Source organism: Rana temporaria, chromosome 2, assembly GCF_905171775.1.
Source record: "Rana temporaria chromosome 2, aRanTem1.1, whole genome shotgun sequence".
Taxonomy (NCBI): Eukaryota; Metazoa; Chordata; class Amphibia; order Anura; family Ranidae; genus Rana; species Rana temporaria.
Window position 1 is genome coordinate 340,782,001 of NC_053490.1, and position 144,179 is coordinate 340,926,179.

Here is a 144,179-nt window from a genome sequence, read left to right on the forward strand (position 1 = left end):
CTGTTCTAATTACCGCCCAATAGCATTATTGAACGCTGACATAAAGGTATATGCAAAAATACTGGCAACGAGGATAAAGGCATTAATGCCGGACTTAATAAATGCAGATCAGGCAGGATTTGTAAAAGGTAGAGAAGGGAGGGATAATAGTTTAAGAACCATATTGTTATTACAGGAGGACGATGAGAAGAAACCCCCAGCTGTACTCATGTCAATAGATGCTGAAAAAGCTTTTGATAGAGTCGACTGGGGGTTTATGAATGAAACTTTGCGAACCATAGGAATGGGGCCTAGATTTATGAAATGGGTTGAAAACGTATACAATCACCCGATGGCAAGGGTGAAGGTCAATGGGAGTGTGTCGTCTGTGTTTGAAATGATGAATGGAACCAGACAGGGCTGCCCGCTCTCGCCCCTCCTGTATGTAATATCGCTGGAACCATTATTGGCTAAGATCCCGAATAATCCAGATATAGGGGGGGTGAGAGTGGGAGAGGAGGAGCATAAGGTTGCGGCGTACGCAGACGACATACTCCTATACCTGACCAAACCTAGACTCTCTCTACCCAATATAATGAAAGAAATAAAAAAATATGGGGAACTCTCTAATTTTAAAATAAATCCTATAAAAACGGTAATTTTGAACCTGGGAATAGATACAAAAGAAGAAAAAAACTTACAGAAAGAATTTCCATTTACCTGGGAAAAAAATACATTAACATACTGTGAGGGGTTAGCTCAGTGTGTGACCCCTTGGATGGGTTCACCACACACTGAATTTATACAGACTGGCAGTCAAAGACGGTTGAAAACAAAGTTTCTGGTTTATTTTTCCATCTTGCTGGAAAACAATTGCAAGTATCCAAACAGCATAAACAAAATCAAAACATAAAATAAACTCTAGCCATTCTGGGCGTCTACCTTCCACACAGGAACCTATCTATGAAGTCTAACACAGCCTACCGCTGGATAGACAGCGCTGGTCATACAGCACTAAACAATAGTCTTTTCCTTTCTATAACACAGGAAAAAGTCAATGGTCTCCTCACCTCATCAGGAGACTCTCTGGCACTGCTCTCCTGTTCACACAGCCTTAGGAGTGACGCAGCCAATTAGTGGTTATCCTCTGGGCTACTTTATAGAGGCCTTTAATTGCCTCACTCTGAACAGCTGGAGTCTTCCAACGGCCCTTAGCCTTCCTGGCTATTTCTGGCAGCCGACGCCTAATAATGATTGGTGTATTGTCTAACAAGGCAGAAATGTATGTCCCGACTGTGACAACACCCACAGATTTACCTGACTTCCTGTCACATACCCCCCCTCTTGTTTCAACCCTAGGGTTGGGACACAGGTTGCCAGGCAGGCATGCACTCGGGACAACCCATCTGCATTCCCCATTTTAGCACCGGGGCGATGCGTTACCAGTTTAAGCTTTTTAATTTGCTTCTGAAGCTCATCTATCATGCTCTGTTTACTGTCCAGAACGGACTTGCTCTGTACACTGCTCATCAAACGTTTCACCCTTTTTTTCAGTTCCTCATTTTCCTTCTGTTGTTTATTAAGGGTTCTCTGCTTTGTTCGCAACTCTTGGTTTAGGTTTTCAAGGTCTTCTGTGAGGTTATTCTCTCTAGCCTTGCTAGTTTTTAGGGCCTCTTTAAGCTTTAGTTGTAGCTCATTTAAATCTTCAATCCGTGCCTTTAAATCTTTGGTCTGTGCCCTCCACTTCAATGAGGCATGATCCGTCACCAGTTCAAACTGTCTACCCATGAGGTAGTACCGGAGAGAATCCAAAGCCCATTTCACCCAGGGGATTTGTATTTGTGTCATTATCTCTTGTTTTATTAAATTGATCACAAACAGCAAATTATCATATTCCGTATTCAGGCCCCACAGCTTCACTTTATTGGCTTCATACTGGGCTTTCTTTTTTTGACGGCAAGCTCTGGAAGCCAGCTTGTTTTTCTCCTTACGAGATCGCGGCCTGGCAGTGACATGAAGCTCCGATACGGGTGTTATGTCACTGATTACTTTATTCAGTTTACGCAGTTCACCACCAATCTGCAGAAGTTTTCTTGGATTTGGAGTCATGTCTTCCACATCTGTCCTGCGAGATTTCTTCACAGTGTACTTGTCGTAATGCAGACCATTCTTCTGGTACATATTACTGGGAAGCGTGTCTCTGTCCCATTCAGACGGTCTCAGCATCCCTTCATGTTGAGAAGGCATTAATTGCTCGCTATATTCCCAGAAATACCTTCGCTTTCGTCTTTTCCTCGATGACACGGCAGTTATTCCTTTCAAATCTTCAACAGAATCATTTTCATAACCTGGCTCTGAAAAGGTATCACTGATATCATGTTTGTCATCTTCATTGTCTTCTTCCACCTCTCTAGTAAATTCCACTTTCTTATCTTTGTGGTGCCACACAGGATTCATGCTCTCCATGAAATATTTCACATCGCTGTAAATCTTAATTCCGTCAGCTGTGCCTTTACCTTTCAGTGGGGAGGCAGACATTGCACTTATTCTACAAATTTCCTGCATTATATCAATACCTTCTTTGGTAAGATCCATTTCTGTCGTGTCGTCTCCCCGGCTATCTTTTACCACAGCTTTGTAAAGTCCTTTATCTTCATTTGTAAACTTTTTCATTACAAGTGTCCCTGACCCAGTTTGATTATCAAATTGTCTGTTAGATAGTGGTTTCTTGTCCACAGACCACTTGAGCGTGGTCTCTGTTTTGGTATTTTAAACTTTGCATATCATAATAACGTGGCAGTCTTCTGTGACCTTCTTTTGGGACTCATCATAAACTTTATCAAAATCTTCCCCAGTAAGGGTAACAATGAGCTGGTTTGATGCTTTTCCATCTACTACTTATGCAGTATACGTTCCTTTATCTTCTTCACCAAAGTCTTCCTTAATTATTTCAATAAGTCCATTTTCCTTGGCAAATGTTATTTTTCATTTCCCCATTCTCCAGTACTTCCACATTCCAGCCTGAGATTTTCTGTATCAGTGGATGTCGTACATCCTGGCTTTTGCGCATCAGTTCCTCTAGTTCTTCCGTTGTTAGCATGTGACTAGCAGATACTCCATCTGTATTTGGCATTTCAACAGCATAGGTGCCTACATCTTCTTCAGAAGGGTTTGTTAGAATAAGTTTAGACTTATTTCCATTGGTAGAAATGTCTGTTCTCTCTGAGTCTGGAGCTACCTTGTAGTCCTTGGACCAGAGGAACTGTGGATTGTCAACTGGCTCCGGGTTTTCAAATGAAAGGTAAACAAATCCTTCCTCGTTTACCCCAACCTCAATTTCATTCGTGCCTTTTTTTCTGGTTGGCTCATCATCCGAATCACTGGCAATGTGATTTTGAGCATCTTCGTTTTCAGAGTCACTAGCATTACGATTATTGCTACCATTTTCTACATCGCTGGATGTTCTCTCCCTAGGTTCATCATCTTCTGAATCATCAGAGTCACGCTCATCTTGAACTGGGGTTGCACCACCGTCATCTGAGTGTTCGGGGCTGTAATAGTCCGCTTCCATGGCTGGGCTTCTCACACCTCCAATTGTGGCCACATTTTTGAATGCCTTGCTAAGAGCAGCTGCTTGATATACAGCCCCCATAGCTGCTGCTTCATCTACATTTATGTTCTTTCCCAACTCCTCCTTGCTCACTGCTTTAAGAAGCCATTCTTGAACTTTAGGTACACGAGTGGCTCCACCCACTATGATCACCTGATCAATTTCATCCATGTTCATTTCAGCACCACTCAAAGCCTTTTGCACAGGTATGGGGACTCTTTCAAATAGGTCTTCACAAAGCTCCTCACTGTTTAGCTGAGCAAGAGTGGGGGTTTTACTGATAACTTCTTCATCCTGATAGGGACTTGAAAAGTCATCAAGACGAAGATAATCCAGACAGTCAGATTGTCTATCGCAAGCAGCCTTAGTTGGAACACAATTAAGATTTTTACACGGATACTCGTTACTTTTGCACATCTGCAGTTTGCAGTGAACTTCATCACTGCCATCATGGCAGTCCGTGCGACCATCACATCGCCAGAAGGTCGGAATACATTGATCTTCACTAGCACAAGCCCACTGCTCATTTTCACAAGTGATCTTCTCCAATTTACAGTCCTTTTCATCACTTCCATCTTTACAGTCTTTTGCACCATCACATTTCCATTCCATTAGCAAGCATTCACCAGATGGACATTTAAATTCCCCACTTTGACAGCGGACGTGTTTAGTGACTGTACAGTTTTGTTCATCTGAATTGTCACCACAATCACTGTCTCCATCGCAGTGCATAGTATAGGGAATACACTGTCCATTAGTACACTGGAACTTGTTACTGCCACATTCCTTACGTTCACAGCCTTGTTCATCAGGCTCATCAATGCAGTCTGGTTTACCATCACAGATCCAATTCTGAGGAACGCAGTAAGTCTTTGAAAGACACCAAACAGAGGGATCTGTTGGTCTCCAGCAGTTTTTTTCATCAGATCCATCAGGACACTGTGGCACCCCATCACAGCGGTATTTCTTCTCAAAACATTTTGTACTACTTTCACACTGAACAAAGTCTTCATTTGATTCAGTAGATTGTGCAGTCCTCCAACAACAGAAAATTCTCTGCTGGGCTGTGTTGATATCCCAGTTCTCTGTCCCAAAAAGTCGGTATGTTACTGGCCTGACTCCCAGCCTCGGTCTGCTGTCTCTGAAGCTGTCACGATGGCCTCCATTTGCTGCTGGTGTCTCTGTTCCCAGCCTGCCATGCTCTCTCGGTGAGCTGCAAGGCTCTCTTGGCGAGCCTGTTGCTGAACTGCAAGGCTCTCTTGGTGAGCCTGTTGTTGAGCTGCAAGGCTCTCTTGGTGAGCCTGTTGTTGAGCTGCAAGGCTCCACTGTTGAGCTGCAATGCTCCGCTGTTGAGCTGCAATGCTCCGCTCCAAATCTGCATTCATCTGCTGTTGATTTGCATTTGATAAAACCAGCTGTTTCAGTATCTCCTCCATTTTGGGTTTACTTTAACTGCCCCGGGACTCCACCATATGTGAGGGGTTAGCTCGGTAGCGGGGTGTGTGACCCCTTGGATGGGTTCACCACACACTGAATTTATACAGACTGGAAGTCAAAGACGGTTGAAAACAAAGTTTCTGGTTTATTTTTCCATCTTGCTGGAAAACAATTGCAAGTATCCAAACAGCATAAACAAAATCAAAACATAAAATAAACTCTAGCCACTCTGGGCGTCTACCTTCCACACAGGAACCTATCTATGAAGTCTAACAAAGCCTACCGCTGGATAGACAGCCCTGGTCATACAGCACTAAACAATAGTCTTTTCCTTTCTATAACACAGGAAAAAGTCAATGGTCTTCTCACCTCATCAGGAGACTCTCTGGCACTGCTCTCCTGTTCACACAGCCTTAGGAGTGACACAGCCAATTAGTGGTTATCCTCTGGGCTACTTTATAGAGGCCTTTAATTGCCTCACTCTGAACAGCTGGAGTCCTCCAACGGCCCTTAGCCTTCCTGGCTATTTCTGGCAGCCGACGCCTAATAATGATTGGTGTATTGTCTAACAAGGCAGAAATGTATGTCCCAACTGTGACAACACCCACAGATTTACCTGACTTCCTGTCATAATACTTAGGAATAAAGATTACACCCAGAGTAGAAAAACTATACCTGGCTAATTATATCCCATTAGTAAATGAAATAAAATAAGATATGAAAAACTTAGCAAAGAAACCGATGATCTGGGTAGGTAGGATCAATGCATTTAAAATGATGATACTACCGAAAATAATTTACAAGTTCCAAATGCTCCCTATAAGAATTCCACAAAGCTTTTTTAAGATAATAAAAACTATAATTTCGAAATATATTTGGCAGGGCAAAAAGGCCAGAGTAAACTATACTTTACTAAGTCGTAAAAAAAAAGGGGGGGGGGTGCTGGCGCTCCCAGATATAAAGAGATATTATTACGCTGTAATTTTGGCAAGGCTAGCAGAATGGACAAACATATACACTAAAAAGATATGGGTACAGATGGAAGACACAATAAGTTGGACACAATTAAACAAGAATGTTTGGATACCACCTAAACTCAGGAAAATGGGCACGGACACACATAGTATAACGAAGAATGTATTTAGAATATGGGACACATTATATAGGCGGGAAAAATGGGAATATAACTCCCCATTGATCCCATTAGCAGGCACAAATTTTCTTCCACCAGGAAACAAGACACGGATGGGAAGGCAACTGGGTGTTAAAAAATTAGGGGACATAGTTACACAGGGTAAAATAAGGCCAATAAATGATTTATAAACACCAGAAGGGGTTCCACAATATAGTGAATGGGAGTACTTCCAATTAAAACACTTTGTGAGCACATTACCACAGCCGATTAGAGACGATAAATCACTAAACCCAATAGAAAAGCTATGCACCATTGGAGAACCACTAAAACACGGAATATCGCTACTATACGGCATATTAACGGACTTAGAGACGCAGGAAACACTGATATGTGTAGAAAAGTGGGGGCATGACATCGGTAAAAAGCTAGAGGACTCACAAATGATAGGCGCAGTGTTCAATTTTGCCTCGGACATCATGACAATTGAGGCAAATTATAAATGTATGATACGCTGGCATTTGACCCCTGAGAGAATGAGTAAAATGCATCCAAATATTTCTGCGTCATGTTGGAGAGAGTGCAAACAAGTAGGAATGACTATGCATGTCTGGTGGGACTGCCCGAGAATACAAGAGTACTGGGAAGAAGTTTTAGAATATATAGAAGAAATAACAGGGGAAAAGATCCTATGGAATCCTTTTACCTGTTTGTTTCATGGAACAGACAGGCCAAAAAAACAATATGGACTGACCTTGGTGCCGGTGATCTGACATGCTGGTTCCAGCTATCGTGGAAGTTCCAGCGCATGCGCGAACTGATGCGCTGAGATGGTTCCAGCCATCGGGAAAGTTCCTTCAAGCACTGCGCAGGTGCAAACTTGCTGACGGAAATCCCCGAACGGCGGCCGGCATCCAGGGCGACGTGGATAGTGAGGTAAGTGGCCAGTCGGCCTCACGTCCTCGCTGCGCTCGGACGGCTCGCTTCGCTCGCTCGGCCTCCTGGCTCTTTTTTTAACATCCTCCAATCCACGGGGATGTTAAAGAATGAGCCTGGATGCCGGGCGAGGTTCGGGGATTTCCGTCGGGAAGTTTGCGCCTGCGCAGTCAGTGGAGGAACTTCCCCCATAGGGGAACATTCAGGACAAGTCACCGGTTTTGCTAAATGCAGCAAAGGGCCTAATCCCAAAAAATTGGTTAGAGCCACAGAGGCCATCCATAAAAGAGTGGATACGCCGAGTAGACTTTATAGCAGAAATTTAATATCTGGGGCGAGGAGAACTGGGAGAAGAGGCTAGATGTAGAACAGTCTGGGAGAAATGTAGAGCTTTTAAAACGTCAGAAAATTTTGCACAGGCAATGATAGAAATAGACAGGTGAGACACAAATAAATAAGTTAAACGCATGGTAACCGACAGAACCGAAGGGTGGGAGGATTAGGATCAGGGGGGGGGGGGGGACAAATGGAAGAAACAAGGGTAGCACTTGAGGCAAGGATTTCCTCGATGGGAGGAAGGTTATAGCCAATTTTGGTTACACATTCAGGATGGACTTTTTCTTGAGAAAAAAAAAAAAAAAGAGAAATAAAAGATGGAACAAACCACAAGTGATGCGAAACCACAGAGGAGACGCAATGGGCGGGCTAACCGTGAGCAAGTCTCGCTGTCCTATCCTTGTATTATTTTTTTGGTTGAGTCTGATGTGGGAAGAAAATAAATAAATAAATAAATAAACAAAAAAAAGCATACATTTTGAAAAAAAAATCAATAGTTTTTACTTGTTGCTATAATAAAAAGACCAATTTTTTTTAAAAAACATTTTGTTTTCTCAGTCTAGGCCGATACGTATTCTTCTACATATTTTTGGTAAAAAAAAAAAAATTAATCGCAATAAGCGAATGGTTTGCACAAAAGTTATAGCGCCTACAAAATAGGGGACAGAATTATTATTTTTTATTATTTTTTTTTTACTAGTAATGGCGGCGATCTGCAAATTTTTATCGGCACTGCGACATTATGGCGGACACATCGGACACTTTTGACACATTAAATAAATATGCACTGATTACTGTATAAATGTGACTGGCATTGAAGGGGTGAGGAAGGGGTTAAATGTGTACCCTGCATAGTGTTTCTAACTGTGGGGGAATGGGACTGACTGGGGGAGGTGACCGATCTGTGTCCCTATGTACAAGGGACACAGATCGGCCTCCTCTCTCCCTGACAGGACATGGATCTATGTGTTTACACACACAGATCCACGTCCTTGTCTCTGTAACCGCCGATCGCGGGTGGCTGGCGGACATAGCGGCCGCCAGGCATGCGCATCGGCATCTCAGTGATGCGGCGGGCACGCGCGCGCCGCCCTCGGGTCTCATTACAGGATCGTAATAAAGGGCCCCACAACAGAAGTAAAGGGCCTGTCAGGGACTCAGTAGCCGATAAGCGCTACCGCGCATGCTCGTGCCCGTGCGCCTCTGCGTTCCAGCGTGGTTCTGTTCTACGGCGCATGTGCGCGCACCCGCACGCGCGTCCACCAATCAGGGCGCAACCCGGCCTATTTAAACCAGCCTCAGACTTATGGTGGTTGCTGGTTTGTTGTCAGCTTTTCCTGTTTGAAAAACCTTTGAAGTACCTGAAACCTTGACCTGTTTGACCCGGATTGGACCTGACTATTCTCCGCCTTCTCCTGCACTTGACCCTTGGCTTGTTTCATTGCACCTGCTGCCGTCTCTACCCCTTTTGACCACTGGCTTGCTTATTGGACTTCCTACCTGCCGCAACCCCTGACCAATGGCTCGTTTCCTGGATCTGCTTTTGTTCTGACCTGAACGGGCTCCCAGCCCCGTGGACTCTGTTTGCACCTGCATCACTGTCTGCACCTGCCACAGCCTCGCTTGTGTCTCCGAACCACGTCTTCAGTGATCTTCCATGAAACCATCTCCTGCTGCTGGTAGCCGGTGCCTCTTTGTGCCCCTCCTCGCTGTCTCCACCTCCAGGGAGTGAGGTGCACAGAGTCGCAAAGGTAGCCGCCCTCGGCATCTCGGCCTCGGTGAGTACTTACCTTAACGGTTTCTGACAGTAAAAACCATCCAAAAAGATGTCCGAGGCCGACAGGACGCGCTCGCCATTCGAGACCCTATGCCAACAGGTCTCGGCACTTACGGAAGCAGTACAGAAGTTGCAGGACGGTTACTTACAAGTCGATGGTCGCCTTCAACAGCTTGCCGGACTACCTGGTCCCTCCGCTTCAGCCACAGCTCCCATTACTGGGGCCGCAGCTCCACAGGCCGCTGCAAACCCAGCTGTAGTAGTGACGCACCCTGAACCTAGAGTCCCGACTCCAGAGCGATTTTCAGGCGATCGCAGAAAGTACCGCTCCTTTAAAAATGCCTGCTCTCTATATCTCGCGCTGCAGCCTAGAACTTTCTTTTCTGAAGCAGTAAAAGTGGGCTTCGTCATTTCTCTTCTTTCCGAGGAACCACAGACATGGGCACATGGCCTCATGGAACAGAGAAGTCCAGTGCTGGATACACTTGATACTTTTTTTGAACAAATGGCCAGACTTTATGATGACCCGCAACGCACCGCTACAGCTGAAACCATCCTTCACAACCTTTGTCAAGGTAGGAGACCAGTAGAAGATTACACAGCTGAGTTTCGGAAGTGGTCAGCTGATACCGGCTGGAATGAAGCAGCACTAAAATATCAGTTCCGGCAGGGACTTTCGGAAGCTGTCAAAGACGAGCTGGCCAGAACTGAAACCCCCGCTACACTGGAGGACTTGATTCAAGCTGCTAACCAATTGGATCGACGTCTTCGGGAACGGCGCTCTGAGCAGTTCCAAACGTCCCGTCCAACCTGGACTCCTCCGAGACCGGTTCCTATGCATCCTCCTCTTCCAGCTCCCTCCTCTAATCTGGTCCCTGACCCAGAACCCATGCAACTTGGACTGGTCCGTCCTCCTCTCACCTCTGAAGAAAGACAACGCAGGCGTCAAGCCAACCTGTGCCTGTATTGTGGAGCCTCCGGCCACTTCCTTCGCACTTGTCCAGTGAGACCCAGTAAATGTGCATCCAAGCTTGCTCCTAACTGCTGTGTTGTCAGTGCTCCACAGTCTTACCTTACTCTTTTTGTCTCTCTACAGCTACCGGGAGGGGTAACCCGATTGCCAGCGATCATTGATTCCGGCGCTTGTAGTAGCTTCATGGACTCTGACCTTGCTCTGAAGCTACATTTTCCCCTTCATCCAAAGGATCATCACTTACAAGTACGCCTGGCAGATGGCTCACTCCCCCGTTCTGGACTAGTTACCCAACAGACTGATCCTGTTTTGACCATCACCGATTCCGGGCACCAAGAACTCCTACAGTTGGACTTTATTCCGTCTCCCATATTCCCTATTATTTTGGGCCTTCCCTGGCTACAGACTCACCAACCTCATATCGATTGGGGTAGCAAGGAGGTCAACTTCGTGTCATCCTACTGTTCTCAAAACTGCCTCGCATCGGTTACCACCGCCTGTTCCACCGTCACCGCCTCATCAGAGAACCTCCAACACGTCCCTCCGGCATACCTGGAATTTGCAGACGTATTTGACAAAAAACAAGCTGACCGCCTACCTCCTCATAGGCCTTATTTTTATTAGTTTTTCAACATTTCCATTTAACAATATATTACATTATATCACACCCTTGTACAATAAACACCCTTATCTGTATCCCATACCCCCCCCCCCCCCCCGGGGGAAATAAAGAGAGAAAAAAAAAAGAGAAAAAAAAATAAAAAAAAATAAAAAGGGGAGAAAAATTATTCCCCCCCACCCTCACTTATTCCCTGTGGCTCCCCCCCCTCCAAACACCAAACAGAAAATAAATAAATAAATAAAAATAGTGATCCCTTAGATATGAGGCTTCTAAAAAGCCATTCTATAGCTTATCACTCATTATTCCTTGTTACCCCCTCCCCTAATAACACTTTTACCAAGTGTTTGAAATCTGAGGCCTCTGTCAGGCCATAAAGCCACTAATGACTTAACCCCCCCCCCCCCCGCTTTTTTATCTCACCCTTTCTCCCTTCCCTATTCCACACACCAACCCCGAAAGAAAATAAGTAAATGTATATAATAACCAAAAAAAAAAAAAGGACCGCTTATTATGTAGTATATCCCAATCCCACCCTCTGTGCCCACCCTCTCTTAAACATGTACAGGTGGGGGTTAGGAGCAGTGCCGCACGGGATTTCATATTGAGAGCAAAAAATAAATAAATAAATACGAAAAAAAAAAAAAGACAAACAAGTTATTCTCCCCCCCCCCCCCCCCCACATGCTATCCACTTACGTTTTCCTACAGCTCCTTAAATTATTCAATATCTAGCAAGCATTTTTCCCATTCTGACCATATTACTCTAAACTTTTCCTTTCTATCTTTAACCCTGGAAATCCATCTTTCTGCCTCCATAATTAAATTCACTTCTCTCTTCCATTCAAGAATAGTTGGCCTTTTATCCTGTTTCCATAATCTAGGTATTAATAATTTTGCCGCATTTAATAAATGAGGCGTAATACTCTCCTTATATGATCCCATGGACCTCGCTGACCCGTGGAATAGGAAGTTTAAAGGTGTCAGTTCTATTTCCTCGGGAAATAGCCTTCAAACCCAAGGGGCAATCTCTTGCCAAAATCCTCTGATCTTTGGGCATGACCACCACAGGTGGAATAGGATACCCTCTTGTCCACATCCCCTCCAACACCTATTGTCCGCAAGCCTATACATCTGTGCCAATCTTACTGGGGTTCTATACCACCTAGATAGAAATTTATAGGACATCTCCTGAATCTGTGAGCTTACAGATGTATAGTGTGTGGAATCAATAAGTTTTTTAATTTGTTGCGTGGTAAACCTGTGATTTAGCTCTCCTTCCCAGTCTCTAATATAGTAAGGTGTTGTTTTTCTCCGTGTCCCTAGGATTAATCTATACATTTGAGACAGATTTGATTTGGCCCTCCCAATCTTTACACATCTGGTTTCAAATATAGTAAGCTAATTACGAGGCCTTATCCTGGTTTTCCATTTTTGAAAGAAGCACCCTAATTGATGATATCTCCACTCCACCATTGCGGCTGTTCCCAAGTTCCATCTCAATTCAGGTAAGGGGGTCAGGGTTCCACATGGGGCAATTTTGCTGCATGTGGTATCCCTCCCCCAGGCCTTCATTGATCCTACTTCCTCGCCTGGGGGGAACCACGGGAATCCCTCTAGGGGAGCCAAGGGGCATATCCCAGGGGCATAATCTTCTGATTGATTTATTTTATCCCATATCCTTAGTGTATTATTAGTTAATGGTGACATCCATTTTGAGAGTCCTCTTTCTGTCTTCGGTATCCAAGGAGCTTCTGCTAGGTTCCTTCCTGCCATTGTTTGCTCTAATTTTACCCATGTTTTAGTTGAGTGATCGTGATTCCAATTTAGTATACGTACTAGTGCCATTGCCCTATAATATGATATTACATCTGGCAGCCCCACTCCGCCCTCTGACTTTTCTCTACACAAAATTTCATAGGCTAATCTGGGGAGTTTATCGTTCCATACAAAGGATACAAAAGCCTTCCGTATGCCCTTAAAAAAACTCTGTGGGAGGTGAATTGGCACTGTATGTAAGACATAAATTATTTTAGGTAGTATGTTCATTTTTATTGCGTTCACCCTTCCAAACCAAGTTAAAAACTACCCCTTCCATTTCTGAAGATCCTCTCTTACCCCTTCCATTAAGGTACCATAATTCAGGTCGTATAAAAGTTTAGGGTCAGGCGTTATATGCGTCCCTAAGTACACTAGTGATTTTTTATTCCATATGAAGCGATATGCTTCTTGTAGAGTGTTCGCCATACTTAAAGTTACATGGCTAGGAAATAATATAGACTTCTCAAAATTAATTTTAAAATTGGATAGGGCCCCAAACCTGGATACTTCTTCCATCAAGGCAGGTAATGAAGTCTGTGGTGTGGATAGATAGAACAACAGGTCATCGGCATATGCATAGGCATAGGCCTTATGATTGCCCTATTGATCTGTTACCTGGTGCAGCAATTCCTTTTGGCCGTATTTTTCCTCTGTCAGAGACTGAATTAAAGGCCCTCAAGGCCTACATTGATGAGAACCTTGAGAAACAGTTTATTCACCCCTCTTCCTTCCCTGCGGGGGCAAGAATCTTCTTTGTGGAGAAAAAAGACGGCTCCCTCCGACCCTGCATAGACTACAGGGAGTTGAATAAAATTACTGTTAAAAACAGATACCCACTACCCCTCATTCCTGAGCTCTTTTAACGGTTCCAGTCTGCTAAAGTTTTCTCCAAATTGGATCTGCGGGGTGCTTACAATCTCATCCGAATTAGAACCGGGGATGAGTGGAAGACTGCTTTTAGATCCAGATTTGGCCATTTTGAGTACCTCGTTATGACGTTCGGTCTCTGCAATGCCCCAGCTACTTTCCAACACCTTGTCATCGACATTTTTCGGAAACACTTGGATGACTTTTTGGTGGTCTATCTGGACGATATTCTTATTTTTTCAGCTTCCATTGAGCTCCATCGGGAACATGTCAAGACAGTCCTCACGATCCTTAGACGTCATAAGTTATACCTGAAGGCCGAGAAATGTGAGTGAGAAAAAAGTACAGTACAGTTTCTCCGTTTTTATCGTCTCCACCTGTGGGGTTGCCATGGACCCACAAAAGGTTCAAGCCGTTCAAGACTGGCCAGTTCCCAAAGACAAAAAAGGGGTACAAAGCTTTATTGGATTTGCTAATTTTTATAGACGTTTCATCACTGGATTCTTCACCATAGTGGCACCTATTACCAAGCTCACCCGTCAAGGCAACCGTTTTGTTTGGTCACAGGAGGCCCAGGAGGCTTTTTTCAAGCTCAAGTCGACATTTACTTCAGCACCTGTCCTACGTCACCCCGATCCGGCACTACCCTTTATACAGGAGGTTGACGCCTCCGAAACAGCTGTTGGGGCCATTCTATCCCAAAGACAAGGACCTAAAGCCCTTCTACATCCCGTAGCCTTTGCCTCTCGGAAATTGAATCCACCTGAGAGAAACTATGACGTTGGTGACAGAGAATTGTTAGCGATTAAGTACGCCTTTGAAGAGTGGAGATATTTCCTGGAAGGGGCAGTTCACCCTATTATGATTTTCACAGATCACAAAAATCTAGAATATCTGCGATCAGCTAAACGTTTGAGGCCCAGGCAAGCCCGTTGGGCTCTTTTCTTCACCCTATTTAATTTTCTTATATCCTACAGACCCGGTTCCAAGAATGTGAAAGCAGATGCCCTCTCCAGAATGTTTTTGGAAACCCCCGTGACACCCTTTTGTCATCACACAATTTTTTATTACTCCCACAATCAGATCTCTTAACCTCTCTGAAAACTGCATCCAGGTACTGCCCCAACCAGGGGACTCTTCCCCTTGAAAGACGGGACGAACTGCTCTGGTCTCAAAATAAGATTTTTGTTCCTTTGGAAACTCGACACCTAGTTCTTAGTACTTTCCATGATCACAAATTAGCGGGTCACTTCGGAACTCGAAAGACCGCAGAACTAGTCTCTCGCACTTTCTGGTGGCCAGGTTGGAGACAGGATTGCAAAGCCTATGTATCTGCCTGTATTCATGGCCAGCGCAGCAAAGGGCCAATTACGAAGAGTTGGGGGTTACTCAAGCCTTTGCCCATTCCTGAACGGCCATGGTCTGAAGTCTCTATGGATTTTATTGTGGATCTCCCTCCTTCCTAAGGTTTTACCTTAAGTTTTGTAGTCATTGACCGTCTTTCCAAAATGGCACACTTTGTACCCATGGTGGGCACTCCCTCAGCTGCAGAAACAGACAAAGTTTTTTTTAAGGAAGTTGTCCGGCTTCACGGGACTCCCAAGAGTATCGTCTCTGATAGAGGCGTACAATTCACGTCCAAATTTTGGAGAGAACTCTGTAAAACTCTTGATATCAAAGTTTGTCTCTCATCGGCCTATCACCCACAGAGCAATGGTCAGACAGAAAGAACGAACCAGACCCTGGAGCAATATCTCCGCTGTTTCTGTTCAGCCTCTCAGGATGACTGGTCCTCACTACTTCCATCCGCAGAGTTTGCGTACAATAATTCTATACACTCCACAACCAACCAAACTCCCTTCTGGTCCAACTTCGGATTTCATCCATTTTTACCAAGTTCTGTCCCAGAAACATCGGTTTCAGCTGTTCAAGAGCACATAGCCTCTGTTCAACAGAATTTCAGGAAACTTCAGGAGATGATGCACCAGGCTCAGGAGGACTACAACATTTTTTTTGATAAGGGGAAGAAGGAGAGTCCAACTTTTGAAATTGGAGAGAAAGTCTGGTTGTCAGCCACAAACCTCAGGTTACACATACCTTCTCGAAAGTTAGGTCCAAGGTTTATCGGTCCTTTTAAGATCAAACGGAAAATTAATGATGTCACTTTTGAATTAGTCTTACCTAATTCTTACAAAATTCATCCTGTCTTCCATGTTTCCCTGTTAAAACCTGTCGTTCCTGAGTCCTTCCCCGACAGAGAAGAATCTCCGCCCACACCTGTTGAGATCGAAGGTGAGATGGAGTTTGAAGTTGAAGCCATTCTGGGTTGCAGAAAGAGAGGAAGACAGCTTCAGTACCTAGTGAAGTGGAAGGGGTACCCTCTGGAAGATAATTCTTGGGAGCCATCAAAAGACTTACACGCTCCGCGGCTAATCCGAGCCTTTCATCAAGACCATCCAGAATTGATGTCCAGTTTGGGCGTCCGGAGTCCGCCCCTTGGAGGGGGCACTGTCAGGGACTCAGTAGCCGATTAGCGCTACCACGCATGCGCGCCTCTGCGTTCCAGCGTGGTTCTGTTCTACGGCACGTGCGCGCGCACCCGCACGCGCGTCCACCAATCAGGGCGCAACCCGGCCTATTTAAACCAGCCTCAGACTTATGGTGGTTGCTGCTATGTTGTCAGCTTTTCCTGTTTGAAAAACCTTTGAAGTACCTGAAACCTTGACCTGGATTGGACCTGACTATTCTCCGCCTTCTCCTGCACTTGACCCTTAGCTTGTTTCATTGGACCTGCTGCAGTCTCTACCCCTTTGGACCACTGGCTTGCTTATTGGACTTTCTACCTGCCTTAACCCCTGACCACTGTCTCGTTTCCTGGATCTGCTTTTGTTCTGACCTGAACGGGCTCCCAGCCCCGTGGACTCTGTTTGCACCTGCATCACTGTCTGCACCTGCCACAGCCTCGCTTGTGTCTCCGAACCACGTCTTCAGTGATCTTCCATCAAACCATTTCCTGCTGCTGGTAGCCGGTGCCTCTTTGTGCCCCTCCTCGCTGTCTCCACCTCCAGGGAGTGAGGTGCACAGAGTCGCAAAGGTAGCCGCCCTCGGCATCTCGGCCTCGGTGAGTACTTACCTTAACAGTTTCTGACAGGGCCCCAGGATATATATATAATTGTATTTTATAGTTGGCTCCCCTACTTTTTTCACTGTCCCCCCATGTGCCCCCCTAAATTTGAAAGCTGGAGACACCACTGTATGTAAAGGGGGAAATACTGCGTGGGGTGATATGTGAAGGGGCAATACTGTGTGGGGTGATATGTTTGAATGTAGAAACTACAAGTTTTCTCCGCCACTGCAGCAGACAGACTTGTAGTTTAACCACTTAAGGACCCCTTCACGCCGATATACGTTGGCAGAATGGCAGGGCTGGGCACATCCACATACCTGTACGTGGCCATTTAAGCCCAGCCGTGGGGTCGCGCGGTCCGAAGCTCCGTGACCGCGCCTGCGCACGTCGTATTACGTCACCGTGTTTGGACACGTTCAGATTTTTGACCGATGGTGTGTAGGCAAGACTGATGAAAGTCAGCTTCATTGGATATCCGACGAAAAAATCCATTGGATTAGATTCCATCAGATATCCAATCGTGTGTACAGGGCTTTAGTGTTTTACAATACCTACTTGTATGCCTCTAAAAGTACAAATTCCCCTAGTTTATAACTAAAAATTTACACATATCCTCAAACTTATTTCTTTATTATTTCTCATGATCTCATGAATATTCTTTTTGGTTCTTAAAGCCAGATCTCCATAATATTGTTTAGAATTGTTTTTTTTATAGTCTTTTTTTTTTGGGGGGGGGGGGGGCAAGCCAGGATGGCCAGCTTCCAGGGCCATCAGGGTACTTTCTGGAAGTCTGGCCTCAGGCCCAACTGTGGCCACATAATTTAGAGAATTTTTCAGAAGAAAATTGTGCAGAATACAGCATGCAAGCACGATGTGGTTGAGTTCATACTCCACCCTATTTATAGCTGTAAGGAACAGGCGGAACCGCCGGAACCGGCTGGCCATTATGCCAAATGCATTCTCCACCTCTCTTCTGGCTCTGGCCAGCCGGTAGTTAAAAACCCTCTTCTGAGGGGTTAGGGTCCTCTGGGGGGAATGGCCCCATCAGATGTTCTTCCAGACCAAAGGCTTCATCTGCGACAAACACAAATGGGAGTCCTTCCACGTTGTCTTCATCAGGTGGCAATGCCAGGCCACCCTTCTGGAGACGTCGGGAAAACTCCATCTGGGCGAAGATTCCACCATCCGACACCCGGCCATTTTTCCCCACGTCCACATAGAGAAACTCATATTGTGCTAACACCACCGCCATCAATACTATACTATTGAACCCCTTATAGTTGTAATAGTATGACCCGGAGTGGGGTGGTGGCACAATGTGGACGTGCTTCCCATCTATTGCACCTCCACAGTTAGGAAAGTCCCACCACTTGGCAAAATGGGAGGCCACAGTCTGCCATTCCTGTGGCATTGAAGGAAACTGTGGAGTCAAACCAGAAGAAAAAATATTAGTACTTTTGCACATAACATTGCAAGCAGATTAGCCAAAAACATTCTTGGCCAACATCAGTATAACATTTATTTGAAGGAGTATTTAAAGACAAAAATATAAGGCCCACTTATCAGATTCCTCACCCCCTCTGATGGCCCATTGTAAAAAACTTAGGGGGAGGGTTCTAGATGAGTTTGGGCCCACAAAAAAGCCTCTGCCACTCTGCCTGAAATTAATGAGAACAAAAACATTTGTACTTATTTTAGGGGGGGGGGGGGTTCTAGAGGAGTTTGGGCCCACAAAAAAAGCCTCTGCCACTCTGCCTGAAATTAATGAGAACAAAAACATTTGTACATATTTTAGGGGGGGGGGGTGTTCTAGATGAAGTTGTGCCCACAAAAAAGGCCTCTGCCACTCTGCCTGAAATTAATGAGAACAAAAACATTTGTTGACATTTTAGGGAGTGTTTAGGGTAAAGCACTACAATGGAGCTGACAAAATACATTGTTAAGTGACTAGGCTAGGTGTATATGGGCCAAGGATGGCATGCTTGAGAGGTCAGTGAAGGGAAATATGCATGTAGGCCAAAAAATGAGCATTAAAAGCCTACAGCATGCATGAGGACAAAGGTGACATTCACAGCATATTACATACATACAATGTATGTATACAATACATTAGCATACATTAAATACATAGAATGTGATGTTAAAGGAAAAAACTTACCATAATATAGTCCTACAGGATTGAATGATGGCAAAACAGGTCTCTGGGAAAAAGATCCCCAGAGCCTAGGGGAGATGCCTGTCGTGAATTTGAGGTCCTACAGACTTCTCCCAGTCACCAAGTATCGCAACATGGCGAATAGCCTCTGTTCGGGAGTGATGGCTTGCCGCATGCACGTGTCCTGCTTCGTGATATAAGGGAACAGCAAAGCCAATAGACGGTGAAAAACGGGGTCCGTCATCCAAAGATAATTCCTGAAGTCATCAGGATTATTCTCCTGGATCTCCTGCAGCAAAGGCATATGAAAGAAATTGGTCACGCTGGAGCAACCAATTCTTTGTCCATGAACTCCTCCTCACCCTGTTCAAAGCAAGAACACCAACAGCAAGCCCCCGCACAGCACGAACTCTACGACAAGTTAGTAGCCGAAACATTCTAGAGAACTGTCGGTTGGTTTGAACGAACTAACAGAAGGCACTGAAGAACAGCAAGGCCTATGAAGAACGACCTGAAAATCAGAAATGAGCAGACAAGAACGCACTGTAAAACAGATACGAACTCACTACACACACTGAAAAACAGATACGAACCCACAAGCACCAACTGAACAGCAGAAAACGATCTGAAAAGCACGAAGACTGAAAATTACGAATCGTCTCTCACCAAACTTTTACTAACACGAGATTAGCAAAAGCAGCCCAAAGGGTGGCGCCTTTGGAATGGAACTTCCCCTTTATAGTGCCGTCTTATGTGTTGTACGTCACCACGTTCTTGATGGGCGGAATTTTTCAACTTTTGATCAGGTCGGAGGACAGACACAAAGAATTGTTTGTTAGCACAGCAGGGCCAGAGACCCTGCGGATACGATCACTGAAAGAGAAACCAGTGCTGTCTTGCTCTGAGCAGAGCCAAATAACAAAAGGATAAGGCCACAAAAAAAGGGATTAAAAGTAAAAGGGGGGGGGGGGTGAGTACAAAAAGATGCAAAAAACAAAAACCCATGAGGAAAACAAGGTGCAATTCAAACATCCAGCAACTAGCACTGTTCAGGGTTCTCGCCAGGAAGGCCAGGTACAAAGGAGTGTGCCACCAGTTTTAAAATGGGCAGGGCGGTCTTCACCGCGTGCTGGACCGGAAACAAAAGATGAATCCCTTCGGATCATAATGGCGGGGACAACTCTGAACGTCTGCCTGAGCTCCTGCTGTCACCTACCTCACGGTAAAAAGTATCTATCATGCTCCCGATTCCGGTCAGCAGGAGGGCCTTGGGACCTTTGTCGAGGCCTCTGCTGGCATGCTTGTGAGCGGCTCCGGTGACCTGAAGGGCTTGAGGGGCCAGGACGACCCCCCGTGCACGGCATGAACAGGAGCCATTTCGGCATTTGGGTTTCACATCAAGGAAGGCAAAAAGTCTGGGGAGGTCAGCAGGAATGCGGAGGGTGTACTAGGATGATGCCCTGCTGAACGTCACAGTCAGCAGTTATCCCCACCTGCATGTACATCCCTGATCTCTGGCCAGGAGCAGGACTGGGCGCAGGCGGGCCCTGCGCTGCAAAGTTGCCCGGGAAAGGTCTGGTAGTATCCTGATAGGGCACCATCAAAGTCCGTGTCGCCCGCCTCCCATGCTACTCTGAGTATCTGCCCCTTCTGGGTCATTTGATCTGGGACCCAGGGCCCTATGCACCCTGTCTATCTCTATCGTCAGTTGGGGGTATTTCGATAGCCCTTGGAAAATGGCACTCACTGAGGCTTGAAGATTCTCAGTGCCTGTTGACTCAGGAAGGCCTCGGAGCCTCAAGTTATTTTGGCGGGTTCTGTCCTCGAGGCCCTCCAGGTGGATTTGGAGGTCCACCGCCGCACCACTTTGGGCACGTTCAAGGACTGCAACTCAGAGTTCCAGGGAGGACACAGAGGCTTCTCCTGTGTCCACCTGCTCTGCAAGCGTGCTGACCTCTTCTCTCACCTCCTGGATATCGTGGCAGTGTATCTCCTCCACCCAGAGGATCAGGGCCTCAATATCCTGGTGCGTGGGCAGCGCTTGGATATCCCTGTCCAGGCTGCCTGCATCCCCTTCGTGGGACGGCCCTCCGTAGCTTCTGGTTCCGCATGGAAGAGTACTGGGGTCTCCGACAGGGACTCCGATCTGCTGGAAGAGGTAGAAGACGCCAATAAGTCCGGCATTGTGCGTGCGGCCACGAGGCACTGCCAAAATGCCGCCTGGAGAGGATCGGGGAGGATGCTGGAAGTACTGTTGAATACCCTCTTGGGAGTTGCGGGAACAGGCTCTACAGGTTGAGGATCCGGTCCTGTATCTTCTTCCCAAACTCATGCCATAGTAGCAGGCAGTAGATGGTGGCTACAGGTCGGGGCAGGCAAGGAAGGCTCGGAGCTTCTGGAAAACATGTCTCTACTCCTCAGCACCTTTGGGGAGGTCTTATTTATATTGAGGGAAGAGATTTGCTGCCTTCCTCCTGAGCGATCGGTGCCCCAGTTACAGGGACCACATCCACCTGATGGAGACCCTAGGGACTCAGCTGTGGGCACTGAAGGAGTTAACCAAGTTAAATTGTGCATGCAGAAGGTTCGCTTGGTGTCATGTCGGAACATGTATTCTATCACTGAGAACAAGGTAATATGAGATCTGGTCTGGTGGAATAGGATATTGCTCTGTGGTGTCTCCTTCAAAATGTTACATTCCAAGCGGTGAACAGGTGAACGTATCATGGGACAGCATGGCGTGTACAGCAAAGCCTCAAGTTATGCTACAACTACACTGGGAGTGTGGCTCACTTCTAATGCGGGGTACTGCCTTAATGTTGAATTCAGATGAATGTGGTCACACCTGGTCTCAGGCATTAGTGAGCGTGCACCAGTAAGGGAGAGAGGCCCCGTGTGCATGGGCTAATTGGCCCTGCCCACAGTTTATAAAGAAAAATGTGTAAGCTAGTAACAGATTATAGCCAGGGCCCTGCTTTCCAAATCACTCACATAGTATTGAAAATGCATCAGTGTGTATCCATGTCAATGTATTGCCTAATGCCGCCTACACACGGTCGGAATTTCCGTCAACAGATGTTCGATGTGAGCTTGTTGTCAGAAAATTCGACCGTGTGTATGCTCCGTCGGACATTTGCTGTCGGAATTTCCAACAACAAATGTTTGAGAGCTGGTTCTCAATTTTTCCGACAATGAACTTAATTTTTTTCTTCTCGTCATAGTGTTGTACATTACCGCGTTCTTGATGTTCGCAATTGCCGACAACATTTGTGTGACTGTGTGTATGCAAGACAAGTTTGAGCGAACATCTGTTTGAAATAAATCCATGGTTTTGATGTCGGAATGTCCGATCATGTGAACGTGGCATTAGTGTGAATGGGCTGTTAGATTGCTGGGTGATAGAACGATAGTGCCTAGTACTCGCAACTATTTTGCGCAACAGCTCCGCTGACAATACCTGGCTGTCAGTGATAGCCAGGAGATTCTGTTTAAGTATAGCAGCTATGCTTCTGTCTAGAGCTGGGACAAGGCCTGGGCAGCAGGGATGGCTGCCCTGAAGGTGGTGGAGATTTTGGGGGCTTGTGCTGGAACGGGTCATTTGGAGGTGAGGAATTCATACTAGGAGAGTGGATTTCTGCTAGGAAGTGGAATCTGGGGAGGGGGAGGATTGGTGCTAGTAGGGATGATTGGGGGGATTTGTGCTAGGAAGGGAAATTTGGGGGGAGCATTACTGCTTGAAGAGGGGATTTGGAGGGATTTTTGCTGGGAGAGGGGCATTTGGAGGGGGAGAGAATTAATGCTCAGAGGGGAAATTTGAGGTGGGAGGGATTTGGGGAGGGAGATAATTTGATCTGGGAGGGAGAGATTTGTACTGGAAGAGGGGATTTTTTGTTTGGGGAGAATATAGGATTGCAAAATGGAATTTATGCTTAGGGGGTAGGCTTTCATCTGCTGATGATGTTAGTTAAAGCTACCTGACATACAAAAAAATAAAAATAAAGTTGGTTCCTATTTAACCCAGTTTATCAGCCACAATTAAAGCGGAGTTCCACCAAAAGAGGAAGCTCCAGTTCTTTGCTAATCCCCCCCCCCCCCACTGCCACATTTGGCACTTTCAGGGGGGAGGGGGAGCAGGTTTCTGACAGGTACCACTTCCGGGTGACCTAGTTGGGGTGAGGTCCCCCTGCAGTTCGGCTCTCTATGGAGCCGGTTCAGAATAACCTGTTCACATGGGCGGCTCTCTGTGGGGCAGATTCACATACAAATGGACAGGCTCAGCGTATCAGAGATACGCTACGCCACCGTATCTTACCTGGCTTAAAGTCGAATCCAGGAAGAAGATCCGATGGGGACATGCAAGGAAAAAAAAATCAGCATTTTAGCTTGCACGTGATAGGATGATAAAATCAGCAGAGCTTCCCCTCATTTCAGATCTACCCCTCATATTTACAGCGACTGCACTTCCAAGTGCACTTTCAGTGCAATTTCAAGTGCACTTTGCACTTGTAGTGCAAAGTGGATTTGCCTTTTGTAAAATAACCCCCAATGCCTCTTTACCCCCTGTCAAATGCTCTCTGAAGAACGACCCGAAAGCTGGATCAAAACACATGCGAATGAGCCCTTAATGAGATGCAGATGTATCAAAAACGATAGGTACGTTAATGAGCTTACATGGTATCTACATTTTCAAAGCACATCTAAGGCCTGATTCACATCTGTGCATTTTTAGTGCTTTTAACATTTTGCAGATTTGAACTACAGAACGTGTTCCATAGGAAACCATGTTAAATGGACTATAGTGCAAATCTGCATGTAGCGCTACCCCCGCAGGAGTCGCTGGTTGTTTGTGGGATCGGCGTATTGAGTTACCTTGCAGGGTGTCTAGGGGTGATACTAGTGAGTTGAGGCAATGAGCGAAGGTCCAGTCATCAATTGGATTTTCTTCAATGCTTTATTCCAAGGCCCAACATGGCCAACATCAACATAAGACAAGATAGGAAAGGTTGATGAAGCATAAGAACAACTTTAGTATCAGGCCTTGGATATGAAAAGATCAGTCCTGCTCTTTGTAACAATGAGATCAGTTTGTCGCCACTCTAGCCAGAGTGGGTAAAGTGCCCCCCGACAGACCTCTGTCACAAACCTGGCAGCCGAAGTGTCACTTGTAAATCACTGGGAGGAACAGACCTCTGTCACAGGCCTGACTCTGGACCTCTGCCACAGGCCTAGGGATTCAGGGTGCAATAATTGGATTGAGCGAATCCTCCCAGTAAATTTCAGTTAAGGTCACCGGTTGACAGCTGCAATATACCTGTCAGTATCGTGGTGACCAGATCCCCAATGGTTCGTTCAGGCCTCCTGGATAACCTCTCTCTGGGTTCTCCCTGAGCCGTTTCCCCACCGCACAGCTCTCAGCTTAGGATCCTCTTAGCAAAGGTTGGGACCCAGCAGCTCGCTGGGGCCCCTTTCATCATCAGGATGAAGCTCCGCATGGTGCGCAACTCCGGCCAGGTAGGCCATGGTGGCGGGGTCCATGGATGCACGCACCCTGAAGGTGGATGCCGCACCTGGAACTCAGGCCCCGCAAAGAGAACGCAAATCAATGGCGTCTGCCACAGATATACCCCTCCCCAGCATGCCCAGCGAGGGAAAAACTCCTCTAATTGGCTGCCGGGGAAAAGTGACTCTGCCAGAACCCCTCTAGCGCCAACTGCCGCCCAGAGGTGGAAACGCACCCCTGAAACGCAGACTGACCTACAAGACAGTTCTGAAAAGACAGCAGCCCTGCAATTTAACAAATTGTGAATGGGAGCAAAATAACTCTCCCATTCCTCACTAACTTTAGCGTAGTGCCCATACTGAAAGTAAGGGGGCGCTACATGCAAAATGCAAAAAGCACAAATAGCTAATAAAGGGTTTGGAGGATATTAGTTATGAGGAAAGGTTTGCGAGCACTGAACTTAAAGCGGAGCTCCACCCGAATGTAAAGACAATCTTAATAATACTACTGCTACAATACAATGCCCAAACTGATATTTTAGTTTAATAAAAATGTACAGTACCAGATTTATTCGTTCCCCTTCCGGTCTGCAGCCTTCGGGTTTTCCTCTGGTTTCTCTTTATTTCCTGTACCGCGCAGTGTCTTCTGGGAGCTTGTGTCATAGCTCCCTTGTGATCATATTCTGGCCTGTTAGAGGAAACATTGCGCGATTTCGCCTGCCATTGTTATGGCAACACAGACACTGACGCCGCTGCTCCGCACTGCGTGTGCGCATGCACGAGATCGAGCGTTGGACGCTGGGACCACAGCATCACCGCAACCAGGAAGTCCCTGCCCGATTGTAATGCCCACAGTAAAAATGGCAACGGAGGAATATAAGTGTTTATTCAACACACAAAGAGAGAGGAGCGGACGTTAGAGAGGAGATAAGTAAGTTGATTTAAGCCCTGCAATTAGCTATGTAACTACAATAATAAAAGAAAAAAAACTTAATTGCATGGGAGATCCGCTTTAAACTCTCTGGAGAAGAGACGCTTAAGAGTGAAGGCCTCTTGAGCCCCTTAGGGAGAGAGAGCCTTGACTGATGGGGGCATGGCCAGATACAGGTCAAGGTGTTGGTTATTCAAGGATTGGTAAATTTGGGGGATGGGATGGGCCTGAGCACAGGTAAAAGGATCGCCCCAGGGAATTCGGTAAACGTGCTTGGAAGAGCTGCCCACCCTCCCGCCCCTTTTTTCTATGGTATGTCACAGCTTGCTGCGGTTTTCTTGATATTGCCAGCATAAAATGGCTGTAATGCCCTTGATAGAAATCGGAAGTAGGTGGCCTGTCCAGCACTTATGGTAAGGACAGCCCCCCCCCCCCTCCTCCTTTGGAATTGTGTGCTCACAGTACAACGGTGACTGGCACTGGTTGAAAAATGTTCACATGTTATGTTTGGTTTTAATAAAGCTGTGGCCTTGCCCTTTCCAACCTAATGGTTGTAAGCGTGTTTATTTAATAGGGTGAGGGGGCAAGGGGGAAGGTTTATATTTCATCTATGTTACAGTTAATGGTACCTGGGTTCATTGCGCCTCAGCAGTCATGGACATGATTTCAATTTTCAAATACCGTACTGGTGACCCCACAATAGGGATAAAACGTTTTCGTGGAAATGAGAAGAAAAAAGGTTTACCCTAAACTGCGTAGAGGGTTCTTTACTGTAAGAGCGGCAAGGATGTGGAATTCACTTTCACAGGCAGTGGTCTCAGCGGGGGGATTTGATAGTTTCAAAAAACTATTAGATAAGCACCTGAATGACCACAACATACAGGGATATACATTGTAATACTGAGATATAATCACACACATAGGTTGGACTTGATGTAACACCTATGCATTTTTTGTGTGCGTTTTCAGTTTTGCAGAAACACACTACAGTCTATTTAGCATGGTTTCCTATGGATGCAGTTCACATCTGTGCATTTTATAAAAAAAGGGCCAAGGACTTTTTTTTGTTTTTTAATGGATCAAAAACGTGCATTGGCCGTAGGCTATGGATACGGGCCTGGGTTCTGGGGTTCTTTTACCCCCTTGTTTTTCCCCTTTACCATGGCACTCATACGAGCACCTGCCTGGTTCATACCCAGGTTCAGGTAGTTCGGCGGCTACCCTGGTTTTTCTCCCCACTTTAATGCTCCATTCTGCTAAAACTTATCCATATGCCCCCTTAGACTATTGCCCTCCTGTATGCCCAGTTGCCCCGCAGGTCGCCGTGGCTGCTGGTGTTCGTCTGGATGCTGGCCGTTACGGGGACCCATGAGAATGTAACTGTACTACTAATTACACTTATTATTGTTTCTCTATGCCTATAGAGTGCGATCAGTTTATGGTTTATTTTTGGCTGCCGGGCGGCCCTGCGAGGCCACAAGCTTAGCACGCTATGCCCTGTTGGACATGTCTGTCCTATGCTTTATATGTCCTTTTTTTCTTCTACTTATTCCTTTAATAAATACTGATTACACAAAAAAAAAAACGTGCATTGAAAAACACAAAATGCGCTTGCAATACGCAAACTGCAACCTGCATAGGTGTGAATCGGGCCTCAGTCAACGTTACATTGGGATAAAAGTCGGCGAGCTGGCAGCTTTCTGCAGAAGTTTATGAGAAAAGGTGTTTGCTTTGTAACAATTCTCTTTAACACAATCCTGTGCACTGTAGTATATAAGGATGTGGGCGTTGTTCATGCTACGCTATCAGTGACAACATCTTAAGAAGCATGAATTAGTGCAAAGCTAACATCTCTGCTTTATTTATTACACCTAACAAGACCTGCGTGTCTATCTAACATATTAGTGAATTATTTATCATGACGATCGAACACTTGATTGCATATCTTTCATGCAAAACATTATTTCCATAAAGACTAGATACTTTGGACAGTGTGTCATACAGGAATTGGCTGTTTGCTTACAATCACGTCATCAACAGAGAGTACAGGGTTAACTTCCTGCAGCATTCCTTGTGTACCTGCACTTTAAGCTTTGTGGTTGGTTAATAAAACCTGTCTATCCGCCCCTTCCATGACCAAGCAAAGGTAGAGAGCAGGTTAGGGAGGGAGAGGCAGGTGACTTTTATCCAGACTTACTGACTTCTGAAGATTTCAGTAAGGAGAGTCAATTTGTAGTTAATCATTTTGCCCGTGGGTCCTGTCGAAACGATCGAGTGTCTTCTTTTTCGCTTTCTTCTTTGTTTTAAGCTTTTAATATCCTGCTGTCAAGGTAAGTTAATTAGTAACTATTTATTTTTTCCATTATTTGCGTAGGGTACTGCATTGCGTCCATGATTTCTGGAAATGGCTTTCTTATGTTTTCGAATATTCTTCACCTTTTTTGTACGAGTACGCAAGTAAAAGCGCAAACTCGCATTTATTTGGAAAACGGATTTGAGATAAACTAGGGTTATCGTAAATTGTGAGCTTGATTACTTTGCTGAACTGACCCTGCTCTCACTAACAGAGTAACGAATTTAGATAAGGACATCTGAGATAAATATTAGGACTGTATTTTTAAATCAACTTTCCAATCTAAAGTTCAAACGTAGGCCTTCTAAGGTCATTGCGCCCTCTTTATATAGTGTAAATGTTACATGTTTTGTTACACTGCTGCCAGTATGTTGTCACTGTGTTTTGCAGAGTTGTATGACTGCCAATGAAGGCAGACTTAAAGTGGTAGTGAAGCCTTTAACCACTTCATCCCTGAAAAGTTTTACCCCCCCCTTAATGACCAGGCCACTTTTTGCGATACGGCACTGCTTTGATTTAACTGACAATTGCGTGGTCGTGCGATGCTGTACCCAAATAAAATAGATGTCCTTTATCCCCCCCCCCCCCCCCCCCAATAAAGCTTTCCTTTGGTGCGTTTTTTATTTTTTGTGCTACAAACAATTATCAATTTGGAGGAAAAACAATGGGCCAGATCCACATAGCGAGTACGCCGGCTTACTTTCAAATTACCCGCGTCGTATCTTTAGTTTGAATCCTCAAACCAAGATACGACGGCTTCTGGCTTCGATCCGACAGGCGTACGGCTTTGTACGCCTTCGGATCGTAGGTGCAATACTTCAGCGCCCGCTGGGTGGAGTTCGCGTAGTTTTCCGTGTTGGGTATGCAAATTAGCTTTTTCCGATGATCCACGAACGTACGCGCGGCCGTCGCATTCTCTTACGTCGTCTCTGGTCAGCTTTTTCCGGCGTATAGTTAAAGCTGCTATTTTGCGGCGTATAGATAGACTTGCCATGTTAAAGTATGGCCGTCGTTCCCGCGTCTGAATTAGAATTATTTTTTTTTGGTGTAAGTCGTCCGTGAAAAGGGATGGACGTAAGTCACGTCTAAGTTAAAAAAATGACGTTGCGACATTTCGCGCAAAGCACGGCGGGAAATTTCGAAACGGAGCATGCGCAGTTCAATCGGCGCGGGGACGCGCTTCATTTAAATGAATCACGCCCCCTACCCGCCGATTTGAATTCCGGCGTCAGAAATACACTACGCCGCCGTAACTTATGGCGCGAAATCTTCCTGGATTTGACTTAAAGCCAGGTAAGATGCGGCGTAGCATATCTCTGATACGCTGCGCCTATTCAATTATATGTGGATCTGGCCCAATATCTTTTACTTTCTGCTATAAAACGCATCAAAAAGAAAATCTAAAAAATCTAATTTCTTCATCAATTTAGGCCAATATGTATTCTGCTACATATTTTTGGTAAAAAGAAAAATATATATATCCCAATAAGCGTATATTGATTGGTTTGCGCAGAAGTTATAGCGTCTACAAACTATGGGATAGATTTTATGTCTTTTATTTTTTTTATTTTTACTAGGAATGCCAGTAATCAGCAATTTTAAGCGGCATTGCGGCAGACAATTCACTTAACTGACACTTTTTTTGGAAACCAGTGACATTATTACAGTGATCAGTGCTAAAAATATGCACTGTTACTGTACTAATGACACTGGCAGGGAAGGGGTTGACGTCAGGGACGATCAAAGTGTTAAGTGTGTCCCTAGGGGGTGCTTGCTAACTGTGTGGGGGGTGGTCTGACTGGATGAAGACAGATCAGTGTTTCTGCTTGGCATGAACACAAGATCTCTATCTTCTTCCCTGCCAGAACGGCGATCTGCCTTGCTTACATGGGTTTTTAAGTGGTTAAAAAAAAGTCAACCTGTAAGAAAGCCCCATACACACTATTAGATTTTCTGCAGATTTTTGTCTTCAGGTTTACCAAAATCGTGTTGTGCAAGGACCTGCCTGTTTGCATACTAATTGAAACTCCTAAGGTTTGACCTCATATTATATGGTTTTGGTAAATCTGAAGACAAAAATCTGGCGTCAGGGGTATAACTGCGCTATTTTTAGCGGCGCTATTCGGCAGCTAGCGAGGCGCATTTAACCCTCAGCTAGTGGCTGAAAAAGGGTTAAATCCGTCCGTAAACCACCACTACAGCTGCGTTTTGCCGGCAAAACAGCGGCGCTGCCCATTAATTTCAATGGGCAGGAGCAGTTCACCGCTCCTAATGTGCTTCAAAAAAGCTGCTGGTAGGACTTTTTCTGATGCCCTGCCAGCGCACCGCTCCAGTGTGAAAGCCTTCGGGCTTTCACACTAGAGTGTGAGGAGCAGCTGTTTTATGGCACTTTGCAGGCACTATTTGTAACGCTATAGCGCCTGCAAAACGCCCTTAGTGTGAAAGGGGTCTTGAGGGTATCCCTCCAGCAGAGTGCTGTCAGGGCTTCCATCTTCACCCGGTCTTTCTTCCATTTGAATGGCTGATCCGTGATGATGTCACTTCTGTGCATTCACATTGGAGTCACGATTACGGTAGAGCTCGCTGGATGACAGCACTTCAATGTGCAGTGTGCATGCCTCTGTGATATCAATAGCTGAAGAAATTGCGAATACCTCCTAAACGGTGCATGTTTAGGAAATATAACGTTTACCTGTAGGTACAATGAATAGGCTAACCTGTAGGAACAAGTGACCAAGCAGTGTTTATTACGGCTTTAACTGCTTGCCGACCGCCGCACGCACTTATACGTCGACAGCATGGCACTCCTGGGCAAAAGGACATACCTGTAGCGTAAGGAAGCGGCATTGTGGATGCACGCGCCGAACGCTGTGAGCCCCGACCGCGAGTCCTGTGGACTCGATCGCCACAGGGATACCTGCGATTGTCTCACGGTGACGAAGAACGGGGAGATGCTGATGTAAACGAGCATCTCCCCGCTCTGCCTAGTGACAATAACAGTGCTCACCACTTCCTGTAATCGGAAGCGTTGGTCACTGTCTTGTCACACATAGCCCACCCCCCCTACAGTAAAAAGTACTCCATAGGGCCCACTTAACCCCTACAGTGCCATCTAGTGGTTAACCCCTTCACGGCCAGTGTAATTTTTCACAGTAATCGGTGCGTTTTTAATAGCACTGATCGCTGTAAAAATGACAATGGTCCCAAAAATGTGTCAAATGTGTCCGCCATAATGTTGCAGTCACGATAAAAATCGCTGATCGCCGCCATTACTAGGAAAAAAAATACTAATAAAAATGCCATAAAACTATCTCCTATTTTGGAGACGCTATAACTTTTACGCAAACCGATCAATAAACGCTTATTGCGTTATTTTTATTTTTTTTACCAAAAATATATAGAAGAATACGTAATGGCCTAAACTGAGGAAAATATATTGTTTTCATATATTCTTTGGGGATATTTTATTATATTGTTTTTTTTTTTTTTCAAAATTGTCGCTCCTATTTTTGTTTATAGCGCAAAAAAAATAAAAACCGCAGAGGTGATCAAATACCACCAAAAGAAAGCTCTATTTGTGGAAAAAAAAGGATGTCAATTTTATTTGGGAGCCACGTCGCACTACCGCACAATTGTCGGTTAAAGCAACGCAGTGCCGAATCGCAAAAAGTGGCCCGGTCTTTAACCAGACAAGTAGTAGCAGAATTTTTGTTTGCAATGATTTTTTTTGTTTTTGTTTTTGTTTTTTTTAGGAAAGTTAATTTTGATATAACTTTTTTTTATTTTTTTTGGCTGGGGTCACACTACAGCACGATTCGGATCACAGCAGGATTCCGGTGCATCCCCATTTACCATTTCAGGTCTGATTTCAGTCAAAATTTTGGGCTGAATTGGGACCTGAAACCAAAAGACACACAGGACTCCTGTGCACTTCGGAGATGTGTGAACTGGCTTCATAGAGTCGCATCCAATTCGCAACAGTGTGAACCCAGCCTAAATCATTAGTGGGATCAAATTGATCTTTGTTTTCAACCACAGTGATGAGAAAACTCAAAGGGCAGGAAGGAAATTATTTAACAGTGTATGTGGTTGTTGTTTGTAAAGTCACAGCGTGAGGAGAGCCAGTAAATGGCAAGTGTGAAGGGGACATCTACACTGATGATCATTGATTTGATGATCAGTGCAGTTTGCCACCTCATTGGTGCCCACCGGTGCCACCTCATCAGCCCACATCGGTGAAGGAGAAAAATAACCTGTTTGATAAAACTTTATAACCGTATCTAAGAAAAAAAAATTTTTCTTCAAAATGTTTGATTATTTTTTTTGTTTTTTGTTTCACTTTTTTTTTTTTGCAAACATTTTTAAAACCCAGTGGTAATTAAATACCACCAAAAGAAAGCTCTTATTTGTGTGAGTACAATGCTGCATGATCACGCAATTATCATTTAAACTGTAAGCGTGCTGAAATCTGAAATGTGGCCTGGGCAGGGAAGGGGTTAAAAGTGCCCAGTAGTCAAGTGGTTAAAAACGACACTTTCTTTAAGTAGCCTGGAAAATCGCCTATCGGATGTGGCAGGGCGCTGTACATACACCCTGCGGACCAAATGGCTTGTCAAATTGGTGTTGGGGCAGATGAGAGGGTAGGCAGCTGTCTTGGGTATGCTGAGTAGATTATTTAATTTAATTTGTACTTCTATAGGGCTTTTCTCCCTGGGAACTCAAAGCGCTTATGAGGTGAGGCAGCCATCACAGGTGCACTCATTTTGAGACACTTAACCTACGAGCACAACATCAACATACTGTTATAAATATTTGCTAAAAATAGCCGTTAAATATCTATTGTAGGACGTGTCATCATCCTTCTCACTGCACCTCCAAAACTTGTCAGTCTTCCTTCTCCAACCTTCTGGTTACCTGTCATTATTATTAGTATTATTATTTTTATTCCTCTAAACCTTAGTCACTTGTTAGTCATACTCCTCTCATTGCTACTCTGAACCTCTGTCATGCATTCTTCTGTCATCCGCCTAACATCGGTTGGTTGTCAGCCATTTGTTTTTCTTGTTCAGTTGTCAACCTCCATTAGTTGACCCCTTATATACCCCCACCTCTCACATCCTTTGCAGGTTTGTTTGTCAGGCATGCCGATTTTTTTTCAGACCTGATCCTAACTCCTCTACTTTAGGTATTTTAGTCAAACTTGCTGCTAACACCTCATCCTCGGATTTTTCTGAGATTTCCTCAGTTTTTGTTTCAATCTGTTTAAGATTTTAACAAAAGGTATAAAATATACATATAATCACTAGTAATCCAAAGGCAATAATTGACAATTAAGTGAAACCTTCATGGGATCGCAGACGGGAATAGACCTTAACACTTAAATAAATAAATACATAAATAAATAAATAAATAATAGACAAAGACCACTGCTGGATTTTAAAAGGCCGCGGTTATTTAATATTGGTTTCAAAATATTGTGATAAATACTATCAACAATATATAAATAAATAATCATAAATATAAAGCATTTAAAGCTAACCTAGCCACTACGACCCAGGCTGCCTAGCACAATTACCCAGCTAAAAACATCAGTGTTCAACTTCATAACAGATAACTTTCATAAGTAAACATTAACAGCATAGCTAGTCCCCCTTTGCTTCTCCCTTTTTTTTTTTTTATCTTTATTATACACATTTTTTTTTTTTTTTTTTTTGCAAAGGTGACACTACCACATACCAATAACCGTGACAAGGTAACTTCTGAACAGGGGGGGGGTGGGAGGGGAAGAACACCACAGCTCCAAGTCTTCTGAGGCGAATGAGCCTGGTCCGGACGGAACCCGCTTTAAATAGCCCAGGATCGGGCTAAAGTCCACAGGTTCCGACCGGTTTAAACTGGCTCTTCCCGGGCTTTCTGACCAGAAGCCCGGGAAGGGTCATACAAAGTTCAAACGGCCCGCCAAATTCCCTCAGAGAGAGGTCACCTGGGGGCCAAGATGCTAAATTTGAACTAACCTTTCCCGGGCAATCTCTCAAGCCCAGAAAAGGTCACCCAAAGGCCACTAGCCATACCCTGCACATGAGAAAGGAGGGGAGGGGGGGAAACAACACTACCCCCCCCTCACCTAGAATTCACTGTCCCCCATCGCTCTCCCATGGAGAAAAGGGGGGTTAAATTGCCCCTTTTCTTATCATTAGACAATACATATGCATGACAAAAACACAAGATATAAACTCAAACATAGAACCAATAGGAGGGTTTGCAGGTACTGTTAAGTCTTATATACACACGTCCGTTTTTTATTTATTTTTTATTTTTTTTTATGACAAGAAAAATTGCATTTTTTAAATTGGTCATTAAAAACAATCAAGCATTTTTCTCGTCGTGAAAAACAGTCGTGTGTAGGCTTTAACGATGGGGGGGAAAAAAACGTGCATGCTCAGAAGCAAGTTATGAGAAAGGAAGCAATCGTTCTGGTAAAACTAGCATTCGTGCTGGAGATAGCACGTTCGTCACGCTGTAACAGACTGAAAAACACAAAGACTGAAAAGTGCGAATCGTCTCTCACTAAACTTTAACTAACAAAAAAGCAGCCCAAAGGGAGCCGCCATCCGAATGGAACTTCCCCTTTATAGTGCCGTCGTACGTGTTGTACATCACCGCGCTTTGCTCAAGCATTTTTTTTTCTTTCACGATCGTGTGTATGCAAAGCAGGCTTGACAAGAATCGCGTAGAGAAAAACTTTGTTTTTTCCATGACATTAAAAATGTTGTGTGTACGCGGCATAAGAATGAGACGAGTGCACCAAAATACCCTTAGTCTCGCTTGTGTAACAAGGGCACATTTTTGATGTAACACATTGCAGTCAGCTCCCGGACCGAAGGCTAACAGCCCTCAATATGTTATGCCAAAGCATGTCGCTCATACCTAATGTTATAGTAGTAAGGGATATGTTCACTAGTTAAAACCTGGAGAACATTCATCACATGTGCAACGGTTGTCGGGCCCCCTTTGTGGGGAGGGGGGGGGCAATATGCATACCCCTAAAACTAGATTAAAAGTGTATAAGGGCACTCTGAGTATAGACTAAGCAGATTATAGTCTATGTAGAATGGGAAGAAATCTTCATACACTTAAGGCAGAACTTTAAGAGGAGAGCAGACTCTGGTAATGAGAGAGACAGAAAAAAGTGCCTCTAAGTGCAGAAATATACGTGTGTGTGTGTGTGTGTGTGTGTGTGTGTTTTAATATCCAAAAAGGGTTAAAAACACTTACAAGAAGGTTGAAAAGAGCACATCATATGGGTAGCACTACCCCCGAAAGAGCTGCTGGTTTGTTTTGGGTGGCACGTTACCTCTGTATCTCCGCCGTCTAGGGTACTTGATGAGAGCTGCAGTATAGGGAATGTCCACACGACGCGTGTCTTTTCTGTGCTTTTATTATCGAGCCAGGTAAAATTATAGAAATAAATGGAAGGTGAAGGGATAGCAGAATGAAAGATGGCAAATTCAGGTGTAACTGGATAGGGAAATGGTCCTGCTTCCAACAACAACTTTACATCGCCACTCTAGCCAGAGTGGGTACAGCGCATCTGGACAGGCCTCTCTCACCAGCCTGGCAGCCAGAGTGTCACTCGAATTTAGGATTAAGTCTCTGCCACAGACCCTTCTAAATGTTGGAGACAATTATGGTCCGGAATCCTCTTTTAGTAGATTCAGCACCCGAATCTCCTTCAGGTAGTTTTGGTCAAATTAGCAACTGACAGGTGACCAACATCCAGCCTCTCAGAACCATGATTTGTCCTCCTAATGAATGGACAGACCTCTCCTGGAACACCAGCCTCATGCTTGGTATCCTTTAGACAGACTCCTCATTGGTCAGCTTCCTCCAATTGGACGGACAGCTCAGCACTCTTTAGATTGGGGACCCAGTTGATCACTGGGCCCGCACAGCAGATCAATTGCTCCGGGCCAACGTGGTCCCGGAACACTGCGACACACGCACACCCTGGCCAGGAGAGCCATTTGCGGGGGTGTCGTGGAATGGCTTCCCCAATAGTGGGCGCCACACGAGGAAGAACCCTGGGAGAATGGCGTCTGCCCCTAAATACCCTTCCCCAGTATGCACAGCAAGGCGGTCACCCTCCCTGATTGGCTGCTGGGGGGAATATCCAACTACACTTGACTCCACTGCTGCCACCTATCGTCCCGGGGTGGGACTCGCTCCCCTGGCAACGACAGCTTGTACAGTCAGCACAGCCAAAGCTAGAGCAGAGGCCCCAAATTTAAAAAAAATTTGACTAGTTTAAAGCCAACTATTTCTCTGAACTTTCTCCTGTGTGGAGCATGAATCCTGGAAGTGACATCCCCGGGAGGGGACCAGCAACCAGCGTGGACCACAAACTGGACTTGTATATTTGATCCACGGGTCCCACGCTCTCTCAAATACCTTTTTTAATTTGTGTAATTTTAAGATCGCTCGCTTTCCTCAATTTTCAATGTTTGGAGAAGTAAGGATCATGGTGAGGTTTATCCTGAAACGAACACAGCAGAATACTTGACTAACATCAGCCACACTCTCTTTATTTAACCTTTATGCTAACTGATATATTTAACCCCTTGCCGACCACTGCGCTATTATATACGTTGGCAGAATGGCATGGCAGGGCAGATCGACGTATATTTACACCGCCTTTTAAGGCCCAGGGTTGCGGGCGCACTGCGAGCTCCGCGGGTCCTGCAGACTCGATGTCCGCTGGGAGTCCCGCGAATTGTCTCTCGGAGAGGAAGAATGGGGAAATACTAATGTAAACAAGCATTTCCCTGTTCTGCCTAGTGACAGGACACTGATCACAGCTCCCTGTGATCAGGAGCGGTGATCAGTCTCATGTCCATCCCTAGGTCCCACTTAACCCCTTCAGCGCCCCCTACAGGCTAACCCCTTCACTGCCAGTCACATTTACACAGTAATCGGTGCATTTTTATAGCCCTGATCGCTGTATAAATGTGAATGGTCCCAAAATAGCGCCAAAAGTGTCCGATGTGTCCGCCATAATGTCGCAGTCATGATAAAAATTACCGATTGCCGCCATTACTAGGTACATATTATTTTTTTTTTTTTTTAAATTAAAATACCAATAAACTATCCCCTATTTGGTAGACGCTATAATTTTTGTGCAAACCAATCAAACGTCTGTGTGTGTGTGTGTGTGTCTGTGTGTGTGTGTGTGTGTGTGTGTGTGTGTGTGTGTGTGTGTGTGTGTAATAAAAAAAATTATTTAGATATATATATATATATATATATATATATATATATATATATATATATATATATATATATATATATATATATATATATATATATATATATATATATATATATATATATATAATCTCACATACAGTACTACCCTCGGAGGAGCTGCTGGATTGTTTTGGGTGGCATGTTACCTCTATTTCCTCGCCGTCTAGGGTATCAGATGAGAGCTGAGAAAAGTTCAATGTCCACACTTCTTTTTCTTTGTTTTATTTGCTGAACTTGGTAAAGGAATAAAATAAGTAGTTGAAGAGGTGGAAGGGTAAAAGGTTCAGATGCACAACTTCTGTCCGGAAACACTTCTGCTTCCAGCAACACAGCTTTCATCGCCACTCTAGCCAGAGCGGGTATTGTGCACCCGGATAGGCCTCTCCCACTAGCCTAGCAGCCGAGATGGCGCATGGAAATTTGGTAAAGTCTCTGCCACAGACCTTCCCAAAGATTGAGGTATATTCGGTCAAAATCCTCTCAACACAGGATTAAGCACCTGGATCTCTCCCAATCAACTTCTTGCAAACTTAGATCTGACAGGCGACCATCAATCAGCCTTTCAGTAATGGTGCATCCTTTGATGAAGTTCAATGCCTCTCCTGAGATGCCAGCCTCATGCTCGGTGCTCTCCAAGATAGGTTCTTCATCGAGTGGCTTCCTCCCTCCAGGACGGACAGCACAGGACCACTCTGCAAACGTAGACCCAGTCTGACTACCGTGCCTACTTAGTAGATCACAAACCCGGACCAACGTGGTCCCGGAGCCAAGAACACTTGAACACTCACCCTGGGCTAGGAGGGCCACACACAGGGGGTGGTGGGACGCTAGACGACCCTGGTCCAATGGCATCTGTCCCTTAAGTACTCCTCCCCAGCATGCACAGCGGTACGACCAACCCCCAATGACTGGCTGCTGAAGGGGAACACCCAAAACACCTTGACTGCTGCCATCCTTGGCCTGGGGTGGTAACGGCACACCAGGCAACAATAGTGGTCACTCGCAGTACAGCCATGGCTAGAACAGAGGCCCAAATTTGGAAAAAATCATACGGTCTGAGTCAACTAACTCTCAGACTACCCTCTAAATTTAAAGTAGAGCCGGATATATATATATTAGGGCTGTTACTGATTTAAATTTTTGTGTTCGATTAATCGTTTTTTTTTAAATCGATTAATCGACTAATTTCGATTAATTAACGCAAGAATATACACATTTGCCCCGATGCTGTAAGATTATACACATTTGCCCCATGCTGTAATATACACATCTGCCCCCATACTGCAAGAATATACACATCTGCCCCCATGTGTACATTACAGCAGCATGGGGGCAGATGTGTACATTACAGTAGCATGGGGGCAGATGTGTACATTACAGTAGCATGGGGGCAGATGTGTACATTACAGCAGCATGGGGGCAGATGTGTACATTACAGCAGCATGGGGGCAGATGTGTATATTCAAGCATGGGGGCAGATGTGTATGTAAAGAATGGGGGCAAATGTGTATATTCTTGCAGTATGGGGGCAGATGTGTATGTAAAGCATGGGGGCAAATGTGTATATTCTTGCAGTATGGGGGCAGATGTGTATATTACAGCATCTGCCCCCATGCTTTAATATACACATCTGCCCCCATACTGCAAGAATATACACATCTGCCCCCATACTGCAAGAATATACACAAGGATGGTTGTTGTCCTCTCTTACCTACAGACCCGTCCGCAGAGTAGCTGATGGACACGTGCGCAAGGGAAGATAATACAAGCAGGCGGGCGGGTGATGATGACGTCAGCGCGCCGCTACTTGGCTGCCGCCGGGTGGACCAAGATGGCCGCGGCTCCGGAGCTAGGCCGAAGCCGCGGTCTTTCCTATGGGCGAGACCGCGGAGCTCACTCCGCGGACCGTCGATCAAAATAATTTTAGTCGATCAAAGAAATTAACGATTAATCGAACAATTAATCGTTAATTTCCGCAGTCCTAATTATATATATATATATATATATATATATATATATATATATATATATATATATATATATATATATATATATATATATATATATATATATATATATATATATATATATATAATTAGGGCTGCGGAAATTAACGATTAATTGTTTGATTAATATATTAATTGTTCGATTAATTGTTAATTAATATAATATACCAAAAATATGTAGAATACGTATCGGCCTAAACTGAGGAAAACAAAGGTGATCAAATGCCATCAATTTTGTTTGGGAGCCACGTCGCGCAATCGTCAATTAAAGCGACGCAGTGGCGAATCACAAAAAGTGGCCTGGTATTTGGCCAGCCAAATGGTTCGGGGCTGAAGTGGTTAACTTCATGCTATGCAGGCAGATCATGTGAAACAAATTGGCATAAAGTACATACTTGACTTGAATTGAACTTCTTCATGAAAAGATGACTTAAGTGAAAAGCACTTTGACACTTGATTGTACTCTTTATAAGTATCACATGATGAATGTTAGGATGGGGGGAGGGGGGTAGTATATACAGTATGTTCATATTTCAGGCTGTGTTCACAGTATCTTCACATGCGGCTCACAGCAGGGGTCCGGTGCGCCCCCATTCAACATTTCGGGTCTGTTTTGAGACAGAAGTTTTGACCTAAAACTGACCAAAAGGAGCATGGGGAGATAAAGGAGATATAAAACCTCAATGTATGACAATTAGTTTGCTTTAGTGAATGATGAGCCATTGCTGTTTGCTTCTTTAGGAATGCTCGTGTATATCTATATCTATATATATAATCTCTTTGTACTGCAGATCACCTTCAGCCTTTTTTCCCATATGCATGCGTTTCATGCATTCTAAGGAAGGCTTTCCTTGGTGACAGTGGTTGAACATACCACAATGGAGGCAGCAGTCTGAATAATCAACTATTTTCAAAAGGTGGGGGTCCCACTTGACCAGGTGGAATTATTTCCTTTTGTATAAGTCTGTTTAAAGCGGAGCTCCACCCTAAAGTGGAACTCCTGCTGATCGGAACCCTCCCCCCCCCTCCGGTGTCACATTTCAGGGGGAGGGGGGTGCAGATACCGATCTAAAGACAGGTATTTGCACCCACTTCCGGCCACACAGTCTTGGGTAAACTGCGGGCATGACGTCACCCCCCCCCCCCCCTGTTGTGTTCTGGGAACACTCGGCTCCCAGAACAAAGCGGGACCCAATAGGAAGGCGTAGCGCGACTTGCGCATGCGCCGTAGGGAACCGGGCAGTAAACCTGGAGCGCTTCACTTCCTGGTTCCCTCACTGAGGATGGCGGGGGGCAGCAGAGTGATGAGCGATCTCTCATCCTCTGCTGCGGACAGCGCTGGACTCCAGGACAGGTAGGTGTCCTAATATTAAAAGTCAGCAGCTGCAGTATTTGTAGCTGTTGGCTTTTAATAAAAAAAAATTCAGCATACATCCGCTTTAAGAATGTTACTATAGTGGTAAAATTCTGAATAAATCTGAGCCCGGTCATACTTGCCACATATAAAAAAAAAATGGTCAGATTTTAGCATTTAGGCTGCACTACATTTTGCCATGCGATGAAGGGTGATGTGATTCACTGTTTTAGAGCACCACATTGTTTAAAGCGTCCCACTTTTACAAACTGCGAGCAGGCAGGCTCTTTATTGTAGAAGAGACATGCAGTTTCTCTTCTGAAATAAAACCCTGTTGTAAAACCCTGTTCTAAATAAGCAGTGGCAAAAAAAATTTGCAAGTATTGTTACTGTTGTCACTATTATTTGTCAGATCCTCAATATTGTAACAATCGGCTGTTTTGCTGCCCATGTATTAAAATGGTTGCCTGTGTGTTTTGTAACATTGGACTGTTGCCTGTCTATTGTATATACATTGCTCATATCGTTTAATTCTCTGCAGGCCTGTTAGAATTGCAACACACTATTATCCCCATGTTTTGCTGCCCCGCTATTAACCAATTTTATTTATCTTTTTAATGACATGATTATATACAGTACAGTCAGTTAACAAATAAGTGCTTTGTTTCTCTATTTGTTTAATTACATGATTATCGCTAAAAAAAAAAGTTGACTTTTAGAAGAGGGGGAAGGGTTTTGTAGTCAGTGGTAATTCAGGACCAGTTCATTTTAAACTCTGCCTGGGGACAGGGAGGTTCAGTTCTTCGAACCAAAACCTGCTCTGCTGAAGGCACCCTTACAGCACACTGGCTGTAGTGCAAGCCAGAATCTCCAATGCATACTGTGTAAGCTGCTGCCATAGATCTAGCCTACACACCCAATAGTCCATGGGTTCCTTGCTTCTGAGAGTGCTGCGTAAGCCCTGGACCCAATGTGTGGTTCAGGTGCTGTCTGTGACTGCCATTTGCAGCCGGCCTGGCTGCTGTGGTTAAAAAAAAAAAAAAAACTGACAAGCAGAACTGAGACGGCCACTGCTGCTTTTCCTTTTGAGGGATCAGAAGCACAATGGTCATCGGAAGAGATCCTACCACCATAAGAAAATGTAGCAAAGAACTAATGGTACACCCATAACTATCAGCATACACTAAACGGCGGCTTCAGTAGCTGTTTTAAGAATATTGTTTTTTAAAGTGGAGGTTCACCCGGAAATGACAATTTTTAACATTTAGATTGAGGCTCATTTTGTTTAGGGGAATCGGGTAGTTTTTTTTTTTTTTTTTTTTTTTTTTAATCAAAGCCGTACTTACCGTTTTAGAGATACATCTTCTCCGCCGCTTCCGGGTATGGGCTGCGGGACTGGGCGTTCCTTCTTGATTGACAGGCTTCCGACGGTCGCATTTATCGCGTCGCGATTTTCCGAAAGTAGCCGAACGTTGGTGCGCAGGCGCCGTATAGAGCCGCACCGACGTTCGGCTACTCGTGACGCGATGGATGCGACCGTCAGAAGCCTGTCGGAAGACTGTCAATCAAGAAGGAACACCCAGTCCCGAAGACCATACCCGGAAGCGGCGGAGAAGATCGCTCTCTAAAACGGTAAGTACTGCTTCGTTTTTAAAAAAAACTCGATTCCCCTTGACAAAATGAGCATGAATCTAATCTTAAATTTTTTTTTTTTTTAGGGTGAACTCCCGCTTTAACATGTCCTTTAGACAGAAGTCAAACGATCGACTTCTGTCAAGTGAGGAATGCCACACACTGATCAAAATTCCAATCAAGTGTATGACCAGCTTAAAGTTGTCATAACCCTAAAAAAATTTTTTTAAAAAAATGATCCTTTACAGCAGGATACACAGCATAGTGTGTGTGCTGTGTCATTTGTCGCTCTATGTTCGGAAAAACCTGGTTTATCCTGCCAGTTCCTGTGTCCCCCTGCTTGTGCTGACCATGGTAATCATGGCTGCTGATCTGATTACCGTGGTCAGGTTTCATGCCTTATCCCATCATCCCGCTGTCTTCTCCTCTCTCCCTATCCCTCTGTAGTGGTACCCCTGTGAGGGCTTCTAGTAGATCCTATATCCTATTGGTTACCTCGACTCTGCAAATCCTCTTACCTCTGACACCTTGGGTTCCATCCGGCCACAGCTGTGATATTAATGAGAAACTCATAGAAATTTAGTATCACTGAACAACTCTGATATGTTTACTGGGATGAAATTAACACAGTATGGCATGAGTAAACACAGCTTAGTTTAACAGTGAATAGGTCTCATAACTGGTATACAAAAATACCTGACATAAATCCACTACAAGACCTATGTGAACAGGTAGACAGAGAAACAAATACCCAACACTGTAATAGATGATATATTGGATATTTTCCCTCTGTGTCCTCAACGCACAGACCAGCAAACGGTAATAAACATGGGTATACATTGGACACAATGTAAATTGAACATCCTATAAATTGTCTCCTCCTGTGGTTTGTAGTTTAATGCAATAGCAAAGGAATGTAAGGAAGATGTGCACAGCAGAGAAGAAATTATAAATGTTCCTTTAGTTCTGGTTATCTTCAGCTAGCCTGTTTATACTGGCAGTAAATTTGTAATCCAAAATGGAAAATGAGAACAAAGATGAACTAAGCTGCATCTTTTCTGAAGGGATGATAACACATGTATGCTCCTCTTTATCTGTGTCAGAGAAATGTTCACAATCCTGACTTAAAAGCACAATATGGGCCCCAAGCGCCTGCTGTGTGAGGTCTGGGAAGAAGTAGATTCACATCCGTGGAGCTACAAGTATAACCAGCCAGTCTGTGTAGAAATTAATCAGCAGTACTATTGTCACAAACACAAGGGCTGTGCCCACTCACCAATATTGACATCAGATGAGTAGAGGGTTCCAGATGGAATTCTGTGTCTCTGACCTGTGAAAATGTCGCCGCCACGCTGCAGCTCCCGGTGGACTGGATTGCAGGTGTTTCCAGATGGTCTGGAACACATGGCGGTCCGCTGTCCTAGAATAGAGATGCTGTCCTCTGAGATCCTTCTAAGGCTGGCAATCCGGCTCTCCGCTGTGTAGGCTGCAGATTCTCCACTCCCTGTCACACAGACCTCCTGCTGGCAGGGTCACAATGGTATCCAGAGAGAGCAAAAACGGGCCACACCCACTTTTATTTCCTCTCCCAGCAGGCTGCTCTGTTCGCACAGCATTCTGTTACCTGAAGTCCATATTAGTCTGGTGTCCCTTCCTCATCCCAGACTACATGTTCCATGATGCATTGCTCTCGTCATTCTCACAGGAGGAAAATAACACCGAGTCAGCATACACTAGAGGGCGCCAAACTCGTATATAAAAAACAAAAAAAACCCCCAACAAACTGTCCCTTTTTAAATCGGAGCTCCACCCTAAAGTGCAACGGCACCCCCCCCCCTCCGGTGTCACATTTGACACCTTTCAGGGGGGAGGGGGGTGCAGATACCGGTCTAAAGACAGGTATTTGCACCCACTACCGGCCACACAGTCTCGGGCAGACTACGGGGAAGAACGTCACCTCCCATCCTCCCCCCCCGTTGTGCTCTGGGAACACTCGGCTCCCAGAGCACAGCGGGAGCCAATCAGCAGCACAACTCGCGCATGCACCGTAGGGAACCGGGTAGAGAAGCCGGAGCGCTTCACTTCCTGGTTTCCTCACTGAGGATGGCGGGGGGGGGCAGCAGAGTGACGAGCGATTGCTCATCCTCTGCTGCGGGCGGCGCTGGACTCCAGGACAGGTAAGTGTCCTAATATTAAAAGTCAGCAGCTGCAGTATTTGTAGCTGCTGGCTTTTAATATTTTTTTTTTTTCATGGCACATCCGCTTTAATAAGCACAGTAGCAAACCTTTTCTACACCTCCTTGCCTGTTGGCTCAGGAGTCTGTTATCCATCTCCTCCCCCCCCCACCCCTCCGGCCACTATAGCTGTTTAAATTATTAGTGACAAATGGTGTAATATCCCCTCTCTTGCATTTTAATGAAGTGTGTGTGTGTGTGTGTGTGTGTGTGTGTGTGTGTGGTGTGTTGTGTGTTTTTTTTTTTTTTTATGATTCAGCAACATACCTTATTTACAGCACCACGGGACGCTCACTTGACCTTCTGATGTCCTCCCAGCTGATGTCAGTGGGGAAACGCAGCCAGTCACAATCTCCTGTCATGCGAATTGGATGTGGAGGAAACCCGCATCAAATTCACATAGGTGTAAACCCAATCTCATAGAGCTTGACAGGCTGCTGGCAACAAAGCTGGATGGTACTTTGGTGTCAGAGCCGGTAAGTATAGCGTGTTTACTATTCTAGAATAAAAAAAAAATGCCTTCACAACTGCTTGAAGTTGTAGTGAGTGGGTGAGCTGTGTCATACAGTGGCAGTCATAATAGCAGGGTATTTTTATGTTCATATGCTGTTTAAACCGGTGCGGATGTTAGCACTATAAGATGTGCTTGTAAATAAAGCAGAACGTTTTAATTATAGAACACTACAGGGAGCTGTGTTTTGTGTTGTCTTGAGATGACGGGTGAAAAAGTGAGTACTCAATGGAGGAGATGATTTATTGAGAAAAAGTGTTTTGGACCTGAATACTAAGTAAGGTCATTCACCTCTGGTGAGTTTGTTTGAGAAACACGGTGCATGGAGGAAGAAAATTTGAACACAAAGGAGATGTTGTGTTTATAAAAAAAAAAAAAAAAACATTTGTTATTTTTCCATATACAGTATTATATTTGTAGGCTTATATATTCATTCACCACCAGGACTGCTGGTTCCAAGGATTCAGAGGATTCAATAAAAAGGAGGATGTTCAGGTGACTGCACTGTCACCATCAGACAAGACCACATGATGGCACCATCAGCTTTGAAGGTCTGCCCCATCTTGCATCTTTGCCACTTACTAGAAGGTTGACCCAGTGTGCCGTGAAGGATATGTAGTGTAGCGAGGTATCCTCTTTCTTATGTGATTAAAAGACTACCATCTGTTTATCCAGAAGGATCTCGGCTCCCTCCGGTGGCCAAGTTGAGTTATAGCCACCTTCTATTTACTTTCACACTGGTACAGCAAGGAATGTTGGGAAACTGAGTACAGGGAGAAAGACTCCATTGCCCTGGTTTGTTCATAAACTACGATACCCAGAGAGCAACTGTACAACCCCAGAATGCTTTGCTCCTCACACAGCTGTTGGGGGAGGTAATTTAAGGAAGAGGACGTGTTTGACGCACTCTCTGGACCGCCTCTTTAACCCAGGAGGACACCTGTGTGAGGTGTCTTTCCGGAAAACTTAGACCAGAGTTGGAGGCCTATTCACGCCCGGGTGGATCGCCATCCAGAGACAGAGAGAGGATCCCTGACAGAGTGATCGGACGGTGTCCCAGTTCAACGATGACCTGTGGGAGAACCGGAGACTGTCATCCTGAAGGACGGTGTGTTGGAGTTCGTAGACGGAGTGTTCCGGAAGGACAAGGCCTGATCTAATTGGGTGAGATGGGCACCTGCCCAACCATACTAACTGCATTGCAGGAGGGTGGATCGTTTACACTCACCACTGTGACTTGACTGTTCGGGTATCTTTCACCAGTTTACTTGTTCCCTTTTCGGATTACAAATTACTTTTGTTGCGCGCCAACGCGAAAGTGCACCAACTGTTGTGTTAATTTGTATTGAGGTTTGGTCTGATCCACCAAACCATATTAGTGAAGTATATTATCTAAAGACTGCCTGTTGGGTATAGTAAACCGTTGATATTCATCTACATACCCTTTAACTGGGTAATTGGTTCTATGACTGTACAGTAGTGTTATATGGGAGAGCTGGGTGAGGCTTGGCAAGGGGGTGCTTCAGTGTGAGTATCTTACTGAGGGACTCGCTTTGCTGTGTATGTGTACTTACACAGGTCCACATAGTTATAATTTAATTTGTACTTGTCTGTTACCACTAATTCTGACTCTTGCAGGGCTATGCAAGAAGTCCACTACTGTTTTACCTTTTTTGTTTCTTTTGCTTTTATCTTGCTAAGTAAAGAGTTACATTGGTTAAGCTGAATCTGTGTGCAGTTCGTCTGCCATCCTATGGGATCAATACAACTCAAGGTAACCACTGTGGTGTGCCAAGGTATTGTGTTTCCTAACAGTTATTGGGGTTCACAATTCCCACTGATACCAGTTGTGCCAAGGGAGGGTTTGAGACAGTTTTAGGGGTTGATAGCCAGAGTGTAAACCCAAAACAAACCTTTCCTTTTGGGGGTAGTGCTACAGTAGCATTCCTGCTTATGGTTACTTTCCTTGGTCATGCCTACCCTGACAGTGTTGTGAAAAGACAGACACATTATATTCCACATGTTGGTGAAAAGTAGAGATGACCTTCTGGACAAAATAATGATGTCTTGGTACCTGCACTGTGGTGTAGCTAAGGCCATATGTTTGCAGAAGGAAGCTTGTAAGAGAGGGGCTAATAATGGTACCAACAGCGCATTTCTCTGCCACGCTCTTGTCTTTGCTAGAACACTGCCACTCCTGCTGAGGCTGAACCCTCTGCCATATTTAGCCCCACTCCACGCCAAAGGCCACCACACGACATTCCTGGTCGTTGACCTTTATATCCCAAGGAAGGAATGTCCACCCAGGAATAGGGTTGCTACACTTTACTGATTGTACTGAGGGCATGACTTGACACACATCAAATCGACTTTCATTCTGGAGTCACTTGACAATACTGTCAATCGCATTTAGTGAATGGTAAGCAACAGTCGCACGTGAGAGCATATACAGCACTTTAAGCACCCATCTCTTTTCAAAAGCCTCTCCTTCTACCCGGGGTCATCAGTATTCACTGTAATGAGATCCCTATAGTCGCCTCCTCCCATAGGTACACCTCTCCTGGGAAATGGCCTCCCAGCAGATTTTCCAAGCTGGCATTAAAATTATGGGTATGGGGGTTATTTAGAGAAAAAAAATTATTTTATTTTTCCTTCTGCTCCAGCAGCTGCAAAAGAAATGCATTCCTTGGGAGGAAGCCTCTGGAGACAGTGGGGTGGGTGTAGGAGAACTGCAGAAGAGCTTTCAGTATGGGCCCATGACCCTGTTCCCCACTCTCCATGTCATATGCTAAGAATCAGAAAGTCAAACTTTCCTCCATGTCACTAAAGGCCACAGATGTTTCAAAGGCTGCAACAGAAAAAGGTTGTATATGAGCATCTTGCGGTAAGTGAATGAGTAGAAAGAGCCTTTGCTGCTGATTTGTCTTGCTGAGGTGCTGCTGCCAGGTGTGTGTGTGTGTGTGTGTGTGTGTGTGTGTGTGTGTGTGTGTGTGTTTGTGTGTGTTTGTTTTTTTTGTTTTTTTCCCCCTCACCGACTATTCCAATGACCACCAGACAACAGCCTTTTTGTTAAAGTATAGTAGTCACCTCCTAGTACTTTTAGTTCCTCCACAAACCCAAAAGGTAATCAGATGTAGAACATGCCAGGTGCTAGAGGTGTGTCCACATATTAACATTTTAATTGGCCCACTGCACATGGCAGTACACACTTTTTTTTTTTCTCCCCTCTCCTTTTCTCTCTTGCTCCCTCATGTTAAAACTACCAGTGAGAATATTTCCTGCATGTATCACTTTCTGGAACTGCAAATTCCATCCAGATTACACATGTCCTGAGCTTTACAAGGTGACCATCCTTGTGCAAAGCCTGCCAAAAGCTAGAAGTTGCAAAATACCTATGCCCTGCCTCTGAGAGACATAGTGATTTTGCTTTTAATACAATTTTATAGTTTATGTCTACATGTTCTCTCTGCTTTTGGGTCCCCAGATATGCACATCATACTTGTGCATTATGGAACACTTGCCCCCTAGTGTGCCGTCCTGCAGTTATTGGGAGGCAACTGATCATGTAACACCCTATAACATAATGTGTGGTCCTTCATTGTAGACTTTTTTTTTTTTATATGAAGTTGTACATTTTAAAAAGCTGATGAAATTACCTTGGGACATGTTTTAGTCCTTGCTGCTGCTTCCTACAGTGACTTAGTCACCTCCAGGGATTTAGACGCCTCCTGCTTTCATTAATGGGTATGTGAGAACCCGAGTACCCACTATTTTTATCTGGTGTTCTTGGTAAAAATCAAAATGGGCAAGGTGATTAGTCCTGCTGCAGCAGGTCTCTCCAGCTCATGATCCGCAAACAGTTCCAGGGCTGCCTGCAGTGTTCACCTCATGGACCTGACATTGACAACCTGGATCTTTGTCCCCTGCTTGAGTACACACACCTCTTGGAGTCAACCAAACTCGATTGCTGACTAGTAATGCAGAGATTGTCCTCCAACATTATTGTCTGACATGCCTACAGCTGTAGTAAGCTCTGAGCCTTCTGCTGCAGAGGCTGTATCTGTCATAGTCTCACCAAGCTATAATAGATTTTGTCCCTGAGGAGCTGCATGCAGCTGCCATAGTTCCCAGGCTTAAAGATACCTTATCAGTTCTGACTTGCATAGTGTGTAGCACCTTTTTAAGGATGGAAGAAAAGACTATAGCTTTTAACAGTGCTGTTACTGGTCTGGGATCTTTGATTGGCCCCAAGACAGGCAAAACTTTTCAGGTACACTCCTTGCTTGTGTAGCGCCTGGTTACTTCTAAGAACCGGTGCTAGTTTAAATTTAGAGGGGGTCAGAGAGTTGGTTAGCTCTGACCAGGCTAATATGTTCAAATTCGGGTCTCTTTCTCAGCTTGGCTGTACTGTGCGCTCATTCTGTCGCTTCTGGGGTGCTGATTCCACCCCAGGACAACAGGTGGCAGCAGTGGAGTCGAGGTTTGGGTGCTTTTCCCCAGCAGCCTATCAGCAGGGGTTTTCCTCGCAGTGCATGCTGGGGGAGGGTATTTATGGGGCAGACGCCATTGATCTGGGTCTTCTTCTTCCAGTGTGGCACCCACCATTAGGGTGACCACATCACAGCACCCCGACGACATGGCCTTCCAGGCCAGGGTGCGCGTGCCACGCGGTGTTCCTGGTTCCGGGACTACGTTGGTCCAAAAGATTTGAGCTGTGGCTGGGCCCCAGTGATCGACTGGGTCCCCAATCCTGAGAAGATCCCAAGCGTTGTTCCTTTTGAGAGGAGGCTGTTCGGTGGGGAGTCCGCCTGAGGAGAGCCAAGAGAGGCTGGCAATCCAATAGGGTCTCGACCACCCACCGGGGATCAAGGTAACCGGGTACTGAAAGGCTGGACGTTGGTCACCTATCAGTCAGTAATCAAACCACTAACTACCTGAAGGAGATCCAGGCGCAAAAGTCTATCAAGGAGGATTATCTCCGCTATCTCAATTCTAAGCAGAGTCTGTGGCAGAGACTTTTCCCTTTAAAGTTCCGAGTGATACTCTGGCTGCCGGGCCAGTGAGAGAGGCCTGTCTGGGTACGCTAAGCCCACTCTGGCTGGAGTGGTGAGGAAGAAAGTGTTGTTGGAAGCAGGACTGTTTCCCTATTGTTACGCCTGAATCTATTTCTCCTTCTGCTGAATCTCTACTCTTCACCACAAGATTTGTTTTTACCCGGCTGGGTAATAAAGAGCACAAAAAGACACCTGTGGTGGACATTCCATTACTACTACTTTCACCATACACCCCTAGATGGAGGAGGAGCCATGAGGTAACATGCCACCCAAAACAAACAAGCGGCTCCTTCAGGGGTAGTGCTACACTTGGACAACTGTTCATGTAGACCAGGGGTGCCCAACCAGTGGCCCAGGGGCCACATGTGGCCCGCGGAGCCCTCTGATGTGACCCGCGACCTCCTGCTCTGGGATGGAATGGAATAGAATACTGTTATTAATGGTAAGTTTATTACTTAAATCACAGTGTATATATGGACATATCTGTTCTGCAGTGGAAATATCTGTTCTGCAGTGGTTACTGGGCTGCTTTCAAACTCATCCGCAGGTGCAAAGCAGTGCACCTGAAGGTTACCTGCACTGAGCCATAGACTTCTATTATCTGTGAGTTTGGTGTGCTTTCTGAAAGTGCACCACACCTATAGGATATAATATAGCTCTATGGCAAAGTGCAGCTAACCTGCAGGAAAGCCACAGGTGAACTGTGCTGCACTCGCAGTGCGGGCAAACAGTGCACCAGTGTGAAAGCAGCCAAGGCCACTTTCACACGGTCAGTCCAACCCAATCGGACCCTCCATTCACCTCCTAAGGAGTGGCAGATGTAAATGGACATGTGTCCGTTTACAAACGCCTACCTCCAATCCGATCTGCTAAAGTAGAGTGGGCTCTATAGAATAGAGTGGGCTGCCATCCACCCGCTTCGCTCATTGTGGCCCACGACTGGTTACCAAGTTGCTTAAGTGGCCCTTTCTCTTCAAAAGGTTGGGCACCCATGATGTAGACAATTGTCAGTCTATCTCAACTGGCAATGCCTGGACCCAGGGGAATAGTCCCTACACTTGGAAGTCTTTCGGGAACTTTATTACAAGTAGGGGCAGGGCCGCCATCAGGACTTATGGGGCCCCTTATTACACAGCTTCAGGCATGGGGCCACCTGGAGCAGAGAACCCGGGGGAGGGGGGGTGCTGCCACCCCAAATTGAGAAGCGGGAGGGTGCCGCCACTAATTGAGAAGTGGGGGAGCGTGAATTGAGAAATGGGGGGGGGGTGCCACGAATTGACAGGGGGCTTTAGGTTGGGGTGCTTTAAAAAAAAAAAGGGGTTGCCATCCGTGCCCCTTTATCGGTATACTGCCTGTACCCCCCCCCCCCCCTGATGTGGATCTCCTAGAATCCCAGGTTCAATCACAACAAACTGGACAGATTTATCTCCAATGCAGAGGATCTCTGGTGGAACTCTGTTATCAGTAGAGCCTGGACGACTTTTTTTCCTCCTCAAACTCCTTCCTCATCCACTCCACAGGATCGAGATGGAGGGTATGGATGTGGTACTCCAACCTGATCAAACTTCTGGCAGAAATTTGAGAAATTTTCTAGATCATCTTGAATCAAGATTCTTGATCTCCTAGCCCAATGAACAGTTTACTCCTCTTCATAGTCTTGCTGACTTTAAAGGATAAGGGTGACTTTAAAGGATAATAATAATAAATACATTTTTTTTGCAGGTAAAAAAATGTACAGCAGTGGGAAGCACTGAGAGGAATCGAGGTGTAGAATTGGGTGTCCCAAGCATTTGCACTTGCGGGCAATCTGCTAGCGGTACACCTAAATCTGATTGTAGCAGGCAAATTTCCCTACCCCAGTTGCTAAACCATCGAAAGAAATTCTGTCCCAGTCATCCACATACTCAGTGGCTGAATGCTATTTTGGCTAAATTGCTAGCACTCCAACTGCTGCCTTTTCAGCTGGTAGACTCTGCCCCCTTTCGAGAATTTGTGGAATGTGCGGTACCTCAGTGGCAGGTTCCCAAACACCATTTTTTTTTTTTTTCCTCTGAAGGCCATTCTGGCTCTCTACCGGCATATGGATGGCAATGTCTTGGCCTCGTTTGACAGGGCGGTCAGCAGTAAGGTGCATATTACCTCTGACTCATGGTCCAGTAGGCATGGACAGGGACGTTGCCTTTCTTTCACGCGCACTAGGTAACTCTGCTGGCAGCTGGGAAGGATGCAAGACAGGGTGCAGTATTGTTGGAGCTTGTTCCGCCACCTCGCCTCCAAAATGTTGGTAGTAGTGATTCTGCCACACCTCTCTCCTCCACCCCTCCTCTTCTTCCTTTTATTGCCTCTTCCTGTGCAGATTTGTCCTCAGAACCAGCGGTGCTAGGCGTTCTAGGGACTACACAAGCACTCAAGCAAAAAGATGCCATGCAGTGCTTGAGTTGGTCTGCTTAGGGGACAGGAGCCACACAGGGCAGAGATTCTGTCAGCTCTGCAGGGACAGGCTCAGAGGTGGTTGATGCCACACCAGCTTCAGCCAAGAATGGTGGTTTGCGACAATGGTACCAACCTCCTTTCCGACAGGGCCACTTGACCCATGTTCCCTGTTTGGCTTACGTCCTTAATTTGGTGGTGCATCGGTTCTTGTGCAGGTACCCAGGCTTGCAGGATCTCCTGAGGCAGGCCTGGAAAGTCTGTGGGCATTTCCGCCAGTCATATGCCAGTGCTCAGCTCGCTGACCTTCAAATGGAATGCAACCTGCCCAAGAACCGCCTCATCTGTGACATGCCCACCATGTGGAACTCAACGTTGGCAATGCTGCAGCAGCTGCACATGCAGCAGAGGGCCATCAATGAGTACCTGTGCGAGTATGGCACCAGGACAGGGACAGGGGAGCTCCGTTTTTTTTCAACACGCCAGTGGCTACTGATCAAGGATGCATGCGCTGTCCTGTCACAATTTGAGAAGGCCACGAGGATGGTGAGCAGTGACAGTGCATGCATCAGTGATACTGTCCCTCTTGTCTTCCTGTTGGCGCACATGCTGCATGGAATAATGGACAGGGAATTTGAGGCAGAACAGAGGCAGGAGGAGGAGGATGAGGATTGTGTCAGCATGTAGGTGGAGCCTAGCACTCAGCATCAGCAGCAGTCTTCAAGGGATCGTTTTCAGTCCCCAGAAACCCATGGACTTGTATGTGGCTGGGAGGAGGTGGCAGCAGATCATGTCGTCCTTAGTAACCCAGAGGACTCCGGACCGAATGCCTCAGCAAACCTACACTGCATGGCCTCCCGGATCCTGCAAAGCCTGCGAAAGGACCCTCGGATTCGTGGTATTAAGGAGAGGGATCATTACTGGCTGGCAACCCTTCTTGATCCACGTTGCAAGGGTAAGGTTGCGGAACTTATCCAGCCTTCGCAGAGGGAGCAGAGGATGAAACATCTTCGGGAGGCCTTGCAGAAATGTTTTTGCAATGCGTTTTCCAGAGCTGGGGAGGTGTTGCTGAGGCATCGGTGGAGAAGGTGTCCATCTGACTGCGTTCAGACAACTTTTTAGTCCACAGCCCCAAGGTCTAATCGGTTCCAGCAACCATCGTCGGCATCTGATTTACATGGTGCAGGAATACCTAGGGGCAAGATCAGACTTGGAGACCTTTCCAACCGAAAATCCACTGGGTTACTGGGTCTTGAGGATGGATCACTGGCTAGAGCTTGTGCAGTTTGCAATTGAGCTACTGGCCTGTCCTGCATCCAGTGTTCTGTCTGAACGCACATTCAGTGCTGCTGGAGGCTTTGTAACCGATCACAGGGTGCCTGTCCACAGACTTGGTTGATCGGCTCACCCTCTTAAAATTGAATCTTGGATCACCAGCTATCAAGCACCTGATGCTGATGTAACCGAATAATTTTACTATGAATGTGAGATCCCTTGAAGACTGCCTATGCTGTGACTATCCTATTCCTCCTTAACCACTTAAGGACCAGCCCATGTACATATACGTCCACAATATGGCACGTACAGGCACATGGGCGTATGGGTACGTCCTCGCCTATTAGCGGGTGGGGGGTCCGATCGGGACCCCCCCCGCTACATGCGGCGGTCGGGTCCGCTCGGGGAGCGATCCGGGACCACGGCGCGGCTATTTGTTTATAGCCGCTCCGTCGCGATCGCTCCCCGGAGCTGAAGAACGAGGAGAGCCGTGTGTAAACACGGCTTCCCCGTCCTTCACTATGGCGGCGCATCGATCGCGTCATTCCCTTTATAGGGAAGACACGATCGATGACGTCATTCCTACAGCCACACCCCCAAACAGTTGTAAACACATACTAGGTGCACCCCAACTCCTACAGCGCCACCTGTGGTTAACTCCCAAACTGCAACTGTCATTTTCACAATAAAGAATGCAATTTAAATGCATTTTTTGCTGTGAAAATGACAATGGTCCCAAAAATGTGTCAAAATTGTCCGAAGTGTCCGCCATAATGTCGCAGTCACGAAAAAAATTGCTGATCGCCGCCATTAGTAGTAAAAAAAAAATAAAAAATAAAAATGCAATAAAACTATCCCCTATTTTGTAAACACTATAAATTTTGCGCAAACCAATCGATAAACGCTTATTGCGATTTTTTTTACTAAAAATAGGTAGAAGAATACGTATCGGCCTAAACTGAGGAAAAAAAATGTTTTTATATATGTTTTTGGGGGATATTTATTACAGCAAAAAGTAAAAAATATTGCTTTTTTTTCAAAATTGTCGCTCTATTTTTGTTTATAGCGCAAAAACTAAAAACCGCAGATGTGATCAAATACCACCAAAAGAAAGCTCTATTTGTGGGGAAAAAAGGACGCCAATTTTGTTTGGGAGCCACGTCGCACGACCGCGCAATTGTCTGTTAAAGCGACGCAGTCCCGAACTGTAAAAACACCTTGGGTCTTTAGGCTGCATATTGGTCCGGGGCTTAAGTGGTTAATGTTCATGTTAATGGCTTCTAAGAAAATTTTTGTTTCTGAGCACCACCACCAGTGACTAAGGCCCAATTTTTCTGCCCCTGTTTAACAGGGGCGTGTAATTACAATTTTTGCTGTAATATTTCGCAGCAGGGCTCATTCCTGCGCACAACAAGAGTATCTGTGAGGCTTTACAGTGTTGTGCCACCACCCAAGGCCCAATTTTTCTGCCCCTGTTTAACAGTGGCATGTGATTACAATTCTTGATATATTTCACAGCAGGGCCCGTTTCAGCGCCCACCAAGAGTAACTTTGAGGGCTTGCAGTGTTCTGGTACCACCAACACCTAAGGCCCAATTTTCTGCAGAGTATATAGGGCAGGCCGTATGGTGTGTGTGTGTGTGTGTGTGTATATATAGGTGGTTCCCTACTTTCAAACATCTGACTTACAAACTGAGGGAGACAACAGGAAGTGAGAGGAAATCTACCCTTAGGAAGGGAAACTCTCTCCTGTAAGAGTTAATATGGGAAAAAGGTGTCTCCGCTGATGCTTTATCTCCAATCCTTGTTTCCCTAATAACCCCAAATTTTCAAAACCGGATTGTTATTGGGACAGAAAGTGAGGTGAAATCTTCTGAACAGGGGCACAGATGGCAAAATGTTACAGGGGTGATGACCCTTCCATACGCTATCCAAAATGTTTAAAATGTGTTTATTTTTTTGGCTGGAGCTACACTTAAAAAATTTACCTGTTCCAAATTACAAACAGATTCAACTTGAGAACAAACCTACAGTCCCTGTCTTGTTTGGACCGCCTGTATACTGCTGTTCAGAGTATATAGGGCCTGGGGGCCCCACACCTTTTTTTTATTTGGGTGCAGGGTTCCCCTTAATATCCATACAAGACCCAAAGGGCCTGGTAATGGGAGGGGGTACCCATACCGTTTTCTCAATTTTCATCCATATTGCTGGGACCCGACATTACATTACAGCCGCAAGCTGTTTTTAAATGACTTTTATTCCTTTTAGAAATGTCATTTTGTGCAAGGACTGTTCTAAAAACTGGAAACACACGGCACTTTACAGGAATACTATAGACACCCCCAGGTACGATATTTAAAGGAATATTTAACTTTTATTTTTTCACTTTAAGCATTATTAAAATCACTGCTCCCAGAAAAACGCTAGTTTTTAAAACTTTTTTTGCATTGATACATGTCCCCTGGGGCAGGACCCGGGTCCCCAACCATTTTAGGACAATAACTTGCATGTTGGTCTTTAAAATTTGCACTTTTGATTTTTGACGGTCGAGTCCCATAGACTTTAACGGTGCTTGAAAGTTTGCGCGAACTTTCGGTCCATTCACATGTTCTGCCGCAAACCAAACTGGGGGGTGTTCGGCTCATCCCTATTGTTGATGCAAGCAAACCATTTTGACAGCGATGGAGTTTACTACGTTCTTATATTAGATTTTCATGAATTCAGATGCAGCTGGAAAAATGGCACACTTTGGTTGTTTTACCTATTCAAGATGTCGTTTTCAGTCACTTACTCAATGTTTTTGACCCAGTAAGTTAATACAAGTCAAATGCACTTGGATTTTTAACTCCATTCACGCAACCATCTCCCTTTCTCTCAGCGGGTCTTGGACTGGAAGTACCCCTTAGAATATGTAGGTTGCTGTCTGTTCAGGCTGGCAAGAGTTTCTGCTTGCACCTGTGATTTTTGGCTCTTGTGCAACCTCCTTGCATATCCGTCCAAAGGAGGCAAGCCTGTTGCATGAACAGTTGATATCCAAGTGCACTTGACCTGTATTGACATTCTAGGTGAATGGCATTTTGTATTTGAGCTATGGAGGACTAGTTGTGAATAGGCATATTGAAAGAGTACGTGGTTCTTTCTGATTTTGAGACATGTCATGTCATGTTTTTTGGACTTCATTAGCCGGATTCAGAAAGACTTACAACGGCGTATCCGTAGATACACCGCCGTAAGTCCGAATCTGCGCCGTAGTATCTTTAAGTGTATTCTCAAAATGAGATGTGCTTCTCAGTTGCTAAGATACGACCGTCTCCTATGCCGTCGTATCTTAGCTGCGGATTTACGCTGGCCGCTAGGGGCGTGTACGTTGATTTACGCCTAGAAGTGTGTGTTTGTTTGTTTTTTTTGTTTTTTTTTGCCTCTTTCTCTGCGATAAAATGTAAGGTTTAACTATTGCTATAACGTGAAATACCAAAGTGCTCCAATCTTTTTCTGTAGGTAGATGTGATCCTCAGTACACTTTGAGCATTTCCATAAATCCTCTTTTTGGTAACTCGATATAATGTAGCACCACTTAAAATCATGTTTAAATTGGATAGAAAGGGCCCACTCACACATGTGCTTTTCCCTTCCATGCATCTTGGAAAAGGTACGGGTGCTTTTTTTGATGCTACAGTACGTTTTTAGGCCCCAAAGACTTCAACGGGAATGAATGGAAAAATGCATGATAAGCCAGAAGTGCAAGTGGGGAACCCAACTATATTCCTTGCTAATTTATGACCCCCAAATTATTGGCCCGGTCTAGTCCACTTTGTAATAGCATTGACCATAATGTTTCATGGTTAGCAAATACAGGACAACACAATAGTAAAAGCTTCCAATTGTACTAGCATCCTGGAGCAACAGTAATTCAATAGACCCTTAAAGGGGTTATAAAGGTACAATTGTTTATTTATTTTTCTCCCTAAATGGCTTCCCTTTTTTTTTTTTTTTTTTTTTTTTTTATTGCAGTCCTCCTTCACTTACCTCATCCTTCCTTCCATTTTTCTTTTAAATGTCCTTATTTCTTCTGAGAAATCCTCACTTCCTGTTCTTCTGTCTGTAACTCCACACAGTAATGCAAGGCTTTCTCCCTGTTGAGTGTCGTGCTCGCCCCCTCCCTTGGACTACGGAAGAGTCAGGACGCCCTCTAACACACAGCTCCTTTCTCTATCTGCAACGTAGAGAGCGTCCTGACTCTCCTGTAGTCCAAGGGAGGGGGCGAGCACGACACTCCACAATGAGGATTTCTCAGAAGAAATAAGGACATTTAAAAGAAAAATGGAAGGATGAGGTAAGTGAAGGAAGACTGCACTAAGGTAAAGGAAGCTATTTAGGAAAAATAAATTTGTACCTTTTACAACCCCTTTAAGTTCATAAAAGGGCAGCCAGTAGTAAAGTAGAAACCTTAACACACTCGCATGTACAAAGCTCTCGTAACACTATAAATAGCACACTCCCAATTTATACTAACAATGACTTCCTGGGGAACTGGCTTTACATGCCATAAATAGGTTATTATTTCTGCTGATTATTTAATCTCACTAATAAGGTTTGTCTGTTAAAAACAACTGACTTTTTCAGCCTGTAATGATAAAGCATCCACCATGCAATTGGCAACCAGGAAATGTAAACTTTGCTTAGGCTGTTGGCGTTTAGAGCAGGATTTGTATTCATGTCATGTTTCTACTATAAGGTAATGCTATTGCTTCTTGATTTATTTAAAGTGCCTCAATGGATCACTTCAAGGGCGTGTATTTTCTAGTTCTGAAGATAAATTGGCTCTTCTCTTAAGACTACTCGTAGCTTAAATGTTCTATAAATAGTTGATTTATTAACTGTAACTTAGTACATTTAATTTTATATTATATAATAAGTATATAGTATAAAAATTATATAATTTTTTGTTTTTAAGGTATAATAGTTGTGATAATTTTCCTGCCTTTTTTTTTTTTTTTTTTTTTTTTTTTTGCATTTATTTATTTATTTTTGCTTTTATCAATATGTTTATTGATGGAATAAATGTGACTTGTAGTTTCACAACAGCTGGAGGGCCGCAAGTTTGATATGCCTGTTTTAGATGGATGGTGTAATTTCATAAGCTTGTATACATTTTAGTATATAAAATGTTGTATAAAGAAACCTTTCTGTGCAGAATTTCCCTGTTACTTACTGTGTGCAAATGTCAGCTTAAGCTATTATATAACTATATATAGCTACAGTATCTCACAAAAGTGAGTACACCCCTCAAATCTTTAAAAATATTTTTATTTTTTTTCATGTGACAACACTGAAGAAATTACACGTTGCTACAATGTAAAGTAGTGGGTGTACAGCTTGTATAACATTGTAAATTTGCTGTCCCCTCAAAATGGCTCCAACACACAGCCATTAATCTCTAAACTGCTGGCAACAAAAGTGAGTACACCCTTACATGAAAATGTCCATGTGACTCGTTGGTGTTACAAGGTCTCAGGTGTGAAAAGGGAGCAGGTGCGTGTTATTGATCTCACTCATACTGGTCACTGGAAGTTCAACATGGCAAAGAACTTTCTGAGGATCTGAAAAAAAAGAATTGTTGCTCTACATAAAGATGGCATAGGCTATAAGAAGATTGCCAAGACCCTTAAAAAGGAGCTGCAGCATGGTAGCCAAGACCATACAGTGGTTTAACGGGACAGGTTCCACTTAGAATGGGCCCACCATAGTCAACCAAAGAAGTTGAGTGCACGTTTTCAGTGTCATATCCAGAGGTTGTCTTTGGGAAATGGACGTATGAGTGTTGCCAGCGTTGCTGAAGAAGATGAAGGGGTTGGGGGTCAGCCTGTCAGTGCTCGGACCATACACGGTACACTGCATCAAATTGGTCTGCGTGGCTGTTGTCCCAGAAGGAGATGTAGCACCCTGATGTTTAGGCAGGGTTGCTATCAAATTTAGTTGCCTTGGCCAATTGTTTCCTCTCTAAATCCTCTCTAAATCTGGACTTGTTGCACCCTTTCTCTTGTCACTAGGTGGCACTATGCTGGTGACATTAGATAAGACAGGGTCTTTGCAAGCTCAACAATGAGTGTATGAGATGTCTCGGCAAATGGGCAGGGATTTTCCTTGGTCCCTTGGCCTGCTGGGAGAGCCTATTAATTTGAGTGGAGTCAGGTGATCGGGGTTCTATGCCACCTAGACGGCAGTCTGGGTGGACGTGTGTTATGCTGCCCCGGGCTGCTAGGCCGGAGGCCTGTCCTGAGGAAATATGGCTGCTAGGCTGTCTGAGCGCCTATCCAGAAGTGGCGCAGGGACTGCATGATTGGAGTCCAACCGAGAGTAACGGTTCAGCCGGACGGGAAACCAGTTGTTGTCAGAGGTAGGGTGGAAGCTGTTGCCACTAAGGGACCATCCACCTTGTTGTTGGAAACCACTGTGAGTAAGCTAAAGCCAGTACCAGAGCAGTCTTCTTACCACCCGGGGACGGTGAAGTGGGAAAACTTCAGCGAGTGCCAAGCCAAGGACCTAGCGGGTCAGCAGGGGTGATGATTGAAGAGTATCTGTGAGTGCCAAGCAAGGGACCCAGCAGGGAAGCAGGGGTGACGCTTGAGGAAGATACTGGATCCTAAAAGTGGAAGAGATCAGGGGATCCAGTGGCTTTTGGAATCCAAAGTCTAGTGAAAGACTTGGAGTTCATTGAGTGAAGATCCACAGTGAGTGACTGGAGTAAGCGGAGAACTGTTTGTGTTGCTAAGAGTTGAATACAACTACTGTTAGTAACTGCTACAAGATTGTTGCCATAGGAGACAGCAGTCCTACCTATACAGAAGTGGTGTTCGGCTGGAGGCCTTCACCTGTATAGCTGTCCTCCTATAGAAGTCTCTGTGTCTGCCAATTATTGCATCTGCTTAAGGGTGTCCTGCCCCTAACCCTCTCTCCCACACTTCTGTTGAAGAGACAAGTTCAGCTTCTCTCCCCCCGCCCCAGCTCTTATTCAGCAGAGAACACAGGGAATGTGATCACTTTTTAAAAAAAAGGGGGTGGGGGAGAGGGTATTTTTTATATCTATACAAAAAGGAGCACTTTGGAGAAAATATGTTTTGGCTAGTTAAACAATTGGTATTTAAAGGAGCACTTTCCTTTTTACAAGTGAGTGATTTTTTTTTTTTTTGGGTGTGTGAGTGTTTTATTTAAATTCAGAGTGAGCACTATGATGATTATTCCTCGTCTGAGCTACTCTGGGTATAGTTATGCTCATAAGTTTACATACCCTGGCAGACTTTATGTTTTCTTGGCTATTTTTCAGAGAATATAAATTATAATACAACTTTTTCTTTCACTCATGGTTAGCGTTTGGCTAAAGCCATTTATTATCAATCTGTGTTTACTCTTTTTAAATCGTAATCACAACAGAAACTACCCAAATGACCTCATTCAAAAGTTTACATACCACAGCTCTTAATACCGTGTATTGCCCCCTTTAACATCAATGACAGCTTGAAGTCTTTTGTGGTATTTGGATGAGGCTCTTTATCTTCTCAGATGGTAAAGCTGCCCATTCCTCCTTGGCAAAAAGCCTCCAGTTCCTGTAAATTCTTGGGCTGTCTTGCATGAACTGCACATTTGAGATCTCGACGATATTGAGGTCAGGAGACTGAGATGGCCACTTCAGAACCTTCACTTTTCTGCTGTAGCCAATGATGGGTCAACTTGGCCTTGTGTTTTGGATCATTGTCATGTTGGAATGTCCAAGTACCTCCCATGCGCAGCTTCCTGGCTGATGAATGCAAATGTGCTGCCAGTATTTTTTTGATAACGTACTGCATTCATCTTGCCATCAATTTTGACCAAATTTCTTGTGCCGCCCTTCACATCCCCAAAACATCAGCGATCCACCTCTGTGTTTCACAGTAGGAATGGCGTACCTTTCATCATAGGCCTCAACCCCTCTCCAAATTTTGTTTATGGTTGTGGCCAAAAAGCAAAATTTTGGTCAGAAGGTTTGAAGCTTGTCTTTGTGTTTTTGGCATATTGTAAGCGGGATACTTTGTGACATTTTGTGTAGTAATGGCTTTCTTCTGGTGACTCGACCATGCAGCCCATCTTTCTTCAAGTGCCTCCTTATTGTGAATCATGAAACGGCCACACCACATGTTCACAGAGAGTCCTGCATTTCACCTGTTATTTTTGGGTTTTTCTTTGCATCCCGAAAAAATAAAATAAAAATTCTATCAGTTGTGGCTGAAATTTTTAGTTGGTCTACCTGACCGTGGTTTGGTGCAAACAGAACCGCTCATTTTTTCCACTTCTTGATTCGAGTTTGAACACTGCTGATTGGCATACTCAATTCCTTGGATATCATAATATATGTGTGTGTGTGTGTGTGTGTGTGTGTGTGTGTGTGTGTATATGTGTGTGTGTGTATATATATATATATATATATATATATATATTGGCCAATCAGTGTTGGCCAATGGCCACCCCCTTTTAGAACACAACAATTTAAAGCCAGCAGCTACAAATGCTGCAGTTGCTGATACAGTTGAAAAAGATAGTTTGATAGTCTTAACAGTAAATTTAATGTTTCACTGAAGGTACCTCTGTGGTTGACGGAAAAAAAACTATTATATCCTGACTGTAGAGACTCCCTTCCCCTCTGCATGCAGTGGCGGCCCATCCATAGGAGACGTATGGGCAATCACAAAAAAAAGGCCCTTAAAGGACACAGTACACTATGGGAAGTGCCACGTCTATGCAATCGCGAGATTCCAGATGAGACTCTTCATTTGCAGGGGTTTAACCTGCCTTGTGGCGCAATCCATCGCGCCGGACAACTTCCCCCCTGTAGTATCCGATAGTAGGGACAGGTGCTTTGTTCTACAAATTACGACGTCACTTCTGGTTTTTCTGTGCCAGTGATGAACCGAAATTGATGTCAGCAGCTCTATGGAAAGCACGGCCTGAGCAGAGCTATTTCAGAATGGCACTCTGCACTGTCTGGACCCACCATCCACCGCTGGATAAGGTAAGTCAAATTGTTTTTTCCAGGCAAAAATTTGCTTTCTGACGTTCAGCTTTAAATATAAAAGGGGTTGTAACGGAACCCCAAATGGGACAAAGGTTAAAGGCGTTTAAGATATTCCATTCCCGAACACAAGGCAGCTACCGACACTCCACAATCAGGCGAACACGACCCATAGGAATAATACAAGACACAGCTCTGTATGAAGTTCAAGCAGGTCTGACAATCTTTATTGAGAAAGCAGGCTCTTATATACACAAAAAGAATACTGCAGTAACCAAATGAACAATGACCCAACTACACCCACAACATCACACAATGTTCGCCTAATGAGCCCCAATACACATCCTTCTCAATACATCTTTTAACAGACATCCTGACTCCGTCTCCTGACCTAATTTTACATGAGCGAATTAACTACAGCTGATGACTCGTACACCTGACCTTTAGGCTGTCTGTTAACTTGCAATACATATTATCACAGGACTCCTTCACACAATACAGGGTCAATTAGCACAAGCCACAATGAAAGATCCTTAGAAGCCATCCTAGATTCATTTACATCAAAACAGATACAGGTGGGCTGCAGTCCAAGACATATTCTGCATGTCCAATAATTTATCTCTTATGCTTTCTAAGAGCTTCTGGATTCCACCGGCCCTCCCGTTACAGGGGTAATGGGATAACATATAAATTTGGGGTTTTTCAGTGGTCCACTAGCTCCTCCCCATTTTCCTTTTTTAATTACTGAGTCTCCATTTAATTTAGACTGTTTTCACGACCCAGAGGATTACTCACTATTCTAGTTACACAAGTTACAGTAGTTGGCTCTTAGGGGTATTCAAATCAAATCTATATCTAAGGGGTGAAAATTATTTAAAATCTAGCAATTGTTTGCGATCTGTCAGTTTAATAGGCCGCTATCAATGCCTCTATCCTTCATTTGTAGTAAAGTATCCAGAAATGAAATTTCAGTTTTACTATACGATATGTTAAAGTTCAAACCAGGTATGACATAATTAAAATACTCATTGAATAATAGTAGGGTTCCAAATATTGCAAGTTACTATAATTCATGATTAATTGAATGATTCCAAATGTTTTTAAATGTATTTAGAACTTTGTATTTTGTGCTGTGATCTGAAGGAAGACATGAGCTTTTGAGCCCGAAATTGTAATTGTGGAATACTTTTGCCATGCATGGACCCTTTTTTATTTATTTTATTTATTTTATTTATTTTATTTATTTTATAACATATCATACTTGCCTCCATTGTGCAGTTTGTTTTGCACAGTGTGACCCCGATCTTCCTCTTCTGGGGTCCCCCGGCGGCCCTCACGTCTCCTCCCCGCATCAGATAACCACCTAGGAGAAGTGCTCTCCCCAGGGTTGTTACCTTGCAGGCACGCTCCTTAGTCCAGCATTTGGCGTTCATAGCCGCCAAATGCAGGATTCTGCCCTCTCATTGGATTTGATTGAGAGCAGCGGGAGCCAATGGCTGTGCTGCTATTAATCTATCCAATGAAGAGCCAAGGACCCCGTGCAGAGAGACAGCGTGTCTTCTGCGTGGGACATTCCAGGGCTCAGGTACGTTAAACCGGGGGCTGGGGGGCAGGTGACTGCCAGAAGTTTTTTCACTTTAATGCATAGGATGCATTAAGGTGAAAAAACAGGTGTGTTTTACAACCCCTTTAACTGGTTTTCTGCAGTCATTTTGACAGAAAATGTGATCTGATTCTCACAAGAATAGACAAACACAATGGGGCAGATTCACGTAGAATCGCCTTACTCTGTGGCGGCGTAACATATTACGTTTACGTTACACCACCGCAAGTTTTACGGGTAAGTGCTTGATTCACAATGCACTTGCCTGTAAACTTGCGGCGGCGTAGCGTAAATCCGTCCGGCGCAAGCCCGCCTTATTCAAATGGGGCGTGTATCATTTAAATTAGGCGCGTTCCCGCACCGAACGTACTGCGCCATCCCTAAATTTTCCCGACGTGCATTGCGCTAAATGACGTCGCAAGGACGTCATTGGTTTCGACGTTAATGTAAATGGCGTCCAGCGCCATTCACGGACGACTTGCGCAAACGACGTTAAATTTAAAATTTCGACGCGGGAACGATGGCCATACTTGACATTGGCTAGACCACCTAGGGGGCAGGTTTAGTTTTACGCTGCGTATCTCTACGGAAATGGCGTACATTTACGGGCAAAGCGTACGTTCGTGAATCGGCGTAACGACTCATTTGCATATTCTACGCCGACCGCAATGGAATCGCCACCTAGCGGCCGGCCTAGAATTGCAGCCTAAGATCCGATGGTGTAAGTCACTTACACCTGTCGGATCTTAGGGAGATCTATGCGTAACCTGATTCTATGAATCGGGCGCATAGATACTACCGTCTTATCTCAGAGATACGACGGCATATCAGGAAATAGCCGTCGTATCTCTTTTATGAATCTGCCCCAATGGGCTTAAGCTGATAACACGCAAACAATTCCAATTTCTGGTGTCTTTATTGAACACGCCCATTAAACATTCACAGTGATGGTGGAAAAAGTATACAAATCCACAGACTAATTACTTTAACAAAGGCTATTTGGAGTAGAGATCTGCAGAACGGAAACATTTTGTTTTAGTTCTATTCACCAAAAAAAGTGAATAAAGACCGGTACATGAGTTCTTGACAATAACCCCATACTCCTTCAAATGGGGTGGGGGGGGATCTTAGAGTAGCCCCCTTTTATTAAAGTGGGCTTCCAGATTCCGATAAGCCCCATCCCCACCCCCGCCCACAGACGCCCCACAACCGCCACCCAGGGTTGTAGGGAAAAGGATATTGTCCCTATCGAAGTGCTTTGGGGTGTGTGACGGATCTCAGATACCCCGGCTGGGCACCTTCCGCCAGACCTGTGTCTCCTATTCTCCACCTGCAGCCGTCACTTGCCATAACCAGCCCTTAACCCCCCCAATCACGAGGCAAGCCACACAGGTGTTAAGGGTTAAACATGCCTTGTCATACAGGGGGTAGGGGACAAGGAAGAACCAATGGAAACTCAACACTTGTATATTCAAACTACAGTTGAAACACACCAAGGGAATATGATATGCAGGCAGCCCCTCCTTACACATCCCCTGCTGGGATGTGTCTACACGCCTTTTGTCTACTTGCCAGGACCTAACATAATTTAACACAATAACAAGAGAGGGGTGGGGGAGAAGGGATGTAAAATTACATTACATTACATAATCTCAATGCCATTTGTCCCCAAGGCTCTCATACTTTGCTGGGCCATAGTCTTTGGGTAGGAGGCCAGCCCACAGCCCCCTCCAAAACGCACAGTGACAGTGGGTTCTGCCACAGGGTGGGAGGCACCTTTTGGATGAATTGGAGTGGAGACTGCGAGCCAGGCCTTCTCATCCACATCGGTGTCTGACCCCCCAAATGTGCTTCTGGAAGAATGATCAAACATCCCCATAGACACACTCCTAAACCCTATGGACAGCCTTCCCATAAGCGCTGAAGCTGTTATAGCTGCAAAGGGTGGGCCAAGTCAATATTGAACCCTACAAACAAAGACTTTTGATGCAATTAAAGTTCATATGTGTGTAAGGGCAGGTATCCCAATACTTTTGGTAATATATTGTATATGATCTTCCTGTTAGTGGTGTTTTTATACTTTTTTTTTCCCCCATTTACCTTTTTCAAGCAGTTTAGTTTCACATTAGGCAAAATCTGCGGATGTGTGTGAAAAGCTGCATTGAGGCTGTACATTGTAATGCCAGGGTGTCGGCAGCAACAGCTATTCTTGACTGTCTGCACAGCTAGCCAGAGATTACCTGCGGTGGTTATGGCTGGATGCATTTTGTGTCGTCTGTCATTTCCAGCCACAGGACTCTCAAGATTCCTGCCCCTGGAGAGCACAGTGTGCATATTTTACACATGTGACTGGAGCCTAAATGGTAAACGGAAATGAGATTAAGCTTTTTACAGCACTGACCGGAGACCCAGTTTGTAGTTGTATATTAACATGGTTTGCTGTTTCTTATTGCATTTACACAGTATATGGTTGGCTACTAAATATGCACTGCATTTGTATCCGTATACAAACTGGTATCTGGATTGCTTTAATCCAGATACAGCCAGTGTGTTTGGTATGTAAATGTAATTTGTTGCATAACCACATTTTATCACTTAAGCCTTGCAGAACTAAGCCAAATTTCTGCATTTACTTTACGTTTTTTTAAACTTCTTTTTCTTTAAAGTTTTTAATTTTCCTCATGGGATCGTCAGCAGACGTGTGTGTGTGTGTGTGTGTGTGTGTGTGTGTGTGTTTTTGTTTTTTGTTTTTTTTTTTCATTAAAGTAGCTATTGGCAAAGTTGTTAGCATAGCATATTTGAATTGACATACTGTAGGGGGCATTCAAACACTAATGTCAAGCACTATTTACGAGAGATTTTCCAGCAACATTTGTCCTGATATAGGAATTAGTGATTTGACTGAGTACAGTTCTAGAGGAAACATCAGTCACTTCAGATGATTACTGATTATTATTATAAACAATTAAAAAAAAAAAAATTATATATATATATATATATATTTACGTGTGTGTTTTTTTTGGAGGGCACTACCCCTAAAGGAGCTGCTGGTTTAGATTAGGGTCTGCACTCTGCCTGTCCACCCCTGAAGTTTGGCTCGATCCCCCACCTTGGCACAACTGGACAATAATATGATTGTGGAACCCAATTACTGGGCATAAGAAAAATGGAACAATGGTTACACAAATTGCATTGACCACACACAGTTCCCTGTAAAAGTCAATAGGACATAATTGGTTCAGAATTTCTTGGTCATCAAACCCAAATAACCTAACCTGGAATCAGACCTCAGTGAGTGTATGGTAAAGAAATCTCCCAATGCAATAACATCAGCACTGGGACACCTCTCCACCAAATCCCCCACAACCCACCTGAACAATAAAATGACAAGTGATGCAAGCAGTTATATTGAACATATAAGTTCACAACTGTATGGCTCCCCTAGTGAACAGCTCAACTGGTGTTTGTCCCGTCGTTCTCTGGGAACAGAGAAACTGATGATGGTTCCTCTTTTTTGTGTCATTTAATCTTCTGCTAGCTCAATTGGTGCACTTATCTATTTTGTATTCCGATAGATGGGATGAAAAGTAAGAATGATCGCTTGCGTATAATGTAGAGGTAAAATGAACGTTGGTTCTCCCAAGTCGTTGTGTCGTTCTTAGGGCAATGTGTCTTTACTTGCGGCGCTGCAGACGCCAGCAAGTATCGGTGACACCACATGAGACCTCGCCTTGCCGGTGTCCTCGGTTACATAACTCAGTCTTTCTGTAACATGAGGCCCCCTGGTCTTCCGTGGGACCTCTCGCTGGATCCCACTGGATGAGTGGCTCCGGATGTTGTGAGGTGTGGACCCGTCCCTCTCTGGTTCAGTCGTCAAGGCCTGTCCCCAGGGATCCCTCTCTGGCTAGGCAATCCACTCTCTCTCACTCTTGCCTGTTGAAAGATGGCGTCCCGAGAGAGCGGGCTGAGGCCTCGCTGGTCTTAAATAAGTTCTCCCAGCAGGCTGTGCGTGGCGCACTGAATTTTTGGTAGCACCATGGCCTTGTGGGTAATGCAGTCTCAATTCAACCCTCGGCCATAGAGTCCCTGTCTCTCGTGCCACAATATCCATAATCCTTTGTCCTTAATATAACTGAACTTGACAAACTCCAATAATATACCACACACCCGACACCAGAGGGAGCCAAATCTTTATTCCAGCACAAATTTGCAGTCCGTTAAATGCATGCATGGTAACACCTTGCTACAGTAGCATAACCTTAAATAATCGACATTGGGAATGTTAAAGTTGTAAGGGTAGAAGGTTTTTTTATAGTAATGAATTTAATGCATGAAGGTGAAAAAAAACCTTGTGCAGCAGCCGACCTCAGCCCATCTAATACTTACCTGAACACCCTCTCGATCCAGAGACGTTGCATGAGAGACTCGGCTGTCTGGGACTTTCCTTCCTCATTGGCTTCCGCTGCTGTCAGTCAGTGAATGGACACAGGGAGCCTCGGGTGTCCCCATAGCCAGCTCATTGCTGTGGGGGCACCCAACAGGAGGGATAGGCCAGGAGCACTAAAGAGGGACCCTGGACTGCTCTCTGCAAACCACTACACAGAGCAGGCAAGTATACCATATTTATATTTAACAAAAAAAAAGGAAAGCCCACCCACTTACCTACCCATAACCAAAACTCAATTTATGCAAAACATTAAAAGTATAAGTAAGAACGGGGTTTTGCAGCGCCCCAATACATGTGTCGAACAACCAACAATACAAAAAAAGTAAATAAAAAAAAATAAAAAAAGTGTATAATTTCAAATTTACTATTTCCGTGTCCTATTATGTTTTTAGTGTTGTTTTTTTTTTTTTTTTTATTTAAAATAATCTCACTCTACTATTTCATTTTTTATATCTCCACCTTCTATTTCAATCTACCCTTCTTTATGTGATTCTATTACGTGTTGCCCATCCCGTGTCTAATTTACTATTATAACTTATCCTCCTTAGACAAGTGGGTGACTAAAGCGCTAGCCAACAGTGAAAATTTAAAAGTGACCAGTGAAAAACAAAATGCTGCTCAAATCTAAAATGTGCTAACAACAAATAAAGGTCTGAATAAAGAATGATGAGCGCAAACTGAAAATCTAAAAGTGAATATAAAGACAGTCCATAGGGGACTGATAACAATCAATAAAGATATGCAGTGAATTCAAAATTAGTGAAATAACCCAAAACTGATAATAAATCCAAAAATAAAAGTCCAAATATATAAATCAAAGTTTGGATAAATCAATCTAGTGTGCCAGTGATAAACAAAACTTCTGCACTTCGGGCATCAATGTGGACAATCTTGATAACTCTTTGCTTAGCCTGGGCTCACAGTGCGCTTACCTCCAGACACTAGGTCATGCGTGTCAACGAAATCCTCCCAAAACTGGAACAGAATCCAAACAGTGGGTAACTCGTGTTACATGGAATCTTCCCAGTGCTGAGATAGAATCGAGGGGCGTTCTCTGTATCCAATACCAGTATAGGTCCAGGCGCAGCGAAGTCGACTCCACAGGATAGCCACAAGGTGTATCAGGAGCAAATGTAGAAATAAAAAGCTCTCATGGTGAAGTATGCAAGCACTTTAAAATTTAATAAAGGTAAAAATGTGCTTACATTGAAAAAACGAATAAAACGCCAAACAGCGGCACTTCCGGTGGATGGTCAGGGTGTCACGTCACTTCCGGTCTCATCTAACCTTATGCATTACGTCACGACACGTGACTTCATCGGAGGTTGAAGTCACGTGTCGTGTCGTGACGTAATGCATAAGGTTAGATGTGACCGGAAGTGACGTGACACCCTGACCGTCCACCGGAAGTGCGGCTGTTTGGCGTTTTATTCGTTTTTTCAATGTAAGCACATTTTTACCTTTATTAAATTTTAAAGTGCTTGCATACTTCACCATGAGAGCTTTTTATTTCTACATTTGCTCCTGATACACCTTGTGGCTATCCTGTGGAGTCGACTTCTCTGTATCCAATACCAGTATAGGTCCAGGCGCAGCGAACGCCCCTCGATTCTATCTAGGCACTGGGAAGATTCCGTGTAACACGAGTTACCCACTGTTTGGATTCTGTTCCAGTTTTGGGAGGATTTCGTTGACACGCATGACCTAGTGTCTGGAGGTAAGCGCACTGTGAGCCCAGGCTAAGCAAAGAGTTATCAAGATTGTCCACATTGATGCCCGAAGTGCAGAAGTTTTGTTTATCACTGGCACACTAGATTGATTTATCCAAACTTTGATTTATATATTTGGACTTTTATTTTTGGATTTATTATCAGTTTTGGGTTATTTCACTAATTTTGAATTCACTGCATATCTTTATTGATTGTTATCAGTCCCCTATGGACTGTCTTTATATTCACTTTTAGATTTTCAGTTTGCGCTCATCATTCTTTATTCAGAACTTATCCTCCTTGCTTTAACCGGTTAAAGGGGTTGTAAAGGTTTCTTTTATTTTCTAAATAGCTTCCTTTAAACTAGTGCATTGTTGGTTCACTAACACTTTACTTCAATTTCCCTTCTAAATGTTGTTTTTTTTCTTTATTTCTTTGTCTGAATTTCTCACTTCCTGTTCCTCCTCAGTAAAGTCTTCATTAAGCTGTTCTAAATGACTTTCCACCGCTCGGATGATGGTGGAAAGCTTACTGAGGAGAAACAGGAAGTGAGAAATTCAAACAAAGAAAAAAAACATTTAGAAGGGAAATCTAAGGAAAAGGTAAGTGAACCAACCATGCACTAGAAAATAAAAGACGAACCTTTACAACCCCTTTAAGGATCGGGTCACACCGATATATGTCGGCAGAATGGCGTGTGTGTGTGTGTGTGTGTGTGTGTGTGTATATGCATCACCTTTTAAGATGCGGCATTGTGGTCGTGTGTCATACCGCAAGCTCCGTGAGTGTGATCGCGGGTCTCGCGGACTAGACGCATACCCGCGATCGTCTCGCGGGGAAATGCTTATGTAAACAAGAATTTCCCCATTCTTCCTAGTGACAGGACACTGATCACGTATCCCTGTAATCAGGAGCTGTGATCAGTGTTGTGTCACACATAGCCCACCCCCCCTACAGTTAGAACACATCCTTAGGACATACTTAAAACCTTCAGCGCCCCCTCCTGGTTATCCCCTTCACTGCCAGTCACATTTACACAGTAATAAGTGCATATTTATAGCACTAATCGCTGTGTAAATGTGAATGGTGCCAAAAGTGTCCGATGTGTCAGCCATAATTTCGCAGTCATGAAAAAAATCACTGATCGCCGCCATTACTAGTAAAAAAAAAAAGAGGCAAGCCCATGCCAAGTAAGTCCGTTCTGAGGAGCAGGAGAAAACATGGGTGACAGAGATGATAAAACGGGCCACTTCTGACCAGAATATGGAGCGTTTAGGACAGTTCCACCAGATGTGAAGGTAAGATCGGTATTGACCACAGTTTGGTCAGACGGAAGTGATGCTTACTGATTTTAATCAGTTGCCATAAAGACTGTCCATCTATGATTAGCTTTATGCATGGCACGCGCTAGTTTAGCTATCTTGTGGTATGACAATTCGTGAACCATGATGTGCTTTATTACCATGACCCAATCATTTTTAGTAGGCCCGGTTCTATATTTTGACATTTTAGCGCAACACAATACCCATCATGAGTTGTGGTGTTCTGTATGAACTGCAAAGAACATCATCTACATCATGCTGGAATGAGCTATAAAAAAACACACTGTACCATACACATTACGCAGTACATTGAGTGTGAACAGACCCTGAATGCGCATTTTATCATCACAAGTACCTCCCTAGCATTTGATAAATGAAGTCCGCTTTCTAGCCAAGTATGCTAGGAGTTAATTTATTTTATGATTGACCAGTTTCAGTATGAACATCTGGTGAGTTTTTTTTTTTCTGATCCTGGTAAACAAACCAAGGAAAAGACATTAATGACATTAAGTACAGGAAATAATTTGAACCTTTAATGTTTGAAACGCACCTTTTTCCGTTTTTGCCTGCTGCTTTGTACATTGTTGTTCACAAGCGTTAAAATGCACGTTGATACATGGCAACACGAGATGTGTGTTTGACATTAAATGCAAAGTGCATGATAAAAAGCACAGCAAAATGCATCATTTGACATTCATTTTGATGTGTTGAAATTAAAGACATTAGCGAAAAATGGACATAAATACAGATGTCTGAATGGGCCCTTAAGCTGTTTGCAGCTTCTTCTTGTTTGCTCCCATTGTTGTTATGCTATAGCTCCAGGATATCCATATTATAATATTTATTTTTTTATAAAGGTATCTTGCATGATCCCAAAAGACTGAGGACTTTTTTCCCTATATGCAAATTAAATAAAAAACATTTCTTTTAGAACATAGTATGCTGGTGAGCTTTCCATCAATTTTCAGGGACAAATCTCAAACTCACCTCTGTACTTGCAAAGAAAGGACAGTTACAAAATGTGAGCATATCAAACAAACGGTGCAGAGTTTCATTGGCAGGATTAGACTGATCTGCGGTTTGGCCCAGTGTAACCAAGGTTTTTGTGCAAGTTGACCTCGCTTTACCACAGACTTCTATTAGATGCGCCATTTTCTGAAAGCGTCCTTCATGCTGAGGGAAAATTCCTATTTGCCTTTAGTAAATCAACCATGTGTGTTTCTGTCCTAAAACTGTGTGCGCGCTATTTTGATGTTTGGTGGTCTGCCCTGGTGTTCCGTCCCTGGCCATCTAGGCAGTCATGTAATTCTGGATCCAACAATGGTTAAAAAATCACACTCCCTTCTCCATGCTTGATAGTTGGGGTCACACACTAAGGAACCATTATTTTGTCCACTCAATGAGGTACAAAAACTATGCCTCCTTTTTATTATTTTTTATTTTTATTTTTTAAACTGAAGAAGCTAAAACAATACATTTTGGATTTACATTTTTTTTTTTTTTTTTTTTTTTTTTTTGATACATGCAGTATGTTGGTAAGGATGATAAAAATTGCCACTAAAGCACGTTAAAGAATGCTACCCAACATGTCATATTCCTGATATGTGCCTGCTGTACCATGTACTTGTATAAAAAAAAGTATCCCTTTCTCTTTGTATTGCTTTGTTCGTGTGAAATCCCTCGTGTTCATGCCAGTCCCTCTGCTTTCTTATAAAAAAAAAAAAAAAAATCCACACTAGGCAGGAGCGCAGTGTGGTCAGCTTTCTGGCTATGCTGGGAACTCGACCTGCTCTCCTCCAATCAACAGGCTTGTGCTGACACCCCCTCTTGCAAAGACATTCAATGGGAAGATCAGTGTACTGCTGTTTCACCTCTCCCAACAATCTGAGCCCTGTATGCACCTGAGAGCAGAGTATATGTGATCAGAAAAAAAAAAGGGGGAGAAAAACTGTGTGTGTGTGTGTGTGTGTGTGTGTGTGTACTGGTGGGGAGGTACATATACACAATGTTTTGACTTTCATTTATAATTTAAACTGCATGGGTTGTTTTAAAAGATGAGGGTTTATGCGTGGACAGAATGGCACGGCTGCGCAAATGGACATATGTATATATAATGTCCCCTTTAAATTTCCGCCGTGTGGTCCGTGATCGTGTCATGGAGCTGAAGAACGGGGGAGATTTTAGTGTAAACACATGTCCCCGTTTTGCCTAGTGACACTGTCACTGATTGTGTTCCCTGTCATCGGAAACAGCGTTCAGTGACCTGTCACGGCAAGCCACGCTCCCTAACAGTTGGAAGCACTCCCTAGGTCACATTTAACCCCTTCAGTGCCCCCTACAGGTTAACCCCCTTCACTGCCAGTGTAATTTTTTACAGTAATCGGTGCATTTTTAAAGCACTGATCGCTGTAAAAATGACAATGGTCCCAAAATGGTGTCAAAAGTGTCCGATGTGTCCGTTAAAATGACGATAAAAAATCGCTGATTGCCGCCATTACTAGTAAAAAAAAAAAAAAATGTTTTTTATCAAAATGCCATAAAACTATCCCCTATTTTGTAGACGCTATAACTTTTGCGCAAACCAATCAATATATGCTTATTGCGATTTTTACCAAAAATATGTAGAAGAATACGTATCAGCCTAAACTGAGGAAAAAAGATTTTTTTTTATATATTTTTTTTGGGGGGGATATTTTATTATAGCAAAAAGTAAAAAATATTGCATTTAAAAAATAAAAACCGCAGAGGTGATCAAATGCCACCAAAAGAAAACTCTATTTGTGGGAAAAGGACATCAATTTTGTTTGGGAGCCACGTCGCACGACCTCGCAATTGTCAGATAAAGCAACGCAGTGCCAAATTGCAAAAAGTGGCCTGGTCTTTGACCAGCCAAATGGTCCGGGGGTGAAGTGGTTAATAAGTGACTCATCACAGTTTTATGTTCTGCATTAAAAAAGCAACAATATAACACTTCATACCGTTGTGCTCTTTTCATATTTACAGGGCCGCATTCCTAACAAAGGCTACCAAGGCCAGGCCTCGGGGTGGCAGTGGGTGCAGGGGTTCCCACTAATTGCAGCGTCTGTGCCCATGAATGCAGCCTCTGTGCCCACTAATTGCAGCCTCACCATTTCCATATAGCACGCAGCACTCCCCTCCGGTGCTCGAATGTCACAAAGCTGGGTCTGTGTGTGCAAGGTCCTGCCCCCCTAGATCAGCCCGTGTAATAAGCGGAACACTGATCCAATCTACTATCACACGGGCTGGTCTAGGGGTGCGGTACCTTGCGCGCGCACACAGACCCAGCTCCGTGACATCCGAGCACCGGAAGACAGAGGGAGGGGAGCGCTGCGTGTAATCCAGGAAATGGTGAAGCTGCAATTAGTGGGCACAGAGGCTGCAGTCATGGGCACAGACGCTGCAATTAGCGGGAACAGAGGTTTTTACTGTACGGTCGCACGTCTTTTATCGAACAAGCATGCCCGAAAACTAGGGCTGTTACTGATTAAAATTTTCGTGTTCGGAACAGATGTTGCCGATACACAAAGAATTGTCTGCACAAAACTGCTTAGGACAGGAAAACGATGGTTATTTTTGCCCCCTTCCCCTGATGGAGCCTGATGCATCCTCCTGCTCCACAGATGCAAAGGTACCTCAATCCAATGGGTGCAGTTTACTCACATCCAGCAGGGTAAGTCTCACTGTCCAGGCTGTCCGGTGACGTCGAATTTTGATCGATCAAAAAAATTAAAGATTAATCGAGGAATTAATCTTTAATTTCCCCAGCCCTACCGAAAACCCTCAGAGAATGGTACGAGACAGACTGAACAGTTTACCTTTACTTGACATTGAGTCAGAACTTTCAAAAACTTTGTCCTACGAAGATATTATCGATGAGTTTGGCATAAGAAAAGTTAGAACTAAAAATGTTTAGGGAGTTTCTTACTGCTATAATATTTAAAATGCATTTTCTGCATTAGAGTATTTCCAGTCTGTACAATTAAAGCCAGTTATTTTCAGTGTTCATGTGTGTGGAAATGTGTTTTTAATTGATCTATTGTAGCAGTCATCGATAAAGGACGCGAATGGTGGTGTGTGTGTGTGTGTGTGTGTGTGTGTGTGTGTGTGTGGGGGGGGGGGGGGTGGCATTGAAGGACCCAGCCTTGGGGTGGCAAAGGGAGTAAATCCAGGCCTGCATATTTAGCTTGTAACATAGTTCAGTATGAGTATAGAGACAATGAAGTGGACAGCACAGTGGCTTAGTGGTTAGAATTTCTGCCTTGCCTCACTAGGGTCCAGTTCAAATCACAACAAAGACCTTATTACCCCCGTGCTGTCTTCTAAAATCTTCTGTGAAATGCTGCATGCAAGAGAGTATGTAGCCCATGGTGCCTGTGAAACAGTTTCACATTTAGCAGATCGTGAGGCTTGCAAGAGCAGCTCAGTGTGAAACTGTCAGATAATGTAACTGCTTATAGAGAGACCATCTGTCAAAACTCAGCGGTGATGTCGGGGGTGGGTGGGACGCAAGGCAATGGGATAGGGGCTGGGTGGGCCACTACATGTATGTGGCTCCACCCCTTTCTTTAGCAGCCCAATCATTGGCTGGTGCTTGATAGCTGTTCGGTCATGCCCGCCCACCCCCAACATCACTGCTGAGTTTTGACAGCTGGTCTCTCTCCAAGCAGTTACAATACAGTTTCACACACTTACAAGCCTCGCTATCTGTTCAATGTGAAACACCCCCTCTTCTCTCAGGGCCGCCTATCGGAGCCAGCCAATGCCACCAATCGGTGCTGCCCATCAGTACCCAATCTGTGCACTGAATGCAGGGATTAGCAGATGAATTCAGATAGCCAGGCACATTGTCAATGGAGGGCCGACTTGGTGGGGCACAACTGAAATCTGTTGGGGTGTGTGTATATGTTGGAGCTACACGATTGATAGTTAAAGCGGGAGTTCACCCTAAAAAAAATATTTAAGATTAGATTCATGCTCATTTTGTCAAGGGTAATCGGGTTGTTTTTTTAAAAACGAAGCAGTACTTACCGTTTTTGAGAGCGATCTTCTCCGCCGCTTCCGGGTAAGGTCTTCGGGACTGGGTCCTTCTTGATTGACAGTCTTCCGACGGTCGCATCTATCGCATCACGAGTAGCCGAAAGAAGCCGAACGTCGGTGCGGCTCTATATGGCGCCTGCGCACCGACGTTCGGCTACTTTCGGAAAATCGTGACACGATAGATGCGACCGTCGGAAGCCTGTCGGAAGACTGTCAATCAAGAAGGAACGCCCAGTCCCGCAGCCCATACCCGGAAGCGGCGGAGAAGATGTATCTCTAAAACGGTAAGTACGGCTTCGATTTAAAAAAAACTACCCGATTCCCCTTGACAAAATGAGCATGAATCTAATCTTAAAAATTGTAATTTCCGGGTGAACCTCCACTTTAAGAATCGAGAACGCAATCTTGACAAAGCATTTTCACATTTTTTATTTTTTCTTCTTCTATGCAGAGAAATCTCTGCTGAAGCCAACAGCTGTCACAAAGTAAAACAGAACATCGGGCAGTCTGCCAAGTATCACAACATTCCTCAGCCACTGTGCTAACTATAAATATTGTAACCTTTTTGTCATTTTTAGATCAAGGCATGAACTTTGGTGTGTAAATGAGGGAAGTTTAACCACTTAAAGGCTAAACCTTTTTCTGACACTTGTTGGTTTCAAGTTAAAATCTGTATTTTTTGCTAGAAAATTACTTGGAAACCCCAAACATATCTTTATACATATATGCAATATTTTATGTCGCACTGTATTTACGCAGCGGTCTTTCAAATGCAATTTTTGTGGAAAAAAATCATTTTGAAATGCCTATTTTTTTTGTTATTTGTCTTTTGTCAACAACATTTCTCATATTCTGCATTTTTTGGAGAGCAACTTTCAGCATTAGAAAAATAGCTTTCTTAAAATATAGTGCTTTTTATATTCCAGCATGTTTTCATTCTTGCAGTATATTAACTGAGATCATATTAAATGTCCTCTTGTGAAGAGTAAAATTACCCCTCAGCTGCTAACCCCTCCCCACACTCTAATATATATTTGTGGAACACAAATATCAAACAGTATAGTGCAGCTATTTCCCTAAACGCACATATACATATGTAACATAAGAAATAAAACAAACAAAAAATGCTTGTGTACAGCTTATCAAAATAGTCTCTTTAAAGATCAATAAGTGTAATTTCTTGCAAACAAAAATCCTTATGTTTTTAATGCACAAAAGTCTAATTTATATGATGCAATATATTAACGAATATTGTTTGCAAGAAATTACACTTTATGAAGGTGACAATGACCAGAAAATATAGTTTCCTCATCTCTTCCCTTTGACTGCCCTAATCGACAGTTTATCATTATCACCAAACTTTAAATTTTTTTTTTCTCCAAACAACCTTGAGCCCTGGTTCACACTGGGTACGATTTGACACGATTTGAGATGCGATTTGACATGTCAAATCGCATCTCAAATCGGCGGAAATTGTCGGCAATGGCACTGTCCTAATCAGTGCGACGCCGCATCTGCGATTTCAAAAAGTAGTTCCTGTACTACTTTTTGCGATTTCGGGCCGCGATTTACATTAAATTGCGGCCGAAATCGCGGCAAAATCGCGGCCGCGAAATCGCGCATTTTACAGCGATTTTGAATTTGCAGCAGTGTGAACCTAGGCTCATCTGATTTTCAATTCCTGTTTAGCAATTTTCTACCTAATTTTGGTTCTGTCAGGCAACCGTAATCCCCTTTACACACGATCGGAATTTCCGATGGGATAAAATCCGATGGAATTTTCCGTTGGAATTCAGTTCAAGCTGTCTTGCATACACACTGTCAGACCAAATTCCGACCGTCCAAAACGCGGTGACGTAAAACACTACGACGAGCCGAGAAAAAGGAAGTTCAATGCTTCCGAGCATGCGTCGACTTGATTCTGAGCATGCGTGTGTTTTTCTCTGTCGGAGTTCCACACAGATGATCGGAATTTCCGACTAACTCTGACGGAAAAAAGTCAGATGGGGCCCACACACAGTCGGAATATCCGATGAAAAAATTTCTTCTGACTTTTTTCATCGGAAATTCCGATCATGTGTACTAGGCATTAGGCTTCACACAGAATGTACCAGCTGTGACAAGAATCCAGTGGAATCGTGCAGCTGGATTCATTGGTTGATGTAGATAGTTGTGTCTGCTGAGCATGTCCAAAGGAAGGACAGGTTGATGGTGGATGCAGCTGACAGACGGCGTTCAGAGGTATTGATACATGGAGTGATTATCAGCACTTGGTGACAGTACACAAGCAAGCTAGTTGCATCCATGGGCAATCATTTGTCCTTAACCATAAGTAATTGCTCTATGTGCGAGTACATCCCAACATTGGCCAAAAGTTGCGTCCGCGGTCAGGTGGTCATTACTTTGTACAGACTCAGCAGCTGCAACTATCCACCTGAGAATCCAGCTACAGGAATCTTGCTGTAGCTGCCACATTTTGGCTATGTGAGTGAAGCCTTGGCACTTAAACAGCCTTTGGCCCGGATCCACAAAGATCTGTCTATCTTTAAGGCCCCTTTCAGACTGGGGCGGGAGCTGCGGTGGCGGTATAACGCCGCTAAAAATAGCGGCGCTATACCGCCGGAATTGCCGCGGGTATCAGCCGCTAGCGGTGCGGTATTAACCCCCGCTAGCGGCCGATAAAGAGTTAATATCGCCCGCAATGCGCCTCTATAGAGGCGCATTGCGGGCGGTATTGCCACGGTTTCCCATTGTTTTCAATGGGAAGGAGCGGTGAAGGAGCGGTATACATGCCGCTCTTCTCACCGCTCCAAAGATGCTGCTGACAGGAGATTTTTTTGTCTCCCGCCAGCGCATCGCCTCAGTGTGAAAGCCCTCGGGCTTTCACATTAAGTCTGCAGTGAAGGAGTTTTTCAGGCGCGATAGCAGCGCTATTTTTAGCGCTGTACCGCCTGAAAAACTCCTCAATGTGAAAGGGGCCTTAGGCAGGCGTAGCGTATCTCAGATACACTACGCCGCCGTAACTTACAGCGTATTTTCCGTATCCACAAAGAATTTGCGCCGTAAGTTACGACGGCGTAGTGTAAATGTGTCGGCGTAAGGGCGCGGAATTCAAATGACTAAGATGTGGGCGTGTTTTATGTAAATTCAACTTGACCCCACGTAAATTACATTTTTTTTTTTTAACGTCGCAAATAGTCAATGCTTTTGACGTGAACGTAATTTACGCAAAGCCCTATTCGCGAACGTTTTACGTAAACGATGGAAAAATCTACGCTGGCCCGACGTCCATACTTAACATTGCATACGCCTCCTAGAGCAGGGGTAACGTTACGCCAAAAAAAGCCTTACGTAAACGACGTAAAAAAATGCGCCGGGCGGACGTACGTTTGTGGATCGACGTATCTAGCTAATTTGCATACTCTACGCGGAAATCAACGGAAGCGCCACCTAGCGGCCAGTGTATATATGCACCTAAGATCCGACGGCATACTAAGACGTACGTCAGTCGGATCTTGTTTCGTGGATACAAAACAAAGATACGACAGCGTAAGTTCTTTGTGGATCCGGCCTTTATTTTTAGGCAATCCTAAGGGTCCTATCACTGCACATCATCTGTACCTTCATTGGTTCAGGGAAGACCTGACACTCGATGTGCCTCATTGAGAAGCTTTCATTCCCTGCTGATTGCACAAAACATCCACTGTATGTTGTGACATCAGCCCTTTCTATTTTCGTAAAACACTTGGCAGCCTGCAACATACTTCAATAATTGCAGCATGCACACCTATATATAAATCTTCCTATAATATTCAGCTCAAGCACACTCCAACATAATCACATTTCGAACTCCCTTTTTTTTAAATAACTTCTCCCAAGTGGAGACTAGTGTTGCTCACGAATATTCGCATTGCGAATATTCGACTCGAATATAGCATATTCGAGAAATCGCGCTATATTTCGAATTTCGCGGTGAATATTCGCAATTCCGAATATTCGCATTTTTTCAATTTGATTTTTAAAACAGATCACATCCTATCGACGTCTAAAAGCATTGCTGGTATGATTAGAGACCCTGGGCCGAGTAGCTAAGCTGAGGCGATCCTTTTATGTTGCCAAATTGAAAAAAAAAAAATTGCGATTTTTCGCTATTGCGAATGCGAAAATGATTGCGAATTTTCGATAACTGTGGTAGGAGAACTCTGATTGTCTCTGATGCAAAAGGGGGGGGCTTTGTGTATGTGTATGTTATGAATATTTGTATGTTTGATATTATTATTTTTTGTAAGAAGGAAAAAATTGCGCATACCTTAAAAAAGGGGAGAATACAGCAGCAACTCAAATGTTATACAACATAAATTAATACAAGACAGAAAATGGAGTCGCTCTACAAGAATAAAAAATATGTCTAGTGACAAGACATGTGGGCAAATTATAAAATAAGCAAGCGCAAATAACTTGTGAAATACACAGTGAAACAAATATATAAAGAAATATAGTCCCAATAATAGAAAAATAATCTTTCATAAAAATGTCTTTGATATGTGAAGTGAAAAAAAGTCCAAAGCATGCAGCATGAACGTGTTCAATCTTCAAGGTGTTTGATTGACAAACGGCTGTGACAGATGGATAGAGTAAAGAATCACCACCAATGCAAAACACTTTTTATTTTGTATTGTAAAATATCACGAATATTCTGAGCCAATCAGAGTGCTCCTTCAGCATTTGCCGAATATTCGCAATTATTTTGTATTGTAAAATATCAAGAATATTCTGAGCCAATCAGAGTGCTCCTTCTGCATTTGCCGAATATTCGCAATTATTTTGTATTGTAAAATATCACGAATATTCTGAGCCAATCAGAGTGCTCCTACAGCATTTGTCGAAATTGCGCAATAAATATCGCATTCGCATGTTGCGATATTTCGATAAAATATCACGAATATTCTGAGCCAATCAGAGCGCTCCTCCAGCATTTCTCGAAATTGCGCAATAAATATCGCATTCGCATGTTGCGATATTTCGATAAAATATCACGAATATTCTGAGCCAATCAGAGTGCTCCTACCGCAGTTATCAAAAAATCGCAATTATTTTCGCATTCGCAATAGCGAAAAATCGCAATCATTTAATTTCGATAAAATATCACGAATATTCGAATTTAGCGAATATATCTCGAATATTCGAATATATATTCGAGATATATCGCGAAATCGAATATGGCATATTCTGCTCAACACTAGTGGAGACTCCACTACTTTTTTCATTTGCTCAGTCTCTTCAAAAGCCAGGAATATTTTCATCCCAATCATGAAGAATCAGACTTCGATTCTGCAACCCCAGTTAGATCAGTGTTCTTCATGTATCAAAGTTCAAGCTCTATCATGTTTCTTGCCAGATTTTCAGCATTTGCAAGCAGATATTTTAGATTACATTTTCTATTTTAGATTTACTGTATGTTTTTGATGTGAAATTGGAATTGTATTACAATATAGTAATGAACCGTTTGCTGCATCCTTGGTGTAGGCAAAAATGCATTCACAAGGAGACCACTAGACCTAGTCTTGTGTCTTATTAAGACCTTACAGTGCCTTGAAAAAATATTCATACCCCCTTGACATTTTTCACATTTTGTCATGTTACAACCAAAAAGGTAAATGTATTGTATGCGATAGACCAGCACAAGTGGAAATTGATAAATGGTTTTCAATTTTTTTTTTTTTACAAAAAAATATCTGAAAAGTGTGGCATTCATTTGTATTCAGCCCTGATATCCCTAACTAACATTTAGTGGAGCCAGTTGCCTTCAGAAGTCACCTAATTAATAAATGGAGACCACCCATGAGTACATGTTTGTTTTGATCTCAGTATAAAAACAGCTGTTCTGTGAAGCCCTTAGAGGTTTGTTAGAGAGCCTTAGTGGAGAAACGGCATCATGAAAGCCAAGGAACACGCCAGCTCATGGATAAAGTTGTGGAGAAGTGGGGTTAGGATATATATATATATATATATATATATATATATATATATATATATATATATATATATATATATATATATATATATATATATATATATCTATATATATATATATATATATATATATATATATCTATATCTCAAGCTTTGAACATCCCACAGACCACTGTTCATCATCCAAAAATTGAGCGTATTGAACAACTGCAAACCCATTAAGACATGGCTGTCCACCTAAACTGATAGGCCAGGCAAGGAGAGCATTAATCAGAGAAACAGCTAAGAGGCCCATGGTAACTCTGGAGGAGTTGCAGAGATCCACAGCTCAGGTGGGAGAACCTGTCCACAGGACAAATTTAGTTATGTACTCCAAAAATTGTTGAAAAAGTCATAAGAAGTCATGTTTGCAGTTTGCGAGAAGCCATGTGGGGGACACGGCAAACATGTGGAAGAAGGTGCTCTGGTCAGATGAGACCAAAATTAAACTTTTTGGCCTAAAAGCAAAATGCTATATGTGGTAGAAAACTAACACTGCACATCGCCCTAAGCACACCATTCCCACCGTAAAACATGTTGGTGGCAGCATCATGTTTTAGGGATGCTTTTCTTCAGCAGAGACAGGGAAATTAGTCAGAGTTGATGGAAAGATGGATGGAGCCAAATACAGGGCAATCAGTCCATCCGATAAAAACGGTCTGATGGACCGTTTTCATCAGTTAACCGATGAAGCTGACTGATGGTCAGTCGTGCCTACACACCATCAGTTAAAAAAACGATTGTGTCAGAACGCAGTGACGTAAAACACGACGTGCTGAAAAAAACTAAGTTCAATGCTACCAAGAATGCGTCGACTTTATTCTGAGCATGCGTGGATTTTTAACTGATGGACGATCAGACAGACGATCGTTTTATTTTTTTCTTTCTATCGGGTAGGTATCCATCGGTTAAAAAAATGCAATCTTGTTTTAAATTTAACCGATGGGGGGCGTGTCCGGACGTGAAGCTGGGAAGACGTGCTAGTGCTGAGCTCCGCACCCCTATCGTGAATCCGCCACCATCCACCACTATTCCTCCCCCTGATGGAGCCCCGGCCTGTGGATTTAGACCCCTAATCCCCCCTGCTTCGGATCGGGGGGTTGTCGCGGACTTTAACTGCCTCCACGCCTCTGCGGCCATCCGCCATCTTGGGGCCTACTGTTCATCGGGCCTTCCCTACACCCTGCATCACGATCCGGGCTGAAGCCGTTCCTCCGCTGGATCTGCCGTTCCTCCGCTGGGGTCATCGGGACGATCCTCTGGCCGGACAATATCAGGGGACCCCCTGCTGCTGGGTCCCGGCATCCCGCGGCCTACGGACTCGGTCACTTACCTCTGGGGACAAGGTGAGCAGCTTCTCCTTCCCCCTGACTGATCCCTGGGGTGGCTGTCCATCTGGGGTCCTGCCCTCATATCTGGGGGGGTTATCCTAGCCCCGGTGGGGTGAAGTTTGCCCACCCGGCGGTCGTCGCCCAGGAAAGACCGCGGCTTCGGCCTACTCCTGGAGGACGGCGGCCATCTTCCTTCCTCGTCCTCCGCACACCCCTCAGGACTCCCGGGTACTCGACACGCCACCCGACCACATCACCGCAGCACTCTCTGCCCCCAAGACCGCCTGACAGGCGGCTCCAACACAGGGTACGACGACCATCTGGCATCCTCCTCTGGCCTCAGTGCACCCCCCCCCCCCTGGCCGTTAGCCCTGCCTGCACTTTTGCCTAGACTGAGTGCTACACTGGGGGTTACAGAGACAGGACAGTGATAAAACAGCTCCAGGCCTGGGAGGTGGTGATCATCTCGCTCCACCTGTGTACCCTTGCAGCGAGTCGTCATCTCCACCTGCTGCGCGGATTGCATTAGCCGCTTTAACATGACACTTATGGAGGCGCGTGGCTGAGGATGGCCGGCTGACAACATGTACTGCTGAGCTTTGTGCTCTCCCGACAAGCGCAGGCTGTGCTCCTGTTAATGCGCACCCGATCTACTGATGGCGGCTTCCAGCTCCTCCTCTACTGACCATACTGATCTGCAACAAGGCACTATCCAACGGTACCTGCTGCGCACAACTTCACAAGACTCCCGTACGGGGAAAGACAAGCTCCCGACGGGCAAAACTCCAGGCAAAACTAAACCTCCCCCTCCGCCTGCAGCGGCTTCCCTATCCGGTGGAGACGAATCGGGTTCACACCCAAATCCCCTGATGGACCCTCTAGATCCGCTGTCCGGCCTCGCACTGCCCCCTACCGCAGGCGTCAGCACAATCCCAGGGGAGATGCCTTTCCCAGCCTCGGGGGGTGCTCCAGGTCCCACGACCTCTGCTCTGCTCACTGCCTTCCGGGCTGATTTTGATTCCTGGGCCTCTAAGTTGGAAACTTCTCTCCAAGTTGAACTGACTGCCCTCAAACAACGGGTCTCGGCATCGGAGGTCGCAGTTTCTACAATGGCCACCACCCAGGAAAACCACTCGGCCCGTATAACGGCGCTTGAAAACGCATCCACAGCTCACCTTTCCCGCTTGCGACAACATCAGCTCCGGATAGAGGACAGTGAAAACCGCAACCGCAGGAACAACATCCGGTTGCAGGGTGTCCCGGAGGCGACCTCGGGTGCTGATCTCAAGCCCACTATCATTGCTATCCTCAATCAGGTCCTGGGCAGGGAAGTTACATCCCCTATCGAGTTGGACAGAGTACATAGAGTGGGGGGCGATCGCGGGGACCGCCCTCGGGATGTCCTCTGCCGGGTGCACTACTATACCCTAAAGGAGGAGATCTTACGCAAGGCCTGGCGCTCAGGCCCGTTGGACTTCCATGGTTCCTCCATCCACCTATACCCGGATCTCTCTCGCAACACGATGTACATGCGACGTGTGGTTCGCCCACTGCTGGAAGTGATCCGCCAAGTCGGAGCATCGTACACTTGGGGCCACCCCTTCAGTATCAAAGTGACCCGGGATGATAACCACAAATTTGTCCTGTCAGATCCAGATCAGCTTCCCGCCTTCTTCCTCTTCCTGGACCAAGACCCTGTCGCCGTCACAAACTGGTTGGACCCCCCGGATGACCGTCAGCGGCTACCGGGCCCTCCACTACAGCGACGAAGGTACCTGCAATATAGGTCGGCGCCTTCTGGTACCAGGGAGCGGCGAGCCACATCACCTGAGGACTGATCCGAGCTCTCCCGCATGAGATCTGCACTGGTTTTCTCCCCCCTCCCCTCTCTGTTTTTTTTTTTTTTTTTTGTATCTTTTTTCTTCACCAGGAGGGTACAACTCTTATCCAGGACCTCAACCAGGTTTGCCTTGAATATGTTTTATTTGTTTTGTTTTATTTTTCTCCTTGTGGTCTCCTCCCATGAACTCCTACTCACCACGTCCTTTGAATGCCACTATTGTCTTGACTGTCTTACTTGGCTCGAGGCCTCTGTTGGCGCCCCGATGGGTACAGCTGTGCTTGCTGGGGCTGTGGGGGGGCAGATAGTGGTGTTAGTATTGCCTATTGGTTTGTAATGGTCCCGTTCGGATCTAGTCCGCCCTGGTCCTCATCGTATTTCCGCATTGCCCTGAATGCGGTGATATCACAGCTGCTTTTTGGGTATCGATACACTGCCTCCTATTTATTTGTCTCTTGATACCTATAAAATTTTAAATTTTATTTTCTAGAGGGGGTGCGGTCTGGGTCCGGGCGGGGCCATTGGTTGCTCTTCCGAGGGCTGCTCATTTTGTTACTGTGTCTTCTCGGGGCCTTGGGCCTACGGGTTGACTTGGGGGTACCTGGACGCGGTCCTCTGACTTGCCCTGGGGCTCCCGGGGCTTCCCTTCCCTCGGTGCCGACCCCATGTAGCCCAGGTATAATGTGCCTTATCAATGACACCCGTTGTACGTTTACGCTGTTGTTTGAGCCAGGCTGAGACAATGAACAGGGATACTGCTGCCGTAAAGTAATGATTGGTCTGTCTGGCCCCCGCGGGACCGAATGGGAATATTTGTGCCTTGACCGCATGTTCGCAGTTAATTTTTTCAATGTCGTTCATTTACATGTTCTTATACATTGTTTAGGCTGCCTAAAGTACCAGTGATATTAGTTGTATATTATATTCTTTAATGACTAAGAAGTTATGCATTAGAGGTTATGGTTATTGGGTGTTTTACACTTACGTTATGTATGCCTGCTGAGTTGTCGGGATCACAACTCAGCTGTTCTGACCTTATTCTCTCTTCCCAAATAGGTCTGGCACAGTTCGTGCCTAACACGTGATATTTCACGAGGTGCTTCGTTTTCACGGACACCAGTAGTTTTTCTTTTTGAGCCGCCTTCACAAGGTGCTCTTTTTGATCAATCTCCTCCCCACTTGTCTCTTCTCTGTTTCTTCCTTTCCTACTGTTTTCTGACCCCTATCCCTCTGCTCCGGCCTTCCTTTTCCCTTCCCCCTCCCCTTCCTTTTTTGCCACTCCATCATGGCCCAAACAGTGATTTCTCACCCTAGGCTACAATTCTGTTCCTATAATGTTAATGGCCTTAATATTGCCTCCAAAAGGGGCCAAATCCTTTATCACATGCACAAACGCCAAGTCAATGTGCTTCTTCTCCAAGAGACGCATTTTCACTCCGCCTCCACTCCTTCCTGCTCCAACAGATATTTCAATAGGTGGTTCCATAGCACTAACCCAGCCCAAAAGGCCAGGGGAGTGTCTGTTGCCTTTCATAAAACACTCCCTATAGAAGTCCTTGATCAGCTCTCTGACCCTCATGGAAGGTATATTTTTGTGAAATTCTTGCTATGGGGTACCAAATTCACGGTAGCCAACATCTATCTTCCCAATGTCAATCAAGTACCCTCTGCGCTGAAATACTTGAAGATTCTGTCGGGGTTCATGGAGGGTAGGCTCATCTTGGGAGGTGATTTTAACACCCCTCTAGAGCCGCTTTTGGATTCCTCCACCTCACGATCATGTGTCTCATTCCCTAAACTCAGAGCGCTGAAACGTGCATTCTACGAGCTACGTCTTGTAGACGTGTGGAGGGTACTATACCCCACGTCCCATGACTATACCCACTTTTCTCATGTACATCACACTTATAGTCGCATAGACTACTTACTGAGTGACCATAGCTGCCTAGACTGGTCTCCTGAATGCCGCATAGACCCGATGGTCTGGTCTGACCACTCTCCTATCCACCTGACGTTTTCGCTCCCCTCCACCCCAATTAGGGAGTGGACGTGGCGCTTGAATGATTCATTGCTTACGAATTCGGAATGTACACAAAAGGTTTCTGAAGCAATCTCCAATTTTTTTGTCGACCACGCTTCAGATACGACTGCGATGCCCTTTCAATGGGAGGCCCTCAAGGCAGTTCTACGTGGAACCTTTATCCAAGTGGGTGCGCGTCTGAAAAAGGAGCGCTCGGCTGGCATAGAGACAGCAATTCGAACGCTAAGAAAATTGGAGGTTGAGCACAAACGATCCCCGACAGTGTCAACACTGTCGGATTCTTCTAGGGCGCGATCACAACTCAGAACTTTATGAGACCTCCGCACGCTCGTACGCGGATAAGCTCGCTTTCCATCAATATAAGTTTCAAGATAAATGTGGTCGATCATTAGCTCGCTCTCTACACCCAAAAGTGTCTTCCGCTTTTGTGCCCCATATCCGGGGGGCGCAAGGAGAGCTGATTTCCTCACCGACTGAGATGGCTGTGGAATTCAGGAACTTCTACCAATCCCTGTATAACATTCCTGCAACTCGATCGACGGGATCCCCTTGTACCAGGGTAGAAGACCAATTGTCCTATGTCTCAGAAACCGCGCTGCCCACGTTGGATGCTGACACCATTGCTGCTCTAGAGACCCCTATCACAGAGGATGAAGTTGCCAAAGCCATAGCGGGTACGCCGAGTGGAAAGAGTCCGGGCCCAGATGGCTTCACGCCCAAGTTTTATAAACTATTCACTGCCCTTCTCACACCCTTTCTCACTAAGGTGTTTAACTCTTTGACAGGGGGCTCAATATTCCCTCCACAAGCACTTGAGGCCCACATATCCCTTATCCCAAAGCCGGGTAAGGACCCCACTCTTTGCGCTAATTACAGGCCGATATCTTTGATTGGTGTTGATCTGAAAGTCTTTGCTAAAATACTGGCAAATAGATTAAAACCATTGTTGCCAGAGATAATACACTTAGATCAGGTAGGTTTTGTGAGTGGTCGTGAAGCTAGGGATAATACCCTGAAGACCCTTCTTCTAACTGAGCATGCCCGATTCCAGGATATCCCGTTATGCCTCTTAACAGTCGATGCGGAAAAGGCATTTGACCGAGTAGACTGGCAGTTTCTTCACCTATCCCTGCAACAAATTGGCCTAGGACCCAACATGATGGCGAGAATAATGTCCCTGTACTCTTCTCCATCTGCGAGGGTTAGACTGAATGGTTCGCTATCTCCAGCCTTCTCTATATCTAATGGGACGCGACAAGGGTGCCCACTGTCCCCCCTCCTCTATATTCTCACAATGGAACATCTGGCCATTGCTCTACGTAACAATCCCTCGATCCAAGGTATAACAGTCGGGCCCACCCATACCAAACTCGCCCTCTTTGCAGATGATCTGCTCCTGTTCGTGACACACCCACATACTTCCTTGCCCTCAATATTGCAGGAGTTTCGTAAATTTGGAGTAGTTGGCAACTTCAAAGTGAATTACGATAAATCAGAAATCCTTAATGTATCTTTACCTAAGTCAGATCTACGTAGACTATCGACCAATTTCCCCTTCAAAACCGGCTCTACTTCCATCAGGTATCTTGGAGTTCAGATTCCGGCGGATACATCCCAACTCTTCGCCCTGAACTTTACTCCCCTGCTTATTAGGACCCAATCTGATTTGACCACCTATGCGTCTAAGCGGCTCTCATGGTTAGGTAGAGTGAATGCTCTTAAAATGGATGTTCTCCCGAGGTTCCTGTATTTGTTTCAAACTATTCCTATTCGTATACCCAATTCGTACTTCAAAAAACTACGCCAGATGTTCTCCAAATTTATTTGGAATGCTGCCCGTCCCAGAATACGATACGAAACACTATCTCTTCCAAAGGCTAGAGGGGGAGCCGGAGCTCCGGACGCCTCCTTATATCATAAGGCAGCGGTACTCACTCGTATACTGGATTGGTTCCATCACTCTTCGACCAAGCTCTGGGTTCAGCTGGAAAGCCACATGAACCCAATTGAACTCCCCGCTCTCCCATGGATCTTGCCCACGGTTAGGGGGTGTTCGGGCCCTCTCGGCGACCTTACCTTCCAGACGATCCAGATCTGGGATCGCCTCCGGTCCAGAGGGGGCCTGTCGAATTGCATGGGGCCTTTGACTCCCTTCTTTGGGACCCCGGCCTTTCCACCAGCTCTTTCTGTAACTAGATTCGGACCGTGGCGAAAGGAGGACCATAGGAGACTTGCCCAGGTCCTTCGAGCAGACCCCACTCTAAGGGCGGATACCCCTGCCAATCCGACCTCCCGACACCCCATGCAGTGGCTTCACAGGCAACAGACCACTTCCTACATCCGAACTTTTCCATCCATTCCAGACATCCTCGCTGAACCGACGGGATTTGAGGTGCTGCTTCTTCAGGCAGAACCTCCAACACATGTGGTATCTCAACTCTACTCCCTGCTGCTTACTATCTTCTCCCCTGATCCCCCGCCGTTTACGGTGGCCTGGGAAGCAGACCTGCGTCACCCTGTCTCCCCTATTGACTGGCAGAAGTGTTTTACCCTGACACACAAACTATCCTTGGCCACTAAGACCCAGGAGAAGGGGTTCAAGCTGCTAACAAGATGGTACAGATGCCCAACAACTATTAAACACTTCAACCCTACGGTGTCAGATACCTGCTGGCGATGTCTGAGATCCCGGGGTACCATGCTCCACATCTGGTGGGAATGTCCTCCTGTTCAAGGATTTTGGCAGCGGATTTTCAAGCTATACTGCAAACTGATGGCGACTTCTATCCACCCTTCCCCTGAGGTGGCGCTCTTATCTATACTCCCGGGCTCGTTCAAGTCCATTAGAAATGATGTGTTGCGACACTTTCTGGCGGCGGCCAGGGTGGTGATCCCACGTCATTGGAGATCGGCAGCTATGCCTTCCCTAGGAGACTGGGCTGTTGAGGTGGACCGCATAAGGGACCTTGAACGTCTGTTGGCGGAGGAGTGCGATAAAAGTGAACAATTTTCTCTCACCTGGAGTTCATGGTCTATGTTCAGATACTCCTCTGAGTTCATTTCCTGGGCTGAAAGTAGCTTAGATGACGTCGCTCTGGTTCCATGATGGAGTGCTTCTTGCCCCAACGCTTGCCCCAATTTCTCTCCCCCTCTGTTTCCCCCTGCTTCTTTTTCTTCTCTTGTTATCTACATACATCCTCGGGTTTTCGTTTAGTCCACATTTTATGGCTTTGATCTGCCGAATGTTGCTGATTCGCTACCTGACCCCATGTGGTGTTTTTATTTTTTATTTTTTTTATTTTATCTCTTTTTTTTCCGTACAGATTTGTATGCTCTCCCATATGCTGCACCGTATGCGGGGTAGCACAACTCCCTTTCCTGTAGTGTGGTTGATAGCTACCATAGCTAGACCTTCCTCCCATTTTTAGTTTTACGGTGATTGCTAGCACTAACAACCTCATGGGGGTCCTTGTATTCCTGCTTATACTCTCATTTCTATGTAACATCGACATGTCTATAATCTGTTGTACACATTGCCTACTGTTGATGTATTTCATTTTGCTGTATGTAATGTTGGAGAAGATATCTGTCTTTCTGCTTCTCTTTTCCTTAATAAAATAAGATTGAATTAAATTTAACCGATGGATAAATAACCGATGGATAAATAACCAATGGGGCCTACACACGATCGGTTTAGTCTGATGAAAACGGTCCATCGGACCGTTCTCATCGGTTTGACCGATCGTGTGTACGCGGCATTAGAAGAAAACCTAGTAGAGTCTGCAAAAGGGTGAGGTGGAGATTCACCTTCCAGCAGGACACCGCCCCTAAACCTACAGCTAGATCAAAGCATATTCATGCATTAAACTGAATGTGGCAAGACTTGTAAATTGTTGTTCACAGACACTCTCCATCCAATCTGAATGAACTTGAGCTATTTTGATAAGAAGATTGGGCAAAAATGTCTCTCTCCTAGATGTGCAAAACTGGTAAAGACATACCCAAATAGACTTGCAGTTGTAATCAGGGCCGTTTGAAGGAATTTGGGGGCCCCAAGCACCCCCCCTCCGCATGCAAAGCCTACGTTAACGCTACACAAATTTTTTTTTTCTATTCTTACCTCCCGTTCTTCCCTGTAGGCTGCTGCTGTAGCGTGGCCAAGCTTCTCTTCCCCAGTCCCCTATCAGATAGTGCCAGGTACTGCACGTGGTACAGGAGATTCAGTTTCCTGTCTTCCCGGCCGGACTGAAAGGAAGTCAGCACGCAGTGTGCACTTCCTGTCAGTCCGGCCGGGAACAGGAAACTGACTCTCCTGTACCACGCACAGTACCCGGTCAGACTGACAGGACTCCAGGTGGAAGGAAGAGGAGCTCGGCCACCTTACAGCCTGGGAAGGGGAAGTTGGGGGCCCCAGGCCAGCTCGGGGCCCAAAGCAATTGTTTGTTTTGCCTGTCCTGTAGCAACGGGCCTGGTTGTAATTGCCGCAAAAGGGACACTACAAAGCATTGATTTAGGGGGGCTGAATATAAATGCATGCCACACTTTTCAGATATTTATTTGTAAAACATTTGGAAAACAATTTATCGTTTTCCTTGCACTTCACAATTTTGTGCCACTTTGTGTTGGTCTATCACATAAAATTGCAATTATTTATGCATTTGGTTGTAACATGACAAAATGTGGAAAATTTCAAGGGTATGCTTACTTTTCCAAGGCATTGTATATGTTATATATTTTTAACAAGACCTTTTATAATGTGAGGTCCTACCTGGTCAGTCCATTTAAGTTGTATACAGTCATGTAACTATCAATTTCAGGATAGAAAAAAGAAGCTTAACCTTAGATTGCGGAAAGTTCTTTACTGATAGAGCGGTAAAAATATGGCACCTTCCTCCCCCCAGGAAGTGGTACTAGTTCAATGTCGACAACTTCAGCAACCCTTTTAAATGTCTTTCTCAGAAGACAGAATATATAGGGCAATGGGAATTGTTTAGAAAATAAATATCACATACACATGGGTTGAAATAGATGGACTGGTGTCTAGGTAACTCAATCACTTTAGTATATCCAAAAGAGATTGTACAATCGGACTGTAGCAAGTATAGTCTGTGTTTGGGATTGATATAGTGATGGCAAAATCAAATGTAATAAAGGCAGTCTTCTTCTTTTTTTTTTTTTTTTTTTTTTTTTTATTGTATAACAGTATTGATTGTTTTAATTAGTGCAGCAAATGAAGTGCCTGTGTGGAGTCCAGAAGGAAATGTTCTCTGTTACATAAATTTGGTCATAGCTATTTAGAGGGGTTTGTTTTGTCTCCCTTTTAAAACTGCTATAGTCCTAGAACCCTTTTTTTTTTTTTTTTTTTTTTTATAAACATTTTATTGAAGATGAGAACAGTACAATCGTATTCTATGCAGTACAATATCAAGTAGAGACATGAAGTTTACAACATGTGTTACAATATGCAGGACAATAGCACGGACATTAACCAGCAAGGCATTCACAAAAGGCTGGGCCTATTGAGAGGTGACCGAAGACAATTGTGTATTGTACTACGAAAAATGAGGGCGTTGAAATCCAGAACCATTGAAACAAGAAGGACCCCACCCCGGGACCTGTCCACCCCTATTGGGAGCAATCTGTGGACAGCAGGGGGGGGAGAGTGTGTAACAAGGCTTCTGAGAGCACGTCCAAGATTCCACCTGAGGTGTAGTTAACTTTCCCCAGAGAACACGGGGAATACAGCCGTAATGGGACATTGGCCAAAGAGAGGAACCTTCTCCAGTATGTAGGAGAGTGTAAGAGGGAGGGGTAAACTTGGGGGCGTCTCGGGCGGTCAGAGGCACTGAGAAACCCCTTTGTACTAGAGGGGTGTAAGTATTGGAATGGAGAGGGGGGGGGGGAGTGAGTGGGAGCTAATGGAGGGCACGGAGGGAGGTCTTGTGGGGTACAGTCAAGTCAAGGCACCCCTCCATCCACCAGAGGAGGGTTTATTGGATCAGGGGTGTTTCCTAGAACCCATTATGTGTAGACATCGTGGAATACATGAAATGCTGTTGGTACAATTCAGAAAGCTGTTATTGAAGTACATAATGTTGTGCTGCCATTTGTATCCACTTTCTGATCAGTAGCAGTTTACTCTGCATTCTGCAACTGCATTCCTTTTTTTTTTTTCCCAATACTGCTTTATTACGTAGGTCACATACTCTCCCCATGTTACACACCCTGTGTACTCTACCTAGTAAACCCGGTTTGTCAAGTTAAGTCTGTGACACATGACCACGTTAATGTTGTGATGAAGCTGACACTAGTTAAACTTCTATTTCTGTTTGCCATCTACTTTAGCTCTTTATTACCTGATGCTATATATACTATCCTTTTTGCTTGCAGGTATGTCTGTGTGATTCCATTTTAGTGAATGTTATATCCTCTCCCTACTTGGCTGAAAGTACAATGTAACACATGCTTGGGGATTGGGGGTTTGTTTAATAGAAAAGGTAATGATCAACATGTTTTCATGTACATTTGTCTATCTGGCAGTTGTCGGTCACGTTGTTTGACTTTATTAGGCTGTTAATGATGCTCTTCACGGAAGCTTTGTTCTATTATTTCCATGTGATACAGATTGTTAAGTCTGCACATCATGTAACTGTTCTCTTTAGGGAAGGGAACGTATAATCAAATTTATTTTTTATTTTTATAGTTTACATTTATTTGCCATATGAAGTATAAAACTAAATTTTTAGTTTTTTTTTTTTTTTTTTTTTTTTATACATTGAATATTTTTCCAGTCTGTTCACTTCTCCGTCTTCCTTTTACAATATCCAATTTCTGTACCACCTTGTGTGACCTATATTGTCCATAGTTGTCAATTTCTGAGAATCTTGGGACCAGATGAAGGGGTTCAGTATGCCTAAAATATTGGCACCACTAATAACTTGTTCAATAGTGCTTCCTGTATTCTGCCATTGGCTAAAACTTACAACTCCAAGTTTTTAAAATGTACCCCTTTTCTTTAATTCATGTTTTGCTCCAATTCAAAAGAGCAAGCTTAATCTGAAGGTGCAGCTCTCTTGACTGCTAACAGTTGAAATTTGGTTTCATTTTGTGGTCAGAGTTGTGTATCTAGTCTGTATGATTGCATATGTGTACATTTTCCCGGTCTTGAAATCTGTCATATCTCTGATACATTTGCATTTTTTTTTCTCTAAACTTGTTATGTATTTCAAGTGGTGTATATTTTTTTTTTATTCTTGTATTCTCTTCATTAGTCTGTAAAATCTCAATGGTCTTTAAAACATTGAATTTTCTTTTGCTCCTATTAGTTCTTCAATCACTACTTTTTTCATATTTTAATAAATATGGCATAGATCTTAATTTTTTAGGCTTGAAGTTTTTCCCATAATTCAATAATCGGAGATTCTTAATGTGTGCATTTTGGTTCTGCAAGGATAAGCAGTCGGCTTGCAGTTTCTCCCTCATTTATATATGTCGCTTTGACTTATGTCACTGTTTTTATATTACAATGCATTTAAAGACTATATGGATATGTGATCCTTATGGTTATCTTAACCACTTAACCCCCGGACCATATTGCTGGTCAAAGACCAGAGCACTTTTTGCGATTCGACACTGCGTCGCTTTAACTGACAATTGCGTGGTTGTGCGACGTGGCTCCCAAACAAAATTGGCGTCCATTTTTCCCCACAAATAGTTTTCTTTTGGTGGTATTTGATCACCTCCTGCGGTTTTTAGTTTTTGCGCTATAAACAAAAAGAGCAACAATTTTGCTTTAATAAATATCCCCCAAAAATATATAAAAAAAAGTTTTTTTCCCCTCAGTTTAGGCTGATACGTATTATTCTTCTGCATATTTTTCATAAAAAAATCGCAATAAGCGTTTGGTTTGCGCAAAAGTTATACCGTTTACAAAATAGGGGGTATTTTTATGGCATTTTTATTAATAATTATTTTTTACTAGTAATGGCGGCGATCAGCTTTTTTTCTTTTTTTTTTGTACTGCGACATGGCGGACACTTTTGACACATTTTTGGGACCATTGGCATTTTTATAGCGATCAGTGCTATAAAAATGCATTGGATTACTATAAAAATGCCACTGGCAGTGAAGGGGTTAAGTATGTTCCCTGGGTGTGTTCTAACTGTAGGGGGGTGGCCTCACTAGGGGAAATTACTGATCTTCTGTCCATACATTGTATGAACAGAAGATCAGCATTTCTCCCCCTGACAGGACCGGGAGCTGTGTCCCCGCTCTGTAACGAGCAATCGTGTGTGTGCCCGGTACATAAATAAGATGCGTGTGCCCGGCACATAAATAAAATGTATAATATGGCTACCTCCCCCTTTCCTAATTGACATAATTGCTACTGCCAATGAGCTTCTGGATAGAAAGGGGGAATCTTTCTATCCAGAAGCTCATTGGCAGTAGCATAGAAAGTGCCTTATGCAAAACACTCATGCCTCAGGCTTTTGAAAAATTTTATGAAGATGGAGGAAAAACAGACAAGGTGCTTATACTTATATTTAACATAACAAATTATGTATTTCTAAAAAGATTTACATCTGCTTTAATCATCTTTTTTGCCATTACCCCTTTTTTTCCCCTAATAAAGTTATTCAAGATTATATTACCATTGTTACAAATCTGATATTGCAGAACATACCACTTTATTTGTAACATTAACACGTAGTAATTGGAGGTTGTCTTTTGTTCTACAGCATTTATTTTTGGACTGATCAGGGCATTTATCCTAAAATCATCTGATTTGGGTGATGCCAGAGAGAAAACTTTGGACAAGGCATGTAGGTATGGAAGCCTTGAACAGCGTGGGCAGCACCGGTAGCTGTGACAGTATTGAAAGCATCTCCTCCAACCACTCTACATTTGTAAGTATATTGTATCTTGTGCATATGTGCTAAGTGATATTTGAAAAGTAGTATTTCTACAGTATATTTTTGTAGATAATTTTGAAATAGTTTGAGCTTAATATAAACATGTACTGTATATTTACATTTGTACATGGGTATCTATCTGGGGGCTACATAAAAATGGCAGTTGTGGAGAGGCACAGCGACGGTAAACGCTCAGAGTCCAGTTGCAGAAAACAGAACTTGTATTAAAGTTTGGCAATTCACAACAAGCCAAGGAAGGCACCTGACAGGGATCACTCACAGAATGCAACAATGATGTATAGAAGAGCAGGTCTCAGATGTGCCGACATATTGTGTCTTCTTCCACAGAAGTTACTGTAGCCGTGTTTCTGCTTTTGAGCTCATTCAGGTCAGTGGGTAATGGTGGAATAAACCCGTTGTTTACATATCCTCACACAAAGTCATGGGTGTAATGTCTGGCGATCTTTGGGGCCAAGAGTGTAGTGCTAAGTCTTGGGGTCCCACCCATGTGACCTATCCAATGTTAAGGCAATGTTTCATTTAGAAACCAAGGAACTTGATTGTGCCAATATGGCGGTGCTCCGTCTTGCTGAAAATGAAATCTTCGGTCAGTCTTAGTCTTAAGTTGTGGGAAAAGCTAGTCCTTCAGAATTTCAAGACTGTAATTTCCTGTAACAGTGTTTCCCTCAAAAAAGAAAAGGCCATAATTCTTTGTAAACAAGACCTATTTTTTGGTGAATCTTGCTCATGCTGCACAAGTTGGTGTGGCTTCTTAAGTCCCCACATGCGAACATTCTGACGTGAAACTTTACTGGATGAAACATTCCTTCATCACATAAAATCAACCGCTGTAAGAATCTGTCATCCTCCATGTTGTCTAAGAGCATATGACAGAAATCTAACTGTTTTCTTTGTTCACGTACACAAAGAGCTTGCACCATTTGCAATTTGTATGGCCTCAGAAGCAAACCTTGTGTTAACGCACACCAAACAGTCATTTGAGGTATTGCAAGTTCTCGGCTAGCATGACTGCTTGTGTAGGCTTCGCTGAAAAGCCTCTTAAATTAAGTGCACATTTTCCCCTGAAGTGTGTGTGGTCGCCCTTGGATCTTGCCCTTACATAAACACCCGATTTTTCTAATTGTTTATGCCAACGCTGAATGTTCTTGGCCACAGGTGGATAGATCCCAAAACTGTTGCAATGCACGCTGCACTATTATTACGAACTCAATCTTGCTAACTTTTTTTTTTTTTAGTATTCAGCAATTACGTTATGACCGTGGTTTGATACATAGATGATTCGTAATAATTCGTAAAGTAGCACAATAAAACAGTTACATTTTCCAAGAGTAGGTACACTTCACTAAAGGTTCTACCAACTTCGAAAATTGTTTTAATTCGAAAATTCGGGAAAATTCAGATTTTTTTTTTTTTTTTTTTTTTTTTTTAATTTTCGAATTTTCGAATTTTTAATTTTACAAAATTCGAAATTTCGAAAATGAAAAATTTGAAAATGAAAAAATTAGAAAATTCGGAATTTCGAAAATTAGAAATTTCGAAAAATCATAAATTTAGAAATTTTGAAAATAAATTCGAAAAATAAAAAAATTAAAAAATTCGAAAATTCTAAATTGAAAAATTCGAAATTTCTAAAATTGAAAAATTCGAAAAGAAAAAATGAAAAATTTCTAAAATTCGGGATTTTTTAATTGGGGAAAAAAACGAAACATTTCGTAAATTTGAAATTTTCGGAAGTCCGAAAATTCGGAAATAAATTTGTGAAAACGAAAATTCGAAATTAACGAATTTACGAATTTTCGTTAAACGAATTAGATACTAAACCAATTGCACATGTCTAGTCACTACCACTCTGTAGGACGTAGGAACGTCCTCTATCGTCAAGTTTAATAAAGCCAAGGCAGGTGTTGGGGATACCAATTTTTGAGAAATATCCGTTATGATGCGGAATATCGTCTTCCAATAAGGTTGGATGAGCGGGCACGTCCAGAGAATATGCAATAGGTCACCTCTGTGCTTATTGCATCTCCAGCAAATGTCAGGGGTGGAAGGGCTGAAGTTTGCGATTCTCGCCGGGGTAAGATAAGCGATATTTTTTGCGCCAATTCCCAAAAGGCAGAGTTTTTAGTGGATTTGTATATTGAGCGAAGGGCTGTTCGCCACTGTGACTCGGAAAAGGTATGTCCCAGATCCGCGTCCCAGTGGAAGTGAGGTTTTGATTTGGCGAAGGTCCGTTTTTGGTGGAAAATGTCATAAAAGAGGGAGATCCCTCACTTTTGTGGCTTAGCAGTGGTCAAAAACAACCATAAATCAGGCGGGATGGAGTAAGATGGAGTCAACATTTGAGCAAAACAGTGTTTCACCCTAAGATAGTTGAATAGTTCTGTACATTTGAGATTAAACTTCTCTTGCAGGCGTGGAAAGGATAACCGAGACCCATCTTGGAGAATGTCCCCAATGTACTCTATACCCTGAGACTTCCAATTAGTGAGGGAAAGGTCAGACGTAAAGTGTATTAGCACATCTATCGGGAGGGGTGGGGAAAACATGAAGTTGCGTGTTTTGCCTAAGTTCGCCATTTTCTGCCAAGCGGTGGCAGCCTCCTTCATTGTAGGGGGAAGTGATTTGGAGACAGGGATTCCCACCGGAACCCCCAGCAGCCAACTTTTCAGGTCATGATGGTGGAGTGTAGCCGTTTCCAAATGGCCCCAAAGAGTGGTTGGGGGCACTCGGAACCAGTCTCAGAGTTGCGTCAATACCGAAGCCCAGTGATAATCCTCAAAATCAATAGATCCTGCCCCCCGCGTCGTTCTTTGATATTAAAAAAATGGACTCTCATTAATACGTCCCTGGGGACAGATGCGGCAAGGTGTGAGGGTTTGGCGATCCTGTGGATGCGATCTATAATTAAGTCCCTGGGTGATGCGTCGGGGAGAACAGTATGCATCAACTCTTTGGCGTATCTGGGAAGATCATTTGGCAGGATAGATTCAGGAACCCCTCTCAATTTCACGTTGTTCCTCCTGGACCTATCCTCCAAATTTGCTAGCTTGGATCGCACCCAGGATTGTTCATCTTTCACTTCATGCAGTGAATCAATAAGATCGTTTACCATGGAGGTGCATTCCTCCATACTGTCTTCCAGATGAGAAACACTGTTATCAATAACTCGCATATCAGCAGTAATTTTGGTGAACAGAGAGGATAAATCAGTCATTGAAGATCCCTGCAGGGATAATGGCATGTCCTGCAATGTTGTGTCGAGAACTGGCAGGCCTGTAGTAGGGAAAGACGCCATAGAGGACTGCAGGGCCTGGTTGGATTTCAGGGGACTGAAGGCCTGGGGCTCGAGTAGCGCCTGAGGTGCTTGCTGAGTGTCAAGCCGCTTGCGGGCTTTAGCCGGGCTGCCTGTGACAGGATTGTCACCCAGTCTGCCTGAGGGGGATAACGGAGGGCTATGAACTGTATTTTCGGGCGGAATCTCGTCAGGGAGATCCGTGTAAGCCTCCAGAGCCGCTGCGCTGTCACCATCTTGGACCGGACTGACCATGTGCTGCAGCTTAGTGAAGCAGGCTGTCAGCTTTTGCGGCTGCAGGTACATCATCCTCTTTCGGGACTTGGCTCCCCGGGATGTCAGGGCTGTGGGGGTGATGGATGGCGGTCGATCGCGCTGTGTTCAGGGCCTTTGTCGCTCCTATTCTCCCCTCAAGCTGACGAGCTCTGCAGTTAGGCAGCCATCTCCGGCAGACCATGCCCCCCCAATCTTGCTAACTTGTAGAACACAAACTCCTTCTGGTTGCATATACGCCATCTTGTTAACGACTGAGGTTACCGTCTACTTGGGAGCTAGTAGTGGTATCTAGTGGCTGTCATTTGAAATTCTAGGTCGCTCTTGTTCAAGTAGTACAGGTTTCATTCATTGTTGGTGTGTGGTTGCACAGATCTAAGGTTTTAAAGTTGGGACATTCTTTTAAAAAAACGTTTACTGAATGTCTAGCCTTACTCATGTATCCTTTGGTCCTGTAAAACGCCTACATACATACATATGCCTTTCCTAATAATATAATTTAGGGGAGCCTCAATTTATTCATACAACATACATTCACAGATTATCATTTCGCTTGTGTTATTATTTGATAGTACATGTATTCACATATGACATGGTAATCGCAAGAATTTACAGTTTTTATGCATCCTATCACTCCTTTTTAGTAATTGGAGCAGCATGCCTTCCAACTTTGTGGGATGGGAGGACATGTAGCACAAAGAATATAGGCAGATGACTTTCCCCTGCCATGCCTCCCAGTAATATGGACCATGAGGATTCATGCGCAAAAAAAGACTGGTTTAATCCCATTTTTTATCACTTTTATTTTGGCTTTTCAAAACCACAAATAGAATAATTTTAAATGTTTTCTATAAAACGTTTAGCGTGGTAAAAAAAACTTTTAAATAGTTTAATAGTAGATTTTTATAGAGATTCTTACATGGGGAGAGACAGCTGAGCAATGAAGAGGGACAGATTTCATGGACAATTGGGAGGTATGAAGCAGTATTTATTGTGTGTATATAGGACACAAAATCGCAACATGCTTCAAAAAGCCAACTCTAGATGGATGCCACCGGTGGGAAATGGCACTATTGGCATAATTCGGTGCCAACAATATACTAACTACAAATGTACAATGCATCATAAAACATATTTAAAATGCATATAATTTAAGTTAGAAAGTTTTGTATAACCACGGAATATAATCTTAGAAAGAAAGACATATGAAACTTAAAATCTAAGAGCATATGGCATAGAGTAAATTATCTTCCAGTGCTATACCATTAAGAGCTTGGCAACCCTGCACCTTACTGATACAAGTGTATGTATTTACAAACTAAAAACTGCTGTTATTTAAATTTTTTGCATTTTTGGTCTTTTAGAGTGGAGAAGGATATGATCATCTTTCTGCTGAAGAGCGAGAATGCTTGATGTTTCTTGAAGAAACTATAGAGTCCTTAGACAATGAGGAAGACAGTGGATTATCAAATGATGAAGTTGAAGCAAATAATAGGGACAGCCTCCTGGCTTCAGAGCCAGCGAAGATTCAGTTTTCTGCTAGTAAGTATTTGAAATGTCAACTTCTATGAAACTGAGGTTAAAATGGACAATGATAAAACAAAGTTGGGTGGTTCCAGGCTGCTGCAAACGTTATAAATCACAAGATCACAAAAGAAAGATTATTTGCAAAATTTTGTAACAAAAATGTAATTTTGCAAAATTTTCGGTCTTTATTGTTTAGCATGGAATAAAAACACAGTGGTGATTAAATGCCACTAAAAGAAAAAGCTCTATTTGTGTGAAAAAAAAATTAGAACAATGTCATATTAGTACAGTGTTGCATGATCACGCAATTGTTGTTCAAAGTGCGACAGCGCAGAAAGCTGATAATTGGCCTGGGCAGGAAGGGGGTGAAAGTGTCCTGTATTGAAGTGGTTAATTTATGAGAGAGAGAGAGATATTACATTGGGGGGTGGGGGGTGAAATAAAATGGGTATGTAAAGGAAGATCGAGAAAATTGTACGCACACACTTTTACATGCTCATTTTACCCCTCCTTCCTCTACATGCAGTGGGCATGTAAAGGAGAGGGGGGGGGGGGGTAACATTTTCACCCTACCTTCCTTTTAAATACCCATTTCATTCCCCCCCCCCCCACTCCTTCCTTCACATGCCCATTTTATTCCAAGCCAGCTAAGAGATGACCCAATCCAGCAGAGACATCCCCATATATTCAGCAAGGAGACATTCCCATATAATTCAGCAGACGGTCCTCATCCAGAAAAGAGACGGTCCCCATGCAGCAAAGAGATGGCCCAATAGAGCAAGGAGACAGTTGCAGGCAGACTGGCAGCACAGGAGGGCCACATCCACACATGTAGCTCCACATCAGCCTCCCCATAACCCCAGTTTGCAGGAATGTCTGCTCAGCATTATAGGAATTGTGCAGCAGCAAGTACAGTACCTCCATTTAATGAGCAGGCCGCCGATCCACAAAAGCTCCTGCAGACCCCCTTTACTCTACACTGCAAACGTGCCACCAACCAACTAAACTCTGAATTGCTCAGTGATCAATGCTGTCCGTTCCCTGTGCACACACTACCTGCTCCGCTCTGTTCGGCTCTGGCTTTTGGCTTCACTTTGAGTGTGCCATACTCATTCCCACAGGTCACGTGACAACGATTCCCTGCCCACCCATCGGCCAAGCAAAGGAAGTTGTGAGTCTCCCTCTAAAAGAAAACATTCTGCTAGTGCTGCCAGGCCACTGGGGGCAGCCAGGTGGCATGCCCCTCTAGACGGCCGGGCCCTGTACTTGTGTATGGGCTGCCCCCCCTGATGACGCTCCAGCTACTGGATCCTATATTGTATGTGGGGAGGTGCAGCATTGTGTGGGGGCAGAAAACAGTCCAGATGCAGTAACAGAACTATATTGCAAATGTAATTCACACCAGTAAAACTACCCTGCCGGAAGTCAACCTGACTAGTGTGGTAGCAGATCTCTGATGAACTGACGGCATCTGTCTCGAGGCATGGAATGAGGTCTGGCCAATCTATGCCTGAATGGGGAGTTTTTCAGGAAGGATAGCATGTCCCTGCTCCTTTCCTACTCATCTGGAACCTCTCTACTGCTAATACTGTCCACGAAAGATGGGTGACCTGTCCCTACACTACCCACGTCTGAAGTGTGCATCAAGCCTGGTAGCCAGTGTCATCTCTTAGCTGGCTTAAATAGACTCTGCCTGACCCAAGAGGACTTACAGTCACATGGGGCAGCATCATCAAACTGGATAGCTTCCCCAGTGGCCCAAGAAACAATAGAGGAACCATGTTCATCTTGACTTCCTCTCCCTCTGCAGTGCCGCTGTAGTTGAGTGCCACATGCAGTGGAGAAAGTAGACTGCACCTGCCTGCATGTATGTTACATTCTCTGGCATGCAGTAAATTGCAATCTCTTGTTCAATATCTCAACTGTTGCTGGTTGTTATGTATTCCAAAACTATTTTACAGTGTGCCCTAGTTTCTCTAGAATCCTAGCCATACCTTGATGCTTTTTAATCAAAAGAATATTTATGATGGCACATTTGAATACAGTGTGTGTGAGATCCTTCTGTTATCTGTACTAAGGCCCCTTTCACACTGGGGCGGGAGGTGCGCTGACGGTATAGCGGCGCTATACCGTCGGAATTGCGGCCACTACCAGTGAGGTTTTGACCCCTGCTAGCGGGCAAAAAAGGGTTAATACCACTGGCAATGCGCCTCTGCAGAGGCGCATTGCCGGCGGTATTACCGTGGTTTCCCATTGCTTTCAATGGGACGGAGCGGTAAACACACCGCTCCAAAGATGCTGCTAGCAGGACATTTGGAGCGGTCCTGCTTGCGCACCACTCCAGTGTGAAAGCCCTCAGGCTTTTACACAGACTGCAGGGCAGGAGTTTTCAGGCGGTATTTAGGCGCTATTTTTAGCGCTAAAACACCTGAAAAACTCCTCAGTGTGAAAGGGGCCTTACGTTTTTGTTTAGCAGATTCACTTCCTTCTTCGGATCCAAGCAGTAGTGCTTCACAAACATTGCTGAAAATGCCAAGACAGATTCTACAATTATATCACCAGTTAAGGAAGCGTGGAAAAACAAAGCAATAAAAGTGAGTCAGATAAAGAGTAGGTTATAGAATGGAAAAAAAGTCAGAGGTAAAAATGGTAATAAAACGGCATGATATTGATTTAGAAAATTAAGCTGTACATTAAAGCGGGAGTTCACCCAATGAAGTATTTTTTTTCTCTTTTCCCCTTAGACGTATGCTCGTTTTGTCTAGGGGAATCGGCTAGCTGTTTTAAAATATGAGCAGTACTTACCGTTTTCGAGATGCATTTTCTCCGTCGCTTCCGGGTATGGGTCTTCGGGAGCGGGCGTTCCTTCTTGATTGACAGTCTTCCGAGAGGCTTCCGACGGTCGCATCCATTGCGTCACTAGTAGCCGAAAGTCGGTGCGGCTCTATACTGCGCCTGCGCACCGACGTTCGGCTTCTTTCGGAAAATCGTGACGCAATGGATGTGACCGTCGGAAGCCTCTCGGAAGACTGTCAATCAAAATAGGAACGCCCAGTCCCGCAGCCCATACCCGGAAGCGACGGAGAGGATGCATCTCGTAAACGGTAAGTACGACTCATATTTTAAAACAACTAGCCGATTCCCCTAGACAAAACGAGCATACATCTAAGGGGAAAAATAGTTATGTATGGGTGAACCTCCGCTTTAAGACCATTGTTTTGCGTCAAAAAGCATGATCTTTCTTAGTTCAAAGGTTATCCTTTTCTGAATGGCACTGAAATTTTCCTTTTTAAAGGAAACTCCACATTTACTGAAAAATAAATCAGTCACAAGCCTCTGTCATTTTAACCGCTTACCTATCAGCCGCCAGTTATACTGCAGCAGGTTGGCTTGGCTGCGCAAATCGCCATCATTGTACAGTATGTTGGGCCTGTACACAGCGATCTGTGGGCACGTGTGCGCATTCACTAGCGGGGTAGCCAATCAGCGATCGCTCCACAGAGGCAGAACGGGGATCTGCCCGTGTAAACAAAGCATCTGTGAGACTTGGTTGTCTCTACTCCCTATCATTCCTCTCCCCCTACAGTTAGACAGAAGCATCTCCCTAGGGAACATTTAACCCTTTGATCGCCCCTGGTTTTAACCCCTTCCATGCCAGTGTCCTTTATACAGTAATCGGTGCATTTTTATAGCACTGATCGCTGTATAAATGTCACTTGTCCCCAAAAATCCGTCCGCCGCAATATCGCAGTCCCACTAAAAATTGCAGATCACTGCCATTACTAGTAAAACAAAATTGCTGGCTGTGGGAGACGAGGGGGAGCAGATGAGGACACGGAGGGGGACCAGAGAAGAAGAGGGGAGGTTGGAGGAGAACACGGGCGCTGGATGAGGAAGAAGACATGGGGTACAGCCGGGGATGATCGATGCAGCAGGGGACAGCTGTGAGCACCGATCTCCCTGTATGACTTTTAATCAGCTGCTTCTCCTTTTCACCCTCCCACGGCTTTCTTCTGAAAAGCCATGCAGGGGGATCGGTGCTCACAGCTGTCCTCACCACATCCCCCAACTGTCACTGGACATCCATGTGTGCAGAAGTGACACGGCTGTGAGTGCGCTCTGCTTTTACCCAGAACGCACTCTGCCTCTCCTGTGTGCGCTGTGGCCAAGGGCAGTGTAGAGGTGGGCGGGGAGTCTGCTGGCATCCCGACTCCACCCATGAGTGGCGGAATAACAGACCCGCCCACTAAATCCGGAGTTTTTGGGGGCTCCAAATAGAGAAAGGGGAGATATTTGAAAGATAAGGATACATGCAGGAGGCATGTTTATTCTTTCTAGTTCAGCACTAAGGATGAGCCGAACACCCCCCGGTTCGGTTTGCACCAAAAAAAATTGTGCGGACATCGTTAAAGTCTTTGGGACACGAACATAAAAAAACAAAAGTGCTCATTTTAAAGGCATGGTATTGTCATTAAAAGTGTTTGTTTGGGGATCTGGGTCCTGTATCGATGCAAAAAAAGTTTTAAAAACGTCATTTTTTTCCGGGAGCAGTTATTTTAATAATGCTTAAAGTGAAACCATAAAAGTGAAATATTCCTTTTAAATTTCATGCCTGGGTAGTGTCTATAGTATGCCTGTAAAATGGCAAATTTTTCCCATGTTTAGAACAGTCCTACAGCAAAATGACATTTCTGAAGAAAAAAAAGTCGCAGCTGTAAGGAAAACTCGGGCAATACAGATAAAAGTAATTAAAAAAAAAGGCATGGGTTCCCCCCAGTCCATTACCAGGCCCCTTGTGTCTGGTGTGAATATTAAGGTGGAACCCTGCGCCAAAATAAAAAAAATGGCGTAGGGGTCCCCCCAAAAATCCATTCCCGACCCTTATCTGAGCACGCAACCTGGCAGGCCACAGGAAAAGAGGGGGGGACGGACGAGTGAACCTCCTCCTGAACCGTACCAGGCCACATGCCCTCAACATGTCTCCTGTCCTTTTTTTACCATTTTTTTTTTTACCCCCCCCCCCCCCAAGCCAGAACAGTGCAATCGGCGCTGATCTGGAGTCAGTCGGCTGCTGGTCTTCCAGCATGCTCGTCCAACAGAAGCCAGCTTCTGTCAGACAAGGTGGCATACACACCTCATTCGGCTCATGTGTACAGGGCTTTTCTCACCTTGGAGAAGAAGCATTTTAGAGGGGATATCATCACAGTATATAAAGGTCTCCATGGTGACTGTAGTTTTGGTCGTAAACTGTTTAATCTAAGGTCCTTGATGAAGACACTTGGCCTTTTTTTTTTTTTTTTTTAGGTGGTATTACAGGAATATTAAATTGGATGGTAGGTAATTTTCAACCCCAAAAGTATTCGCCTCAGACTACAGGCAGATATTTTTATTTGAAATTTAGGAGATTACAGATGATATATAGCAGTGTAAAACTGCCCAGCAGCCAATCACTGACAAAAGGCCTAGCCAGTTCATGGCTAACTTTTGTTAACACTGGGTTTGTAAAAAAAAAAGAGTGTAGGGAATCTGGCATATTGTGAGGTGGGTTAAATGCATACATTTTTTACTACTAGTTTTTAATTTTCTTTTTTTTTTCAAACAATGAAGTTGTGTATCATAATTTGGATGCTCACCTGTTTTCTTTGACCTGGGGTGCTAGGCTCTATGTAGGGCAATAAACTTGCATTTTAATGAACCTTGTTGAAAGATTAGAGGGAGTTAGTTAGTGGTGGTCAATTTATTTTTGTCAGTAACAAATTTTGTGCTGTGCTCTGAGCATCCCAAACCTAAAAAGGCGCAATATAAAAATGTGTATATGCCCCCCCCCCCCCAATAATAATAATAAAAGACCACTTTTTCTTGTAAAAACAAAAGCCTTTTTATGGAAAGAACAAACTGACCAGAGCCAGATGCGTAACTTTTCCCCCTTCCAGTCCAGCTACCTTATTACACCCCCCGCCCAACACAACTGATTTGTTCACTGCCTTTCTAACACATGCACAAAAGGCATATGCAGAGTTACATGGAATATTGTTTTGTAAACACAGATGTAGTAATAGACACACTAGAGTAAATGTTTGCACTCGAAGAAAAAAAAAAACTGGACCACTTACAAGACAAATGAACACAAGACACATTTTGCTAAATTATAATTATAAGGTAAAGGTAAACATGTCCATATCATAATGAGGCAACAAGAAACATGTCTGCAGAGCCACAATTATAGTGGGAAAATCAAAAAGGAGTGACAAAGAACTGGTGAGAAATGGTGACAGGTCCACAGAGTGACAATCTGTATTGTAGTGGGGAAAACCAGTAACAAGTCTACAGGGCTGCAAATCAATATCTCGCAGAGATAAAATCCATACAGTACTCCCTGAACTTATCTGGAGTGATAAAAGCAGAAAATGCACCTGCAGATATATATGTCCATCAGTGCCAGATTTAGATCTTGGGGGGACCCGGGGGAGACTTCAAGTTCAGGGGCCTGGATGACATGTGTCAATGCAAATTTATGTTTTTTATATATTTTTTTAAAGATTTTTTACATGAGCAGAGATTTTAATCAAGCTTAAAGTAAAATCATAAACAATGAAAAAATCCTGCCTGTCTGCCGGTAAAGTGTCGCATCTATGCCATGTATAGAACCTGCTGCAGAAAAACTGACATTTCTAAAGGGGACAAAAAGCGCTTGTTCGTTTATGCCCCCCCTTCCTGACTAAAGGGCCTATTCAGCTGTCAGCGGGGGAAGTCTATTGACGGATGACTCCTCTATTAAGGACGTAGCAATCAGCTTCCCAGGCCCCCGCTCCTGAACAACCAGCTAGAACAACCAGCTATTCACTGTGCCCTGACTGGGCAAAGCTTTGCCCAATCAGGGCTTAGAATGCACTGTACAGTGCTTTGTGGGGCACTTTGCAGGTGAATATCCCACGGTTCACCAAATGGGTAAACAGGCGATGTTCAGGCCGAACTTTTGCTTGGCCTGAACCGTTCACCCAACACTAATGACAAATAGAAGATGAACTGAAATAAGTGATAATGAATAATGAACTGTATTTGTTATAAAAAATATAATTTGGGTTCTGGAGAAGTTTGTGTGTTTTTAACAATTTTATTTACTCCATGTGTAAAAATACACATTACACAGGTAGTTGGAACTGGCAAGTCATACATCAGTTATGCAACAACACTACAAATTTAGTTATAAATAGGGATGGCTCCAACACCCACCTGTTCTGTTTGCAGCAGAACTCCCGAACAGGGGAAATGTTCTAACCTGAACAGCAAATCCCATTGAAGTCTATGGGAGCCGAACAGGAAAAATCAAGTGCCCAATTTTTGAAGGCTTATATGCAAGTAATTGGGGACAAGGTGTTTTGGAGTGGAAGGGGGGGCTGGTATGAACTGGGGGCGGGAAAACCTATTGACAACTCATTGCCTATTTAGGAATACCGAGGCCAGCTTTCTGGCCCCGATCCTCAACCATCCTGACACCCACACGCACATTATGAAATTTGGTTTCTAATTTAAAAAATTAACAATTTTTTCTTTTTTTTTTAAAGGAAGTCCATTTTGGTAGGGTATTTGCCTCCTTTTGTTCCCTTCCAAATCCTCCACTGATGGCAGTGACATAAGCAGAAAGATTTGCTGATCTAGTAACTTCTGTGGTTTTGTTTACTATTACTATGAGTGTAAGGTTAGGTGGTGGTTGTCATTGATTTATAAAAAAGTTTGCAGATGTAATTTTTTTTCTCCATAAGTGGTTTTCTTTGTGACATGGACAAAAATCATATGGATTTTTAAATCTGATAACATACACAGAAGCGCACACAGTGCCTGCAACAGACACCTTTTTTTTTTTTTTTTTTTTTTTTTTTTTCATGTGGCAAATAATCTTACATAAGATACATTGCTGCAATTAATTGTTGTGTATGACCAAATACTCAGCTATGAATACTTGAATACGTCTATAAGCATGTGAGTCATTTTAAATGAATGCAAAGTTGGAGCCTCCCTTCTATTTTCAGCATGTTCTAAGCTGCTTGGAACACTGGGTTCCATAAACAAAGAGGTGTACTTCATAGAAACGTGACTTTTTGTTTAAGGTATTTTTTCCATCATCCTTAAGAGTTCTTTAAAATTAACAGTAGGTGAAGTAGAACTCTTTCCAATGATGATCAGTATTCTAACATTTACTCAAGCTCGTGTATGCCACCATGCTACTATCCAAGCAGTTTTTTGTGTTTTTATGCCAAAAGATTTCATTCAAGATTATTATTATTATTTTATTTTTTTTATAAATTGTGTAATTTTGTATAATACATTTTTGGGAAAGCCCTGTTTGGGAAAATTTAAAATAAATCGGTCTCATGTTCAATGTAAATTACAGTATAAGTGTCTTTTACGCTCCATGTGAGACCTGGAGATGAGAAATTTTTACTGCCGTGAGCGAGAAATTAGTAATCCCTCCAGTACTTTTTTAAATGCATTCAGTTCTGCTAAAAATGAAAAGATGCATAATCAATTACTAACAAATAGGATTCATTCTTTACTGGACTGTGTAGAGTAAACTTAAACTTGTTACTGCATAAGCACATTGTCATCTGCGTGAAAAAACCTAAGTGTGTTTCTAGTAGCTTGATGGTATTGATCAGACTAGAGTCGCCACCTGATAATGAGTAATTCACCCCCGCCCCCCCAAAAAGATATATAAAAGTAATTTTTGTATTTTTATTACAGACAATGAGAAAATATCACCAAAGGTTGCAACACTGCCTAAACGAGAAGAATGGACAAATACAGCTAATAACTTAAATACAGTTTCACAGGGACACCACAGTTTTCCAAGAGTCCAAGTTTCCAAACCAAGTCCAAAACAACCATTTGAAAGTAAGATGGGAGGCCCCCCAAAAGACCAACAGAAGCTATCGCCTGAGAAACCCAAAAGGATGTCTACAATTAATCAGCAGCACACAGGAGAATCTCTTGTATCAGAGTCCTTAATTCTACCACCGCCTGAAGCTTTCAGAGACCCCCAGATTGTAGACAAACGGCATTCCGTCACTGATCCCACAGACACTCGTGAAGTCTGGTTTGATAGAATAGTACTGAAACCTGCAGCAATTTCAGAACATCAAGAGGCACTGGTTACATTAAAGCAATCCAACCAAACATTACCACCGCCTGTATACCCAAGGGTTTCTTCACCAAATAAATTCTTAACAGGTGAACAAGAGAATCTCAGTCAAGCCATAGAAAAGCCTTCAGAGACACACTTTAAACAGGGCCCACCTACAGCACCCAAGCCACGTACATTACCACCCCACATAGTTATTAAAACAAGCAGAGGGGATATTCAAAATCTAGACCCACAGAAAAGACCAAGAACCTTTTCAGCACATGAAAGGAGCACAGCCAATGAATCTGTAATGACAAATGTTCTCCATTCTAAAGAACAAGAGCGTGCTAGGCAAGAGGCACTGCAAAAACTAGGCTTGGAGAAGAAATCTAGTTCTCGTGAAAATGTATCGGTTCCACCATTCAAAACGGACCACCCTGCAGCACCTGGTGGAAATAAACAAGAGAATAAAGAAGATAAAAACAAAACTGTTGTAACAAATCAGCAAGAGGAAAAAAAATCATCAAAAAGTGTTCCGGTACAGCCTCTTGTGGCAAAAAATGAAGCGTTTGCCAAGAATAGGCTAAGCATGAAATCAAACTTGTTTGAGAAAGCTGAACAGCCTGTAAATAGTACTCATGGCCCCATAACCAATGATATCACTGTAAACACTAAACACAGTGAGAAGACAAACATCCAAGAAAAGCCAAATGAACTGACAACTCTGTCTTTAAATGTACATGAAGTAACTGATAACTCCAAGAATGTAAAATCTGAAAGTCATGAAAATGCCTCACAACGAAATCCAGTTCCTCAAAGAAAGGAACATTTCACTGATAAACCTGATCATTCATTTAGAGAAGCCTGCTTTAACTCAGACACTTTTCTGATTCCGGGTCAAGATAGTAGTAAAAATCCTGTAAAGTTGCAGACAAGCACAGCACCCATTCAAGCATCCATCGTACCAGAAAAAAATCTTGTGCCTGACAAAACAGCAGAGCATTTTAAAAGAGTTGACCGTTTTCAGCGTAGCTTAGCCCAAGAAAATAAAACTGCTTCTTTAGAAAATATTAACATGATTAGTACCAGCCCTAGAAATAGGTTTAGTTTTTCTCCGCCAAAAGAACCGCTGGATACTCAACACAGTGCTAAAGTTACTCATAATGATGGGAAGGGCAGGCCGCCTGTTGATAAAAGCAATAGACACAGCACTCATTTTGAACCATCTGATGAACCATATTTGCGTCTTCCTCAGGGTTTAGTCCCTGGTCTGCGACAAATAAGTATCAAGTCAAATACCTTGGAACGGTCTGGGGTGGGTCTTAGTAGCTCTCTTCCGAGTATTGAAAAGGGAGGCAATTCCTTTTTTAAGAAGCCGATATTTTCTGGAAATTTCTTGCGAAATAACAGACCAAGACCAGCATCCCTTGGTACAGGGAAAGACTTTGCAAACCTAGAGCCCAGTACTGCAGCTGCAGAAAGCACAGAGAAGCATTCATTTTTTTCAAAGCCATCTCGTCAATCTGCTCCCGTCACAAGTGTTAAAATTGCGCCAAAAGGATCCACAGATGAACATAGACGACAAGCCTTGAAAAAGCTTGGCATTCTCAAGGAATGAGCAATAGACATTACTCCTGAAGTACTATTGATTATAAAGCCTAATTGAACTCTCTTTGGAAAGTGTCCAGATGAATTTGCTGCAGCGAAACAATTTTATTTTCTCATTTTTGATTCTCCTCCATGTTTTCTATTGCTGATACAGTTGTAGCACCAGTGAAATACAAACTTTGCTCCTCAGTAGTATGTTAATAGACTGCCATGCCCTGTGTTTTACTAGTAGTTTTTTTGCAGTGACCAGACACATACAGATTTACAGATCTCTGTCAATTTGCTCATGAGCAGGGAGTGTATACTTTGATAACTGTAGACCTGGTTGTCATCACAGCACCCCCCAATCTTCAGCCCATGTTCACATTGGGCCGTTTTGATATGCGATTTGACAAGTCAATTCGCTCGCATCAGCACCGTCCGAATCTATGCGATAGCACCGATTCCCAATAGTAGTTCCTGTACTACTTTTGGCGACTTTGGGGGCGATTTTAATCAATTTTAATCAAATCGTCCCCAATGTCTGACTACATTGCCAGTTTGAAATTGTGCGAGTTCAGCTGCACTTGTGCGATTTTTAAACTTGCTCTCAATGTGAACCTGGGCTTAATGACTATTGCCTTAAAGATGACACTGTGGGCGAGATTCATTAAAACTGGAGCATGCAGAATCTGGTGCAGATGTGTATAGTACCCAATCGGCTGCTAGGTTTTTGTTGTCAAAGTGTACTTGAACAAGCTGAAGTTAGAAGCTAGTTACTATGCACAGCTGCACCAGTTTTATTAAATCTCCCCTGTGTATTGCAAAATAAGTTGGTGTGTGTGTGTGTGTGTGTGTGTATGTATGTGTGTGTATGTATGTGTGTATGTATATATATATATATATATCATTTTTTTTTTTTTTAACAGAACCTTAATACATGGCTATTGATTATTTCTCAGGTCATACATATAGGGAGCATCCAATAGACAAAAAAATAATAATAATCATACAGTGTTGACAATAGCATAGGTAAATATAGTTTGGTACAAATGAGGAGTAAATAAAAAAGCCTCAATGGCCTTCCCTTTCCCTCCTATTTTTCCTCATGCAGTACTGCACAGGAAAAGAAATGGAAGGTCTCAACTTCACTGCCACTAGTGTGTGTATAATTTGTCTCCTTGTTGGTCTGTCTTTTACTTTTTAATAGCTTTTTATTTTTCATAACAAAAGATAAACAAAACAGAATGTCGGCACGACAAAAGGCAAGACATGCATTATCATAAACGGGTATTGAGTAAAACATGGTATCAGCAGCAAGGGCCCCCTCTGGTATTTCAGGGTGCCACAGTGGGCTGAATAAAGCATCTCAATCATAATTGTTTTTTTTGGATGGACCCTTTAACATGAGTGGCCATGCTAAAGGCTTGCTGGTTAGAATAACAGATTTGCTTATTCGAACATAAAAGATTATTGAAATAGTTACTCCATTGTCTTATGGTGTTGTACACATTCTTTTGCTATACATTTAAACAATGTCATTATATTTAATTTGCTACATGTAATCTGGATCATTTGATGGAACTGGTTGGATGTTGCTGTTCCATCGTTGTCCTAAAAATCTCTGGTGTTTTGGTATACAACAACTTTTCTCATTCTTTTAACTGAACCTTAACTACATCAATTTGAATTAATCTACATTGCTTGATGAACTGGTTGGTGCCTTGACAACAGGCACTCATTTCTCTAGAATGTAAATGGAGAAACTGTTAACACTTTATATACTAATGGCAATGCATGTTTGGTATAATAATCTGCAAATGGTTAAATTTGTTGGGTGGTCTTGTGATTGTGAAACCAGGCTTCATAAGTCAAAATGTCAGAATGTAAGTTTACCTGTTTGTTTTTGTCACTTTAAATTTGGATTTTTGTTGTAAAATAAATGCAAAATGTCTACAAATGATGTGCTATTTTTATGTCTAAAGATGGTTCCTGTCCTTATCAGTTTGACTTGCATGCCATATTTTATTACCTGTTATTACCTGTTATTTGCTTAACGGCATAAAATAAAGGATTTTAGAAAGGAAGTGTTCATAGTCACCATTTTTGTGGATTTATTGTGAATATCAGTTGCCCGAAAATAATGGTGGGTGTGTGTGTGTTTTTTTTTTTTTTTAAGATAACATTTTCTTTGGCATAGGCTCTTACAAATCTTCTGTGTTTGGCACCCTTGGGTTCATTTACTAAAGGCCTATAGGCTGTTTACAAAGTGAATTTTCACTGAGCTTCGTGAATGAGGCAAAATATCTGATGACTTTATTCATCCAAAAGGCCCCTTTCACACTGGGGCAGTATGTGTGGTGGCGGTATTGCGCCGCTATTTTTAGTGGCGATATACCCTCGGAATTGCGGCGGTATTCGTCCGCTAGCGGTATTAACCCTGCTAGCTTCCGAAAATGGGTTAATACCGCCGGCAATGTGCCTCTGCAGAGGCGCATTGCCGGTGGTATTACCGTGGTGTTCTATTTTCAATGGGAAGAGCGATATACACACCGCTCCTCTCACCGTTCCAAAGATGCTGCTTGCAGGAGATTTTTTTTTCTCCCGCCAGAGCATCGCCTCAGTGTGAACCAATGCCCTCTGGGTGATCAATGTACATTGCAAGGATTTTAACCAACTATGTTGTGGAGTTCTACCTGTTTCTATTTTGTTGAAATAGCTATTTGTTGTCTATAATCTGCTGAAGCACTTACAGGGTTTCTAATGCGGAAATTGCTGTGTCCGCATCCCTGACACTGATTACTTGGGATTAACCTTTTGGGGGAGTATCTCACCAAAAAAAACCTCCTATTGCAGAGAGGATGCCTTAGGCTGGGTTCACATATTCGTGTTGTGTGGGCCACGTTTGCACTGGCACCTTTTTAAGAAATCGCATGGCCTTTTTGATGCACCCGCAAACGCGCTGCAAAGCGTGGGGGTGCCATCATAATGAATTGTAGCCTCGCATGTTCCCTATGAGCAGTACAATTTGGCTGCAGGTTGTTGCAGGTACGGGAACAGATGTAAATTCCGCCCTCGCAACCACATGAACATATGTGAACCTGCACCATGGTACAGCCTAAAATCTGAGCTCTCTGTATCTTGGTATGAGGGAAAATTAGTGACCCATTCAATCAAGAAGGAAATGGCATTTCTAGAAACGCAGATCTTTCTCACCGATCAGTCTCTTTCCCTAGTCAGTCCCCTCCCCCCACAGTTAGAATCACTCCCTAGGACACACATTTAACCCCTTTAATCGTCCCTAGTGTTAACCCCTTCACTGCCAATGACATTTACACATTTTTATAGCACTGATCGCTGTATAAATGCCAAAGCCAAGACTACTTTTGGAGAGGACTACTTTTCCAACATCCTCAAGTTGACCCGTTCGGGGTCCCACTGTGGCTGTTGGACTGTTTCTCAGGGGGGAGTATTGTCATGGACCTTGGAATGCTGAAGTGTTTGAATCTGTTACACAGTGGGGGGTCTTCTGCCCTGTCTTAAGGCTAACCCCCCCCTCCAGACGGCTCCATGGTCTGGAGGAAAAACATTGTTCTGTGTTTGGCTCTTTGTGTACTTTGATTGCCCCCTGGGGCAATCAAAGTCCTCCTATTCAAGCTATCGGACCAATCCCTGCTGACCCTGTTTCAAGTCCTCATTTGCATGGCTAAGAGGGCCTAATTGAGAACTACAATGTACTTTACAATTGACCAATAGGAAAGTGGTTGTTGGGGGTGGGGTGTTCAAACTGTTGTATCAAAGTGTGTTGTGTGCATCCAGTAAAAGAGTTTCCTGTTTGAACTTGCATACAGTCTGCCTGGTGTTTGTTCTGTTGGATTTCGAACGGCACATAGCTGTAGTTCGAATCCCGGAGCCTTGGATGTCCGAACAGGGGTGTAGGAAGTGGGGGGGGGGGGTTGTGAGAGAGGGGGGCAAAAGGGGTGTAGGAAGAGGGGGGCTATTGAGATTGGGGAGGGGCTAGGGAGTAAGGGGGTAGTGAGAGAAGGGGGAGGGGGTGTAAGAAAAGGGGGGTAATGAGAGAGCGGGGATAGTGAGAGAGGGGGATGTGGGGAGGGTAGTGAGAGGTGGGGATGTAGGAAGAGGGGGCTAGTGAGAGAGGGGAGGAGGGGTGTAGAAAGTTGGGGTAGTGAGAGAGGGGTGTAGGAAGTGGGGTAGTAGTAAGGGAGGGGGAGGTGGTGTAGGAAGTTGGGGGGTAGTGAGAAAGGGGGGTGGGGAAGGCGGAGGGGGTAGTGAGAGAGGGAAGGAAGGGGGGAGAGGGGTAGTGAGAGAGGGGAGGTAGGTTGAGAGAGGGTGAGTTGATCAGTATGTCTACTATGTATGTCTCACCATTATAGAGAACAAGAATGCTTCATACAATTGTTACAGCAAAGGTAAGGATTATAAGTGAAGTCTCCGCAGATTGCAGCATGGCATTCAATAAAGAAAGCATGACAAATGGGGGCAATGCATAGGACTTGGCATTTTACAACTTTTTTTTTTTTTTAAGTACAGTACATCTCCCCCCACTCACACATGTTTCCTCCGAGTGGTCTCACCCTTCTCCGTGTAGAAGGTGGGCTGTCACACTCCGGTTCTTAGCTGCTCGCTGGTCCCTCCTCCCACCGTCACAGTAAGCAAGCAGAGGCGGCTCTAGGCTTTGTGAGGCCTTAGGCAAAACTTGGACATGAGGCCCCGCTCACACCCATAATGGGAAAAATAAGCTATAAAAAATAACGGTGTGCCCCCCCCCCCCCCCCATTGCGCTGTCGCCTTACCTCCTCTGCTCTCCCGTTGACTGCTGTGGGGGATATTCAGGAGGGAGACCGGAAAAAAGGGCTGGTAAATGTAAATGTAAATGTAATTTACCAGCCCCTATCTTTACTAAAAGAACACAGTGAGTGATCGGTACGGAGGGTTGTGGAGTGTATAGAGGTGGGTGGTATGTATATGAGAGGGGTGGGGAGTGTATGGAGGTGGGTGGTATGACATGAGAGGGGTGCGAAGTGTATGGTGGAGGGGTGGTATGTACATGAGAGGGGTGCGGAGTGTATGGTGGGGGTAGTATGTACATGAGAGGGGTTCGGAGTGTATGGAGGTGGGAGGTATGTACATCCAAGGGGTGCGGAGTGTATGGCGATGGGTGGTATGTACATAAGAGGGGTGCGAAGTGTATGGAGGTGGGAGGGAGGTATGTACATGAGAGGGGTGCGGAGTGTATGTTGGGGGGTAGTATGTACATGAGAGGGGTGCGGAGTGTATGGAGGTGGGAGGTATGTACAGGAGAGGGGTGCAGAGTCTATGGAGTTGGGAGGTATGTACACGAGAGGGGTGTGGGGTGTATGACGGTGGGTGGTATGTACATGAGAGTGGTGTGGGTGGTATGTACATGAGAGGCATTGCCTTGTCCCCCCAGGAGTTTGAAGAAGATGACAGAAAGCCGGGAGAGGAGTGGAGGAGGCATGGGAGATCGAATTTAGAACAATCAGCCTGACAGCCAGGCGGCCTACCGGGCAAATGCCCGGTAAGCCCTATGGCCAGTCCGGGCCTGAATCTAATGACAATGAGAAACACCAAATTTATAAAAGCAAAAGACTTTTATAAATTTGTTGAGCAGATTAGCTCTTAATTGTTGCAGCACAATATACTAAAAATGGAGGTATATTGGACAATCGCACAAATATCTAGTGAATATTTAAAATGAACAGACACAACAAGAGCAGTTTTGATAAAAAGCATAAAACAAAACTTTACTGGAGATCAAAATGCATAGTTTCTTACACATTAAAAATGACCATAAACCTTATACAAAATAACACAACTTAAAGCAGGGTTTCCATTCCGTTTTTTGAATTTTTATAAATATGACCTTTCATTTATCTTTCTTTCAATCTTTACATTACTGCTTACTACGTCTAAAAGTCCCGCCGTTCTGCTGAGTTATATTAAATAAATACCTGGATTAGTTGGGATGCAGCGATGACGTGCCCGAACAAAACACCCGTCCCAATCTCGCGCATGTGCAATACTGCTGCAGCGCCGCGCCATCAATGACTTGGGTTGCCATCGCAACGAGCGTCGGCTGCGATAGTGTACGCCATTGTGATGGCAACAGATCAACAACAAACCGGGAGGGACCGTATAGGATAGACATTGCCTGCTCTGCCAGGTTTGGAAATGGCGCCGAGATGACTTCCTGCCTAGCAATAACAAGATTCTCGTACAGGGGAGGTGCACGGCTGAATGACTCCACATTTCCCAGGAGCATTAGCGCAGTTAGGAGCCGAGGTAGCTGACGTCAAGATCCTAGGTGGATAGGAAGGCAGATTTTGTGGTTCCGCATAGCAACAGGCATTTCAAGGTGGGTAAAATAAAATGTTTTTTTTTTTTTTAGGTGTAATCTACAGTTTAAAGCAAATTTTTTTTTTGGTGGAACCTCCACTTTAAACATACACCCCTGTTCCCAATGTCCCAAAAACACAATCAATACTTGGCTCTGGTAGTTGAATGCAGGGTCGGCCGAAAGACATTGTGCTGCCTGGGACCAAGAATGAAATGCTACCCCCCCCCCCCAAAAAAAAATCCACCCATCAAAAGGCCCCCACAGTCATTATTTTATATCCTAACTAAAGGGGACCCGTCATGGCTCTATATATGTATAAAGGAGTAAAAAGAGGACCTGTCGTGGCTCTATACATTTATAAAGAGGACCTGTTATGGCTCTATACAGGTATATAGGAGTATAAAGAGGACCTGTCATGGTTTTATACATGTATAAAGAGGACCTGTTATGGCTTTATACATGTAAAGGAATATAAAGAGGACCTGTCATGGCTCTATACATGTAAAGGAATATAAAGAGTACTTGTCATGGCTCTATACATGTATAAAGAGGACCTGTCATGGCTCTATACATGTATGAAGAGTACTTGTCATGTACTTGTCATGGCTCTATACAAGTATAAAGAGGACCTGTCATGGCTCTATACATGTATATAGGAGCATAAAGAGGACCTGTCATGGCTTTATATATGTATATGGGCATATATAGAGGACCTGTCATGGCTCTATACATGTATATAGAGGACCTGTCATAGCTTTATACATGTAAAGGAATATAAAGAGTACTTGTCGTGGCTCTATACATGTATAAAGAGGACCTGTCATGGCTCTATACATGTAAAGGAATATAAAGAGTACTTGTCGTGGCTCTATACATGTATAAAGAGGACCTGTCATGGCTCTATACATGTAAAGGAATATAAAGAGTACTTGTCGTGGCTCTATACATGTATAAAGAGGACCTATCCGTGCATATAGGCGAATAAAAGGACTTGTCAGGGCTCTATACATGTATATAGGAGTAAAAAGGGACCTGTGCATGGCTGGCAGCAGCGATGTCTTTTGCGCAAACTTATCAAATCAATGTACACTAATTGTGTTTTTTTTGGTACCAAAAAGATGTAGAAGAATACATATTGGCCTAAACTGATGAAGATTTTTTTTACATTTTTGGGATATTTATTATAGCAAAAAAGTAAAAAATATATATATACTTTTTTTCATTTTCGCTATTTTGTTGTTTATAGCGCAAACAATAACAACTTGCAGAGGTGATCAAATATCACCAAAAGAGAGCTCTATTTGTGGGGAAAAAAAGGACATCAATTTTTTTTGGGTACTGTGTTGCATGACCGCGCAATTGTCAGTTAAAGATACACAGAGCCGTATCGCAAAAATTAGCCAGGTCATTAAAGGGGTTGTAAAGGTTCATGTTTTTTCACCTTATTAATGCATCCTATGCATTAAGGTGAAAAAACACCTGGCAATGACGGCCCCCCCACAGCACCCCGTTTTACTTACCTGAGCCCATTTACCTGCTGTGCGTGTCACCCGGCATCCTCTTCTCCATGGAGTCTGGCCGTTGATTGGATAGATTGATAGCAGTGCAGCCATTGGCTCGTGCTGCTGTCAATCATCCAATGACGCGGCCCATGGGGGGCGGGACCAAGTCATACACGCTGTGTCTATGGACGCAGCGTGTATGACAGGGAGCGTGCCCGCAAGCTAACCCCCTTGGGTGAGAGCTTCCCAGAAGGGGGTTAGCTGATGCAGGGAGGAACCGAGACAGCCGCCGAGGAACCTGAGAACAGCAGGATCAGGGCCACTCTGTGCAAAATTAACTGCACAGTGGAGGTAAGTATAACATGTTTGTTATTTAAAAAACAATAAAAAACAAAGCCATACAACCCCTTTAAGTGGGCAAATCCTTCCAGTCCTTAAGTGGTTAATCAGGGCTGGGCAAGGCAAGTCCCTCTCAGGCTCTCGTGTCTCATACAACTTGTGATGTGTGTTTGTACTTACAGTTTTGCTTTGGACGCCACCACCAGTTGCGGATGGTCACTTGCCACACGTTGTGGATTGTCACTTGCCATGTCACTTGCCACACGTTGCGGATTCACACTTGCCACAATGTCACCTGCCACATGTTGCGGATGTTTACGTGCCACACGTTGCGGATTATCACTTGCCACGACTTCACCTGCCACACGTTGCATGTTGTCACTTGCCACGTCACATGCCACACATTGCAGGTTGTCACTTGCCACAACGTCACCTGCCACACATTGCATATTGTCACCTGCCACACATTGCGAATTGTCACCTGCCACACGCTGCGGATTGTCACTTGCCACAACGCCACCTGCCACACGTTGCGGATGGTCACGTTCCAACATTCCGGATTGTCACTTGCCACAACATCACCTGCCACACGTTGCGGATTGTCACTTGCCACGATGTTACCTGCCACACGTTGTGGATTGTCACTTGCCACAATGTCATCTACCACATGTTGCGGATTGTCACTTGCCACGACGTCACCTGCCACACGTTGCGTATTGTCACTTTCCACACATTGAGTATTGTCACTTGCCACACGTTGTAGATTGTCACGTCACCTGCCACACGTCACTTGCATGTGTCCCAGATTGAAGGCAGGCAGCAGAGAAATTACGAAGAGAGAAGGGAGTGTAGGTATGGCGCTGTTCTAGTGGGAGTAGAGTCAGCCTGACGCTGACAGTACAACAAAGTAAAAAAAGACCTATCTAATTGTTATATATGCACATATATATATTTTTTTTCCACATATAGTTACATAGTTACATAGTTAGTCAGGTTGAAAAAAGACACAAGTCCATCCAGTTCAACCACAAAAAACAAAATAAAAAAACACAGTAAAATCCTATACACCCAACTTCATACCCACAGTTGATCCAGAGGAAGGCAAAAAACCCCAGCGGAGCATGATCCAATTTGCTACAGCAGGGGAAAAAATTCCTTCCTGATCCCCCGAGAGGCAATCGGATTTACCCTGGATCAACTTTACCTACAAATCTTAGTACTCAGTTATATTCTGTACATTTAGGAAAGAATCCAGACCTTTCTTAAAGCAATCTACTGATCTGGCCAGAACCACCTCTGGAGGGAGTCTGTTCCACATTTTCACAGCTCTTACTGTGAAAAAACCTTTCCGTATTTGGAGGTGAAATCTCTTTTCCTCTAGACGTAAAGAGTGCCCCCTTGTCCTCAGTGATGACCGTAAAGTGAATAACTCAACACCAAGTTCACTGTATGGACCTCTTATATATTTGTACATGTTGATCATATCCCCCCTTATTCTCCTCTTCTCAAGAGTGAATAAATCTAGTTCCTCTAATCTTTCCTCATAGCTGAGCTCCTCCATGCCTCTTATCAATTTGGTTGCTCTTCTCTGCACTTTCTCCAGTTCTCCTATATCCTTTTTGAGAACTGGTGCCCAAAACTGAACTGCATATTCCAGATGAGGTCTTACTAATGATTTGTACAGGGGCAAAATTATATCTCTGTCTCTGGAGTCCATACCTCTCTTAATACAAGAAAGGACTTTGCTCGCTTTGGAAACCGCAGCTTGGCATTGCATGCCATTATTGAGCTTATGATCAACTAAAACCCCCAGATCTTTCTCCACTACAGACCCCCCCAGTTGTACTCCCCCTAGTATGTATGATGCATGCATATTCTTAGCCCCCAAGTGCATAACTTTACATTTATCTACATTAAACCTCATCTGCCACTTAGTCGCCCAATCAGACAGAGCATTGAGGTCGGCTTGTAAATTGGAGACATCCTGTAAGGACGTTATTCCACTGCATAGCTTGGTGTCATCTGCAAAGACAGAAATGTTACTTTTGATCTCAGACCCAATATCATTTATAAATATATTGAAAAGTAAGGGTCCCAGCACTGAACCTTGGGGTACACCACTGATAACATTGGACCATTCAGAGTAAGAATCATTAACCACGACTCTCTGAATTCTGGCTTTCAGCCAGTTTTCTATCCATTTACAAACTGATATATCCAATCCTGTAGACCTTACCTTACACATGAGCTGTGTGTGCGGAACTGTATCGAACGCTTTTGCAAAATCCAAATATATCACGTCCACAGCCACGCCTCTGTCCAGGGTTTTACTTACCTCTTCATAAAAGGAAATCAGGTTTGTCTGACAACTTCTGTCTTTCATGAATCCATGTTGACTGCTGCTTAAATAGTTTTTTTCCAGCAAGAACTCATCCATGTGGTCTTTTATTAAACGTTCCAGTATCTTCCCAACTATAGAAGTTAAACTAACAGGTCTATAGTTACTTGGTAAAGACTTTGTTCCCTTTTTAAATATGGGCACCACATTGGCCCTGCGCCAATCCAGTGGTACTATTCCTGTCTTTAATGAGTCCCTAAATATTAGATACAGTGGCTTTGAAATGACATATACATTATATATTTTTTTGTGGTTATTGTAAAAGTTGTTTGTTTTTATGGTAAGGATCCCCTAAATCTGATATAGGGGAATGCACGCTTTATAAGAGCACCATTCAATACGTGTTTGGCACAGATATGTATGTATGCGTTTTTTGCATTTTTCTGAAAAGAATACTTGTATATGAGCACTTGGTACACATTTATAAATACACATATACTTGGTGGATTGTCAATAGAGGTGATATGCACTGGGGCCAGCAATTGTAACTAGTGCCCAGAAGTAGGTGGATACAGACTAACCATCAGGGTATCGCAATCTATACACTACACTTATGAGAAGCAGAGTCACTGAGGATTATGGTATCTGGAATTGCCTCCTCCCAGCCACGTACTACTTCCAAGGTTTCTGGGGACTTAACACCATCACTATAAGGTTTGACATATGTCTTCCTATGCTTCTATGCCTCTAAAACTGCCAGAATCCCATTCCCTCGCCTCTTGTTTGTTCTGTGGTGTTGCAAGAATGGTGTCTGCATAAAGCGGGATTTGAGGAAAGGAACTCCTCTTCCTCCCACTGCTCTGCCTCAAGTGCCCTGTTCACAATGCCACGCAGAGTATATTCCAGAAGGAACACAAGAGGGATTGGGGTTATTTAATAAAGGCAAATCCACTTTGGACTACAAGTGCACTTGGAAGTGCAGTCACTGTAAATCGGAGGGAAAGCTCTGCTAATGTTATCATCCAATCATGTGCAAGCTAAAATGCTGTTTTTTATTTTCCTTGCATGTCCCCCTCAGATCTATAGCGACTGCACTTCCAAGTGCACTTGCAGTGCAAAGTGGATTTGCCTTTAGTAAATAACCCCCATTGTGTCACTGCATGTATTGTCTTGGCTCACCATCCTTGTGGCCTCCTCAAATGGTGACAGTATGGTGACATCCATCCTTTATCAGCAGCCATTGGCATGGGGGGGGGAGGAGCCAAGCTGCCCTAAGCCTGTTCTTCTGCCACTCATTGAATGGCTCCTTGAAAGCTTAGGGGGTAATGGTTGTGAGGGGTGGAACTGACAGATCTTGCATAATCACCACAAGCTGTATGGAGACATGGTGGCAAAATAAGCATCAGCGCTGGGCCCTGTCCTGCATCCTTCCGTGTTGCAAGCAGAGTTATCCAGTGTGCTGTGAATGAAGTATATCATCCCTGACCATGCTTACTGGTCCACGTGTAAGCAGTAATGTGGATCTTTGCATCTGACTAAGACCCAACGGTGCCAAAACATTGCCTTCCATGTGATGGTACAGAGCTAGAATGGCCTTGCGTGAAAATAAATAGCGACTGGGAAGCTGCCATTGTGGTACAGCACATTCTGTAAATTCACGGAAGGGGCAAAATCCACCACATGGCAGGAGTTTTACAGCTATTTGGACAAGCTGAAATTTGGACGCTGTGCATGTGGGTGGCAGTTAGTGTGTGTGTGTGTGTGTGTTTTTTATGTATATATATATATATATATATATATATATATATATATATATATATATATATATATATATATAAAATATAAAATGCGTCTAGAGTAAAAGAGATTTCATCTCCAAATACGGAAAGGTTTCTTCACAGTAAGAGCTGTAAAATTGTGGAATAGACTCCCTACAGAGGTGGTTCTGGCCAGCTCAGTAGATTGCTTTAAGAAAGGCCTAGATTATTTCCTAAATGTACATAATATAACTTAATATAACTGGGTACTAACATTTATAGGTAAAGTTGATTCAGGGGAAAATCTGATTGCTTCTCGGGGTATCAGGAAGTAATTTTTTCCCCTGCTGTAGCACAACGTATCATGCTCTGCTGGGGTTTTTTGCCTTCCTCTCAATCAACTGTGGAACCCACAGTTGATCGCGAGGAAGGCGAAAAACCCCAGCAGAGCATGATCCATTGTGCTACAGCAGGGGGAAAAATTGGGTATATGGGATTGTATTATAAAATATATATATATACTGTATATATATATATATATATATATATATTTTTCCAACTTATGTGTGTGTGTGTGTGTATGTATGTATATATATATATATATATATCTATCTATATATATAAAACTCAATGTGTGTGTGTGTGTATGTATGTATGTATGTATGTTCCAGCATCGCGTCCAAACGGCTAAAGATATTAACATGAAACTTGGCACACATGTTACTTATATGTCAGCAACAAACATAGGATAGGTGGTTTAACCCTTACCCACCCCCATTTGCCATGGTCAGGGTTTTCCTTTAAAGTCCCATTCAACTCTATGGGAAATACATGTTACTTCATAACTTCCAAACGGCTGTAGATATTTCGATAACACTTGGTCACATGTTACTTATATGTCCACTTAAACTATAGGATAGTTAATTTATCCCTTAACTACCCCCATTTGTGAGGGTCTGGGTTTTTGTTTAAAGTCCCATGCAAATCAATGGGAAATGTATGTTCCCACATAACTTCTGTACGCCTGGAGATATTTCAATAATACCTGGTACACATATTACTTATATGCCAAATAAAAATATATGACAGTTAAATTAACCCTTACCTACACCCTTATATAAAAGATGGGTATATTTATATTACTATGATTTTCCTCCCCAAAAGGTTAAGATAGGAAGACCGGGCAACGCCGGGTATTCAGCTAGTATCTATATATATAAAACTCAACGTGTGTGTGTATGTATGTTCCAGCATCACGTCCAAACGGCTAAAGATATTAACATGAAACTTGGCACACATGTTACTTATATGTCAGCAACAAACATAGGATAGGTGGTTTAACCCTTACCCACCCCCATTTGCCATGGTCGGGGTTTTTCTTTAAAGTCCCATTCAACTCTATGGGAAATACGTTACTTCATGTTCCAGCATCACGTCCAAACGGCTAAAGATATTAACATGAAACTTGGCACACATGTTACTTATATGTCAGCAACAAACATAGGATAGGTGGTTTAACCCTTACCCACCCCCATTTGCCATGGTCGGGGTTTTCCTTTAAAGTCCCATTCAACTCTATGGGAAATACATGTTACTTCATAACTTCCAAACGGCTGTAGATATTTCGATAACACTTGGTCACATGTTACTTATATGTCCACTTAAACTATAGGATAGTTAATTTATCCCTTAACTACCCCCATTTGTGAGGGTCGGGGTTTTTGTTTAAAGTCCCATGCAAATCAATGGGAAATGTATGTTGCCACATAACTTCTGTACGCCTGGAGATATTTCAATAATACCTGGTACACATATTACTTATATGCCAAATAAAAATATATGACAGTTAAATTAACCCTTACCTACACCCTTATATAAAAGATGGGTATATTTATATTACTATGATTTTCCTCCCCAAAAGGTTAAGATAGGAAGACCGGGCAACGCCGGGTATTCAGCTAGTATATATATATATACAGTACAGACCAAAAGTTTGAACACACCTTCTCAATCAAAGAGTTCTTTATTTTCATGACTATGAAAATTGTAGATTCACACTGAAGGCATCAAAACTAAATATAAAAATAAATAAAATATATTTCATATTCTAGGTTCTTCAACGTAGCCACCCTTTGCTTTGATTACTGCTTGGCACACTCTTGGCATTCTCTTGATGAGCTTTCAAAGGTAGTCACCTGGCACAGCACCCCATCACTCTCCTTCTTGGTCAAATAGCCTTTACACAGCCTGGAGGTGTGTTTGGGGTCATTGTCCTGTTGAAAAATAAATGATGATCCAACTAAACGCAAACCGGATGGAATAGCATGCTGCTGCAAGATGCTGTGGTAGCCATGCTGGTTCAGTATGCCTTCAATTTTGATTAAATCCCCAACAGTATCACCAGTAAGGCACCCCCACACCATCACACCTCCTCCTCCATGCTTCGCGGTGGGAACCAGGCATGTAGAGTCCATCCGTTCACCTTTTCTGCGTCGCACAAAGACACGGGGGTTGGAACCAAAGATCTCAAGTTTGGACTAATCAGACCAAAGCACAGATTTCCACTGGTCTAATGTCCATTCCTTGTGTTCTTTAGCCCAAATAAGTCTCTTCTGCTTGTTGCCTTTCTTTAGCAGTGGTTTCCTAGCAGATATTCTACCATGAAGGCCTGATTCACACAGTCTCCTCTTAACAGTTCTAGAGATGTGTCTGCTGCAAAAGGTGGCTACTTTGAAGAACCTAGAATATGAAATATATTTTCAGTTGTTTCACACTTTTTTGTTATGTATAATTCCACATGTGTTAATTCATAGTTTTGATGCCTTCAGTGTGAATCTACAATTTTCATAGTCATGAAAAAGAAGAAAACTCTTTGATTGAGAAGGTGTGTCCAAACTTTTGGTCTGTACTGTGTATATATATATATATTTATATATATATATATATACACACCAATTTTTTTTCTGATGCAGCAGCTGGGGTATAGAAATTTGCTATACTTTATAGCTGGTGGGGTGCTGCTGGCAGACAAGTTGCAAGGACCTGTGGCACCCTTTGCTATACCATCATTGCTCTTGCCAGCAGGCTGAGTGGTGGTACCTGTCAGAAACCATAATTCAGACTGAGACAGCTGTACAGTTAAATCACACTTGTTTAATAATAAAAATAAAAAGGTAAACAGAGTAAGCGTAGTCAAAACATAGCCAGAGTTCAGTAACCGGATCGGGTAGTCGGCCAAGCCAATGTCCAAGAGCCAGCGATAAAGGTAGTAGTACAGCAAGCAGGATCTGTAGCCAGAGGGAACGTCAGTCAAGTAGGTCTTCAACAGGAACGCAGGAGAAAGTCTCTTGTGATGTTAACATAGGCAAAGGCATACAGCAAATTAACTGGAAGGCTTTAAGGAGGCAGAGCTGACGAGAAGGATCAAAAACCGGTGGATCACTGTGGAGAGATGGGAGTTGGCAATTAGCTGACAGCTGAGCTGCCAGCACAGAGAAGGAAGGGCTGAGCCCAGCCCTGACAGTACCCAAATGGCTGATGTTTTTGCCACAATTGATCTGCTTGCGGTAGAAAGTGCAAATCGCAACAGTGCGATCAGCTGCACATGTACTAAAAAGCCCATACAGTTGAGCTGTGAGAAGAGAGCCGGGAGAGAACCGCTCCATAAAATGATGGAATAGGGTGGCTTCTCTCTACTCTTTCATGATGGCTGCCTCTGGAGGACATCCTGCCTCCTTAGAGTCGGTTCACACAGGGGCAACACGACTTTCAGCACGACTTTGGGAGGCAACTTGGACACGATTTGAGTATGAATCATCAGGCAACTTACAAGGCAACTTCAAGTTGCCTCCAAGACAGGAGGCTTTCCAGTGACCAATCAAACAAGAATCAGCTCTGTGGGAGGGAAGGGGAGGGAGGGGTTTGCCTGAGAAATGTATGTTATCTTCCTGGAAAGTTGCTTCAGTTAAGACAGTGATCAGACTTCTGAGGCAACTTCCATCGAAATCAATGGGTACAAGTTGCCTAGAAGTCTGATTAAAGTAGTACAGGAACCTTTTCTAAAGTCGGAGCGACTTCAGTAGTGTACATTAAGATGGCTCCATTCACTTCCATTGATTTTCTCAACCGCGCGACTTGGGGAGACTTCAAGTCGGATCCCAGGTCGCCCCTGTGTGAACCGGCTCTTAGGCCCCGTACATACGTCCGAGGAACTCGACGTGCCAAACACATCGAGTTCCTCGTCGAGTTCTGTGTTGAAGCCGCCGAGGATCTCAGCGGGCCAACTTTCCTCATTGAACAACGAGGAAATAGAGAACATGTTGAAAAGTGTACACACGACCGAGTTTCTCGGCAGAATCCAGCTCCGATCGAGTTTCTGGCTGAATTCTGCCGAGAAACTCGGTCGTGTGTATGGGGCCTTAGGGTTGTTTCTGCCCCTCATTTTCCTCCTCTGCTCCATCCGACACCCAAGTCCCATCAGTGATGACATCATCATTCCCTCCATCCTCATAAGTAAAACCAACTTGGCAATACACTGGGGCTGGGGGAACATGACTGCCAATTTGTTGTTTATCTGTGTTTCCCCACTCTCTGTAGGCTCATGTTGCTCCCTTTTTCTACCTTGGAACCAACATCAGAACTAAACAGAGACACTAATGTCCTGCCTGATGAACGGACCTCATCCACATTTGCCTAGAACCCCAGTTGAAGTCCTATAGTGACGAAACCGGTAGGGTGATAGTTCTATTGTAACTCCACTGCTGACTTATTGGAAACTCTCCCATACTTATCCAAGGTGGGAGTACCTGCTGCTATTTTTTCAGCTTGCTGTGGTTTTTTATTTGATTTTTTTAGCTTGCTGTTTGTCTTTTACCTTCAGTGTGGCTTTGCAAGCCTTTTCACTATTTTACTTTTGAATTTTGCCATATGAGTGCAATAAAAAAACTTTTTTACACTATGAGGAGCACCTCTATATGTTTTTCCTTTGCATAACAATTGGGATGTTTGGAGCACTTCTGATGAGCTGATTCCTGCCACAACACTCTATTCTGGACAATCGAGACCACCTGAGGCTATCTTTGGTTCTGACCATCTGAAGGGGAGACTCCCAGATCCAGACGCCAGTCTGTACAAGCTCTAACGACCCTCCCACCGTACGGTGAGGTTGAGGGTCCACCTTTTCTGGTAAGAGTACCCACCCTTTAATCAATGCCCATGTGTGAAGAGTGTTATGTATATTGAAGATTCTGGCTCCACTCCAACAATTGAAGATCATATGTGTGCTTTCAAAGACTTTTCCTGTACACTGTTATGGTGTCACGTTCACTGACTTATTCAGTCATTCATACATTTAAGGTGTATTTACCTTTTTTTGAAACATACTACCACGTTTGGTTCATATATTTAGTAAGGGTTTGTGTTTTTAGATCACTTGAATGTTATCTTTGTTCACTATCCACTTTTTCTCAGCGATTGTCTGAGAGGGAACAGGTGCTCTGAACTCATACAGACATCATCTTCTACCAATTTTTTGGCACCACCATATACACTTATATCTGAGGATTTTTGGTCTATGTGGTTGTTTTTACCTCACAGGTTCACATATTTTGGGACTAGAGTAGTCAGTGATGCAGATCATTTGACTATCAGGTTCATTTTATTTACATCCTTTTAAGGGTTTATTTATTCATTTTGGGCGCTACATTTTCTCACAACATTTTCACCTAGTATCCACTTTGGTATGTTGGCAGCCTGACTCACGACACCTAGTGGTTTGCGCAATATTATTTTATTATTATTGTTTTTCACATTTGCCTATAGACACAGAGACTGCTGCCCCCCTCATAATGGCATGGGAACATCTGCATCACATTGTTGGCTTCTCAAACATGATGAGGGGGGTCTTATTACCCAAATTCAATAAAAACTGTGAAATGTATGATTGGGTGCACTTTATTAATGGAAAAGTGGTGTTTGGTGCACTTTAAATTGAGGACTAATGGGGACAGAAATGTAAAAACTATAAAAAAAAGGGGGGGGGGGGTACACCAGCATTGCAGTAAGAAAAGCTGTGTCTGACAATTTAAAAAAGGGGGCATATAGGAGACATGTAAAAGGTTATACAGCACTGTATACAACATTACATGTTATGTAATGCTGAGTTAAACACTGTACTACACTAACACACTACAGTTTACTCATACACTATACTAACACACTACACTGAGGCCCCGTACACACGACCAAGTTTCTTGGCAGAATTCAGCCAGAAACTCGATCGGAGCTGGATTCTGCCGAGAAACTCGGTTGTGTGTACACTTTTCAACGAGGAACTCGTCGGGCCAAATAGAGAACATGTTCTCTATTTCCTTGTTGTTCAATGGGGAAAGTCGGCCCGCCGGCGGCTTTAACACTGAACTTGACGAGGAACTCGATGTGTTTGGCACGTCGAGTTCCTCACACGTGTGTACGGGACCTGACACTATAGTATACTCACACACTATACTAATGCTACACTAACACACTACAATGACACTACAATATACTCACACACTATACTAACACTACACTAACACACTACCTAAGCGCTACACTAACACTCTGCACTCAGAGTCACAATAATTGAACACACTAAGGCCCAGATTCACGTACATCGGCGCATCTTTATGCCGGCGTAGCACATCTCATATGCGCTACGCCGACGCAACTTAGAGAGACAAGCTCCGTATTCTCATAGCAAATGCATCCAATTTTGCGCCGGCGTAACGTAAATTTGTTGGTGTAAGGAAGGAAGGAAGTGGGCGTGATCCATTTAAATGAAGCGTGACCCCATGCAAATGAAGGGCCGAACAAACGGCGCATGCGCCGTGAAGTGATCGTGTGTTCTGCGCCCCTCTGCGCATGCTCACAACTACGCCCGGCATAAACCCTGAGATACGCCGGCCCACCGTTTACGCCCAGGGCATTAATACGCCCAGACATGCGCCCGTCGAGTGCAAAAGTACACCCGTCTGTTTGTTAGTGGTGTAAGTGCTTTTGCTATTTTCCTTTGTGCCATGTCTGATCGTCGTAGTGGTAGTAGGAAGAAAAACTTCTCCCCAGAGGAGAGGGCCATTATATTATCGGCCATGGAGAGATATGATGCCCGCCTCCATGGGGCACAAAGTAAGGACACCAGCAAGGGGAAGAGGGATGCGGATAACCACCCAGGTCAATGCCCTAGGGAATGAGGTGAGGAGGCCCCAGGACATTGCCAAGAAAATGAACGACCTGCGCAGGAAGGTCAAGGAGAAGCTGGGCAAGATGAGGAGGCATGCCAGCGCCACTGGAGTTGGACCAGCCTCTACTATTAGGCTGACTCCTGAGGAGCAGGTGGTTGCCCGGTGCCTTGAGCGGGAGCAAGTGGAGGGAGTGGAGGGCTATGACGCAGTTGAGCCGGCCTTGAGGACAGGTAAGTGTGTTTTTTCTCCTATCTGGTGTGTAGCATGTGAGGGGGTGGAAGGGAACATGTGACAAGTGTGTGGGTCCACCAACATGTGAATGTTTTGTGTCATCCGCAGATGTCCAGGAGGGAGCTGGGCCATCATCTGCCTCTGCCCGTCCCACACCTTCATCCCCTCAGCATCATGCCCCTGACCCTCAGGGAAGCCAAGAGGCATTGGTGGAGGCGAGTGTTGCCCAGACCTCCAACGACGAGGTGTTTGATGAGGATGCGGTCCATATGGGTGAGGAGGTGTCCCTGTTTTTGGAGGAGTCCTCCCTCTCAGCTGATCCGTGGCGGAACGTCAAGCCCCATCGCATCCAGCCCCTCAGGATCCATCCCCAACACACCCACTTCCTCAAGTCCCTCCCCCTATGCCAGGCCTCAAGCCTCTCCTGGCCCCAGGAAGGCTACCAGGAAGACCGAGGGGGTTCCTGACTTCCTGCCAGAAAGTCGTGGCCGTGGCCGTGGCAGCAGGCTTGGCCCACGACAGGGCAACTGATTTTTTGGTTTTGCTTTTTTTTTGCTCTGGTGAAGAGCGTTTTTGTTTATTTTTCCTCGGGTCATGAGGTTTTTTTTATTTTCTATTACTGCACACGGTTAGGCGTGCAGATTATAGTGTGACTGGTGTGTGAATGTGGGGGTGACACCCTCGGTCGTTGGGGAGAAGTGATCGCCACGACCCGTGTGAATGTGATATGAATGGTCAGCGACATAATTGGAGCCTTGGCGTGGCGTTGCTGCTCCCAAGTCCTGCATGGTGGACTTGGGCTAATCCAATGTGATGTGGATGTGGTGTGTGTGAGCTAGGGACCAAAGTGGTGTGCATGCGTGTATTCTCCTTGTGCCATGATGAATGTGTGTGTTTAACGTGCAAAGATGTGTTCCACGAGGCAACTCCTGACTGCTGTTCCCTCAGCAGACGGGGTAGCCTCGGGCAGGGGGGGAATGTCTGGTTCGGGGGTCAGGTCATCACGTATGTCAATGTCCAGGCCTTTTCTCTCGGCAAAGTTGTGCAGAATGCAACATGCACCGATGATCTGGCACACGAAGTTGGGGGAATACAACAGGGTCCCCCCGGACTTATCCAGGCATCGGAAACGGGACTTCAGGATGCCAAATGTGCGCTCCACCACTGCACAGGTACGTATGTGTGCTTCATTGTATTTCTGCTCTCCTCTGGTTTGGGGAATCCTGGAATGGAGTCATGAGATGGTGCCCAAGTGCATATGCCGAGTCACCTGGAAGGGAAAAGACAGGAGGATATTAGTCGTGCATGTGCCCCTCGTGATGTCTGCATCATGGGGTCGGACAGTCATGCCTGACTCCCATGTCACTCACCAACCAGCCAGCTGTCCCCGTACACGTTCTGTTCAAATTCCGTTGGGATGGTGCTTTGACGGTATATGTAGCTGTCGTGGCTGGACCCTGGGTGTTTGGCACAGACATATGAGGCATTGGGCATCGACTATCACCTGTACGTTGATGGAATGCCAGTGCTTCCGATTGCGGTATATTTGCTCTGTGGCCTGAGGGGGCCGTAGTGCCACATGTGTGCAATCAATGGCCCCCACGGTGCGTGGGAATCCGGCAATACTGACAAAATCCGCCATTGCCTTATGCTGCAGGTGCTCCTGGGTGGGTCTGATGATGTGGTGGGACATGCGTCTGAGGATTGCGGGGACAACCTGGTGCACACATCTGCTCATGCTGGTTTGTGACATCCCAGCCACAACTCCACTTGTACGCTGAAAAGATCCACTGGCGAGGAAATGCAGTGTTGCCAGTACATTGACCAGTGGCTCCACTGCATGTGAGCGGTGTGTCTGGCTGGTGATGTCATCATGCAGGGTTGTGGCTAATTACAGGATGGCATCAGTGTTGAATCTGAAGATACGATACACCTCCTAATCCCCTATGCCAAAGACGTTCATGCGCGTTCGGTATATCCTCTCCTGTGCCCTCCTCCTTCTACGCGCCTGGGCACACACTAGTAGTGCTATGACCATGCCTGCCCCTGGCATGTTGGCATACGGATGTGTTGTCCTGCAAGTGTGGTTGCTCAGCTCTTCCGTAACGGTGCTGCTGAAGCTGCTCTCCAGCTGACCTGCACACGTCTGGTGCAAAGTTACCCCTGCTTTATGAGGGGTAACTTTAGGCCAGACGTACAGCTTACGCGCACCGCGCGTAGCCTGCGCCGGACAAACGTATGTTCGGGAATCGGCGTATTTCCCTCATTTGCATATTTGAATACAAAATCAATGGGAGCACCAGATGCGCCCAGCGTAAATATGAGCCCACGCTACGCCGGCGTAGAAAAGTTACGTCGGTCGGAAGAAGCCTATTTTCAGGCATATCTGGTTCTGTGGGTACGGCGCATAGATACGCCGGCGTATATATACACTTACGCCGCGCATCTCGAGATACGCCGGCGTAACTTCTTTGAGAATCTGGGCCTAACTTGTTAGTAGAAAACAAATCCCTGCTCTAACTATATTCTCTCCAACATACTGCAAAAAGCTTCCTATGGGAGGAAACATTTTATAGTGTGTGGTGGGACTATGAGCACTGATCCGTGATTAGAGAAAGTCATCTTTCCTTTGTCCAATCAGGGCTCTGAAAGTACTCTGTTCCCTAATTGGCAAAGCCTTGCACCTGACCAGCAGTCAGGTGCAAGGCTTTATCCAGTTGGGGCCCTAGAATGCACTGTGAAGTGCACAGTGCATTGTGGGGTGCTTGGCAGATGAACATCCAGCCGAGCTCTTCTAAAATTCGGGTGTTCGTCGAGCTGGCAAACATGCAATTGTGACGGTAGTAGAAATCATCCCCGTCAAGCAGTCCCTTCTTCCCATAAAAGAAAATCACAGAATAATCCATACATGAGCCAAAGCTTAATGCTGGAACAAGACACACTTTAATGGCAGCATGCTGCTAGTTATATATACAGTTTACAAGCTAATCCTCAATGAAATCTCAACCCTCTTTTCACACACTGGGGGCTTCCGTACAGATTATAGGTAGACACTTCGGCGCCGACCCTGAAGACACATTTCTTTAGATAATGACATCAGTGAAGTTAATTACTAGTTGTAACAGAATACGTTATCTAGACAGCTTGGCCTCGCATATAGAAGAGGTAATTACCACAATGAAGCAATCAGAATAATTAACATGAGCCACTTATCTAATCATTTAGCCTGACGATACAATACACATCTCTTAAGGGTAAACACAGGTCTTCTTCACACAACACACAGACCTTAAAATAGCAGGGAGAGAATTAGACTGAAGCATATAGGCAATTGCATAAGAGTCCTTCACAATGGCCCCCCTTTTTCTCCCTGCTCCGGCAACTCGGTTGGACCTTTCCTGGTCCAGTAGGGTTGACGGGTTCAGAGCTTTTAGTCCGAGGTTAACTCCGTTTGGCATGACAATCCATCGGCATTCCCGTTTTGCTTGCCTGGGCGATAATGAATCGTAAAGTCATAGGGCTGTAAGGCCAAGCTCCAGCGTAGCAAACGGGCGTTGTCCCCTGAAACCCGGTTAAGCCACACCAAGGGGTTGTGATCGGTGATGAGAGTGAAAGCCCGGCCATAAAGGTAAGGTGTGAGTTTTTTGAGTGCCCATACCAAGGCCAAACACTCTTTTTCAATGGTGGCGTAACTGACCTCCCTTGGCAACAGCTTCCGACTCAGGTATGCCACCGGGTGCTCTCCTCCATCATCCCCGATCTGGCTTAGTACTGCCCCCAGTCCAAACATTGAAGCATCTGTGTGGACAATAAATCTTTTGTTAGGATCTGGGGTAACCAACACCGGAGCATTAACCAGAGCAGTCTTTAGTGCTTGGAAAGCCACCTCGCATTCCGGGGACCACAGGACTTGTTGGGGTAGCTTATTTTTGGTCAAGTCGGTCAGGGGTTTGGCCAGGGCGCTATAGTCGGGTACAAAGCGTCTGTAATAGCCGGCTGTGCCCAAGAAAGCCATGACTTGTGTCTTGGTGTGGGGAGTGGGCCAATTGGCAACGGCCTCGATCTTAGCTGGCTCCGGCCGTTGCTTACCACATCCTACTCGGTGGCCCAAATATTGTACCTCCGCCATACCCAAATGACATTTGTCGGGTTTCAGGGTCAGCCCGGCCCCCTTGATCCTATCCAATACTACCCCTACGTGCTCTAGGTGCGCTTTCCATGTATCGCTGTAGATGGCGATGTCATCCAGGTAAGCGCATGCGAAGCTCTGGAGACCCCCAAGTAACTGATCCACCATCCGTTGGAAGGTTGCCGGGGGGTTCTTCAGCCCGAACGGCATAACCCGGAATTGGTATAGGCCGAACGGGGTGATGAAGGCCGACTTGAGTCTGGCATCTTCTGCTAGGGGAATCTGCCAATATCCCTTGCATAGGTCTATTGTGGTCAGATACTTCCCTGCAGAGATACGGTCAAGCAGCTCGTCCATCCGTGGCATCGTATAGGCGTCCGTAACTGTCTTGTCGTTGAGGCGCCGGTAATCTACACAGAAGCGGGTTGTCCCATCCTTCTTTGGCACTAAGACTACCGGCGAGGCCCAAGGACTTTCTGAGGGTTCGATTACGCCTAGCCGAAGCATCTCATCTATTTCCTTCCGCATCCCTTCCCGGACTGCTTCGGGGATATGGTAAGGAGGCTGTCTCAGGGGTGCCTGTCCTGGAGTCTCCACCTTGTGTATGGCTAGGAGTGTGTATCCAGGCTCCTGAGAGAATGTGGCCTGTTTTCTTTCTAGTAAGCGGCCAGCTTGAGCCCGCTCCTGGGGTTCCAGCTGTTCACCTAGCTGGACTTTCTCTATCTGGGTCATCCCTTCGTTACTGCCCAATAGGTCGGGAAGGGGTAGGGTCTCTGTGTCTTCTCCTGCTGGTGCACAGATAGTGGCTACCTCCTCTGCCAGTTCCTGATAGGCCTTGAGCATGTTGATGTGAAAGGTTCGTTTCACATCTTCATCCTCGCAGCTGGGTATCGTGTAGGTAGTGTCGCATATCTCACAGCAATTAATTTCCCCAGTTTCTCTGATGCATTAATAAGGTGTCTTTGTCCCAACGTGATGGTCGCCCCACTGTCTCTTAATCCCCGGGCGGTTTTTCCGTTAACCATGACCAGCTGACAATGGTGTTTCCTGTTGTCCGTAATAACAGATTGTACCATGAGGGCTTCGTAAAGGGTGCCCAATGGTTCTTCCTGACCCAGCTCCTGGGGATCCCAAGCCGAGTCTACACAATGGGCTGCTGCTGGTGGGCGGTACCCAGGTCGAGACCAATTTGACCTGGAGTTGTCATCCATGGGGCAATTCTGCTTGAAGTGACCCAGCTGTTTGCACCGGAAGCAGCGTTGTTCATTGTCCTCCTGGCGTGGATAGCGAGGGCTAGATGTCACCGATCTGTTAGGAGGTTGGTATCTAGCGGCTGGTGGGTGTGAGGGCACCGTTGGTCGTGGAGGTTGTACCCGTGGTGTGACCTGGTTTGTCTTGCGAGTATCCGCATATTCATCCGCCAACTTAGCGGCCTCTGGTAGAGTCATGGGCCTGCGATCTCTCACCCAGTCTTTGACATCCGTCTGGATGTGATTGTAAAATTGCTCCAGGAGCATTAGTTTCAAAATGTCCTCTGCGGTGGTGGCCTGGCTGCTGTTAACCCAGTTAGAGGCCGACAGGGATAACTGGCATGCCCATTCCGCGTAAGAGTCTTTCGTGGTTTTGCGTGAGTCCCTGAACTTCTGTCGGTGGGACTCTGGGGTTACTGCATAACGAGCCAGGAGCACTTCTTTAACCCTGGCGTAGCTATGGATATCCTGATCTGGCACGGTCCGGAAAGCATCAGAAGCTTTGCCTGACAGTTTGCCTGACAATATTGAAACCCACTCTCCTCTAGCTATTTGGTGCAGGTTACATTGTCGCTCAAAATCTGCCAAGTAGTTATCAATTTCACAGTCTTTTTCATCAAAAGCTTTAAAAGCGCTAAACGGAATCTTCCTTGTGTCTGCTGTGCTGTACTCACTGTTCGGAGAATGTGCGGCTGCTTGTTGGACTGCTGCCAGTTTTAACTGTAGCTCTGCGTCTCTTATTTGTTTAGCCTCCTGTAGCTCTGCGTCTCTTATTTGTTTAGCCTCCTGCAGCTCTGCGTCTCTTATTTGTTAAGCCTCCTGTAGCTCTGCGTCTCTTATTTGTTTAGCCTCCTCCGCTAACAGGTCCATCACTTTCAGCACCACATCCGCCGTTGGGTTCGGACCGAACCATGCTAGCTTCTCTCTCATTACTTTGTTGGCTGGCGATTCCTCCTCCTGAATCACTGGTGTCTCCATCTCTTGTACTGCTGGCGTTGCTGCAACCAAGTTCTCCTGGTCTAGCTCCATTAATTCTGCTATGATGACCCGCTTGGTTTTGTTGCTAGAAATCCTTCCACGAACTTCCAGTAGTTCTTTCAGTGTATTTCTTTTAAGCAGGGTGTACCAGCCTTCCATTCACTGTTCCCAGTGTCTGCTTGGAATCCTGGTGTAAAGGAGAGTAGAAGGGAAAATCCCGCTGCTGCCAACCAGTTGTGACGGTAGTAGAAATCATCCCCGTCAAGCAGTCCCTTCTTCCCATAAAAGAAAATCACAGAATAATCCATACATGAGCCAAAGCTTAATGCTGGAACAAGACACACTTTAATGGCAGCATGCTGCTAGTTATATATACAGTTTACAAGCTAATCCTCAATCAAAGAACAATGAAATCTCCACCCCCTTTTCACACACTGGGGGCTTCCATACAGATTATAGGTAGACACTTCGGCGCCGACCCTGAAGACACATTTCTTTAGATAATGACATCAGTGAAGTTAATTACTAGTTGTAACAGAATACGTTATCTAGACAGCTTGGCCCCGCATATAGAAGAGGTAATTACCACAATGAAGCAATCAGAATAATTAACATGAGCCACTTATCTAATCATTTAGCCTGACGATACAATACACATCTCTTAAGGGTAAACACAGGTCTTCTTCACACAACACACAGACCTTAAAATAGCAGGGAGAGAATTTGACTGAAGCATATAGGCAATTGCATAAGAGTCCTTCACAGCGATATTCAGGCCAAACTTTTGCTCGACCCGAACCGTTCGCCCAGCACTAATCTTTAGCAAGAATTTGACTTTAATCTTGACTGTAATTGGTTATTTCAGGGGTAGATTGGGACCATGGGGCCTATAGGGTCAAGCGAAAAGAATATTACCGACATAGCACCCAAAACCTAGTTATGTCTCTAAAACACTGCATATTGGATGTGGTGAAATAGAATTTGAGTCTACCTACAGTTCACAGTGCATACTGTACATACACTATCCTTGTACCCACAAAATACATACTTCTAGACAAACACAGTGGACATACCCATAAACATATCTGCAGAAACACCCTTAGTTCTGCACTGACAAAAAACAGAAGCATGTACAAGGCAAAAGACAATGCCTCCCCGAAACAGCTAGAAACCTAGCTAGGTGTCACAGGGTCACTTGTAAAAGAAGATTGGACTGTAAAAGAATGGCATGCTATTTACTTTTCTAATGGCCTGTATCTTTTAAAACCACTGTTGAATACATTTAGCGTTTACCACTGCTTGCTATGGCACTTCCCACTAGCTCATAGATCCATACAATACATAGGAGCTGGCAGGAGGATACACATGTGGCAGGGAGAGCATGTATTCAACACACTTAGAAATGTGGAAATACCTGCAGCCGCTATGGAGCAGCAAAGCTATTTTTATTTTTTTTCTGGCACACAGGGCTTACCTGTCCTGGCCAGGTTTCAGGTCGCTCAAAGATCTTCTCTCCTAAAGTCGTGGCTAGGTTACAAGTTATGTGGTGGCCATGGCAGACTGGAGGGTAAAAGGGGAGCTGCAGTACATGACAGGAGACAGATGAAAAACCCTTTTTTCTCCCTCTAATAAGGTGGAAGAAAGCACTGTAGAGGATTGGGACTAATTGCAACACAGCTTTGAAGGTTGTGCACTTATATGCTTTATTGGCTATTCACAAAAAGTTACGCCGGCGTATCAGTAGATACGCCGTCCTAACTTCGGAATCTAAGCCGTCGTATGCTTAAGTGTATGCTCAAACTGAGATACACTTAAACCTAGCTAAGATACGATGGCCTGCGCAGTCGTATCTTAGCTGTCTAGTTCCGCCGGCCGCTAGGGGCGTGCACGCTGATTTACGCCTAGAATGCGTAAATCAGCGAGATACGCCGATTCACGAACCTATGCTTGCCCGTCGCTGTAAAGACACGCCGTTTACGTAAGGCGATTCCCGGCGTAAAGTTAGTCGAACAAATAGCTGGCCTAGTCAATGTTAAGTATGGCCGTCGTTCCCGCGTCAAAATTTAAAAAATTTACGTTGTTTGCATAAGTCGTCCGTGAATGGGGCTGGACATAATTTACGTTCACGTCGAAACTAATACGTCTTTGCGGCGTACTTTGGAGCAATGCACACTGGGATATGTCCACGGACGGCGCATGCGCCGCTCGTAAAAAACGTCAATCACGTAGGGTCACGAGTAATTTACATAAAACACGCCCCCCTCATCCTCATTTGAATTAGGCGCGCTTAGGCCGGCCCATTTACGCTACGCCGCCGTAACTTAGGAGACAAGTGCTTTGTGAATACAGCACTTGCCTCTCTGACTTACGGCGGCGTAGCGTAAATACTATACGCTACACCGCCTCAAAGATGCACCCATTTACCTGAATCTAGCTATATATGCCCACACAATATAACCAACGGTAGAGCTATTCATCTGGTGGTTTATGGAAACTGTGAGCAGCACTATGGGGATTCTCTCAACAGGATGGCAATTCTGCAGCATGCAGTAATGTGCAGTAAAACCTGTTTAACCCAGTAGTGTATTTAGGATTTGTGCTGCCCTAAGCCTGACTCAACTCGCTCACCCCCTAATTTAAATATGACCCAATCCTTCCTTTCAAGGCCACACCCCTTTCTGTTTAAGACCCGCCCTGAAATTTTCGAGTGGGGGCACTAGTTCTGAGGGCCTGTGGGGGGCAAAGGATTCCCTTAATTTGCATAATTTCCTCTCACTTCCTGTTTGGCTATGGGGCAGGAAGTGAAGGGAAATCTCTGCAATGGGACAGGGATGGTAAAAAATAAACTGACCGGGGCTATAACCCTCCATCACTCTATCCAAAATGAAAAATAAAAAGTGTTGCCTATAGTTCTACTTCAAGCACAAATTTCTGGAAGTTTTATGGAGATGACTAAGAAGATATAACCATGCCGATGGTGCAGCAGAAAACATATAGCACAGTGAGGAAGGTTTGATAGAACAGCCAAAATTAGAAGCAGTTGCGGAATGACGGCCGCATGCATAACGGAAGAAGTGCAGCCGCTTTATGGGGGCGCTAGAATAATTTGCCTCTCAGCCCAGTCCACCACATAAGACTGGCGCTACACTAACAGTATAGCCGGCGTGGACTCTTTCCATGCTGCCCCCCTACAAAGTGCTGCCCTGGGCCTTGTTGGCCTAGGCCAGGATACAGCGCTGGTTTAACCACATGTAAACACAACACACAAGTGTGATGGGCCATTAGGGGTCCATTTAGGGCAAAATGACAGCGTCAATAAAAAAAAGCCCCATCCCCATCCTGAACCACAGTGCTCTGGTCTAGAGACCATACTTTGCTTTCTCTGGCACTGGGTACTTCAGTAGTGGCTGCAATGAAGTAGGACACAGCAAGAGATCACTTGAAAAGCTCAGCGGGTTTTGAAGAACAAACTATAATAGCTAGATTCAGGTAGATGTGTGCATCTTTGAGGCGGCGTAGCGTATCGTATTTACGCTACGCCGCCGTAAGTCAGAGAGGCAAGTGCTGTATTCACAAAGCACTTGCCTCCTAAGTTACGGCGGCGTAGCGTAAATGGGCCAGTGTAAGCGCGCCTAATTCTAATGAGGATGAGGGGGCGTGTTTTATGTAAATTACTTGTGACACGACGTGATTGACGTTTTTTACGAACGGCGCATGCGCCGTCCGTGGACATATCCCATTGTGCATTGCTCCAAAGTACGCCACAAGGACGTATTGGTTTCGACGTGAACGTAAATTACGTCCAGCCCCATTCACGGACGACTTACGCAAACTACTGATACGCCGGCGTAACTCTTTGTGAATCTAGCCATAAGTATATTGCCTTTGCCCCTGTTCAGCAGGGTCACAGCGGCTAGTAATTTGAAAAACTAGAGATAAAATGGATCCCTTTCATTTATTAATGTTGCCATTGATTCGTGTCCTCTGTTGCAGTGCATGGTTTCTCATGCCTCTTGTCTGGAAACAACTGGCATATTAACATCAATGGGGTTCACCGCACAATTTATGAACTATGAGCTAGATTTACAAAACTGCTTGTGCTTTTACTGGTTGTTAAAATTTTGTACATTTTGTAATTAACTCCAAAGTGCATGTTCTGGGCACAGGTTAAATTGAAAGTATTTGTGTGTTCTAAATTGTATTTACCCACCATGAAAATAATGGGCCAGATTCACGTAGAATCGCAGCGGCGTAACGTATCGTAGATACGTTACACCGCCGCAAGTTTTCATCGCAAGTCCCTTATTCACAAAGCACTTGCAATGAAAACTACGCTGGCGGCCTCTGGCGCAAGGCGGGCCAATTCAAATGGGCGTGTGCCATTTAAATTAGGCGCGCTCCCGCGCCGGACCTACTGCGCATGCTCTGTTTCACAATTCCCGTCGTTATTTGCGCGCCGTGACGTCATTTTTTTGAACGGCGACGCGCGTAGCGTACTTCCGTATTCCCGGACGTGTTACGCAAACGACGTTAAATTTTACATTTCGACGCGGGAACGACGGTCATACTTTAGACAGCAATACGATTGCTGACTAAAGTTAGGGCACCCAAAACGACGACTAAATTTGCGACGGGAAACTAGACTAGCGGCGACGTAGCGAACGCGAAAAAAACGTTGTGGATCGCCGTAACTCCTAATTTGCATACCCGACGCTGGTTTACGGCGCAAACTCCCCCCAGCGGCGGCCGCGGTACTGCATCCTAAGATCCGACAGTGTTAAACAATTACACCTGTCGGATCTTATGGATATCTATGCGTAACTGATTCTATGAATCAGTCGCATAGATAGAAACAGAGATACGACGGCGTATCAGGAGATACGCCGTCGTATCCCCTTTGTGAATCTGGCCCTATGTGCTTACTTTTAAAAATGTTTAAGGATGCATCTTATGAAAATTATCACCAAAAAATACCCAGATGATCAGCAAATTCTGGAAATGCTATTCTCTATTACTGCTTATTTTCTGTATCACATGAGCAGATAGTGATGCAGATCTGTACAGATGAGTAAAGTACACAGAATCTTTTATAACACTCAGCAGTCTTCAAATATCATCTTTAATAACTGCAACCTGAACTGTACTCGTGTAGATGAAAGGTGGACTTTGGCATCACACACAATAAGCCTTTGATAGAAACAGATAAATGTGCTTCCAGTATAGTGGGACAGATGTTCATATTTAAAAAAAAAATATGTAAAAGTTTGTCATAATGTCCCTCATGCATGAAAGTGTATTATCTAAATCTGTACTGCTCTCAGCAGTCGGTAAGCTTGTTCTTTTTATTTATTGAGGCAGGTTGCAAGGTAAGAGAAGTTGAATGGTTGCTGTGGCCAAAGCAGTTTTTTCTGACCCTTTCATACATTATGCTTTGCTTATGTCTATGTCATGAAATCTTTTTTTTATAAATGTAATTGTAGCGCCGGGCTTCCAATGACTGGGGCGCTACTATAAAGTTAGGGGGTGTCTGAGCCAATAGTTGGGCTCAGACTTTACTAATTTCATG

General features: G+C 44.3%; 1 protein-coding gene across 1 annotated transcript; it reads left to right on the forward strand.

Annotated features, from left to right (window-relative positions):
• Window positions 1–27,327: 27,327 nt before the first annotated feature.
• Window positions 27,328–112,793, forward strand: C2H1orf116 (chromosome 2 C1orf116 homolog). The gene is made up of 4 exons (XM_040337532.1): window positions 27,328–27,528; window positions 96,496–96,663; window positions 101,620–101,797; window positions 110,525–112,793. The coding sequence occupies exons 2-4, from the start codon at window positions 96,550–96,552 to the stop codon at window positions 112,519–112,521; spliced, it is 2,289 nt and encodes a 762-aa protein (XP_040193466.1). The 5' UTR covers window positions 27,328–27,528; window positions 96,496–96,549; the 3' UTR covers window positions 112,522–112,793.
• The last annotated feature ends 31,386 nt before the right edge of the window (window positions 112,794–144,179 follow it).

What these genes read in the sequence shown, in the direction of transcription:
- C2H1orf116 (XM_040337532.1), top strand. Translation starts at nt 96,550, where the DNA reads ATGCCAGAGAGAAAACTTTGGACAAGGCATGTAGGTATGGAAGCCTTG. An exon ending in CCTCCAACCACTCTACATTT is followed by an intron (nt 96,664 to 101,619) that starts GTAAGTATATTG and finishes TTGGTCTTTTAG; the next exon opens with AGTGGAGAAGGATATGATCA. An exon ending in GAAGATTCAGTTTTCTGCTA is followed by an intron (nt 101,798 to 110,524) that starts GTAAGTATTTGA and finishes TTTTTATTACAG; the next exon opens with ACAATGAGAAAATATCACCA.